At 44.7% G+C, this 144,179-nt stretch overlaps 4 protein-coding genes across 4 annotated transcripts; 2 read left to right on the forward strand and 2 right to left on the reverse strand.

Annotated features, from left to right (window-relative positions):
* Positions 1–7,988: 7,988 nt before the first annotated feature.
* Dctn6 (dynactin subunit 6) lies at positions 7,989–34,368 on the reverse strand. Its single transcript, XM_075986507.1, has 7 exons — positions 34,296–34,368; positions 27,750–27,814; positions 14,024–14,129; positions 12,520–12,608; positions 11,095–11,142; positions 10,018–10,160; positions 7,989–8,426 (listed from the first exon to the last, which is right to left on the reverse strand). The coding sequence occupies exons 1-7, from the start codon at positions 34,319–34,321 to the stop codon at positions 8,328–8,330; spliced, it is 576 nt and encodes a 191-aa protein (XP_075842622.1). The 5' UTR covers positions 34,322–34,368; the 3' UTR covers positions 7,989–8,327.
* Positions 34,369–38,280: 3,912 nt separating this feature from the next.
* On the forward strand, positions 38,281–46,170 carry Mboat4 (membrane bound ghrelin O-acyltransferase MBOAT4). Its single transcript, XM_075984535.1, has 3 exons — positions 38,281–38,465; positions 42,085–42,309; positions 45,190–46,170. The coding sequence occupies exons 1-3, from the start codon at positions 38,347–38,349 to the stop codon at positions 46,142–46,144; spliced, it is 1,299 nt and encodes a 432-aa protein (XP_075840650.1). The 5' UTR covers positions 38,281–38,346; the 3' UTR covers positions 46,145–46,170.
* A 7,599-nt stretch (positions 46,171–53,769) lies between these two features.
* Positions 53,770–68,509, reverse strand: Leprotl1 (leptin receptor overlapping transcript like 1). The gene is made up of 4 exons (XM_075986518.1): positions 68,086–68,509; positions 59,781–59,856; positions 57,229–57,415; positions 53,770–56,136 (listed from the first exon to the last, which is right to left on the reverse strand). The coding sequence occupies exons 1-4, from the start codon at positions 68,099–68,101 to the stop codon at positions 56,020–56,022; spliced, it is 396 nt and encodes a 131-aa protein (XP_075842633.1). The 5' UTR covers positions 68,102–68,509; the 3' UTR covers positions 53,770–56,019.
* A 6,583-nt stretch (positions 68,510–75,092) lies between these two features.
* Positions 75,093–99,219, forward strand: Saraf (store-operated calcium entry associated regulatory factor). Its single transcript, XM_075986517.1, has 6 exons — positions 75,093–75,347; positions 81,363–81,541; positions 93,493–93,901; positions 96,020–96,140; positions 96,737–96,894; positions 98,562–99,219. The coding sequence occupies exons 1-6, from the start codon at positions 75,242–75,244 to the stop codon at positions 98,585–98,587; spliced, it is 999 nt and encodes a 332-aa protein (XP_075842632.1). The 5' UTR covers positions 75,093–75,241; the 3' UTR covers positions 98,588–99,219.
* The last annotated feature ends 44,960 nt before the right edge of the window (positions 99,220–144,179 follow it).

Raw genomic sequence — 144,179 nt, forward strand, 5'->3', positions numbered from 1 at the left:
CCCAACTCACTATGTAGCCCAGGCTGGCCTCAATCTTGAAATCTTCCTGTCTCAGCCTCCATGGGAGGGGGTTACAGCCTTGCTCCTCCAGAACCAGCAGAGGCTATTCTTCTGAAGGTACACACAGTCTTGCTCCTCCAGAACCAGCAGAGGCTATTCTTCTGAAGGTACACACAAGCACGAAGACATGCCCAAGGCTGGCAGGTCACAGCTGCGCTCCCATGCTGGCCAACTCATGGCACTCAGCTGTGGAAGCCTTGCTTCCCTGTGTAGTCAGAATCGGAATTTGGTCAGCATCAGCTTTGAAAGTGGGGATTCATAAAATTATAATGTAGCTCACCAACATTTTACTTTTAATACAAAATCAAAAATGTAAGTAAGTCCATTCAGTTCCTCCATCCCTCATTGGGCATCAGGCATAAGCCTTTTCTTCGACTGCAGGCTCCCAGCTGGGGCTGAGTTAAGGCCAGACTGTGGTAGACCAGCATTGACAAGCTAAGGTTCACTGTTGTGAGGACTCAGAACCCTTGAAAAGTGTGAGAAAAATTCTTGTAGAATTTGGTTTTCCTCCTTCTGCCCAAACCTTCAGGATTGTTTTGTCCGCATGTAATTCTACAGTTCTTTCTTTCTTTTTTAGTTAAGTCTTTATCAACTCCTAAGCATTCAATTTATTTTCATAAAGATTACAGCTCTCTTTCACACTCAAAATTGTTTGGTTTGGGTGATATTGAACTAAATTATGTAATTTCAAAGTGCAGCTTGCATAAACAAGGTTGGGAACAAATATAATTAGCTTTCGGAAAGCACGGATCCAGGGAGGGATATGATTAGCCCACCAAAGTGCAGGCAACTCACTAGCTGTGAAAACGCAAAGGGTCTTGGGAGCAGAGGCAGTTCAAAGGTCTAAGCCACACAGGGAGTGAAGAGAAGCTGAGTGGACGTCACAGGTGGAATCTCTAAGTGAGGCCTGGCGGTGCACACCTGTAATCCTTGCTCGCCAGAAGGAGGGGGGCAGGAGAATTGCAACTTTTAAGCCATCCACAGGGAAATCCTGTCTTGAAGCAAATCAAAAGAAAATAAATAGAAACCAAGAAACAAACAAAAGCGAGAAGGAAAATCTAGCTTCAGGACCTGACGGCATTCAAAATCACAGGACGGTAAGGACTGTTGGAAGCTTTGGAAGGGATGCTAACTATGAGGAGCTGGTCAAACCATTTTTGCAGGTTTCTGGTGGGACTGGTAGCACTTCCCACAGGACAGTGTGGCTGGTATCTCCTGGACGATGTGTTTAGGTGTTGTAAGAAGAGCGGTGGGCGGTGTCCCACCATCCAGCTAGCTTAACCCCTGAAATAACCACATGGAAACTGTATTCATTTAAACACTGCCTGGCCCATCAGTTCTAGTCTCTTATTGGCTAACTCTCACATCTTGATTAACCCATTTCTATTAATCTGTATTGCCACTTGACTGTGGCTTACTGGGAGAGATTCAGCATGTCTGTCTTGGTGGCTGGCTCTGCCTGCCTTCTTCCTCCTAGCATTCTGTTCTGTCTACTCCGCCTATCTAAGTTTTTGCCTTATCAAAAGGCCAAGGCACTTTTCTTTATTCAACCAATGAAAGCAACACATAGAAAGAAGACCCTCCTACACATTTAGGGACAGGAGACTGATCTCTGCTAGCACTCTAAAATATTTAAACATGTTTACACTTTAGAGGAGTCAGAAAAGACCCTGCTCTTGGCTTATGTTCGATTAAAGTCTGAGTGCCATTACGACAGGTGACAAAAGTCTCCACAAGGACTCTCAGGCACCTACGAGCTCCAGGAAGAGGCAACACTCCACTGCTGGTGTCCCTGGATAAAACAGATGGTCCGCGGTAGGGACTCTAACACTTGCAGAGGGAACTCTGAGCTCTTCAGTTTGTACACCAGGAAGGAGCCCTCAACATGAGAAGAGGTGGTGCCTGAGGGTGGGCTGTGAAATTGGAAGGGTTCCCACCTCCTAAATCATTGTAAATGAAATTATATTACCGTAATCAGCAAAAACCAAGAACTAGAAAGCAAAACACCAGTGCAAAGCCCCGGCAGTTATGTGATTGATGCAGGCCCCACTTAGAGTTCTGGGCAGACTGGCAGGGAGCCTCAAACATGAGGGCCTCTGTTTGGTTAACTCTTATCAAATTCAGTAGAAAAGACAAAATAGCCTTTTCTTTTTAAAATTCCCCCGTCTTTGTTTTCATGCAGATGAAGAACTTTATAGACTGAAAAAGCTCAATCCAAACCCCCTTTCCTACATAGTATCTAGGGAGCTCACTACATAGAGTCTGGAGTTTAGAAGGCTGAACGGGACCTCCAGAGGCAACGCAGAGGATGATTTGATCATCAGCTGTGGGGCCCAAATGTCCCTTATAGCTAAGGAACCCTGGGAAGCTACCTAACCTCTTTATATTCTGTTTCCACATCTGCAAAATACAGGTAGTGGTGGTACACGCCTTTAATCCCAGCACTCGGGAGGCAGAGGAGTTTGAGGTCAGCCTGGTCTACAGAGTGAGTTCCAGGGCAGGCTACAGAGTAGACCCTGTCTTAAAAAACCTAAATAAATAAATATCTAGACAGATATCTAGACAGACAGACAGATAGATAGATAGAAAGATGCCTTTATCTGATTGGAAGAATTGAAGGAGTCACTATATAATAAACGAGCTACCATGTCTTGTAAGCTTCATGCACACAAAATTTTTTGTTTTTGTTTTTCAAGATAGGGTTTCTCTGGCTATCCTGGAACCCAGGCTGGCCTACCTCTGCCTCCCTGATGCCGGGATTAAAGATGTGCACCACCACACCTGGCAGAGATTATTTTTTATTGTTTTAATTATGTGTATGGAGGAGACAGGGAGTGGGCATGGGAGTGCAGGCGCCCTTGGAGGCTGGAGGCACCAGATCCTCCTGAGTCGGAATTAGAGGTGGATGTGAGCTGTCAGACATGGGTCCTGGGAACCGATTTCAGGTCCTCTAGAAGGGCACTTCACTTTCTTACTTACCCAGCCATCTCTCTAGCTCCTCCATACAAGTTTAACAAACACAATTTTTCAAATTCAGTGTTGAATAAATGTGCTTAGTAGTTTTAGGAGTAGTTTAGCATTTCCAGCATTCTCCCTCTGAATATTACCCTTCAAGGCTTTTGTTAATAATAATTCCTGTTCAGCCTGGTCTACAGAGCTAGTTCCAGGACAGGCTCCAAAGCCACAGAGAAACCCTGTCTCGAAAAACAAAACAAAAGGGAGAAGTAAAAAGAAAAGACAAAAGAGAAGAAAAACAAACAAAAAGAAAGAAAAAACAAAGAAGAAAAAAAAAGAAAAAAAACCCAAAATAATAATAATTCCTGTTAAGCCTAATGCCTAATGAGATCTATGTTATATTTGGGAGCATTTCTAAATGGTAAGATAAAAATATTTGGTCTTTGTCTCGGTTCCTGGTGTTGACTTCCACAAACTTCTGGAACTTACCATCCCATGGGTGCTGAGACCAGGTGATGCTCCACCTCCACCCCACAAATTCCAGAGAGTGGATTAAAAACCCCTACGGTGACATTGGCTGAACTGCTAGTCACACACTGCCATGCAGGGAGAATGGTACCCCAAGGAAACGAAGCCCCATGCCATCCCCACTCCACTTCTTCCCCTGTTCACCTCTTCCCTCTGCCCTAAGTTGTACCCTCTACAGTGGGTCTGTAACAGTGAGTGTAACTCTTGTTCCAGTTAGGGTTTCTGTGGCTATGATGAAACACCATGACCTAAAGCAACTTGGGGAGGAAAGGATTTATTTGGCTTACACTTCCACACCATAGTCCATTACTGAAACCCAGGATAGCAACTCAAACAGGGCAGGAGCCTGGAGGGAGGAGCTGTTGTGGAGGCTGTGGAGAGGTTCTGCTTACCGGCTTGCTTTAGCCTTTCTTATAGAAGCTAAGACCACCAGCACAGGGATGGCATCACCCACCATGGGCTGGGTCCTCTCTCATCAATCACTAATTTTAAAAAAATGCCTTACAACAGGATCATATGGAGACATCTTTTTGATTGACGCTCCTTCCTTTCAGATGACTCTAGCTTATGCCAAGTTGATGTAAAACTGGCCAGCACGCTCTCCTGAGTCCCACGAGTCTTTTTAGATAATTATTAAACCCAGAGAGGTGAACACAGGAACCCTGTCTTTCTACTTCACTGGGCAGCAGAGTGGACAGTTTTGTCCACTTGCAGCTAGCAAATGTAATAGAGACAGTCTCCAGTCTGTAGGGTCTGGGACCAGTGTCAGAGAAAACTGAGTCAAGACACACCTAGCTGGTATTTTGGGAAAACCCTGCACACTTTCTATTAGAAAACAGCCTACGGGGGCTGGAAAGATGGCTCAGTGGTTAAGAGCATTGCCTGTTCTTCCAAAGGTCCTGAGTTCAATTCCCAGCAACCACATGGTGGCTCAAAACCATCTGTAAAGAGGTCTGGCGCCCTCTTCTGGCCTTCAGGCATACACACAGAATATTGTATACATAATCAATAAATAATTATTTTAAAAAAAAGAAAAGAAAACAGCCTACGATAGGGCTTCAGGATGGTCATTAAGAGAGAAAGTCTTGACTGTGTCGGGGGCCATGACAGGTAACAAGCAGCTGCCTCCCAAAGTCATCTTTCCTCCAATGCGGACATCGCCAGGGAGATTCTAGATCAGACAGTTTTAAAGGAAGCCAGCCAGCGTGTCCTGAGGACACGCGAGTGATCCTATGTGGTAACAACTGAGGCTCCCCATTGACAACCATGACCACGCCCTCCTGAAGCAGTTCCTTACAGCCCCATGCGCCTTCTGACCATGGTAGCTGTGGCTGCTGACTGAAACCAAACCCGGCCAAGCCACCTGGACTCTGGCACTGCCGAAACTGGGCCTGGGCTGTAACATGTACGTGTTTGAAGGTACTGTTTGGGGGCAATTTGCCACACAGCTCAGGCAACTGGTGCAGTGTACGTATGATGTACATTTTCTAGACCTGATGCTTCAACTGATGAAATCCAGCCCCGACTTAGGAGCTAGCACCAACAGCATCAAGGAGCAGGGAAAGGGACAGTCTCTTTCTTCCCTGCATGGTGGCTACCACAGCCAGGTTCCACTGGTCTACCACGGAGCTTACCGTCTAGGCTAGGTGTGGAGACTCAGGGTCAGCAGGAGCATGCCACAGGAAGGCTGGTAGCCTAGCAACAGAGGTGAAAGAGCAGCAGAACGTCTGAGCTTTGGTTCTTCATCTTGAAGGGTCAAATATTATTTAACTAGAAAATTCAGAGACTAGGAAACTTAAAAGGCTCAAGGGCAAAATCCACAGAAACTAAATTCACACAAGAAAAATGTATAAGCCAGAGAGCTCTTCAAAAGATTTTATATGCAAGCGGGATTCTGGTCCCGTCCAGGGCTCCTTCTTTGCCTGGAATGGAGGTCACAGCTGCGCCTGAAACTAGACGGTGGTCCAGTCAAGCCTGCAGTGAATGCTTAAAAAAGGGGGAGGGGACAACATTTGAGGTATGTTCTTCTGAAATGCGAGAACTCTAGTTACAGAATGGCTTGGAGCTCCTGGATCCCAGGCCTCCCTTCAGGGATACCATCACGCTCAGTTTCTCCAGCATCTATTTCGGTAGATAATTTTTGTTTACATTTTCTGCCCTCAAACACATTACTGTTCCTGCATAACCTACAGAGTGCTTGAGAAATGCCCAGGGTTATTTCGGCACATTTCCCCCAGAGCCTGACGGAGCCTAGGGCCTTGGGCATGCTAGGCAGCGCTACACCCCAGCCCTTACTATCTGTGGACTCATTGAACTGAACTCTCGGGGGTCTTATTGCCAATCCCTTAGGCAGCATCTGCTCTTCCTGCTGCTAACCACACTTTGCAGTAGCCATTCTGTGTCACAGCTTAACCTCTCCAAGAGCATTTAGAGCCGGTGTAGTGTTTCGCAGGTAGCATTTTTAAAAGGCATTGGGGATGGAAGCCTGCACTTCACATGTGAAGCGATAATTCTACCTCTGTTGGAGGAGGCTGCTTGCTCATTTCCCAGCTGCCCACACTCCTGAAATAATCACACAGAAAACTATATTATTTAAGTCACTGCTTGGCCAATCACTTAAGTGTATCGCTAGCTAGCTCTTACATCTAGAATTAACCCATTTCCATTATTTTATATTTTACCATGAGGTTTGTGATCTACCAGCAAGGTTCCAACTGACAGCTCTTGTCTTTCCCCTCTGGCGACCACATGGCACCTCCTAACTCTGCCTTTTTTCTCCCAGCATTCAGTGTAGTTTTCCCGCTTAGCTCTATTCTGCTAAGCCACTGGCCAAAACAGATTTATTTATTAACCAATAAAAGCAACACATAGATAGAAGAACTTCCTACGCCATACCTCCTAGTTACAGCTTCTGGTTTTACTCTTTGAGACAAGGTCTTGCTAAGTTAACCAGGCTGGCCTAGAACTCACAACGTGGCCCAGGGAGTCCTTGAACATTCCTTCGTCCACTCAGTCTCTGGGACAGCTGAGGTTACAGGCTGTACCACCAGTCCCGGCTCAGCTCTGTAATTTCTCATGTTCTACTGAATTTCCACGACCAACAGAATTCTGACTTCACCGTCAGGTGTTGAAAAGGGACAGTTACTATAAACAGGACACCAGAGCCATGTCTTCTTGTGCCCAAGGCCCTGTTCAGTCCACTACAGCTGAGTGCTCCAGCCCGAGTCATGGATTCTTGCCAAAATCAAATCTCACCAGTTTCAGAATGTAAAAACTCAGTTCTAGGTCCTATTCATATGAAAATTAAGTATCAAGATACTATCTTAGTATTTTACCTTCTTAGTATTTCTTAGTATTATTTTTTATTTTATTTTGAGAAAGGATTTCTCTGTGTAGCCCTGGCTGTTCTGGACCTTGCTCTATAGACCAGGCTGGCCTCAAACTCACAGAGATCTGTCTGTCTCTGCCACCTGAGTGCTGGGATTAAAGGTGTGCGCCACCACCAGGCATTGACCTTGTACTTTAGTATTTTGTATTACTGTCATTCGCAAGCTGAAAGTTACTTTCTAGTGATTGTACATACTACTGTACTGGGTCATTAAGATATGAGGGGCTGTAGTACGTGTGGCTTAACACACGAGGCCTTTGGTTCAGTCTACGGTCCTTAGGTTTTTGCCCTCCGTGCGAGTAGATAAGCAACATTATACACACTTAATAGTGACGAGTACTACGTCAATATAACTTACGTCTTTACCGCTCTGCGTGAGCATCCGTGGGCATGTACATGCGTGCTTGTGCCATGGAGCACGTGTGGAGGTCAGAGGACAGCTTGCGGGAGTCACTTCTCTCCTACTGCGTGAGACTTGGTGGCACGTGCCTGCAGCTTTCACACACTGGGCCACCTCCCAGCCCTCACAGGTATTATGATTTTCTTAGACTTAGTCACTTTTTATGTGTGTGTGTTTTGCTTACAAATGTGTATGTGTCCCACTTGCATGCCTGGTACCCTCAGAGGTCAGAAGAGGCTATCAGATGCCCTGGACCTGGAGTTACAGATGGTTGTGAGCCACCATATGGGTGCTGGGAATCAAACCCAGGTCCTCTGGAAGAGCAGCCAGTGCTCTTAATCACTGAGCCATCTCTCCAGTCCCTCACCTCCATTTTCTAAACAGTTATAAATATACAAGACGTAAAGGAAAGAACCTCAGCTTTGATGTATCATAAATATTAATAATAAAAATTGAGGCCGGGCGGTGGTGGCACACGCCTTTAATCCCAGCACTCGGGAGGCAGAGGCAGGCGGATCTCTGTGAGTTCGAGGCCAGCCTGGTCTACAAGAGCTAGTTCCGGGACCGGCACCAAAGCTACAGAGAAACCCTGTCTCGAAAAACCAAAAAAAAATAATAATAATAATAAAATAAAATAAATAAAAATTGAGGCAGCAATTTGGAAGATTAATGCAAGTAGCTAAACCTTTATTTAGTTATTATGGTTACATTAGAATATAAACACATAACATGACATGTCATCATGGGTAGTCTTTTACAGAATAAATGCATGGCTAATATTTGTATCACAAAAGAAAAACCGAGTCTATAAATGACCAGAACAAGGATAGGGAAACAATACAGTCCACATAAATTAGATAAACAATGCAGTCCACATAAGTTACAATGGGGCCGACCTCTCTCCTTAACTCAAGTGTCCAACATAAAGTCACCAGGATGTAAAGTACTGGGTCTTTTCAAAAGCCAGCAGAGAAGGATCGCCATCTGGACCACTTCTTAATTCTTAACTGGAGTTGAGCCTCCCTTCATTGTCTTCTTTAGGTGGTGGTAATTGGGCAGGATTTTCATCAAGAAGTCCAGCTGCAGTGTCTGGGGCTGAAAAGAGGAGAGGGTGAAGATGGCAGAGGCACAGTACACACCACCAGGTAGAAATGCTATGAGTTGTGGGGTTCAACATGATTTCATTGACTGGCTTTTCTTCACCCGCCCATTTGCTGTCTTAAATCTCTAATGGTCATGTCTTAAGACATACAGCCCAAGACTTTACCATATAAAAACATACAGGAACACCTTTTCGAATTTCTGTCTCTACATTTTTATTTGGCTACTAAACATTAAGAGCGCTTCCCACACAGCCTGTGATGCCCTCAGCTGAGCTCTCTGCATGGACAGCACTGGCCATCTTCCGACTGTCAGCTCACGTGCGGGAAAAGCAGGGGTTCCACCTTAGAGACCGGGTCAGAGTCTGAGGAACCCGTCCTGATAAACGGTCATTATGTTACTACTGGTGACACTCCGGAGACCACACCTACGACTAGACTTCTGATGCTCCCGTTCTTGTCACTAATTCCTCCAATTCTAGCTTTATCTCTCCTCCTTTAGTCACTTTTGCTATTACACAAAAAGATAATTAAAAAAACTTAATTTCCCCTTTAGCCTATGGAATACCAGCTAATAATAATAATAATAATAATAATAGTAGTAGTAGTACTAATAATAATGCCAAGACTACAAAGGAAGAGTGACCCACGGGGGTGAGGAAGTCAGTAGCTCGACGCTTAGCATGTAAAAACCCTCGGTTTGCTTCTCAGCACTGCATAAATCAGGCACAGTGGTGCATGCCAGTAACCCCAGCCCTAGGGAGTTGGAGTCAGAAGGACAGAAGTTCAAGGTCATCCTTGGCAGTAAGTTCCAGACTGGCAGGGGCTATATGAAACTCTGAGAATGGAAAAGTGGAATCATCTAGAAAGAACTGGTTTTAATTTATGATTAAAAATATGGTTAAGAAAGGTCAAGTATCAAATGTCTTGAAAATATTTTCTTTGGGGGGAGGAAAGGGAAGCTCAAGAAATCTATACTGAGCATGCCAAGAAACGGGTTTACAATTGCAGCCTGCACGTCTGTGCCTACGGGACGCCCAAAGGACTAAGCCTTTCATCTCCTAGTCTAGCATTACTCTCGATCTGGGTTATTAGGAGGGGAGGATTTCTTGTATGCCTGGGAAATATCTAAACATACTTCCTTTATTCATAAGCTGTGTTTATGATCTAGTCACGGTACTTTCATAAAATAACTTGGGAACCCAGCCTGCCATTGTAGGGTCATTCCTCATCTTGAAGATTTGTATTTTGGAAGTGATTATCCGTGAATTAATATTTTGGTGTGAGGGTCAGTGGTGCATCAGAATAACAATTCCCGATCCTCCCCCCCACACATACTTTCTATACATTTGATGTTAATCTAAAGATCCTGATTGAATTGCAAATAAATCCAAATTTGGGGACTGTTTCTCTAATGTTTTATTCATTTGCCTTTGGGAATGGAGCCCAGGGCCTTGCGTGTTAATCAAACCGCTGAGTCCCGCCCCCAACCCCTGATCATCTGGTGCCCACTGAGGCAATCACACGGACTCTGGGAAAGTTAGTGGCCCTGGATGAACTCCTTCATCAGCAAGAGGTCCTAGTACCTGTGGCCGCTCCGTCTGCACCCTTCGCAGGCAGTCTGCACCGTAGATCACCGTGTTCTCAGGGATGACTTCGAAAGTGTTTAGATTGCAGCAGGCCCCGATGATGCAACCACTGGTCAAGATTACGTTTCTGCCCACGTACGCTGTGATGAAGATGGAATTACAGCTTAAGACAGCAAGTGAGTTCTGACATTTCTCACTGTTTACTCTTTCCCACAAACAGGTCGTAGGAAGAAACTGAAAGGCAATGCCTAGGTACGGAGAAGGCAGACAGCACAGAAGCAGGCAGGGTGTGAGGGCAGGTGGGTTTATTAGAGTCCCTGCCCGCAGGCTGTGGGGTGCTGGGTACGTCAGTGTAGATCCTGGAGCAGGGAGTCTACCCTCCTTCTCTGCTCCTTTAAGGATAGACAGGCGATGAGCATACAGTGCTGAGCACATGTCTGACCCTCAGAAATACAGCAGAACGGCCAACGGCGGCCACAGTCGATGGTGGAAACTAGAACGGCTGAGCAGGTGAATGTTAAGGGCACTTTCGCTATTTCCGAGAAGCGGCATTCTCGTTCCTGTCAGTCAGGGTCAAGAAAGCTGAGGCAGTGTTCTCTCTGAGCCTCGGGGCGAGCTGTGGGAGCTGGTTCCCACCAGGGTGGGGGACCTCACATAATCCCCTGCCTGGCTCTAATTTTGGTAAGTAAATGCCGCTTGTCTCTGACTGGCTAGAGTAAAGCAGGTCTGAAATTAAAGAAGGCAATTCCTGGCAAAACTGCCATTTGTCTCTTTATTCTGCAAGAATGCTCATCAACTACAGCACAGCCAACACCTTTAGCAAAAGCCCATCTCGGGTCTTTCTGTGGAACCTTAATCCAGCGTACACAGCTGGCCTTTCAACTTAATGCAGTTATAACCACGTTATCAGATGACCACGTAACTAGGTTAGGGTCCTTTGAGGCAAAGAATTAAAGTGCCAGTGACTGCTCCGACCCAAGCGTTCCACCTTGCTTGTACTTAGGTCGTTTCCCCGGACACAGCAAAGAGAAAGGCGGCAATTATTCTGACAATAAAACTCAGGACACAGCTTACCTTTTGATTCAATGACATTATTGTCTCCCATTTTCATGGCTTGGGAATCTGTGAGCCTGAATTAAGTAAACACCTTTTCCCATGAATGCAGAATGTCCTCACAGTGTACTGAGGACAGAGGCGTGAGGAAGGCTGCACAGACTCAGTCTTGCCAGAATTCTCTGCTTAGGGCCAATCTACAGCACAGCAGTGATTCCCAAACACAAATATCCCCAGGTATAAAGAAATGACCCATAAGCCTTAAATATTTGATTACATTTACTTATTTACTGCATATATGTGAGTATTTGTGCCTGGTGCCAGGTCTATGCGTTTAGATCAGGGTCAAACTGAGGGAGTCAGTTCTCTCCCTCACTTTGTGGAACCGGGGACTAAACTCAGGTGGTCGGGCTTGGGGGCAAGTGTTCTGACCCGCTGAGCCAGTGTGCCAGCTCTTACTTCAGACAGGAGCTAGTATTAGCTTCTCGGTGTTTAACGAGCAGTCCTTGTCAATGACTTTCAAAGTGTTAAATCCGCCGGGCGGTGGTGGCGCACACCTTTAATCCTAGCACTCGGGAGGCAGAGGCAAGCGGATCTCTGTGAGTTCGAGACCAGCCTGGTCTACAGAGCTAGTTCCAGGACAGGCTCCAAAGCCACAGAGAAACCCTGTCTTGAAAAACCAAAAAAAAAAAAAAAAAAAAAATCAAAGTGTTAAATCCGTGCGTGTGCGCGAGCGTGTGCGTGTCAGGGTCAATATTTACCTTCCTGCCGGGCGATGGTGGCGCACGCCTTTAATCCCAGCACTTGGGAGGCAGAGGCAGGCGGATCTCTGTGAGTTCGAGACCAGCCTGGTCTACAGAGCTAGTTCCAGGACAGGCTCCAAAGCCACAGAGAAACCCTGTCTCGAAAAACCAAAAAAAAAAAAAAAAAAAAAAATTTACCTTCCTGAGGGACGTGTTTCCTGTGGTAACAGGGATGAAGCACATGGTAGCCGTGTGTCCTACACACAGCCCCATCCCAGAAAGACAGATCCATCTCCACCATTCTGTCCCCCTCACTCGCCCCTTTCCAAGGAAAGAATTCTTTTTTAAAATTTTTAATGATTTATTTTTATTTTATGTGAACTGGTGTTTTGCCTGCATGTACTATCTGTGTGAGGGTGTCAGGTTCCCTAGAACTGGAGTTACAGACAGTTGTGAGCTACCAAGGGGGTGCTGGGAATTGAACCCAGGTCCTCTGGAAGAGGAGTCAATGCTCTTAAGCCATCTCTCCGCCCCGAGAGAATTTCTTAACATACCACAAATGGGTATGCTGTTTAAAGTCTTGCTGGCCTAGTCTATACTTATTTTAGTGTGTGATAGATAATTACGTCAGTTTCCACGTGGGGAGGGATCTGATCAACAGAATCATCTGGAATGACGTGTGGCAGATTACAGCAAAGGATACGACAGCCAACTTCAAACACATTGTTGGTGCCAATGATCATCGGCTTGGGGTCTGGGTCTTCAGTGTCTGGGATGATATTATCTGGATGACTGTAAAAAGAACAGACAGATTATTAGAGACCAGTCACACAGTAAATAGCTGCCACCCTTTCAGAATCTGGAGCAACTGTCCCAATTTTACCTGCATCAAACTTCAAATCCACAGCTGTGTTTATCTAGAAGGCTGGGTTCTGAGGTATACAGTACAGAAATGTAAGACGTCACAGACAGAAAAACCACCTCAGAAGAGGGTGCTACACCTTTAATCCCAGCACTTGGAAGGCACGGGGAAGTGGGTCTCTGTGAGCTCCAGAACAGCCTGGTGTATAAAGCGAGTTCCGGAACAGCCAGGGCTACAGAGTAGCCCTGTGCCCCCCATTTAAACTGTGAAATGGAAACAGTCCCCCACATGAAGCAATGACTTTGTGACATGGGTACTTAGTGAAGTACGTGGAACAGAAACTCTGCTGTAGGAGTACGGCTTTATCCGACGGCAGACTCACCGCCAAATAAAAGGTATTAATATGTGGGGAGGGCCTCACACCGTAAGAAACGCCTTTATCCGACGGCAGACTCACCGCCAAATAAAGGGTATTAATATGGGGGGAGGGCCTCACACCGTAAGAAACGCCTTTATCCGACGGCAGACTCGCCGCCAAATAAAGGGTATTAATATGGGGGGAGGGCCTCACACCGTAAGAAACGCCTTTATCCGACGGCAGACTCACCGCCAAATAAAGGGTATTAATATGGGGGGAGGGCTTCACACCGTAAGAAACGCCCCATGTCCTGTGTAAGTGTCAGACAAATCAGTCTTTTTATCACAGCCAAACATTTTCCCACGCAAATTCCATACATGGCGGCAACAAATTAGGTAAAAGCATGAATTTCTTGCCAAAATTTTATCTAGAAAAATTTATGCCCACTCTTGAAAACAGACTGGGTGCTGCAGCCCAGCTCACAGAGATTACACATCGTCTAACACCACGTTTTTATCTTGAAAGTTTACGAATCGCTACAAGGATCCCACACTGTGTGAATGTAAGTCTGGGTGTCACCCATGTGGAACATGGGAAAAGAGTTAAATTCACATAGGGACATCAAAAGAGAGCCAACCAAAAACGTCTTCAGCACGGCAGGCACAACAGAGGATACTGGATGGATCAGGAAGAAACCACTGCGGGTTTGCTGATGGATAAAAAAAGTGTCACGCTGGGAGACTGCCAGACCCAGGGCGGGCCGCTCTGGTTTCTCACCTTGGGCAGTTTTTTTTTTTTTTCTGGTCTGGGTTTTGTTTTTTTTTCCAGGGTTCCTCACGTGCTTCGCTGAGAGAGCCTTAACCACCCCCTCTAGCTCTGACGGTGTGCATTCCTGAACTAAAGCTGTAAGAGGCTCCCGTGCAGCCACGTTGGAAAACGACCCCCCCCCCAGGCGCTCAGGTGGGAGCACCTGCGAGCCTTACTCACGCGTTTATGATGAGGGCCTGCTCTTCTATTAGGTTACCTTCGCCGATAATTATGGGCCCGGCCTCCGCAATAATTCGTGCTTTGGGGTGGATCACCGTCCTAGGGCCTGTGAAAGGGGGCAGGTGAGAAGATATTGTGGGTGTAGGCGCTGCTTCCAGGGGGAGGGTGGGAGGTGATGGAGCTGGGTGAGGCTGCTGGGAGGAGCGTTCTCTAAGTCTGCGCCAGGCACCATGCTAGGTACCTTACCAGCGCCATCTCCGACTGTTATCAGCAGCGGGCAATGCCAGATCTAGAGCCAAAGTAAGCGGAAGGGCACATGCAGCGGGTCAGGCAGTCCAGCCTCCAGCCTTCGGTGGCCTCTGCAGGACACACGGGGGACGAGGGCAGCAGTCCAGCAGGACTGTGGGAAGGGCCAGATGCCGGGACACTGAAGACAGTGTGGCTCATGGTGCTGCTAAAACTAATTCCCATCTTTTCTTCAGACAGACCAGGCCCTGCTTATAACACAGAACTTCCATCTTTAACCACGTGATTTAGATCTGTCTCTGGCTGGCCACTGGTGGTGCACACCTGTGATCTCTGAGCTGGAGGCCAGCCTGGCCTACAGGGCTAGTTCCAGGACAGGCAAGGGTGCGCAGGGAAACCCCATCTCAACAGCAACAACAACAACATTCTGTCCACGGTCTGTGTTATCTTCAGCCTTGCTCTGTGTTATCTGAGCACAAGCGTGTTGCTGGAAGCCGGCAGGCTGTGACCAGACAGAAGAGGAGGAGCTAGAGATGAGTGCTGGGCCAGCCACACTGAGGTCGGGAGACCTGAGACAACTCCAGTTTCAATCTAAGGGCACAAGTAGGGTGCCCTTGGAGAACTGTGTGGAAGTGAGTGGGCACAGACACACCCGCACACCCCCACACATACACACACCACACACACAGGCATACATGCATACACACACACACACAGACAGGCATACACGCATATACACACACACAGACAGACAGGCATACACACACACACACAGACAGGCATACACGCATACACACACACACACACACACACACACACACACACACAGACAGGCATACACACACACACACACACACACACACACAAGATACACACCTGCCCTCAGGCCTAGTACTCTGGTAATGGAGAAACCACTGATAAGAAAGCATTTCTAACTTCAGGCCCACACCCACCCACCCTTATCTCAGCATCGAAGCTGTTTTTCTTCCCTGTTTTGTTTTGTCTCTTAAGGCAGGCTCCACTCTGTAACCCAGGCTGGCCTGGACTCTGCCCAACCTCCTGAGCGCTGGACTATACTCTGAGGCCATTTCTATTTGGAAACAAACAGTAACTCACTCAGAAAGAAAGGTGGACAGAAGGATCAAGGGGGCAGAGGTGACACTTCCCAGGGCTCTGTGGTATAAACCGTTAACTTTTAGATAAAAAGTTACTATCGGCTTATAAAGGGTAAGACACAATGTTGTATGTCACAGGGCAACAAAAATTAACATATGACAGGCCAGGAGTGCAGCTCAGCTGGTGAGCAATGTGGGTAGGGCAAGGCCCTGGGTAGGTTCCCAGCACCAAATCTCTCTCTTTCCTCTGTCTCTGTCTCTGTCTCTGTCTCTCTCTCTCTCTCTCTCTCTCTCTCTCTCTCTCACACACACACACACACACACAAAGAGAATGAACACAAACTATTTTGTCCCTTTGTGCTTCTCTTGGAAACTGGGAATACTTAGTGCACCAGCTCCCAAACCTTCCTGGAGGCCTTCCTGGTGAGATCTGGAAGGGACCTCAGCGCACCTCATCTTTTTCCTAAGACGAAGAACTAAGGGGAATTGATAAAGAGGGTGGGGGTCCAAAGCAGGCCTCAGAGCCCCACAGCACAAGTAAGAAATAGCATAAGTAGTCTTGATAGTCCCGTGACACCTTCACTACTAAATTCCCAAATAAAGCCTGCAATTCAGGAGAGAAGATGGGGTTGCTGAGATTCCTGGAAGATTCCCAAGTCGACCACGTGCCTTTTTCCCTCACGTGTATCTGTACATGTACATACATGCACATACGCTTGAGACCAGTACATACAAAATCACTAACGAGTTTAAAAAGAAATAAACGTGGAGGAAAGTATTCAAATGCTTCTTTCCACGGCTACAAAACATCTCACATTCCGTTAATACAATACCACCCACCGACTCATTCCTAGCAATGGCCTCTCAGATTTGTACAGTCTCCAGGTGTTCAACAGTGTGATCACAAATACTGGATTCTTTCGAAATAACAAGTTCTACATTGTCTAGTGGCACAAGCCCATAGAGAGATATAGCTCCCTCAATATGGATTTCTATTTCGCTTCAAAATATTCAAAATATAGGGCCGCAGTCTATTGTAGGCTCTTTGTAACTTGTAGTAGGCTCCATCACTGGGCTCCGTCACCCCCGCTATGAGCCTGCACTCTGAGGGCCCACTTTCACGTTTACAAAAGGATGAGATCCTTAACAACCAACCTACTGGGTGGAAATGCGGCTGTATACTAGAAACAGTGTTTGAAAGGGGGTATCACAGGTCCCGACCTACAGTTCCTAAGGTGGCATTCAGGGGCTGACACAGTGGCCCAAGTAAAGACACTGCCGCCAGGCTAGTGACCTGCATTCTGTCCCTGAAGCCCACACGCTGCAATGACTCCTGGGGCTGTCGTCTGACCTCCACATGCTTGCCCACACCAACAAACAAACGTTCACAATGGGAAGTCCACCATTTGCCACAAGTGCTAAGAACTTCTGAAGAATAAACAAAATGGCTAAGTTAGGCCTGCTTTTCTCCTTTACGCAGGCATCATGGGAACGGCTGTTAGCTCAGGAGAGCTCTGGTGAGTGCTGGCTAAGCAGCCGGAGGTGCCAGGCCTCCTGGTTATGAAGACGAGGGGCCGACGGGGACATGTGTTCTCTCCTTTTTAACACGCCTCCAATGTATACCTTTGGAAATAAATGGCACTGTTTTTTCTTTCAAAAAACACACGACACAGAACTGAGAGCTCGGTCGGGTTCTACAGTGTTTGAAAGGTGGGTGCCTGTGACACCTGAGGTCGTCCTGATGTACCCGGCACTCAAACACACACTCGACACCCTCCCATACACAGTACAGCCTGGCATGGTGGCACCACTGTAATCCTGACACTTAGGTGAGAGCAAGATCTAAGTTCAAGGCCAGCCTAGACTGCGTGAGACAGTCTCAAAAAAACCCAAAGCCAAACAAGCAAAATAAAATGAAGCTATTATATAACAAAACCAAATCAGGATGAGTTTTGTTTTTTTGTTTTTTTTTTTTGAAGCAGGGTAGCCCTGGCTGGCCTGAAACACTCTGTGAAGACCAGGCTGACCTTAAATTCAGAGATCTGCCTGCCTCTGTCTCCCCTCCCCGAGTGCTGAGATTAAAGGCATGGGCCACCACTGTCTGGCGTCAGAGCAGTTTAAACTGGTGTTTTATTATCATCATTATATATATATTGCTTTTTCCAGACAGGGTTTCTCTGTGGCTTTGGAGCCTGTCCTGGAACTAGCTCTGTAGACCAGGCTGGTCTCGAACTCACAGAGATCCACCTGCCTCTGCCTCTGCCTCCTGAGTGCTGGGATTAAAGGCGTGCGCCACCATCGCCATTATTATTTGTTAATCATTAGTTAACAACCGGTAACTGGAAAGCACCTGGCTATAAACTCTGGGACTTTCCCGAGGAGCTAACGCGGTTACAGCTTAGGTTAGGCGGTTGATTTTGACACTACTGCCACCAGCTGGTGTCACGGCCCAACTGCAGGTTGTGGCACAGGGCTGGAAGAGCCTGAGGTAAACCAATTTGCTTTGAATTGAGCGATGAAACAAATGTCGGGGGCAGCGATAACTGATCAGAGCGTGGCTGGCACAGGTGACAGCTAAGAGTGTGGTCTGGAGAACGGGAAGGAGGCACAGCTGTCTGCAGTTTCACGATGGCGGCTGCAGAGCGGAGGCAGTTTGGGCAGAACCGGCTGTATGCTGTTCTCTGGGTTTTCCAGTTCACGAAAACTTTTACCTAGACTGGGTCTGATTTAGAGCCATGTTTACGGGTCTTGAAGTTAAAATGTTTTAAAAGACAAACAAACAAACAAAAAACTAAACTGTCACCACGCAGAATCCCTTTCCCCATCTAACTCCGGTGCGGACCTTCTTGGCGCTGCTCCTGGCAGGGCAGCTTGTGTGTTTTCCTACTGAGTGTGCCGAAAGGCCCTTTGGCTTATCTCCTTGTTTGGACAAATGTGTCTGGAGTCGGAGCTGCCTTAACTGGCGGATGAATTATTTTTCTAAACGGCTGGCCGGGCTTCCGGAGCACGGCCAGGAAGACATTCCTGCACTACATCTCCTTTTCCCTCATTTGGTAAAGGGCGCTCTTCACCTTTGCCACCGGCGGCGGCCATCTCTGGGTACGCTCTCATATGTCAATAAGTGGTTTTTAAAATAAACCCACCATCTTTCTTTTGAAAATTAAACAACCCCTGTGACAACCGCTCTGTGAACTGAAAAAGACTCCAGCAAGGAGGCTTGGGTCTGAGTGCGCTGGCTCCACCGGGGACAGTTTCCCACTGTGCCCAGTCGGCCCCCTCATGCCCACAGTGGGAGTTCACTGGCACAAGCCCACGGTCCAGGACTCTCCTCACATGCTAGTCAGCTCTCACAGGAGGATTTACAGAAAAATAATTTTAGAGGTCTAATGAAAACCAGGCTTGAAGCTATGAAAATTAGCAGGACTCTTAGGTCTAAGCACCCTCCAAGGGGGGTGTGCTTCCTCAGAGCCGTAAGCCAGAGCCTCTCTCTCTACCTCTGGCATAAGAGCCCCCCCTTCCCTGCTCATTTCCAGACAATGTGCTGTAGGGAACCCTGACAGCCACACAGATAACTAAATCTCTAGAAAACCGCAGGTCTGATTAAACAGGGCAAAAGACAAACCTGCCCTCTTTAAACTCGTCAACACGTGAAAAAGGACAGTCCAGCACGGAGCGGCCGGCCTGGATCACCTGAACACAGTTCTGGGACTGCTCCTGAGCTGTCTGTAAGCAGTCTATCAAGTGCCCAAGCTGCCATCTCCACAGCACAGCAGGAAGGATACATCAATTAAGCCAGCAACCCGAGCAAAAACAAACCAAAAAGCTTGAAAAGGAAAACCAAGACCTGGTGGGAGAGCTGGAGCCAGATAGCTCCGCTCTGATTAAACTTTATAACTGTGTCGTCTCTCAGGAAGGTTTGAATCAGAGGTGTTATTTCAAAAAAATGACTAGCTGCCAGAAGACTAGAGATAATGTAACGATAGAAATGGTTATCTAAGCACAAACTCTGGGAAAAACATCCTCATTTATATACACAACCAAAAACACAAGGTTTGAGTACAGGGTGGAGGAAAGATAAGAAACATTCAAAACAGGGCTGGAGAGATGGCTCAGAGGTTAAGAGCACTGACGGCTCTTCCAGAGGTCCTGAGTTCAATTCCCAGCAACCACATGGTGGCTCACAACCATCTGTAATGAGATCTGATGCCCTCTTCTGGCCTGCAGGCATATATGCAGGCAGAACACTGTATGTACATAATAATAAATAATAAAAATCTTTCAAAAAAGAAATATAACAAATATGAGATAAGCTGCGGGAGACGACACTGTAGAACTACATCACGACATCACTCTCTTGCATCCTTCCCTTGCTTTAATAACAGAACTGTTTGCTGGGCAGTGGTGGCACACGCTTTGAGCCCAGCACTCAGGAGCAGAGGCAGACACATCTCTGTGAGTTTGAGGCCAGCCTGGTCCACAGAGCAAGTTCCAGGACAGCCAGGACTACACAGAGAAACCCTGTCCTGAAAAACGGAGGCTGAGGAATGCATCCGAGGAACCCCAGCACTGGAATGGCAGGCTGTCCCGGGTCTGCAGACTCCAGGGTGTTAGAGTACAAGCCCCACACAGGCAAGTTCTTTGTTTGGCTCACAGCTGTCGATCCAGGGCAGGCAGTGCTGGCACATGTCAGGTAAACAACAGCTCTCTCTCAAATCAAGCAGTGTCTGAGCCACACTGACTCACTGGTATTTCCCACAGAAATTCTAACGTGGCCCCCATCACATTGTATCGTTTTGTAAGTACTAAACACTTAATAGAAGTAAAAGAAATCGCAGGCTCCAGCGAAACAGACATGGAAGACAGGAAGTAAAGGTGGAGCACTAGAGTCAATCACACGGCATGGAGCACTAAAGTCGATTGATCACACGGCATGGAGCACTAAAGTCGATTGATCACACGGCATGGAGCACTAAAGTCAATCACACGGCATGGAGCACTAGAGTCAATGACACGGCATGGAGCACTAGAGTCGATCACACGGCATGGAGCACTAAAGTCAATCACACAGCATGGAGCACTAGAGTCAATCACACAGCATGGAGCACTAGAGTTAATCACACAGCATGGAGCACTAGAGTCAATCACACGGCATGGAGCACTAGAGTCAATCACACAGCATGGAGCACTAAAGTCGATCACACGTAATGGAGCACTAAAGTCGATTGATCACACAGCATGGAGCACTAGAGTCAATCACACAGCATGGAGCACTAAAGTCAATCACACGGCATGGAGCACTAAAGTCGACTGATCACACAGCATGGAGCACTAGAGTCAATCACACGGCATGGAGCACTAGAGTCAATCACACAGCATGGAGCACTAAAGTCGATTGATCACACGGCATGGAGCACTAGAGTCAATCACACGGCATGGAGCACTAGAGTCAATCACACAGCATGGAGCACTAAAGTCAATCACACGGCATGGAGCACTAAAGTCGACTGATCACACAGCATGGAGCACTAGAGTCAATCACACGGCATGGAGCACTAAAGTTGATCACACGGCATGGAGCACTAAAGCCGATCACACAGCATGGAGCAATAGAGTCAATCACACGGTATGGAGCACTAGAGTCAATCACACAGCATGGAGTCCTAGAGTCAATCACACAGCATGGAGCACTAGAGTCAATCACACGGCATGGAGCACTAGAGTCAATCACACGGCATGGAGCACTAGAGTCGATCACACGGCATGGAGCACTAAAGCCGATCACACAGCATGGAGCACTAGAGTCAATCACACGGTATGGAGCACTAGAGTCAATCACACGGCATGGAGCACTAGAGTCAATCACACAGCATGGAGCACTAGAGTCAATCACACGGCATGGAACACTAGAGTAAGTCACACGGCATGGAGCACTAAAGTCGATCACACGGCATGGAGCACTAGAGTCAATCACACGGCATGGAGCACTAAAGTCAATCACACAGCATGGAGCACTAGAGTCGATTGATCACATGGCATGGAGCACTAAAGTCGGTCACACAGCATGGAGCACTAAAGTCGGTCACACGGCATGGAGCACTAAAGTCGGTCACACAGCATGGAGCACTAAAGTCGGTCACACGGCATGGAGCACTAAAGTCGATTGATCACACAGCATGGAGCAAAAAGTCGATTGATCACACGGCATGGAGCACTAAAGTCGATTGATCACATGGCATGGAGCACTAAAGTCGATCACACGGCATGGAGCACTAAAGTCGATCACACGGCATGGAGCACTAGAGTCAATCACACGGCATGGAGCACTAAAGTCAATCACACAGCATGGAGCACTAGAGTCAATCACACAGCATGGAGCACTAGAGTTAATCACACAGCATGGAGCACTAGAGTCAATCACACGGCATGGAGCACTAGAGTCAATCACACAGCATGGAGCACTAAAGTCAATCACACGGCATGGAGCACTAAAGTCGATTGATCACACAGTATGGAGCACTAAAGTCAATCACACACATGGAGCACTAAAGTCAATCACACGGCATGGAGCACTAAAGTCGACTAATCACACAGCATGGAGCACTAGAGTCAATCACACGGCATGGAGCACTAGAGTCAATCACACAGCATGGAGCACTAAAGTCGATTGATCACACGGCATGGAGCACTAGAGTCAATCACACGGCATGGAGCACTAGAGTCAATCACACAGCATGGAGCACTAAAGTCAATCACACGGCATGGAGCACTAAAGTCGACTGATCACACAGCATGGAGCACTAAAGTCGATCACACGGCATGGAGCACTAAAGTCGATCACACGGCATGGAGCACTAGAGTCAATCACACAGCATGGAGCACTAGAGTCAATCACACAGCATGGAGCACTAGAGTCAATCACACGGTATGGAGCACTAGAGTCAATAACACGGCATGGAGCACTAGAGTCAATCACACGGCATGGAGCACTAAAGCCGATCACACAGCATGGAGCACTAGAGTCAATCACACGGTATGGAGCACTAGAGTCAATCACACGGCATGGAGCACTAGAGTAAATCACACGGCATGGAACACTAGAGTAAGTCACACGGCATGGAGCACTAAAGTCGATCACACGGCATGGAGCACTAGAGTCAATCACACGGCATGGAGCACTAAAGTTAATCACACAGCATGGAGCACTAGAGTCGATTGATCACACAGCATGGAGCACTAAAGTCGGTCACACAGCATGGAGCACTAAAGTCGGTCACACGGCATGGAGCACTAAAGTCGGTCACACAGCATGGAGCACTAAAGTCGGTAACACGGCATGGAGCACTAAAGTCTATTGATCACACGGCATGGAGCAAAAAGTCGATTGATCACACGGCATGGAGCACTAAAGTCGGTCACACAGCATGGAGCACTAAAGTCGGTCACACAGCATGGAGCACTAAAGTCGGTCACACGGCATGGAGCACTAAAGTCGATTGATCACACGGCATGGAGCAAAAAGTCGATTGATCACACGGCATGGAGCACTAAAGTCGATTGATCACATGGCATCGAGCACTAAAGTCGATCACACGGCATGGAGCACTAAAGTCGATCACACGGCATGGAGCACTAGAGTCAATCACACGGCATGGAGCACTAAAGTCAATCACACAGCATGGAGCACTAGAGTCAATCACACGGCATGGAGCACTAAAGTCGATTGATCACATGGCATGGAGCACTAAAGTCGATCACACGGCATGGAGCACTAAAGTCGATTGATCACACGGCATGGAGCACTAAAGTCGATTGATCACACGGCATGGAGCACTAAAGTCAATCACACGGCATGGAGCACTAGAGTCAATGACACGGCATGGAGCACTAGAGTCGATCACACGGCATGGAGCACTAAAGTCAATCACACAGCATGGAGCACTAGAGTCAATCACACAGCATGGAGCACTAGAGTTAATCACACAGCATGGAGCACTAGAGTCAATCACACGGCATGGAGCACTAGAGTCAATCACACAGCATGGAGCACTAAAGTCGATCACACGTAATGGAGCACTAAAGTCGATTGATCACACAGCATGGAGCACTAGAGTCAATCACACAGCATGGAGCACTAAAGTCAATCACACGGCATGGAGCACTAAAGTCGACTGATCACACAGCATGGAGCACTAGAGTCAATCACACGGCATGGAGCACTAGAGTCAATCACACAGCATGGAGCACTAAAGTCGATTGATCACACGGCATGGAGCACTAGAGCCAATCACACGGCATGGAGCACTAGAGTCAATCACACAGCATGGAGCACTAAAGTCAATCACACGGCATGGAGCACTAAAGTCGACTGATCACACAGCATGGAGCACTAGAGTCAATTACACGGCATGGAGCACTAAAGTTGATCACACGGCATGGAGCACTAAAGCCGATCACACAGCATGGAGCAATAGAGTCAATCACACGGTATGGAGCACTAGAGTCAATCACACAGCATGGAGCACTAGAGTCAATCACACAGCATGGAGCACTAGAGTCAATCACACGGCATGGAGCACTAGAGTCAATCACACGGCATGGAGCACTAGAGTCGATCACACGGCATGGAGCACTAAAGCCGATCACACAGCATGGAGCACTAGAGTCAATCACACGGTATGGAGCACTAGAGTCAATCACACGGCATGGAGCACTAGAGTCAATCACACGGCATGGAACACTAGAGTAAGTCACACGGCATGGAGCACTAAAGTCGATCACACGGCATGGAGCACTAGAGTCAATCACACGGCATGGAGCACTAAAGTCAATCACACAGCATGGAGCACTAGAGTCGATTGATCACATGGCATGGAGCACTAAAGTCGGTCACACAGCATGGAGCACTAAAGTCGGTCACACGGCATGGAGCACTAAAGTCGGTCACACAGCATGGAGCACTAGAGTTAATCACACAGCATGGAGCACTAAAGTCGATTGATCACACAGCATGGAGCAAAAAGTCGATTGATCACACGGCATGGAGCACTAAAGTCGATTGATCACATGGCATGGAGCACTAAAGTCGATCACACGGCATGGAGCACTAAAGTCGATCAACGGCATGGAGCACTAGAGTCAATCACACGGCATGGAGCACTAAAGTCAATCACACAGCATGGAGCACTAGAGTCAATCACACAGCATGGAGCACTAGAGTTAATCACACAGCATGGAGCACTAGAGTCAATCACACGGCATGGAGCACTAGAGTCAATCACACAGCATGGAGCACTAAAGTCAATCACACGGCATGGAGCACTAAAGTCGATTGATCACACAGTATGGAGCACTAAAGTCAATCACACAGCATGGAGCACTAAAGTCAATCACACGGCATGGAGCACTAAAGTCGACTAATCACACAGCATGGAGCACTAGAGTCAATCACACGGCATGGAGCACTAGAGTCAATCACACAGCATGGAGCACTAAAGTCGATTGATCACACGGCATGGAGCACTAGAGTCAATCACACGGCATGGAGCACTAGAGTCAATCACACAGCATGGAGCACTAAAGTCAATCACACGGCATGGAGCACTAAAGTCGACTGATCACACAGCATGGAGCACTAAAGTCGATCACACGGCATGGAGCACTAAAGTCGATCACACGGCATGGAGCACTAGAGTCAATCACACAGCATGGAGCACTAGAGTCAATCACACAGCATGGAGCACTAGAGTCAATCACACGGTATGGAGCACTAGAGTCAATAACACGGCATGGAGCACTAGAGTCAATCACACGGCATGGAGCACTAAAGCCGATCACACAGCATGGAGCACTAGAGTCAATCACACGGTATGGAGCACTAGAGTCAATCACACGGCATGGAGCACTAGAGTAAATCACACGGCATGGAACACTAGAGTAAGTCACACGGCATGGAGCACTAAAGTCGATCACACAGCATGGAGCACTAGAGTCAATCACACGGCATGGAGCACTAAAGTTAATCACACAGCATGGAGCACTAGAGTCGATTAATCACACAGCATGGAGCACTAAAGTCGGTCACACGGCATGGAGCAATAAAGTCGGTCACACGGCATGGAGCACTAAAGTCGGTCACACGGCATGGAGCACTAAAGTCGATTGATCACACGGCATGGAGCAAAAAGTCGATTGATCACACGGCATGGAGCACTAAAGTCGGTCACACAGCATGGAGCACTAAAGTCGGTCACACAGCATGGAGCACTAAAGTCGGTCACACGGCATGGAGCACTAAAGTCGATTGATCACACGGCATGGAGCAAAAAGTCGATTGATCACACGGCATGGAGCACTAAAGTCGATTGATCACATGGCATGGAGCACTAAAGTCGATCACACGGCATGGAGCACTAAAGTCGATCACACGGCATGGAGCACTAGAGTCAATCACACGGCATGGAGCACTAAAGTCAATCACACAGCATGGAGCACTAGAGTCAATCACACGGCATGGAGCACTAAAGTCGATTGATCACATGGCATGGAGCACTAAAGTCGATCACACAGCATGGAGCACTAAAGTCGATCACACGGCATGGAGCACTAGAGTCGACTGATCACACAGCATGGAGCACTAGAGTCAATCACACGGCATGGAGCACTAAAGCCGATCACACAGCATGGAGCACTAGAGTCAATCACACGGTATGGAGCACTAGAGTCAATCACACGGTATGGAGCACTAGAGTCAATCAAACGGCATGGAGCACTAGAGTCAATCACACGGCATGGAGCACTAGAGTCAATCACACGCCATGGAGCACTAAAGCCGATCACACAGCATGGAGCACTAGAGTCAATCACACGGCATGGAGCACTAATGTCGATCACACGGCATGGAGCACTAAAGCCGATCACACAGCATGGAGCACTAGAGTCAATCACACGGTATGGAGCACTAGAGTCAATCACACGGCATGGAGCACTAGAGTCAATCACACAGCATGGAGCACTAGAGTCAATCACACGGCATGGAGCACTAGAGTCAATCACACGGCATGGAGCACTAAAGTCAATCACACGGCATGGAGCACTAGAGTCAATCACACGGCATGGAGCACTAAAGTCAATCACACAGCATAGAGCACTAGAGTCAATCACACGGCATGGAGCACTAAAGTCAATCACACAGCATGGAGCACTAGAGTCAATCACACGGCATGGAGCACTAAAGTCGATTGATCACATGGCATGGAGCACTAAAGTCGATCACACGGCATGGAGCACTAAAGTCGATCACACGGCATGGAGCACTAGAGTCAATCACACGGCATGGAGCACTAGAGTCAATCACACGGCATGGAGCACTAAAGTCAATCACACAGCATGGAGCACTAGAGTCAATCACACGGCATGGAGCACTAAAGTCGATTGATCACACGGCATGGAGCACTAGAGTCAATCACACGGCATGGAGCACTAGAGTCGATCACACGGCATGGAGCACTAGAGTCAATCACACGGCATGGAGCACTAAAGTCGATTGATCACACGGCATGGAGCACTAGAGTCAATCACACAGCATGGAGCACTAGAGTCGATTGATCACACAGCATGGAGCACTAAAGTCAATCACACAGCATGGAGCACTAAAGTCGATTGATCACACGGCATGGAGCACTAGAGTCAATCACACGGCATGGAGCACTAGAGTCAATCACACAGCATGGAGCACTAAAGTCAATCACACGGCATGGAGCACTAGAGTCAATCACACGGCATGGAGCACTAGAGTCAATCACACGGCATGGAGCACTAGAGTCAATCACACGGCATGGAGCACTAGAGTCGATTGATCACACAGCATGGAGCACTAGAGTCAATCACACGGCATGGAGCACTAGAGTCGATTGATCACACAGCATGGAGCACTAAAGTCGATCACACGGCATGGAGCACTAAAGTCGATTGATCACACGGCATGGAGCACAAAAGTCGATTGATCACACGGCATGGAGCACTAAAGTCAATCGATCACACAGCATGGAGCACTAAAGTCGATCACACGGCATGGAGCACTAAAGTCAATCACACAGCATGGAGCACTAAAGTCAATCACACGGCATGGAGCACTAAAGTCCATCGGTCACACGGCAGGGAGCACTAAAGTCGATTGATCACACGGCATGGAGCACTAAAGTCAATCGATCACACAGCATGGAGCACTAAAGTCGATCACACGGCATGGAGCACTAAAGTCAATCACACGGCATGGAGCACTAAAGTCGATTGATCACACGGCATGGAGCACTAAAGCATCACCCTCACAGCATCATGTCTAGAGAATCAACACGAATAATTCTTACCTATGGTCACATCTCCTCTGATTTCACTTTCCACACACACAACGGCTCCTGGAGCAATCTTCACACTGCAGGGAGAGAGAGAGAGGTGACACCCTTCCTCAGTAAGGTGTAACTGTCGCGGGCTGGTGAGACGGCGCCACTGAAGAAGCACGGCTGAGCCAGCCTGGTGACCCGGGTCCAATTCTTGGAACATTAAATTTCAAAACGTATTGTTATGGAAAGTGTGCTGGGGCCGACAAGATGGCTCGTGGGGTAAGGAGCTAATTAAGGAACTTACCGCCAAGCCTGATAACCTGAGTTCAATCCCTAGGTCCCACATGGTGACAGGAGAAAACCAACTCACCATAAGTTGTCCTCTGAGCACCACATGCACACGATTGCATGTGTGTAGCCCCAAACATGTAAACAACCCCAATAAATAGATAAATGTATGTACATATGTGATGTGGGAGTGTCATATATTAATCTGTTGATTTCATTGGCTAAGTAATAAACAAACTGCTTGGGCTCATAGCTTAGAACATAGGTGGGTGGAGTAAACAGAACAGAATGCTGGGAGGAAGAGGAAGTGAGCTCAGACTCGACAGCTCTCCTCTCGGGAGCAGATGCCTCAGAGAGACTCCATGCTCCCGGCTCCTGGGCAGACGCGATTCAGCTCCGACCCAGGATGGACGTAGGCTAGAATCTTCCCGGTAAGCGCACCTTGGGGTGCTACACACAGATGATTAGAAATGGGCTAAATTAATATGTGAGAATTAGCCTAGAAGAGGCTAGATAGAAATGGGCCAAGCAGTGTTTAAAAGAATACAGTGTCTGTGTAATTATTTTGGGTAAAGCTAGCCGTGCGGGCGGCCGGGGTGCTGGAGACGCAGCCCCGCCACTCCGATTACTACACATATATGTACGATTACTTTTCTGTTGTAGAAACACCTTGACCAGAGAAATTATTGGTAGAAAAAATTTGTTTTGGCTTAAGATTCTAGAGGGATAAGAGTTCATCATGGATGGCTCAGTGGTTAAGAGTATTGCCTGCTCTTCCAAAGGTCCTGAGTTCAATTCCCAGCAACCACATGGTGGCTCACAGCCATCTGTAATGAGGTCTGGTGCCCTCTTCTGGCCTTCAGGCATATAGACAGAATATTGTATACATAATAAATAAATAAGTAAACAAATAAATAAATAAATATTTAAAAAAAAGAGTTCATCATAGGATGGGGGTGGGGGCTGAAGAGATGGTTCAGTGGTTAAGAGTACAGGCTGCTCCTCTAGAGGACCTGTATTCAATTCCCAGCACCCACATGGCAGCTCGCAACTGTCTGTAACTCCAATCCCAGGGCAAAACACATACAGACAAAACACCAATACACATAACATAAAAATAAATAAATCTGCTGGGCAGGGCTGGTGCACCCTTTTAATCCCAGCACTTTAATCTCTGAATTCGAGGCCTGCCTGGTCTACAGAGTGAGTTCCAGGACTGTCAGGGTTACACAGAGAAACCCTGTCTTTAAAAGCAAAAAAACAAAAGAAAAGAAAAAAAAGAAACGAAGGAGTCCATCACAGTGGGGGGGGGGGCAGGCAGCAAGTGGCAGCAAAACTAGAAGCTGAGACATCACACCCTGAACCAAGTGTGCACCTTCGGTACACACAGAGACAGACAGATTGAACACATGCAAGCACTCAGTGTCAAGAAATGTCAAGAACCTTTGAACTCTCAAAGCCGTCCAGTTGTTGTGGAAGATTGGTTTAAGGTGTGTTACATCTGTTTATGCTGCAGAACATTTCTTTCATGATGCAAAGATGTGCTGCATTCTTTTATGTTGCATTTGTTTAACTCTGTAGAGCTGTGTTACTTTACCTGCCTAAAACTCCAGACTGACCTAATAATGAGCTGAACGATCAATAGCTGGGCAGGGGCGAGACATAGATGGGGCTGGTGGGCAGAGAGAATAAATAAGAGGAGAAATCTAGGGGAGAGGGAGGAGCGAGACAAGGAGAGGAGGACACCAAGGACAGACAGACACACAGCCAACCACTGAGTAAGAAGGAAAGAAAGATACACAGAACAAAGAGAGGTAAAAAGCCCAGAGGCAAAACGTAGTTAAAGAGAAATGGGATAACTTAAGTTAGAAAAGCTGGCTAGAAACAAGTCAATTTTGTTTCTAAGGCTGGGCATTCATAGGTAAGAATAAGTCTCCCTGTATTTATTTGGGAGCTGGGTGGTGGGTCCCTAAAGAGTTAAAAAAAATCCTCCCACAAGGTCACGCCCCCCAAACCTTCCTAAGTGCATGACCAACTGGGGACCAAGCATTCAAACACAGGGGCCTACAGGGGATGGGGTCAAACTACCAAAAAATAATAATAAAAATTCTTTAATGAAGATATGCTGACTCTGTAGTTAAGAAAAAGATTTTAAAAATTCATAGAAAAATTGGAAAATCAATGTTTACAGGGCTTCATATATTACAGGCTTCTCAATCCACACATAGTCCTGTAGGCCAAACTCACATGCTTAAGAAAACAGCTTTGGATCTTTTCTTTGAATTTAAGATAGGCGCTGTGTCTAAACAAGAACCTAACCCTGCCCCCGAGATGTCCATCAGAAGGGGCTGGCTAAGAAGTTATGATATGGACTAATAAGCAGTGGTCAAAAAGAGCAATTCCTCATATGAAGGTTTGGACACGGTAGGACATGCACATAATCCCAGCAGTGGGGAGAACAAGACAGGAGGATTGATCGTAAATTCATGGGCCAGCCTGAGCTACGCAGCGAAAGAAAAGAGGGGAGACAGGAAGGGAGTCATGGAGGGAGGGAGGGAGGGAAGAGAGAGAAAGAAAAGGAAGAGGGAAAGCGGAAAAAGGCACAGGCAGGCAGAAGCACGCTGGCAGGATGCAATGTGCCATTGTTTCTGTAAACAGGTGGTGGTGGTGTGCATTCTGTTTAATAGGCAGCAAAGCAACAGGTCAGAAAGGTAAAATTAGCAAATATTTCTATTAATTTCCAACAGGAAATAAAAGTTTTATCTTTTATTTATTTTTTATGTATACAGTGCTCTGCCTGCATATAGGCTGGTTGGCCAGCAGAGGGCACCAGATCTCATTTTAGATGGTTGTGAGCTACCATGTGCTTGCTGGGACTCGAACTCGGGACCCCAGGAAGAACAGTCAACACTCTTAACCACTGAGCCACCTCTCCAGCTCGACAAATGCAAGTTTTAAAGCTACCTACCAAATAATAAAAACTATAGTACAAACTGACTAAAGACTAAATTTTAGTCTAATTTGAAGACAATTTCTACAGAACTTGCTGGTGCTTTTGGATACTCTGCCACGACCTAGCTCTGGCTTCCGGGGCTGATCACTATTAAACAGGCGTCAGGAGACTATGCCTCTTTGTCTTATTCCCAGTGGCGGAGGTAATACTTTTACTTCTGTAAGCCACTAACCCTGGAAACCCTCTTAGGCCCGGAGTTTCATGCTTCCCAGGTGAGGACCTGGTAAGTCCAACAGTCGAAGCACTGCAGGTGCTGAAATCATCAGAAGGTAAGTTTCCTATCGGGCTTGAGAAGCGTTCTACCTGTCCTAGCTCGCTTTTCTGTTGCTGGGAGAAAGACCATGACCAAATGCATCCTGGGAAGGAAAGAGTGTGTTTGCTTTACACTTCCTGGACACAGTTCATCCAGGAAGTCAGGGCAGGGATTCAGGCTGGGGTGTGAGCAGAGTCCAGGTGCGAGGCTGCTCTCTGGCTCTCTTGCTAGTTTCTTACACAGCCCAGGCCTGGCTTACGCAGGCGGTACTGCCCCCCAGTGGACGGAGCCTCCCATACCAATCATCCATCAGGACACTGAGCCGACCATCCTGATCTGAGCAGTACCTCAACTAAGACTCCCTCTTCCCAGGTAGCAAAAAGTAATCAGGCCATTAACCCTAGTATTTTTAAAGATGGTCAAACGGAAATGCATACCAGAACTTTCCGGAAGCAAACCCATTCCTGGGGCATCACTGTTCTCTCAAGGGTATTCTCTGCTGTTGGCGAGAGTTGCCCAGAAGCCCCGCACCTGCAGATCTTAGTCCTGTGGTAACTGGATGGCTCTCTGTGACGGGCCCACTGTTATTTATTTACTACTTAGTTTGTGGGTTTTTTGTTGTTATTGTTTGTTTTTTGAGACAGGGTCTCTTAGTGTAGCTCTGGCAGCACGGAAACTCACTGTGTAGACGAGGCTGGCCTCAAGCCCAGATCTGCAAATTCACCTGCCTCTGCCTCCTGAGTGTCGGGATTAAAGGCGTGGGCCACCACACTGCCCAGCCCAGCTCATCACTTTCAAGTGTCGTATATTAGATGCTTTTTCGTTTAAAGTGGTTTTGGTGTTAAAACACAGCACAGTTTAAAGCTCTGCTCAAATAAGCTAACCTGTAACATGTTGTGGAATAATCTTCTTGCTCACTGTGAAGATTTGTCACTTGGACCGGCTTAATAAAAAGCTGTGTGGCCAATAGCTAGGCAGGATTTTCAGGGCAGAGAGGAAACTGGGAAGAAGGCGGAGATGAGCAGAGACAGAACTCGTAACATGGGCATTACAAAGGAAAGGTACAAGGCAGGAAGTAAATGAATAGAAATGGGTTCATTTCAGTTATAAGAGCCAGTTAGAAACAAGCCTAAGCTATCAGCTTTAATAATTATAAGTCTCCATGTCATTCATGGTTTGGAAGCTGGAGGGCAGGACAGAGAAAGACTCATTATAGTAAACCCTCCACCCAGTTTCACCATGAAGCCCTGATTGGCCTGGAACTTGCTATGTAGACCAGGCTGGCTTCAAACTCAGAGATCCTGCCCCTGCCTCCCGAGAGTTGGTATTAAGGTTATTTGACCCCTTGCCTAGCTTCCGTAAGCTCCAATTTTACCTCTAACTTCCTGTCACAACTCGCCTCCTTCAAATAAATAATAATGCTCACTCCCACTCACAAAGGAAGCGTTATGAGCAGCTAAGGGTAGAAGAGATTCCAAAGTACGTCCTGCTTAATGCCCTAAAGAGAAACCCCAAGTATTGTTCATGTCCATCAACACACTTCTCAGGGAGGCAGAACATTAATTATTAATACATTTATTACTAGATCAACTGCATTTAGTAGTAAACACTGTTACCAATGTCTCCCCACGGGTCCGCTGCACCTTGTGGTGGGACACAGTGGGAAGCAGGCAGCTGGAAGGTGGGGCTCAGACCTAGCAAACGACAAAACAGCCCCACTCTCTGAAGGCTGTGTGAGTGTATACTGTAGTGCAAGTGACACTCAGAGCTGATCTGTTTCTCTTCAGCTCATGAAAAAGGTGACAGGTAGCCGGCACAAATAGAAGAAAAACTTATAGAGTTTAGTTTACAGCACTGGGTGCAACACAGGTTTTTTTTGTTTTTTTTTTTTTTTTTTTGGTTTTTCGAGACAGGGTTTCTCTGTGGCTTTGGAGCCTGTCCTGGAACTAGCTCTGTAGACCAGGCTGGTCTTGAACTCACAGAGATCCGCCTGCCTCTGCCTCCCGAGTGCTGGGATTAAAGGTGTGCGCTACCATCGCCCAGCAAACACAGGTTTTGTTAAGTCAGCACAAGAGCTGGAGAGATGGCTCAGGAGTTAAGAGCAACTGCTGCTCTTCCAGAGGACCAGAGTTCGGCTCTCAGCATCCACGGGAGACAGCTCACAACCTCCTGTAACTCCAGCTCCAGGGGGAGCCCTTGCCCTCTTCTGGCCTTAGGGACACCTGTATTCCCATGCACACACACATAACTTTAAAAACAAACAAAGAAAGAAATGAATCTAGGCCTAATGGCTCAAGACGTCACAGCAAAAAAGAGGCAGAGGCAAATGAATCCCTGTGAGTTCAAGGCCTGCCTGGTATACATAGAGAATTAAAAAAAGCCAGGGCTATATACTGCAAACTATCTCAAAAGAGGGGGGGGGAAGAGTTAGAAAATTACAAAAATGTCTGACACAGAGGGTGCTCAACACCGCTGCTGTTGCAAATGGTTCTCTATGCTTCTCAGCCATCCACGCAGTCTCTGCCCAAAGACAGACAGCCCCATCAGGGAAGACCCTAAGAGAAGCGGCCATAGCTCCCAGACCCGGGCTCTCAGTTGCAGGGTAGAGAGAGGGTGATTGTGCCAGTGACATCTTCCAGGCCCTTCCCTCTTCCCGATAAGAGGCAGGGCCGATGGAGCCGCCACCGCTGGGCGGCGTCTCGGTCGCACAGAGAGTCTGCACAGGCGTGCTAGGGTGGACTGTGTGTTGTGTGGGGGTCTGTTTGTTGGTGTGTGTGTGTGTGTGTGTGTTGTGTGGGGGGGTCTGTTTGTTGGTGTGTGTGTTATGTGTGTGAGTGTGGGGGGTCCAGGAACAAACCCTCTCCGCCCCCGCCCCCTGCGATCGCCAAGTGTAGGATTCTGGAAGCATCCACCTAAACACCGTCTCAATCCCCCTCACTCCCCCTAAGTGAGACCAGAAACAGGTTCCGCCCTTTCGGAGAGCGAGAGCAGGCTCCAGCCGGCCGAGCAGCACACGCACCTCTTTTGAGTTTTCTCCGCCATCATCAGACCCGGAACTCAGGATGAGCCGAGATCGACCCTGTTGCCTGGCTAGAGCGATGATCTCTACATCCGATTGCAGAGCCTGGCTTGGCTGGTGGGCGGGGCCTGAGAGACCGGCTCGCGCTTGCGCCCCGCGGATGGTTTGCTTTCGGCCCGAGTGTGCTTGGCTTGTGTTGCACTCCAGCAGATGAAATCCACCCGCAGCTCCTGCGGGCTTTTCTCCCGGGAAGTCGTTCTTCACTTGGCAGTGTTTACTCCAAGTCTGATCTAACCCCGGATGCCCTGTCCCTTATCGTTAGCTCGCTCCACCTTTAGTGTCTAGATTCCCGTTCCCGAGCCTCCTCCTCACGCCTTAGCCAGGGCTTTTCTCGTCATAATTTCTTTTGAACATCACATCCAATTTTTAAACCTTGCATTCCGTGTGTGTGTGTGTGTGTGTGTGTGTGTGTGTGTGTGTGTGTGTGTGTGTGTGTGTGTGTATTTGGCTCTTTTTTCTGAGACACGGTCAAGACACCTAGCTAACTCTCCACCTCCTAACTACTGCTAGTCCCCCACCAGTGGCATCTTCTAGTTCAGTGGTCCTCAACCTTCCTAACGCTAGGACCCTTTAATACAGTTCCTCATGTCGTGGTGACCCCCAACCATATAATTATTTTCGTTGCTACTTCATACCTGTAATTTTGCTACTGTTAGGAATCATAAGGTAAGTATCTGTGTTTTCCAATGGTCTTTAGGCGACCCCTGTCATTCGACCACCCAAAGGGGTTGTAACCCACAGGTCAAGAACTACTGTTCTAATTCTTCAAGTCCCAGATGACATAGTCAGGATTCATTCTGAGAAACAGTCAGCAGAAGATATGAATCATGACAGTTTTGCAAGGAGTTGGTTTCTTCGGGACCTGCTGTGCAAGATCAAAACCTGTACATCAAGCTGGGACTTTACATTTGGATGTCTAAGTTGCTCACCAAAATTGAGGTTCCCCCCAACTCCAAACATTGGGGCTGCCCAGAAGAGCTTCAGTTGATTGAATCAGGCCCACCCAGATTACCTGGGAAAATTTGTTTCCTAAAGATAATTTAAATTTAAAGACAATGGGCTCGAATCACACCAAGAAATGCTTTATTGGGGGCCAGGGGTTTGGCTTAGTTGGTAACAGCGTTGGTCTGTCTAGCCTGCAGGAAGCCCTGAGTTCATTCCCCAGAGTCACAAGGAACTGAGCACGGCAGAACACACCCATAATCCTAGCCCAGGGGGCTCACAAATATTAAGGTCATTTTTGTTTAGTCAGAACTGTGTATTGCTCCTGCCATATTTGAAGGAGCCACGTTGATTTTTATAGTGGTGTTTATCTCCTCTGATTGCTTAGCCTTTTTTTTTTTTTCTAGTATGGTTGATTTGTTTGATTTTCGAGACAGGGTTTCCTCTCTGTAGCTTTAAAGCCTATCCTGGAACTTGCTCCATAGAGCAGCCTGGGCTCAGACTAACAGAGATCCGCCTGGCTCTGCTTCACAAGTGCTGGGATTAAAGGCGTGTGCCACCACCACCGGGCTGGTTCACTTTTTTTTTTTTTTTTTTTTTTTTTTGGTGGGCTCTCGGAGGGATTTGTTTCTATCTTCAGTAGTTATCTTCTGGAGAGCTGGCTTAGTTAGCTATCTTCTGGAGAGCTGGCTTAGTTATCTTGGGTTCCTTTAGACTGTTTTTGTTATGGAAAGTTTTTATTTTTCCTTTAGTTACAACAGGTAGCTCTAATGGATGCATTATTCTGGGACGGCAGTTGTCAGCTTTCAGAACTTGAAATACATCATTGCAAGCTCTTCTGGCTTTTAAAGTTTCAGTTGAACAAACTGCTGTTAATCTGATGGACCTGCCTGTTCATGTGGCACGGTGCTTCTCTTTTGCAATGTTCAGTATACTTACTTTTGTTCCGTAGATTAGTGTTTTAATTACAATATGGCAAGGGAGGTTCTTTTCTGGTCTGTCTAGTGTCCTAAACTCTTCCTGTGTGTGGAACATTTCCTTTGTTTTTTTTTTTTTTTGTGGTTTTTCGAGACAGGGTTTCTCTGTGTTTTTGGAGCCTGTCCTGGAACTAGCTCTTGTAGACCAGGCTGGTCTCGAACTCACAGAGATCCACCTGCCTCTGCCTCCCGAGTGCTGGGATTAAAGGCGTGCGCCACCACTGCCCGGCAACATTTCCTTTGTCTCTTAGAACCTTGGGACACTTCCCATTGTAATTCTTTTGAAAATTTTTCTAAGCCTTTAGGATGAGATTCTTCACCTCATATGCCTATAAGCTGTAGACTTTGTCTTAGAATGCTGAGTAGATCTTGGAATTCCCATTTATACTTTTTTAAAAAGTCCTTATTGGATTGTTCTTGTCTCTACAGATGTATTCAAGATCAAATATTCTGTCCTCTCCTTGGTCTGTTCTGTTGCTGAGGTTTTCCATGGGTACTTGTTAGGTTTTGTTGTTTTGAGGCAGGGTCTTACCCTGCAGCCCTGGCTGACCTGGAACTGGCAGTGTAGACCAGGCTCGATTGGCTTTGAACTCGCAGAGATCTTCCTACCTTTGCTTGCTGAGATTAGAAGCATGTGGAACCATGCCTAGCCTTTCACAACTTTTTTTTAAAACTTTAAATGCATTACTATCCATTACCTTTTTCTTGCTAAGATAAAACATCATGACCAAATGCAACTTAAGAGTTTTGTTGAAGTTGGCTTTCTTTTTTTTTTTGTATCTGATTTTTTTTTGCTTGACATCATATTTTTTTATTCTTAATTTATTTATTTATTAAGGATTTCTGCCTCCTCCCCGCAACCGCCTCCCATTTCCCTCCCCCTCCCCCGATCAAGTCCCCCTCCCTCATCTGCTCAAAGAGCAATCAGGGTTCCCTGACCTGTGGGAAGCCCAAGGACCGCAAATGGATGGAAATAGAAAACACTATCCTGAGTGAGGTAAGCCAGACCCAAAAAGAGGAACATGGGATGTACTCACTCATATTTGGTTTCTAGCCATAAATAAAGGACATTGAGCTTATAATGCATGTTCCTAGAGAAGCTAAATAAGAAGGTGAATCCAAAGACAAACACATAGGCATCCTCATGAAGTTGGCTTTCGACAGAGCTGTCTCCCTCAGAGTGGAGAGTGAGACCCTGAAAGCTTTTGTTCTTTCTTTAGCTCCAGTGTGTCTGATGCATGGTTGATAACTCCCTCCCAAATGTGTTGAGCCCTACTGTGTAAGGACAGCCCTGCAATGTCCCGGGCTAAGCAGACAGGTCTCCACTAGCTAAGAGACGGCTTCCCACTCTTGTCTCGCTTTGAGGACATCTCCTCAGTATTACCCTCAAATAAAATACCCTCTTTAAGTGTTTCCTCCCCACAGTTTTTCGTCCTTCAAATCTTAACTTCTATAAGTGATTACTAAATACAAAATAGGTTTGTATTCCTATTCTGTGTGCTGGAGATATTGCAATAAATGAAACAGGGCCCTGACCCTTGTAGAGCTCTCACTTAGCTTACAGCGAAAATAAATTAATCAGGATACAGGTACATGACGGGGTGGGAGGGTGCTCTTATGGAAGACAAGGCGCTGTGCGAGAGGCAGTTGAGAAGAGGAATCTTGTTTTCTGTCTTGCAGCTCTGCCTTCCTTTTGTACTTAGTCCGGACCCGCTTGTCCACAGCAATAGATTTTGTTTTCATTAACTTAGTGAAGAAAATATATGACGGCGTGGTGGCTGGAAAGGCAAATAATGTGCTGCGTTGCCCGCGAGGTACAACCTCTGAGAGTGACTTTTCAGTAAACACAGCAAGGAGCGGGAACACCGCAGTGTGATTTGGTTTCCATAGCTCTGGTCCCGTTATCAGGAAGCCAGCCTTTCCACTGCTTATCTCCAGAGCTTCCATTTCATTGTGCTCCTTCAGGCCTTTCTGCACCCCGTATAGAGGCCAGAGAGGGCCCGGCTGTGACTTCTCTTGCAGTAGGGCACCAGGGCAGGACTCTAGGAAGGACCGCGTGCTCCAGGTTCATAATGGATTGGCTCTGGATCTTCTTCCTCCATCCCGTGTCATTTTATCAAGGGGCTGCTTTCCCCTTTGCACTTCTGTTTAATCATCTCCGCACCGTGGATTCCTTTTCCACCCGGGCCAGGTAGGCAGAATGGCTAATGTTGCCTTTCCATCTAGAAGTACAATAATACGGTAGAAAGACAGAGTGTTCTCTAAATGAGAAGGCCACCCATTCACTACTCTCAATTTGTTCTCTATGCACATGTGTTGTGCTTAGTGGCCTTGCTACCAATCGTTGGCTGCTTGATAACGATTGTCTATAGATTAGCAGTGGTTCTCCCTAACGCTGCGACCCTTTAATAAAATCCCTCGTGTTGCGGTGACCCCCACCCATAAAATTATTTGGTTGCTACTTCATAACTAAATTTGCTACTGTGATGAATCATAGTGTAAATATCTGATATGCAGGATATCTGACCTCCGAAGAGAGTTGTAATGCACAGGTTGAGAATCTCTGGATTAGCACAAAACCGATTCAGAAATTAACTTCATGTTTGCATTGACTCAAAAGTGGATAGGTTTGTGTGAAATGGGAAATGGAGAGACATTGAGATGAGTGATACGGGAAGTCTCAAATGTCTACTTCTGTGCTGACCACAGATCCTGGTTAGTTTTCAGCAGTCTTAGTTTTGTAGGATTATGTGTGCCATGAAATTTAACTGTATGGAAAATATAGCTTGTGTATACATCTATAACAAAGTAGGCGTGTTAAAATTTGCCTTTGGTTGGCTTTTTGTTTCTTTGTTTTTGAGAAATAAGTCAAAACAAATCTTGGTAAAGTCCAGCTCAGTGTGATCTAAAATTGTCACAGAAGAGCCGATTAGACATTCTCCTTATGAAGTTCAACACATTAGAAGCACATTCTGTTTTGAAGAGGACTTAGTTGAAGATCCTTCTGAAAAGCCCACAGTCTGCTGCCCAAAGCAATAGGCCTCCTAATTTTTCTTATTTAGGAAGCTAAGGTTTTTATTTAGTGCAGCTGTGTGTGTCCCCATGTGTGTGCATGTGTGTGGTTTTCAGGGTGGAACCCAGGACTACACATGCTGAAAATGTTCTCTACCGCTAAGCACCACTTTTTAGACCTAGAGGATCATCTTAAGTAAAATCTAGCTGCACTTATTATTTGTAATTATTGAGTTTGACTAAATTAGGGTGTGTTATCCTGTGTCCACAACTTGTAGATGGCCCTTACCCTTGTTTCTAGGGGATGACGATAGGGGAACAAATTTTTTGTTTGTTTGTTTGTTTGTTTTCTTTTTTGTTTTGTGAGACAGGGCTTCTCTTTGCAGTCCTGGCTGTCCTGGACTCACTCTATAGACCAGGTTGGCTTCAGACTCAGAGATCTGCCTGCCTTTGTCTCTTGAGTTCTGGGATTAGAAGCATGCACCACCACCACCAGGCTTCAGGAGGATAGTTCTAAAGAAACTTTCTATATACAAAGATTCACAAAGCATTAAAGCAAGGCGAGCTTAAAAGTAAGGATTAACTCTAGGACGGAGATTGTCCTTAACTCTTGTCCTGTTGAGGGTTTTTTAGAAATATTTATTTATTTATTTTGTGTGTGTGTGTGTGTGTGTGTGTGTGTGTGTGTGTGTGTGTGTGTGCAAGAGCTGATAAAAGTTACAAGAGGGTTATCAGATTCCTGGAACTGAAGTTTCAGATGTTTGTGGTCCACCCTGTTTGGGTGCTTGGAAAGAATCCCAGGTCCTCTACAAGAACATAACCACGCCTAACTACTGAGCCATTTCTCTAGCCCCAAGACTGTTAAGTCTTAATTTTCTCAATAAATTCTTGTATATGGGAATAAGCTTCCTGAGACACCTGTCCTTATCTATAAAACACACACACACAAAGCCTGTCTCTTGTACCTTGCAGCCAAGTTCACATCCGTGCTGGGAATGGAGCCCAGAGCCTTGGACATGCTATCAAGGGCTGGCTACCAGAGTCATAGCCCTAACCCTCACCTTTGTTTACTTGTTTGTTTCTGAGGTAGGGTCTCACTGTATACCTCAGGCTGGCCTTGAACTTCTGATTGTGTGGTCTCAGCCTCCTCAGTACTGTTCATTACTAGTAGAAGGTAGAAATAAAATCAGTTAAGTTATACATCCCACACTGTAGACACGTGCAGGTATTTGATGTTTCTATGTGCACAAGGGAGTCATTCTCATTCAAACCGCCACACAGAGCAAGTGAGGGCTTAGGTCACAGTGTTAATCGGGGTGACAAGGCGGAGGCTGAAAAAGGAAGGCCTATGAATGCTCTGGAACTTTTATGTCATCGAGTTGCTCACACTGAGGCATCTGCTGGTGTCCCAGGAAAGCGTCTGTGGTTGACGCATGTCAGGCACTGTACCCACACCCCGGGATGTGTGTTTCTGGGTTCCGAGTACGAGAGAAAGGCAAGCTTTGATCACCCACCTCGCTGTGCCTGGCCTAACCCACTTTGCGGGTATTCTGATGCCTGCCTCCAGCTTTATTCATTTGTCAAAATCGAAATAAAAGCCTTCCATATAATGCAGAAAGATGAACCAAGTCCACACGAAATGGCTTCTCCCAGACTTTGCACACCTTCCCCCTTGAGGTTTCTGAGCAAGAACTGGGACATATACTGTTGCTTCGAGGTGGACACCTTACAGTGCTGAAGAAGACACTATACTTTTCTTCTCTGACTATCTGAAGACTGTTTGCCATCATGGAAGACACGTTGACCACGTGACTACTTCAGTGGCAGTGAATCTTTACACTAGGAAGGCAGCGATGTAAGAAAGAAAACTGGGGGAAACTGATTAAAAGGACAAAGCCATGCCAGATGGCTTCTTTATTTTCTTTCTTTGGGGGTGGGGGGACTTGCTAGTTCCTCCACACCCCCCACTTTCGTTAACAGTGCTTCTCAGTTAGATCATAAGCGGTCCCATCGGCGAGCTGTCTGGGACTGTCGTAGTCATTGTTCTGTTGCTGGGGAGAGACACCATGACCAAGACAAGTCTTATAAAAAGAAAGCATCGAACTGGGTGCTTGCACGGTTTCAGAGGGTTATATAGTCCATTATCAGCCCGTTAGGAAGCATGGTGGCAGGCAGACAGGCATGAGGCTGAGAGCTTACATTCTGATCCACAGGCAGAGAGAGACAAAGAGAGAGGCTGAGAGAGAGAGAGAGACACACACAGAGGCTGGGGGGGGGTGAGAGAGAGACAGAGACACACACACAGAGGCTGGGGGGGGGGGTGAGAGAGAGACAGAGACAGAGACAGAGACAGAGAGAAATAGAGAGAGACTGGGCCTGCCATGGGCTTTTGAAACCTGAAAACATACCTCCTCCAGTAAGTCCATACCTACTCCAACAAAGCCACACCTCTTAACCTTCCCCCAAAGTTCCAATAACTGTGGACAAAGCATTCAAACATATGAACTGAGGGGTGAGGGGGCGGCATTCTCATTCAAATTACCACAGGCTCTTAGTGGTTACAGTCACTTGTATGACACACATGCCAGAGCCACCAGGATCACCAAGGGAGGAAGCAGAACTTGTCTCCTGCGGCGGGAGTTTATAGGGGACGTGGGCTTTATTCCCTTCAGAACGGATGTCTCACTGAGGCGACACACTGCTTCTTTACATGTTGTATGAGATTCCTGGGGACAATGACAGTGGAATTCATTGCTGCACTGTCCTAAGCGTCACCTCTGTGGTCTCTTCTCTTTCAGGTACCTCTTCCTCCTGGCTGGAGGAGGTGTCCTGGCCTTGGCAGCCATGGGTCCCTATGCTTTGCTCGTCTTCATCCCTGCCCTCTGCGCCGTGGCTCTGGTCTGCTCACTCGGCCCACAGGAAGTCCACAGGCTGACCTTCGGCTCTCAGATGGGCTGGCAGACCCTGTGCCACCTGGGTCTTCACTACACCGAGTACTACCTACAAGAGCCTCCACCTGTGGGGTAAATGTGCCTGTTGGTTTGGTTGTACTGAGCTGAATCTAATCCTTGCGTATCCGGGGAGCATGCTCTTGGGCTATTTAGCTTCTCCCAAGGCTCAGTCTCTTTTCCTAGACAAAGAATAACAAGAGTTGGCAGTAGCGTTAGAGATAATCAATGCAGCCGGGCGGTGGTGGCGCACTCCTTTAATCCCAGCACTTGGGAGGCAGAGGCAGGCGGATCTCTGTGAGTTCGAGACCAGCCTGGTCTACAAGAGCTAGTTCCAGGACAGGCACCAAAACCACAGAGAAACCCTGTCTCGGAAAAAAAAAAATCAATGCAAAAGCGGCTCCGTTACTGCACAGAGCCATTCCGTGCTGCTGTCTAGAGACTCAGTTATCTGGCACTTGCTGTGACTGTCATTGTGCCTGGCGGTGATGACAGTTTGCTCGACTCAGCGTTGGCAGTTTGGGCCCAGCCAAACCACAGAGGGCCTGGCTGCCTCCGCCGTGTGTTTTCTTTACTCCGGCTCAGCTCTTTCATCCCTCCTCCCACCCCCAAGAAGGATATCGACCCCATCTAGGGGCCAGTAAAGAACAAAACCCAAGAGCTAATTACAGACTAGAGGCATGTCATGAACCAGGGGAGTTGACAAGGTTAGGGGGATGAGAATCTTTGTCTGTGTTCCTGCCACCTAGTGTTCCTGGTGCCCCATGGCTGTCTGGTGGCATAGCTCTGTGCCACTCAGGGAATACAGGCTATGACAGCACAAGGCAGGGCCCCTGTCTGGTTCTAAGCTATTAGCTCACTGGATTTGCCACTCCCACTGCATCTAGAATCCTTTGGGAATTATTATGACAAATTAGACTTGGTGACACCTGCCTGAAACCCCAGCACAAGGAAGTGGAGGCAGGAGGATCTAGAGCTCAAGGTGATGCTCACATAGCAAATCGAGGACCAGCCTGGGATAAGGCCTTGTCTCAAAAACAACAAACAAAAAAGTAAGGCAGTATTGGCCAAGACTTCAGACTTGCAGGCTAGGGAGATGGCGCAGTGGGCAAGAATGCTTGCTGTGCAGATCTCAGCATCTGAGTTCAAGCCTCAAGAATGCATGGACAAAGCTAGGCATGACTGTGTGTGCACTTGCCACCCCAGCTCTGTGTGTCTGCAGGGGGAGGAGAGGTGACAGGAGGACCACGGGTCCTGATGACAACCACGCCAGGTTCAGTGAGAGACTCTGTATACCAAGGGAAAAGGGTAGACAGTGGTAGAGCAGACACCCATCCCATGTTCTCCCTTGGCCGCCACACATGCATACAACACACATACAGACACACACAGATACATCTCTCTCACACACAGAGACACACAGACAGAATACATCTCACACAGAGACATCACACACATACAGACACACACTTCGATTCACACAGACATACAACACAGACACACTCACCCTGATGCAAACATCAATTGCTCATGAGCCACCGCTCACCCTGATGCAAACATCAATTGCTCATGAGCCACCGCTCACCCTGATGCAAACATCAATTGCTCATGAGCCACCACTCACCCTGATGCATTTTCCAGTGCACATTCCAGTCACCAGAATATCACAGCCAGGGCCTGATTTTTATTTAAAAACTTCAACTCCCTGTAATCATTTCACTACTAATTCTTGTTTCTTTTGTATCAAATGTCTTCCATATCTCTAGTCTCAAATTTCTTTTTATTGATTTTATTTTATTATATATGGGATGTTCTATAACTTACTCGATAGTGTAGCCAAGCCTCCAGCTCACTATCCCCCTGCCTCAGCCTCCTGAGTGTAGTAATACAAGTGTGTATCACCACACTAGCTCTGACTCTAATATTTACAAGCCATTCTTTTTAAAAAGGAACACTTTAATTAATTAATTATAATGTATTTATTGCATATGACACAGCACTTCTATGGAGGTTGGAAGGCAACTTTGTTGTTGTGGTTGTTTTCAAGACAGGGTAGCCTTGACTGTCCTGAAACTCTGTAGACCAAGCTGGCCTCAAACCCACAGAGCCTGCCTCTGCCTCCTGAGTGCTGGGATCAAAGGTGTGCGCCACCACTGCTGGAATCAGAAGGCAATCTTCATCATCATCATCTTCTTCTTCTTCTTCTTCTTCTTCTTCTTCTTCTTCTTCTTCTTCTTCTTCTTCTTCTTCTCTTTCTTTCTTTCTTTCTTTTTTTTAAATGTGGGTCCTGGGAACTGAACTCAGAATATCAAGTGCCTTAATCCACTGAGCCATCTTTCCAGCCCTATAAAGCTATTCTAAGATATTATAGTCAGGAGGTGGAGAGAAGACTCAGTGGTTAATACTTGTTAACCTCAGCGGCCGCTCTTGCAAACAGACCCAGATCCAATTGGCAGCACCCACATGACAGCTTACAGACATCCATAACTCCAGTTCCAGGGGCTCTGATGCTCCCTTCTGGCCTCCTCGGGCACATAAGTATTACAGACTTACATGCAGGCAACACATCCATACACATAAAAATAAAAATTTAAATATATTATATATATATATGATAGCCAGTCAGATATGGTGGCACAATACTTTCATTCCCAGCATTCAGAGACAGTCAGGAGTAGCCCTGGGAGCTCCAGTTCAGTCAGAGCTACAAGTGAAACCCTATGTCAAAAAATTATCGTCAATATTTTTCATAGTATTCCTCATCATTTTTTCCCCATTTCTAACCAATGAGTAGTGCTTTTGCCCTGGACTAATGTGTGTGTGGTTCTGATAGACTCTAAGAGTCTTTGTGGAGTATGATTTGCTATGAGATCTGTAGGCAGGTCGGGCCAGAAGCGAGAGAGTAAGTCCGGTGTGGCTATTAAATTAACATGTGTTAATTTAAATCTCTTTCAGATTCTACGTCGCTCTTTCTTCCCTCATGCTCTTGACGCAGAGAGTCACGTCGCTCTCACTGGATATTCGTGAGGGGAAGGTGGAGGCAGCCTCGGACAGAAGCTCTTTGTCTGAGTGCCTAAGCAAGGCTTTGCCCTACTTCAGCTACTTGCTCTTTTTCCCTGCCCTCCTGGGAGGCCCCCTGTGTTCCTTTCAGAGGTTTCAGGCTTGCGTGGAAAGATCAAGCCCTTTGCAGCCCGGTCTCTCTTTGCGGGCTCTGACCTGGAGTGGTCTGCAGATCGTCGGGCTGCAGTGGCTCAAGGTGGCGCTGAGGAGGGTGGTGAGTGCGGGGGCAGGGCTGGACGACTGCCAGCAGCTGGAGTGCATCTACGTCATGTGGTCCACAGCTGGGCTCTTCAAACTCACCTACTACTCGCACTGGATCCTGGACGACTCTCTCCTCCATGCGGCAGGCTTTGGGTCTGAGGCTGGCCAGAGGTCTGGGGAGGAGGAGGGATGCATCCCCGACGGGGACATATGGACTCTGGAAACTACTCACAGAATCTCCTTGTTCGCGAGGCAGTGGAACCGGAGCACGGCTCGGTGGCTCAGACGGCTCATCTTCCAGAACAGCCAGCGCTGGCCGGTGCTGCAGACTTTTGCCTTCTCTGCCTGGTGGCACGGGCTCCACCCGGGACAAGTGTTCGGTTTCCTATGCTGGTCTGTGATAGTGGAAGCCGATTATCTGATTCACACTTTTGCCAGTGTATGGATCAGCTCCTGGTCCCTGCGGCTGCTCTACAGAGCCCTCACTTGGGTCCATACCCAGCTCATCATCGCCTACATAATGCTGGCCGTGGAGGGCCGGAGCTTTGCCTCTCTCAGCCGGCTGTGTTGTTCTTACAACAGTATCTTTCCCGGGGTGTACTGTGTTTTGCTTTTGCTGTTAGTTAAGAGAAAACAGAAACGTAACTGAAATCTTTCCTCTGCCTTCCATTTCATTCAGCCGCGAAACAGAGGATGTCTTGATGATTGATGTACTTCAATTTTTTTTCAAGATAAAAGGTTTAAAGTATTGGGTGGATAAACGTGATGGCTGGCCACAGACCTGTACTCTCTGGCTGTGGTGGTTTGAATAAGAATGGCTCACGTAGGTTCGATCGGAAATGCTTAGGGCGTGGCACTATTTGAAAGGATTAGGAGGTGTGGTCTTGTTGGAGGAAGTATGTCACCAGGGGTGGGCTTTGAGGTTTCAGAAGCCCAGGCCAAGCTTTCTTCTGCTTGCCTGTAGATCAGGATGTAGGCCTCTCAGCTCCTCCTCCAGCACCATGTCTGCCTGCATGCTGCCATGCTTCCTGCCATGAAGATAATGGACTGAGCATCTGAACTGTAAGCCAGCCCTAATTAAATAGTTTCCTTTATAAGAATCGTCATGGTCATGGAGTCTCTTCACATCAATAGAACAGCGACTAAGACACTACATTTAACAGGCTATTCTGTTGCTACTGGGGTGTGAAGCAGAGAAGCATATGGACTTACTTTTCCATAAAAGTAAGCAGGGACGGCAGCTCACAACTCAAACAGCAAACCAGAAAGCTGCCGGGTCCGGCATTAGCTTTTCTTAATAATCCTTTTAAGAAAATACTGAGGCATCACCTGAAAACTACCTTCAACTCTTTGGGGGACATGACCCCATTGGGGTCCACACAGTGAGACCCTGCATTAAACAGACTTTTGCCCCACAAAGCAAAAGTGACAAAACGCAATCATGTCCTATTACTCTGTCCCACGAACTCATCGCTAGCCACAAGTTTGAAAAATTTAGTCTATGTGGCCATCCAAATTCTGAAAATGTCTCTTACATCCCAAGAGACTGGGATGCTTGCTGGACCTCACAGCTGAGTTAATAATACACCTTGAGGTCACTGCAGACTTATGTAGGCTCTCTTACTGTATACTTAGACTGTTGGTTTAACCTGCCTTTAAGAGGACAATGTAACAACCAACTTTATTTGCCCTGGACTTCCCTCGTAGCCAACTTTTACAACCTAAGATAATGAGTAGCTGTAATCTTAAATTACATGCTCTTCTGTGTCCTTGACCTAGGTAATGCAGGTGTTGTCAGGTGCTGAAAGCAGCTGTCTTTGTTAGGGTTGCTATCGCTGTGATGAGACACCAGGACCGTGGCAACTTTTAAAAAGGAAACATTTAACCGGGGCTGGCTTACACCAGGTTCGGAGGTTTAGTCCATTACAGTTATAGTGGGAAGCATGGTGGTTTGCTGGCAGACACGGTGCTGGAGAAGGAGCCGAGAGTTCTACATCTGGATCTTCAGGCGGCAGGAAGAGAGAGTGACAAGGGGCCTGGCTTGAGCTTCTGAAATCTCAAAGTTGAGAGAAATCTCTTAAGATCTACCATAAACATTGACAGCATCCATTTATTGGTTGATAATAATACTTGCTATCTGGATCAGCTGGGAGCCAGAGACTTAATCCCTGTTAAGTGTTTCTGCAGATTATCCCATTTGTTCCCCATGGGCAAAGCCCTTTGTCAGGGACAGACACAAACAAAACAGACAGAGACACAGGGCAGGCGCAGATACAGCCTCAAGGGACAGACAGAGGACAGAAAACATAGAGCAGGAAGCAGATTACCCAAATCTGGACTCGCTGTAGGTTGTCTCCAAGGGGAGGTGTTTTTCTTTTTTTCCCTAATGAGACAGCAATGCATTACTGGTAACCTGAAGCCAATCACTAATGTGTTTAATCCATGCTGGACTTAACTTGGAAATTTGGATAGAAAAGTAGAAAGGCTCTTATCTTTCCCAGAGGAGAAAAAGTGGAAAACCAACCTGTGTTGATTATTGCGTCATCTAGGTTCAAAGCAGAGCCATCTGGGAAGAGGGACCCTCAGCTGAGGAGCTCTCTCCTTTAGGCTGGATGGAGTGTGGGCATGTCTGTGCTCCTAAACTGTAGAAGAAAGCAGGCTGAAGAAGCCACGGAAGCTAAGCCTGTCCGCAGCATGCCTCCATGGTCTCTGCCTTGAGTTTTAACCTCAGCCTCCCTCAGTGACAGACTGAAGTAAGGTGAAATAAGCCCTTTCCTCCCCAAGTTGTTTTTGGGGAGGAAAACAAAAATAAAAACAGCAACAGAAACCAAATTAGGATACCACCAAACACTTAGTAACTACTTACATAGTTGTGGAAACCAAATCCCGACTAAAATGTAACAAAGGGAGAGAGACCGCAGGAGGCAAACACGGTCTCTGTAAGAACTGTAGGGCAGCGGTCCTTCCTTCCTTCCTTCCTTCCTTCCTTCCTTCCTTCCTTCCTTCCTTCCTTCCTTCCTTCCTTCCCTCCCTCCCTCCCTCCCTCCCTCCCTCCCTCCCTCCCTCCCTCCCTCCTTCCTTCCTTCCTTCCCTCCTTCTTTTCTTCCCCTGGCTCACCCTAACAAACGTTTCTTATGTTCAACATATAACCACGCATGGTATCAGAACCTCCAACGTAGCCAGGAAGTAACACCACATCTGTGGGCACCTGGACTATATATAATTACTCTTTTTTTCTTTAAAAAACAAAAGGCATGTGTTGTGTTCACAGGCATATGTGTGAGTACTGGGTATCTTCAATTGTTCTCCGCTTTATTGTTTGAGACATGGTCCCTCACTGGACTGTGAGCTCAAAGGTTCAGCTAGATTGGCTGGCCAGCGAGTCCAGGGATCCCCTTGCCTCTGCCTTCCCAGCGCGGCTGTTCCCTGCTTTCATGTAGGAGCGGGCGACTGAACTCGGGTCCTGATGCTCGCTCCCCAAGCACTTGACCTAATGAGTCGTAGCTCCTGCCTGACTTTTCTTTAAACTCACTTTTTCTTCACACTGGTGGATGGTTTTGAGAAACCATCTCACTGTGCGGACCACTTTAGACTCAAACCAGGACCCCCCTGCTTCCATTTTCTGAGCACTGGGGTTACAAGCCTCATTGCCATGTCCAGTGCACTAATTTTAATCCATTCTAGTACACGCTAAAAGAAACACATGCTTGCTTTAGCTAATTTTCTGAGAAATCACCACACTGACATCCAAAGGGGTTGTACCAGCTTGCATTCCCACCAGCAATGCAGAAGTGTTCCCTTTCCCCCACAACCTCTCCAGCATAAGTTGTCATCAGTGTTTTTGATCTTGGCCATTCTTTCAGGTGTAAGATGGAATCTCAGAGTTGTTTTGATTTGCATTTCTCTGATAACTAAGGATGTTGAACATTTCCTTAAGTGTCTTTCAGCCATTTTAGATTCCTCTGTTGAGAGTTCTCTGTTTAGGTCTGTACTCCATTTTTTTTTATTGGATTATGTGATCTTTTGGTGTCCAATTTCTTGAGTTCTTTGTATATTTTGGAGATCAGACCTCTGTTTGAGGTGGGATTAATGAAGATCTTTTCCCATTCTGTAGGCTGTCATTTTGTCTTGTTGACCGTGTCCTTTGCTTTACAGAAGCTTTTCAGTTTCAGGAGGTCCCATTTATTAATTGTTTCTCTTAGTGTCTGTGTTGCTGGGGTTCTGTTTAGGAAGTGGTCTCCTGTGCCAATGCGTTCAAGTGTACTTCCCACTTTCTCTTCTATAAGGTTCAGCGTGGCTGGCTTTATGTTGAGGTCTTTGATCCATTTGGACTTGAGTTTTGTGCATGGTGACAGATAGGGATCTATTTTCATTCTTCTACATGTTGATATCCAGTTATGCTGGCACCACTTGTTAAATATGCTTTCTTTTTTTCCATTTGATAATTTTTGCTTCCTTGTCAAAAATTAGGTGTTCAAAGATGTGTAGATTGATATCCGGGTCTTCTATTCGGTTCCATTGGTCCTCCTGTCTGTTCTTATGCCAGTACCAGGCTGTTTTCAGTACTGTAGCTCTGTAGTAGAGTTTGAAGTCAGGGATTGTAATGCCTCCAGATATTCTTTTATTGTATATGATTGTTTTGGCTATCTTGGGTTTTTTGCTTTTCCATATGAGGTTGAGTACCATTCTTTCGAGGTCTTTGAAGAATTTTGCTGGGATTTTGCTGGGCATTGCGTCGAATCTGTTCTATGCTTATTCTTAAGCCACAGCTACATTTACAGGACATTATGCAATGGCCATCTGCTTTTATATTAAATGCCAAACACATTGAAACTCATTTATTAAATAGCAATGTTTTTAGCAATTGCATGGTGGGCTGGAGAGATGGTTCTGTGGTTAAGAGCAATTACTGCAAGCCCGGCATGGTGGTACACACTGCTAACTTCAGCACTTGGAAGGCGATTCTGTAACACAGAGTTACAGGATGGCCAGGGCTACACAGAGACCCAGTCTCAAAAAGAAACACATGAGTAAACAAAAAGAGACTGCTCTCGAAGAGGACTCAGGTTCCCAGGACCCACACCGGATGTTCACAGTCCACACAGGGGGTTCACAACCCTCTGTAACTCGGGTTTCAGGGCATCCAGGGTCTCTTCTAGCCCCCACAAGCCTTGCATACATGTGGAATACAGACACACATGCAGGCAACATACACATAAAGCAAAAACAAGAACAAATGCATGGAAGAACGCAGGTTTTTTTCTTTCCCGTTTTATCCTATTTGACGGTTTCTTTTTTTTTTAATATTTATTTATTTATTATGTATACAATATTCTGTCTGGGTATATGCCTGCAGGCCAGAAGAAGGCACCAGACCAGATGGTTGTGAGCCACCATGTGGTTGCTGGGAATTGAACTCAGGACCTTTGGAAGAGCAGGCAATGCTCTTAACCGCTGAGCCATCTCTCCAGCCCCTATTTGATGGTTTCTACTGCCCCGTTTTATCCCATTTGACGGTTTCTACTGCCCTGAACTAAACCCTCCCTCACAGTGTTAACTACGGGGACTTCTCACCAGCAGTACTGCAATGAATGCAAACCAGAAAAGTTTTAACTGAAAAAGCAATGCTTTGTGGTCCCTATCTCTCATTCATGGAAACCCAAATTATTTTTTGAATTTGATTCTACCCCATCTCCACAGGACTTAAAAAGTTTAACAATCTCATTTCTTTCTTTCTCCCTCTCTCTCTTTTAAACTATAGTGTGTGGTTTGAAATCCAAGAACAGTTTTCTAAATTATCTTCAGGAAGACGAAGCAAAACAGAGTAGTCACTTTCTTGTAAAGATAAATTTCAGTGGGCTTGAGACTTAGCTCTGTGGTAGAGTGCTTGCTTAGCAAGCACAAGGTCATGGGTTCTATTCCCAGTACAACAAACCAAACCAAACCAAAAAACAAACAAACAGAATAATAATAATAATAATAAAAAACTACCTTAGAGGTCTGGGCAGATGGCTCAGAGGCCGAGATGAAGACTGTTCTTGAAGAGGGCCCAGTTCAGTTCCCTGCTCCCATATCAGGTGGCTCACTAGCACCCGAGAACCCCAGCTCCAGGGACTCTGGTGCCTCTGGCCTTGGCAGGCTCCCATACTCATGAGCACGCTTCCTCTCATCCCTTGGGACTTACATGTAAATGAAATTAAAATAATCTTGAGAGGAAATTACAATAATTATAAACTCCATGGCCAGCGAGCTGTTGAGAGCACCTGATACCAAGCCTGAGTTCCATCCCCAGGATGGTGGAAGGAGAGAACCAGCCCTCCCAAGCTCCCAAGCTGTTCTCTGGCTTCCACCCAGACATCATGGTATACACGAGCTCACACACACACATACACCTATAAGAACTGTAACCGAACAAACCCAAACCTTCAGCCCTAAACACTTGGTAATTACAAATGGTGAGGAGATACTTAATGAGAGAAATTCTGGTCTGTGAGGTTAAAGCGGAGGAGCGCCTACCTTCAAGTGTAGGAAGCTCAATTAGAGGCTTCTGCCGGCGTTGCTCACGATCTTAGATCATCCGGACAGTTCAGGGCGACATCAGCAGGAAGAACACTGTTCACAAAGCAGTTCACTTGTGCAGGAGGTGAGCGGCGCCCAGCCCACGGCGTTGCGCTGTGCACAGATGTTCTGTTTCTGAGTGAGTGTCGGATTCGCCATTTGCCCCACAGCGTGCCATTCCTCCTAACCTAGTGCGTGTTAGCCAATTAGAAACCAACTAAGTCAGGGAGTGCGAGGGTCAATTTTAAGGCAGCAGAAACATAATCTGTCCCCAAATACAGGCTGTAGCCATTTAAAAGGAGAAAAAAAGTTGAAATTGTGTTATTGGTGTATGTGGCATAGTTAACAGTGGACATCTGGACATCAGAGGACAGCCTAAGGGACTTGGGTCTCTCTCCCTTAAAAACTCTTTTTTTTTTTTTGAAGATTTATGTGGGGCTGGAGAGATGGCTCACAGGTTAAGAGCACTGACTGCTCTACCGAAGGTCCTGAGTTCAATTCCCAGCAACCACATGGTGGCTCACAACCATCTGTAATGAGATCTGGTGCCCTCTTCTGGCCTGCAGGCATGGAGGCTGAACACTGTGTACATAATAAATAAATATTAAAAAAAAAAAGATTTATGTGTGTGTTTTGCCTACATTTGTGTATGCACAGTGCTGGCACACTGGTGCCCACAGAGGTGGAAGGGGGTGTCAGATCCCCGGAACTGTTAATATGGATGGTATGAATGGTTATGAGCCCTCAAGTGGGTGCTGAGAACCGAACCCAGGCCTCGACGATTAACCTCTGAGCAATCTCCCCAGGCTCCAGTTCACTCCTACCGTGTTGGTTTTGAACTCTTTACTCAATGAACCATCTTGCTGGTTTGTAATTTTTAAAAATTACTGTGTGTGTGTGTGGGGGGGGGAATCAAAGTGTGCCACGGCGGTTGTGTAGAGGTCAGAGGACAACTAGCAGGAGCTGGTTCCCTCCTTGCCCCATGTGTGTCCCTGGCATTAAACTCAGGTTGTTCGTGGCTTGACTCACAGAGCCTCCCCTGTAGTCCTTAATAACCAATGAAAAAAAGCACAAGTGTATGATCTCCTTCATGCGTCTGTCTAATGGTTAAAATAAAGCCAGAGCTAGCTAAGCTAGCTACCTTTTCAAGAAGATTAACTTCATCTACCCTGGTTGGGTTCAGTGAGGCAAGCGTTCTATACCCAGCACCACATCCCCAGCCGACATAGTTCCTCTAACAGGAGTTCCTGTCTTTACCAGAGGACAACACGCGCTTGTGTGGAAGAAAACAGGAATTGGAATTTCTCACCGAAGGAAGCCATTTGCCCTGGGGGCTAACGCACAGACCGGGTAACAGTAACCGGCACTCACCAAGTCTCCCAGCACACCATGCAAATATGGCACAAGGCCAGCCCGTTATCACCACTCCAGACCACCGAGCCTCATGGCACCCTTGTTACTATGGTTTCACTTTCTGCAGCAGGTTCGGTCTGCTAGCATGCTTGCTTCCTAGTTTTTATTTCTTTATTGTTTTAGACAGGGTCCCACCTGGCCCTGTGTAACCTTGGACATCCTCTTCTCGGCTTCTCTAGTGCTGAGGCTATGGGCTATGGGCCTCAGCACCAGAGAAGATAGTAAATGGTTAGCTGGTTAGTGCCCTTCAGAGACTGGATGGTTAGACTGGACTTTTGTTATGAAAGCACTCACAAGCTAAAATGGATATTTAAAATCTTTATTATTTCATCATCAAAAGTTTTCTTTCTCTCCACAGCAGAATGGCAATGTCGTGTTGGTGCATATTCATGAAAAACTCTCGAGTAACTAGCCCAGAAATCAGAGATGGGACTGATGTCAAGCCAATGTCAAAGTCCGACACACAATGCTGCCAGCAAAATTAGTACCCAGAAAGAATATGCGGCTGATAGAAAGGGGTCTACGGCCAAGCGCACGCGCGGCATTGGCGAAAGAACAGAGAATGGGGAGGGGCCTGGGAAGGAACTTCCCTCTCCACCCTGGTGACAGGCAGAGTTCTGACCGTGATCGCGCGCGGGCACAGGCACATGGGTGCGCGCGGGCACACACACACACACACACACACACACACACACACACACACACACACCCCTCCATCAGCGCTCCTCAGCGAGCCATGTTTGGTCTAACCCACAAATGGCACGGCTACGTTTGCACACTTCACACAGCTCCCCACCTCGCAGCCAAGGGTCAGGGCAAACAGAACAAAACTGCCGCTTTGGGCATCTTTAGGAAAACGCTGAACAAATTTCGTATATGTTCTTTTTTTTTTTTTTGAGAAATAAAATTCTAGAAAACAACAAAAGACAGTTGTCATGGTTACCCATTTTCGGCTAAAGGCAGAACACTTCCTTTGCTATTGGCAGACTGGAGAAACATACAAATGTCCTCACCAAATACTGCCGACCAATGCGAACATTTTCAGAGCCAGCTTTTGAATTAAGTACTGAGAATTGAAGATGCGAACAATCGCTACAATTTGGTCAGCCCACTTTGGGATGTTTTTGGTTGGATTTAAGTTTGAAGCTGGGACACAGCTGGATTTGTCAACTCTGTATTAATCTGTACAATAAATACCTTTACAACAGCAAGTCTATCATGATGAGGCCAGACCTCAGGGAAAAGGTGCCAGGAAGCCTGCCTTCAGTGGTTTCGAAACACAAACACACACACACACACACACACACACACACACACACACACCCGGATAGTGGTGGCACATGCCTTTAATCCCAGCACTCGGGGGCAGAGGCAGGTGGATCCCTTTGAGTTCAAGGCCAGCCTGGTCTACAAGAGCTAGTTCAGGGACAGACTTGATAGTTACAAAAAAAGAGAAAGAAACACACACAGTCTCTGACCTCAAGAGACTGCTCTTATCATGGCCTGAGTCCCACAACTGTCCCGTCCCTGTCTTACCTGCAAGACTAACAAGTCACCTGTGAATGGCAGCAAGGCCTTGAGGGGGAGGCGCTCTGAATGTATGGCAAAGCAGTTGTTTTCCTAGGAGTCAAATGTTTCTAATGCTATTAAACTATATTTGAAAAGTTCTCTGACTTAATATATACAATGTACAAAATAAGTTAAAAGGAGGGAGCAGGGGAAAGTTTTTGAGCATCTACAGTGCAAACACACAACTGTCCCATGCATGTCCACGTCCCCCTCTGAGCCATGGGACCCGTCGCTTACAAAGCGGCACTCAAACAGTGGAATTCCAGCTTTGTTTTCCTCGCTGGCTTTGACCGTAACAAACACAATTTTGGCTTGTTGTCACACTTGTACCTTAAAGTTTAACAAAAACCCAAACAACTGAAGAGAAAAACACTCTTTTGTAGCAATCCCATAAAATAATTCTCCATTCACAAAACCAGCAACCCTTCTGGAGGGCATGGGCGGTGTTACTCGCCCCCCTGAGGTATAAATGCAGCGGTCTTTGCATTGAGTAAATAGTGTATACAGTATGTCAACACTCTGAATGCTTGCATTCACCCGCAAGTGATGTCATCCTGACTGAATGAAAACTTACTTACATATATATATTTATAATGGATTAACTGATTTTTAGAGAAAAAATATGAACTTTAGCCCGTAATACAGCCAGAAGTTCTGAATTCCTGAACCAATGCAAATGGTATTACATCCGAAAAAGATTTAACATTGCATACTGATTTAAAAACAACCGAACAGGGAAAACACCTAAGTATTTTAGATTCAGCAGGATACCATGGAAAGCACAGTCTAGAGAAGTGGGAAACCAGTCAAGCTTTTCCAAAAGAGAAAATCCTTTTAATCCTTAGCAAGTCCCCGTGGAAACAGCAGGCGTACAAGAGTGAGAAGGGAGCGCTGGGGACAATTCAGCCTCACGGTCCCCATCTCCTGTGCGTGGACGGCCAACAAATGACAGAAGTCCATGTGACAACAGTCCGGTGGCTCCGCTCACCACTGCTGCCAGCTGAAGTCATCGTTGCTCCCAAAGACCAGGAAGAAGCCCAGGATAGTTGCAAAGATGACGGTGTTCCCCGTGAGAACGAGGGCGCAAGCTCCCCACTCAATCTGCCGCGGGAAGAAGGCAACAGTCAGCAGGTGTGCAGAGCCAAGGCCACTGGTAGCCAATCAATGCCCGGCGCATTGGCCAATCACAGAGGTAAGTAATGTGGCTTGTGACGACCGTCACAGGACCACACCCAACACTCTGACACAGTGTTTTTATTTGCCGTCATTGATTGAAAAGTAGAAAGGTAGGGGATGATAATTATTCCGGAACACGCTTGACTTCGACAATGACCAACAGAGCTTTGTTTGGCTCCATCTGTAGCCCTGGGCATCTAGGGCTCACCCTGCCCCTGACGGGGATCCCGGCTCCACCTGCAGTTCTGAGCCCCCCCACCTCCCCAGGGCCCTGGACATCTAGGCTGCACCCTGCCCGGGGTGGATCCCTGGGCCCGCATAGGATTCCACAGTTAATGCTTACAAAGGAAGTTACTCTTTCTTAGTCTCACAGTCTGGTTGGAGCAGAGCGGGAGCCCTAAGCACCACTGATGCAAACATACTTTCTCTGAAAGAGGCTGAGGGCATAAGTGCCTCCATCACACTTGAAGCTCGGCTAGTCTCCGCCCTTCTCTCCACCTTTCCAGAGCTCTTTCTCCTCTCTCCCACTTTCCCATCTGCAGAGAACAACCTTCTCAGATGTCTAGGCTTTAGAGGTCAGGGTTCTCAACCCGTGGGGCACAACTCTTTGGAAGTTGCCGGACAACCCTTTCCAGTGGGTCACACACATATCAGATACCCTGCATATCAGGTATTTATGATTCATAACAGTAGAAAAATACAGTTATGAAGTAGCGGCGAAATAATTTTAAGGTTGGGGGCCACCTCAACGTGAATGAAAGGGTCTCAACATTAGGACGTTGAGAACCCTGCTCTTTATAATAAAGCAGGCCCACGGGCACTCTGCACCGGGGAGTTACTGTGCCCTTTCTGCTGCAGGCCTACGCTTTGCCTTCCAACAGTTTCCCCTGACAGCAAAAACGAATGGGAAGACGAGGTTTAAACCTGTCCTCTACACCTGTCTTTTACATGACGGAACTTTTTAAGAAAGAAACGAACAGTCTAATGGAAAAACCTCCCCAGAAGAAGGCAGCTCACCAGGTGTGCTCTGGCGAAGACGACCGGGAGTCCAAAGGCGGAGACGACGATGCCTGTTGTGAGGAAGATGGCGAGCTCCTTGCAAGCGTTACTCATGGCATCCGTGTCGTCCACTAATCTTCTTGCTATGCAGTACGGAATGGGTGAGAGGATGTAAAAAAACAGAACAAAGAGGGGCCAGTATTGGCTGGAAGAGAGAAAGAAGTTAGTGCAGTTTTCGCCAACCCTGTCACTTTCCAACATACTAAGCGCATGTTTGTTTAAAGAGCAACGGGAAATGACAAGGTATCAAACAAGCTGCAGCTGAAACCAAAGCCACAGGCCTGGGGGGGGGGGAATGTCAGAGTCAACTCATCCCTGTACTCAATTACAGCACAATATTTAAAGGATCTACTGACAAAATGCTTTATGAAATAGTGAAAAAAAATTTTAAAATCACTTTAGCTTAATAAGGAGGCATACTGAAAATAAGAATATTTACACAAAACTTTAAAAATTAGGGACCCACGCCTTTGACATCCTGTCTTATCATAATGTTAGAACCCATGCTTCCCTTAACTGAAACCAAAATACAGGGCACCCACACAGCAAACAGTATTGTTAAACATGGTCTTTAGTTTGTTGTTAGCCATGTTGTGCTGATTTCATTTTCTGATTTCAGCAACTGCAGTGGGGGAAGCTGTGTGAAGGGGACAGATTCCTTCCACTTCTTTGTTATGTTTTAAAAGCATATTATCAAATTTACAAGAAAAAAATGGTCTTTAAGATTGACAAGCTTAAATACATACACAGCGGAGATTTGCTGAAGCTATTTGCTTTCTTTTTCTGAAGATTTATTTTTATGTGTTTGGCATGAATGTATGTGCATCGAGTGCATGTAATACCCAAAGAGGCCAGCAGAGGGTGTCATATCCCCTGGAACTGGAATTACAGACAGTGGTGAGGTACCACAGGGGTGTTAGGAACCGAACCTGGGTCCTCTGGAAGAGCAGCCAGTGTTCTTAAGCACTGAACCATCTCTCCAGCCTGTTATGTTTTTCTTAATCTTTTTCTAAGTATTTTAAAAAAGCAAAAAAATTTAAGTAGACTCTGCTTTGGCATGTGGTATGAAAACCAGTCAAGGAGGACTTGACTAATGAACTGTCTGTCCAGTCTCTACATTTTAACTCTGCGTGTGTCTGCGTGTGTGTGTGTGTGTGTGTGTGTGTTTGTGTGTCGGACAGCCATCCTGGATGTCAATTCTCACCTACCATATTGTTTGAGACGGGGTCTGTTTGCAAAGTTTACAGATCCTCCCGTCTTCACTTTCCATCTCATCAGAGGAGCCCTGGGATTACGGACATGTGCTACCACACCCAGCTATTCCAGGGGTTCTGGGGATTTGAACTCAGGTCCTCACATTTCTGCTGCAAGTGCTTTATCCACTATAACATCTCTCTCAGCCCATAATTTAGTTTTGGATGGGCATTTGTGATGTCACCAGTTTTCCATTTCCGCAATTACAGACATGGTCACTGTGAACAGCGATTTTCTTACCCAGCTACATGAATCTCTACAAGCATTTGCAAGGTGTGTTTGTATGAGAATTTCATGGAAGTGGAGGGCCAGTTCTGCGAACTACAGGACACAGGCAAACAAACTAGTTCCAAGAAATGGCCCCTACTCACTTCCTAAACCCCTACCCGACCGAGTCCCTGCTGGCACGCAGCAGTGTCTGTCTGCCCACTTCCTTCACCAGTAGATTTCACGTAGCATTGAGTGGGATTTAGTGTTTTCATGTGATATCATCAACCAACGCAATCCACTCTCCAAGTTTGTGGTTCCCTTCTACTCATTTGTATTTTTTTTTTTAATATTTATTTATTATGTATACAATGTTCTTTCTGTGTGTATGCCTGAAGGCCAGAAGAGGGCACCAGACCTCATTACAGATGGTTGTGAGCCACCATGTGGTTGCTGGGAATTGAACTCAGGACCTCTGGAAGAGCGGCAATGCTCTTAACCGCTGAGCCATCTCTCCAGCCCTCATTTGTATTTTTAAAACTAAAAGTTACTTAGATGTTAATTTAAAGTTTTCTAAACTGGGCAGGCGATGAATATCTAGAATTCTAGAACTTGGGAGGCTGGGGCAGGCAGACTGTGAGTGAGGTCAGCCTGGGCTACGCAGTGAGACAATGTCTCAGTGGAAGGGAGTTCTTCCTGTTCTAGGGCAAGAAATCACCTCCCTCGTGTGTGTAATCAGCTGTGTTCAGGAGCTGCCTATGTTATTTTCTGTAATAAGATGTTTTAGATTTCGCTGGAGTATTATTGATGGGCAGTAGGGCCGGGCTGCGGTCACCAGGCGTCACAAAAGCAGGTCACACCCCAAATCCCTCTGCCTGGGCATTCTGGTGTCTCTACAGATAACCCTTAAGCGGTGATTTTCAGGAAAGGGTTGTGCTTGGTGAACAAGCATTTCCACCAGGGAAAACAAAGCGCATTCGAAACTTTAAAAGCAGGAGAGTTTTACCTTTAAACACTCAAAAAGAGGAAAACAAAAATCCATTACGTACTTGTATATTGGAAGGGCACATCCCAGCATCAAAAACATCAGGCCAATTGCTCCTCCAAATGACAAGCTAATGAGAGCTGCAAAACAAACAGAAGCCCCAGAGAGTTCAGTAGGGAAGACACTAGTGCAGCCTTTGTTCAGTCCCAGCCCGAGCACTACGTGAATCCCAGAAGTGAAACACACCCTGCCCCCTCCCCTCCAAATTCCAGCTGTTAAAAGTGGCTCATGCCCGGTAATCTCAGCACTCAAGAGACTGAGGCAGGAGGATTACTACAAGCTAAATGTCAAACGATCTCAAAAATCAAAACAAAATGTCAACTGTCTTCAAAGCTGACAATTACAGAGTTTCAGAATCAGCTTCTACGGCGCCCTCAAAACAAAAGCGTTAGAGGTTGAGCTTCCTCCTTAGCCCTTTGAAAGGCTCTGAAATCTGGACGTCAGCCAGGCCTGCTGACACAGGTCTTAATCTCATCTCTAGGGAGGTAGGGATAGAAGGAACTTTGGTCTACATAGTGAGTTCCCAAACAGTCAGGGAAACATCATGAAATGCTGTTGCAAACAAGCACTTTGCCCCTCAAATACCTCATTATGGACATTAAATATTCCCAAATTGGAGGAGGAAATCCACAAGCTGAAACACATTTGGTTCCAAAAACTCCCAATAAAGAATCCTTAACCTGTACATCAGTTTAGACCGACTGCTAACACACAGCACACACCCAGTCACCATTGCTCGGGTCTATTAGGCCCCAGGGTTAATGCCCGCCCCCACCACAGCGCAAGCATTATATTTAATCCACATGGGAGTGAAACCCTTGCCACACAATCCCTGGAATCCACACAGAAGTGGAAGGGGAAACGCCACTCTATCAAGTTATCCTCTCACCTCCACACTCAGTACACGCGACAGGATGGGAGGATGGGCAGACAAGCCTCACCAGAAACAAACAGAAACACAGAAGCACAAGACTGAGAGAAAAGCTGTTCAAGGCTATGTGTAGCTAATGTATGATCTTTTTTTAAAAATTATTTTTAGAGAGGGTCTCCCCGTGTAGCCCTGGCTGGCCTGGACTTTGCTATGTAGACCAGATTGGTCACCTGCCTCTGCATCTCAAGAGTTGGGATTAAAGGTATACACCACCATACATGCCTTGTATTTTGTTATTTTTCAAATGCAAGACATTTACTATATAGACTTCATAGTAACATAGTGCCTATAGCTTTATTGGAACCAATCAATTTTGTTAGTTTTTTTTAAAGAAAAACTTTGTTTCTTAATAATGTATTTATTTTATGTGTATTTTTTGTATGTTAGTCTGCATGTATATCTGTAAGGGTGTTAGATTCCCTGGAACTGGATTTACAGACAGTTGTGAGCTGCCATGTGGGTGTTGGGGATTGAACCTGGGTCCTCTGGAAGAGCAATCAGTTCTCTCAACCGCTGAGCCAAATTTCTTAGTCTTTAAACAGGTTACTGAAGCACAGTTACTTTGGCCCTCATTTCCCAAGTCCCAGGAAATCTGAAGGGTGTGAGTACAGCCTGATGTGGACATGGTACATCTTACCAAGGCAGCAGAAGGAGGAGGGATACTATAGTGAGACACACCTCTGAAGTCCCCCACGCGTGTCTCGTGTACGTTAAGGTGAGAAAGGACTTTATTATATGTAACCAATGACCTAGATCTCAACCAAGAGAAAAGTGTTAGCTTCTACACAGCCTGCATTTCTGCATCCCCAATGGCTAAGGACATGACTTGGTAAGATTTATTACTTTTTTTATTTAGACTTATTTATTTGGTGTTGTGTCCTTGTGGAGGTCAGGGGATGACTTGCAGGAGCTGTTCTCTTCTTCCACCGTTCTGGGTCATCAGGTTTAGACGCAAGCACTCTTCCTTACATGTTAAGGCAATTCACAGGCCCAGAAAGTAACTTTTTAAAAACTGGTATGGTTTATCTTAACAGAAAAGTTAAAATCCAAAAGGTAAGTGAAAATCTAAAATTCACCAAGCAAAAACCTACAACACACAAACCAAGATCAGCGGCGAGGGGTCAGACACTGACTACTATTACTGATAAGAGGGCCATTGACATTGTCTCGGCCAACTGCGAGTCAGCTGGAATGCTGAATACAACACGAGTCAGGTCACCATGACAACAGTGTACTTGGTTATTAACGTCATTATATTTTATATTTCTGGCAGCAGTAGGGAAAAGTTGAGGAAGTATTTGTTTTGTTTTAAACAGCAAACAGAGCACCCCAGGTTTACGGGAAGTGCAGTAACTACAGAATACGAGTTTCCCTTTTGTTCCTCATGGACCTGTCTAGAGTCCCTGACTCATTCACACAGGCAGTAACGTCCTGGCTTCCTATACCACTCTTCACTGTTCTAGAAACCAGCGGCTACTTCCCCCCAAGGCCTCTGTGCACGTCTATCATCCTATCCCAGGGTTTTCATTCAATCAAACGTCAAGCACACAGCAAGGAGCTGGCTGGCTCTCCCCGGCCCCTGGAGCCCGTGTTCCCGCCCCGCTCTGTCTCTCCTCTAGCTTATTACTATTTTCCCTTCCGCTCTCCTCTCCAGCTCCTCAGAGCTACAACAACTCTGCTACTGTATTTATTACTTACTGATGTGCAGAGGGGCTCGGGATCAGCTCTGCGGGACAGTGCTTGCTTGGTGTACGTGAGGCTCTGGATTCAACCTCCAAGGACCATGCATGAATAAGTAACACTCATTTATTCATGCAACAAAAACACCGAGCATTCGATGTGTGTCGTATCGCCCCTGCTGCTGAAGGCACAGCAACGAGGAGGGAAAAACCAACAAAGCTTTTCCTTTTGTGGCGTATGCATTCTAGTGGGAGAACCAGGCAGGATTTTAAAATCATCCCGTTTTATTTACCGTGCGTTATCTGTGTGTGCATGCCAATGAGCCATCTGGCTAGTCCCTAAAATACTAAACCATGACCGTGTGGTGGTGCACTCTGGGAAACCCAGCACTGTGTGGAGGAAGCAGCGAGGACCAGGCGGTTAAAGCCAGCATTGACTACATACTGAGTTAGAGGTTAGGGCTAGCCTGGGCTACTTGAAACCCCATCTCAAAAAATCAATGTCAATACACAAGCAAACAATGAGCCATCATCGATTTTACAGCTGTCGGGTCTGCCTTCTCGCTTACACATTTTCACTTTCTTAACTGTTCTGTCCCCTGAACAGGATTAGGCGTCCATGGGCATTATTTAAGATCTCTTGCACAAACAGGACCCCCTTCAGGATGAATTAACGATTTATTTATCTCTGTAGCCTCAGGATTCTCTGTAGTAGCTGGCGAACAGCAGGGACTTGATAAACACTTCACCGAGGCATTACTGAGAAAGTGAGGTTAGACATTCTGCTGGTTTAGGAACATGAATTCTGGAAGAAGCTAGAGATTTAGAAAACAAAAGGCCAGTGAAGAACGCAAGCAGGTAGGGAAGGGGTGGGAATGCCGCTGGCCCGACAAGGCGCTCTGATGGGCAACGCTGGGCAGAGCTAATAAGTAAGAGGCCCTGTGTGTGTGTGTGTGTGTGTGTGTGTGTGTGTGTGTGTGCGCGCGCGCGCGCGCCTGCCAGGATCTTCACCACAGCAGCAATCCAAACTGATCCCTATTCATCTTCCCCTCCCAACTGTTTCTGACTCCCAGATAGTCCGCATGCCCCAGCTTTAACACCCAGTAACAACTTAGAATGGACGTAGCCCGGTGGAGCACAGAACTGGGGAGAGAGGAGCCCAACAGCACTGTGTCCTGGCCTCTACTGGCCACAAACTGGTTACCTCAATAACTTAGCTAACTCAGTTCTTTTTTTCTATAAATGAGAAGGACTGTATGGAAAAAGTAAGCAAGACCCAAAGCACTTAAGATACTATTAAAAAAATAGATTCTGATGAAAAAACACCTCTACTCTGGGAAATGCAGCCGCCAAACAGCTTTGTGCACCACTGTAAATACTGTAGAAAAGACAGAATTTATCTAGAAGCCATCAGGGATAACCTGTTCTACTGGAGGAAGCAAGAATCAGAGTTCGAGTTAGCAAGCTTCAGGCTAGCTTGGGCTACATGAGAACCAACTAACCAAATAGTTGACAAACTACCATCAGCTCCAGCCCGAGAGGCCCTACCAGCAGCCCCAGCAACACCACCAGTACCAGCACCAGTACCACAAAACCCATCAAAACAAACAAAACAAAATCTAAAGCTAGGTATGGTGATCCATACTTAGCATTCACCAGAGTGAGGCAGGATAGGGTGTTCAGGGGAGCCCGTGACACATGACTAGTTCCAGGCCAGCGTGGCCCACACATCAAGAGGCTGGAAGGAAAGAAAAAGAACACCCATACTTAGTTTCATTTCTTAATAGTTCCGTGTACTCAGAACTAAAGCCCAGAAATCACTGTTACTTGAGTCTTATGATGTGAAACTTTGTAAAAAGTCTGATGTTTTGTTTCCCACACTGAAATACATTAGAAGTGGCAGAAAGACTTGCCTGCAGTCAACAACTGCCCCCCTACAGGAGACTGGGGAAACATTGTTAGTCAGGCAGGAAGAGAAAAGTCTTTCTTAAAATGTGTTTGCAGTTTTCCTAGCAGGAGAAAGGGCTTAATGTGTGTGTGAGGTTAGCTCTATTCTGTGACAAAGAACACACGTCTAGATTCGTTTTTAAAATTTGTTTTTTAACTGGGTGATAGTGACGCAGGCCTTTAATCCCAGCACTTGGAGGCAGAGGCAGGTAGATCTTTGAGTTTGAGGCCAGCCTGGTCTATAGAGGGTTCCAGGACAACCAGGGCTACACAGAGAAATCCCAACTAAAATAAAGCTTAGTTTAATAAAGAGAAAGCAAAAGAGCCAGTGAGAAGCTAAGCATGGTGGCACATGCCCATGATCCTATGAAGAAGGCTGAGGCGCTGACTGTGGGTTCCAGGTCAGCCTAGACTACACAATGTCTCAAAAAAGCAAATACACAAGAGTTAACTTTAACCAAAAAATATCAAATGGAAAAAAGAAAGTATATTTAACAAGTGGTGCTGGCACAACTGGATATCAACATGTAGAAGAATGAAAATAGACCCCTATCTGTCACCATGCACAAAACTCAAGTCCAAATGGATCAAAGACCTCAACATAAAGCCAGCCACACTGAACCTTATAGAAGAGAAAGTGGGAAGTACACTTGAACGCACTGGCACAGGGAACCACTTCCTAAATATAACCCCAGCAGCACAGACATTGAGAGAAACAATTAATAAATGGGACCTCCTAAAACTGAAAGGCTTTGGTAAAGCAAAGGACACGGTCAACAAGACAAAACGACAGCCTACATACAGAATGGGAAAAGATCTTCACTAACCCCACATCAGACAGAGATCTGATCTCCCAAATATACAAAGAACTCAAGAAATTGGACACCAAAAGATCACATAATCCAATAAAAAAAAATGGAGTACAGACCTAAACAGAGAACTCTCAACAGAGGAATTTAAAATGGCTGAAAGACACTTAGGGAAATGTTCAACATCCTTAGTCATCAGAGAAATGCAAATCAAAACAACTCTGAGATTCCATCTTTCACCTATAAAAATGGCCAAGTCAAAAACACTGATGACAACTTATGCTGGAGAGGTTGTGGGGGAAAGGGAACACTTTTGCATTGCTGGTGGGAATGCAAGCTGGTACAACCCCTTTGGATGTTAGTGTGGCGATTTCTCAGAAAATTAGGAAACAACCTTTCTCAAGACCCAGTAATACCACTTTTGGGTATATATTCAAAAGATGCTCAATCATGCCACAAGGACATATGCTCAATTATGTTCATAGCAGCTTTGTTTGTTATAGCCAGATCCTGGAAACAACCTAAATGCCCCTCGGTTGAAGAATGGATAAGGAAAATATGGCACATTTACACAATGGAGTACTACAGAGCAGAAAAAGTAACGACATCTTGAATTTTGCAGGAAAATGGATGGAGCTAGAAAACATCATTTTGAGTGAGGTAACCCAGACACAGTGCGTATCACATGTACTCACTCATAGATGGTTTTTAAACATAAAGCAAAGAAAGCCAGCCTACAAACCACAATTCCAGAGAACTTAGACAACAATGCAGACACTAAGAGAGACTTACATAGGTCTAATCTAAAAGGGAAGTAGAAAAAGACAAGATCTCCTGAGCAAATTGGGAGAATGGGGACCTTGGGGGAAGGTTAAAGGGGGGAGAGGAAAGGCAGGGAGGGGAGCAGAGAAAGATGCAGAGCTCAATAAATATCAATAAAAAAATTTCACTTTGGGGAAAAAAAGTTAACTTTAAAGACAAAAAAAAGAAGGAAACAAAAGATAAGGTTCTGGCACTGAACACATTTAAAACACAAGCTCCTATTACAGACACTATATGAATACTGTAAGAAAATTATTATTTTAAAATGTTAAGCTAAAATCAATAATTTAAAAATATTTATTTCAGTATGGGTGTGTGTGTATGTGTGTCAGTGAGGTGCCTACTGAGCTGGAGTTACAGACTTTGGTGAGCTAGGATGGGGGTGCTAGGATCTGAACTTGGTTCTACATTGAGAGCGATAAGCACTCTTATCCGCTGAGCCATCTCTCCAGCCCATAAAACTACCGATGCATTTATTTATACAAGAGCCAATTCTTTTGAACACTCACATATGAGAAAGCAAGTCCCATGGAAGGGGGGGGGGATCAAGATACCCTAGGGTCATATTTCTAAGTATTCAATACTCGGTATTTAAAAGATGTCCAAATGCGACTGACTGCACACGACATCTCATCTCTTAAGTCATTACAGATAAAAGCTGAGAACTGCTCAAAAGCGCTCCCCAAACCAGTAATGTTTCTTCAGTCTCATGACACAGGCAATGAGGTGGCTTATTTTATATAAATGGTGTGTTCAGTGACACACCAGTAAGGCAAGAATTCGTACAGTCACCGAGTGATGCAACACCTGGAAGATGAAACAGGAGTGTGGTTTCTACTCCCAAAGCCTCCAGGCTAGGGATGGAACAGCCCAATTACCTAGCAAAAATTCTCTTGAGACAAGCTGATGATGGGTCTGTGACTACAAAAGGTGACAGGGTCAAATTCCCCAGTCTGGGAGTTAGCAGAAAATAGAATTTATAACAAAGTAACAGGCAACTCGCCTAAGAAATATATAATGATCTCGAGAGCCTTGCTACAAAGGCGATATAAAGGTGGACAGGAAGAAGTATCTTGATGACCAATCCTAACTTTAAAACCCATTGAGAGAAATCTTTAAAAACGTAAGTAAAATTCCGTTGGAGTCACTGTCCCTAGACTAGCATTACCCACTTTTGGAGAATCACAAAGCTGTTTTCTTGTTAAAAAGAGTCCCTCGTTAAAGACATTGAAGAAATGGGAGGAGGCACACAGGCAACAATTCTAAAAAAACTGCAACATTTTACAATAACTTCCGTTCACATTAGGATTGAAAGGATCCATTAGAGTTCAAAAGGAGATCTGAAAGTAAGTTTCCTACTTGCTCAAATGACGTGGTTCTATATAGCAAACGAAACGTTTTTCCGGACACCGAGAAGGAACAAGACACCCTAAAAATGTGACCCTGGGAAAAAGCTCAACCCAAATCGCCCGCTCCAGCGAGGTGGGAGGCACCACTAACCAACTGTTTACTTCCTGCTTGGCTGTCTCCTCTACAAAGCAGGTCAAGAAATCAAAGCGATCCGTTGATAAGTAGACAGAAAACTTTCCTTCTAACCTCAGGGGGCAAGACAACAACAACAGCCCCTCTCTCCAAAGAACGCAATAAACAAGTTATCTTTCATCAAGGTGTCAGTTACCTTATCTTAAAAAATCACAACTAAAAAAGTGAAAAAGTGTCAACGTGCAACTGTGAGGGAAAGGCAGCCTTCGGGTGAGCATCCGGGCTCTGCTGCACCCTACAAACACTGACTATCAAGATGCATCCGATTTAGTGGCAAGGAGAAGATGGTGCACCGGGATCCCGGGAGTGGATGCAGAGCTCGGGCTTCGGAGAGGACCACGCTCGTGCCTCGGGTGGGAAACTACCCTGATGTGCGGGGCCGGGCATCCCTCCCGATCGCAGCCCTCAATGTCTCTGCCTGCAAACTCGCTCACAGCGTTCCGTGGCAGGGCTGCCCGGCTCTGGTCCAGGGGCGGAGCGCGGGGTACGGCCGGAGGAACCGAGGCTCGGCCGTCCCCTACGCCGCCCCGCCCTACCCCCCGCGGTTCCTGGCCCCGCGGCCCCGCGCCCCAGGCTCACCTTTGATGCCCGCCATGGCGGTGACGTCGCTCCAGGCTCCTCGACCCGGGCGGTGGCCGGGAGACCCGAGACGCGCGACGGCGGTCAGACAACACCCGGAAGTGCACGACGCAGCACTTCCGCCGGCGGCTCGCGCGGGGGCGTGGGGGGCGCGCGGGGCCGGTTCGGGGCCCGCCTTCCTCCGGAGCTGTGGGTTCGGCTGTGAAGTGAGGGGCCGGGTCTGTGGTTCCCATCGGACCCGGGAGGCGGCAGCGTCGGCCCGAAGTCCCCGCGGTCTCGGGAAAGGCGCGTGAGGAGCTCGCGAAGACGCGGGCGATGTCCTTGCGCGATCGCTTCAGGTTCTGCACGGCGAACCCATTTCTTCCCCGCACCAGCCAGTCTGTCACTCGGGAAGTGGGTGGTCTCTGCTCTCTCCTTAGGTTCTTACATAGTTACATAGATCGGGGCTCTGACGAGAACCACCCCCTCTTTTGGAGAGTCATGGATAGGGATAGTAAAGACGCATCCTCTTGGGGCTCGCTGTCTTCTTGGTGACAAAAGGGATGGGGGCTGGGGCGTCCCGCAGAGATCCAATATATTTTTGTAATCTTCCCACATATATGTTGGAGAACCGGGTAGGCTTTGGAATGAACAAAACCAGGTTTAGTTTCTGATCTCAGGTTGTTTGCGGACTAAAAGGGGGGAATATTCAATACTCCGCAAGAGTAAAAGTTCAACGAAGATAATCGCTCCTAAGAAGAATCTCTACTCCAAATGTAGCACTGTGGCATAAAGGTTATTTTAGCTGAAACCAACAAAAAAGGACATAGGCATCGACTGCTCTCTTTCCTGTACAAAAGCAGAGAGTAAGATTCTTGTAAAGGTAACAGGAACTTCCCCGTGTTACATAAAAAGATATTTGCAACACAAATTTTCCCATTTGTAAATATTTTCATTTCTGAGGGTGAGACAGCTGTCTCTATAAGCAGCTCCAATTGGAGTCTGCAGAAATGTTACAAAAATAGCCTTTATTAGTTGGTTTCCCTCTGAAAGCTCACACTTCTTTCATCTAACCCGTTCCCCACTATGCATTGCCCTTTCTTAAAATGCAGTGTAGACCTCCAGACCTAGCCCATTGGCTTTTCCCTTATTTGGAGCCTTACTAAGCCTGGGAAATACATTTTCCCCTTTAAATCTGCCTTGTGCCTGTTCACTATGCAAATCTCAGCTGTTGAAGCTAATTAAGAAGGCAGAGGGAACCTTTATCCTAGGAATATCTAGGAAATAGGAAAGGGTAGTTCTGTGGTCTGATCTGGCAGCTTTCTCTTCATGGAAACACACGGTTGGTTGGCTTGTGTGTGTCTTGAGGTGCGTGAAATGGGGAGAGTTGGAGAGGGGAGGAGCCAATGGGTTGGTCAGGGTTGTTATAGGCCCTATCTAGAAACTTCTGGAATTTGTACCTGCACGCACTGAAAGGGAGTCACCCTATAAATTTATTGGGGAGAATTGAAACTGGGAGGCAGGAGCACCTGGGCATATTTAAATCTTGTCAGGGAAACCAGGTCCAGGAATTTATGGGACAGAAAAGATTGTGTATATAACTCTTGCCTGGGCCTCATAAAGCGTTGGCTACTTAGCACTGCGATGATCTGGCTCTATACCAACTTACTGTGGGATACCTGGTGTGGCTGTCAAGGACCAAGAACTTCCTGACTGTTCCCCACTGCTGACCCAACCTACTCCGCTAGCTGCCTATCCAGATGCCTGTTCATTTGTTGGGATCTGGACCTGATCCACTGTTTTCTGCTCTGGATCCAACTGGGCTTGTTCACACTGAAGCTGATTTCTGCATTTTCTTTCTCAAACCCGACCTCCGTCAGCACTGGTCTGGGTCCATGTCTTAGCAGTCGGTACAAACTTAGTCCACTCCTGAGCCTCTTCAGCTCTGCTTCAGTCTCTTTAACATGCATTCATTCTTTAACTCATGTATAAGTATAGAGACACGTAAGTGTATGACTATGCTGTATGATATTCGAGTTAATATTAGTAATTGCGAGTGGAATAAAGAACTTGAACTCATCTAGTACAAGATTCCAAGGTAGGCAGATTATATTGCAAATTACTGCCACTGAAATCACCAAACTTGGGTTGGAGAGATAGTTGAGTGATTAAGAGCACTGGCTGCTCTTCCTGAGGACCCAGGTTCAGTTCCCAGAACCTGCATGGTAGCTTACAAATGTCTGTACCTCCAGTTCCAGAAGACCTGACACCCTTACACAGACATACACACAGGCAAAACGCCAATGCATATAAAATAATAGTCATAAAAAAGAGACCACTAAACTTCGTGAATTTATTTTTATTCAATAAATTCTGGCATTTCCACATTTTGGAAAGACCCCAAAATGCTCATCTCTGTTTCTGGCATTGTGCGCTCCAGACATAAAACTGTGGGGAAACCAATGATTCCATTTCTAATGTCCCCACTCCACGTTCTCTCCTTTCGTTCTGTGACGTTCAGCATCGGAAGCAGGAGTGGTTGCTGGTCAGTGTTGATGGCTGTGGTTGGAAAGTGTTGGGTGCACACGGAAGGCTTGTAGCTCGGCTCTGAGGAAATGCATTTAAAAAGTTCTTTGCGAGGTAGCTTCCAGAAGCTCTTGTGCTTAAGTTGTATTCCCTGGTTTATTTTGAATACAAATGTACCGAGCATTAGATGTCTTTAATGGCATCACAGGGGAAGTCAGAATGCTTACCGGGTCAGAGGGTTCCGTAAACTTTTGCTCCCATAGTCACGGTATTAAAGGACTTTGCCCTCCTTTATCTTTCCCTGGGAATTCAGTCTTTGTAGCGAAAATGCAAACAAAACAAAACAAATCACACTACAGGGACCACTTAAAGGTCTATTTGGGTCTCCTGATAATGCCTAAGGAATAAAAACCAACCAATCAACCAAACAAACAAACAAAAACAAACCAACAGGTCACCACTCATCACTCAAGTGACCCCTTTGGTTTCCTGATACTGCCTAGGGTCTGGAAACTTGAAACCTTAAAAATGGTGTTTTCAAATGTATTCAAAGACCAGCTATACAGAATTCTTCAGATGCGTTTTAAACTCCCAGGTTCTACTTTACATTACCTGAATTAGAAACTTTTGTGGACAAAGCCCAGAAACCTAAGATGTTAAGATGCATCTTGAATGGTTGTCATGCAAACTATGGCTTGAAAATCATTGGGGGAAATCCTTTGGGGAAAGGGAAGAATGTTAGGGACTTAGTGCAGTTTTTCAAGCAAATCCTTTATGTTTGCTAGTGTTATATGTTTAAGCTATATCTTTTAAAAAAATATTTATTGATTTATTATATATGCAATATTCTTTCTGTATATATGCCTGAAGGCCAGAAGAGGGCACCAGACCTCATTACAGATGGTTATGAGCCACTATGTGGTTGCTGGGAATTGAACTCAGGACCTTTAGAAGAGCAGGCAATGCTCTTAACCGCTGAGCCATCTCTCCAGCCCTTTAAGCTATATCTTAAAGCATTTCACATAGTAGTGAATCCTCATGACCTTTCATGACTTCCTAACCTCCAAATTGAGCCCTCAGAGGTGGGTAAGAGGAGAGAGTTCTTTAGTGGGCAACTGCTGTGTTTCTAATACTTTAGGATACGTTTTACTGGCACTGGACAAGATGGCTCAGTGGTTAAAGCCCTTGCTGCTCTCGCAAAGGATCTGGTTCACCGTCCGGCACCCACACAGTGCTTATAACCATCTGTAACTCTAGTTGCAAGAGATCAATGCCATCTTCTGGCCTCTGAGAACACGGGGCACACATGGTGCACGAACATATATGCAAGAACTCACACATATTCATAAACAATTCTTTAAAAGAGCTAGATCTATGATCCTTTTCATTACTATTAGCTGGGCATTCTAATTCTTATAGACAAAGCACAGAGAAATGTTTAGTTTTTGTTTAAACAACTTTTATTATGGAAAAATTTAAATACTGCATATGAAAATTACCAACAATAGTATACTGAATTCCTGTATACCGTAAGGTACTTTTGATTTCCAACAATGAGTTAATGTTGGTTTATTCAGTCTCCCTACCCATGTCCCCTCCTCCATATAGCTTTTCTTCATTTTATTCTGAAGCACATTCCAGATACTTCATTGGGTGTGTGTGTATGTCAGAGGGATGGTTGAGTTACAGCTGGTGAGTGAGAATCTTCTGTCAGTATGTGGGATTTGAGGCTGGCACCTGAAGTGTGGGGTAACTGTATATACTTAGCCCCGAACCAATGAAATCTGACCCCATCTCGCAGCAGGTGTATCAGAATGGACATGGCGTTTAGGATAGCAGAGTGGTATCCAGCAGAGAACTGTTTGCTGCGTAGACAAATCTTTCCAGAACATGTTAGGTCACAGAAATGTTCTCCACTGTGACATCACTCCCCCCTGTGACATCACACACCCACACCCCAGAGGATCTTATCTAACAATCCCTTTATTATGACAATACACACCCTTCACATCAGCTGCTTTCTTCTTCAGGGCACCCGTTATTTGTTTGGCTCATTTCCCATCAGAATATAAATTAGCACACCCTTCCATGTTGTAAAATCACAGTCTAGAACTAGAAATGGCACCTAATGGGGGCTCAGAGGGCAGTTTTCTTGTCAAGGCAATTAGGTGATTCTCCATTGCAAAACCCCAAAGCCACTTTTACTCTTGCTTCAATTTCCCAACAATCATGACCAGTATTGACCATTTCCTCTTCCAACTACCATGCTGCCACTTCCCTTTTCTTGTTTTCTTCCATTACACCTTTTTATTCTGTCTCTGTGTGAGCGTGTGCGTGCACATGTGTGTATGTGTGTGCAGTGGGTAGGGAGAGGTCTACCATCTAGAGGTCAGAGGACAACTTTATGTGAGTTTTCTTCTTTCACTTTTATGTGGTGACCTAGTTTTCTTCTTTTATGGCTGTGATTATCATATCCTGACCCAAAGTAACTTGAGGAGGAAAGAGTTGACTTCATCGTCAGGGTTCACAGTTCCTCCATGAGGAAAGTCAGGGTGGGAACTCAGGGCAGGAACCAAAGGCAGGAGCTGAAGCAGAGGCCATGGAGGGACCCTGCTCACTGTTTGTTCTCCATGCCTTGCTCAGGCTGACCCAGAAGCACCTGCTCCAGCTGTGTCACCGCCCCCAGTGAACTGGGTCTTTCCACATCAATTATTAACCAAGAAAATCTTCCTACAGATTTGCCTCCAGACCAATCTGATGAGGTTCCCTCTTCCCAGATGACTCTAGTTCATGTCAAGTTGGCAAAAACAAAACACCTAAAAACAAAAAAAATCAAAACCAAAACCAAACAACAACCACCAGCCCATATGGGTGTCAGGGATCAAACTCAAGACTTCTTTCTGTGGCTAGGGCTTTTATGGATTGAGCCACTTAAATGTCCCCTTCCTTCCTTTCCTTACCAGAGAAAGATTACTTTTCAGATTATTTTTAGGACCTTCCACTCCAGATAGAAACAGCAGTATTCTCATAGCTTGGGCTCTCCCTCTTCTTTGCCTTGTCTAAATTTTATGACTACCTGGCTCTTTCTATGACATTAAATACCATCTTCATATTAATAACACGATGGCCAGACTTATATTGTCTTTGAAGTTTGGATGTGGCTATCTTTTGTCTACTTGGCCTTTGTGCTCGGATATTTAACGCTCAGCTCAAATTCAACCAGTTAAGGATTAAATTCTCTATTATCTTTGCGGGTATTTTAAGGTTGCTGGGTTCCATTCGAAGCGCCCCATATCATGTTCTAATCCCTAGAAATTGACTTTTCCTCACCGACCTTGCTTGCCTATCTCACGCTTCCTATTTACCATTTACAAATTCTCGGCGGTATCTACATTACAGTATCCGTCTGGTCGGTACTGATAAGTGTGTTAAATGCTCAACCTGAAAAGGCTGAATGGATGATTGACAGCTCCCCAAAACGGGGGGGGGGGGGTGATGAGGAGGGCTAACTCACCGTCCCTAGGTTAGGTTAGATCTCTGCTTTTTTTTTTTTTAAAGGAGCGGTTTTATTCCTTATCATTCACTGCTCAAGCTTCAAAGTCATTTCTTGAGCCCTGCCCTTCCAGAATTTGCCTCCTGGTGCTTATTGTTATATTTTTTTGATAACAAATTTACCATTACCTGCCTGGTGGTGGTGGCGCATGCCTTTAATCCCAGCACTTGGGAGGCAGAGGCAGGCGGATCTCTGTGAGTTCGAGACCAGCCTGGTCTACAAGAGCTAGTTCCAGGACAGGCTCCAAAACCACAGAGAAACCCTGTCTCGAAAAACAAAAACAAAACAAACAAACAAACAAACAAAAAAACCCACCAAATTTACCATTACCTATTATTTTTAGTTTGTCCTGCGCTACATCAAGTTTTCCAAATACACAGACCTTGTTATTCCCCACAGCTAAAACAGTGTCTGTTTTATTATGTTATATTTTAGAATGAACTCACTCAAGAAACTCAGATTCGCAGGATTCAAAGCCCAGGAAAACGTTTTGTGTGGGTGGTTATCTATTAGTTCAGGATTGCCTCCTCTTGGCTTCCTGTACATTCTAAAGGCGTTCACGTCTTAGGAACAGTGCAAGGTTCCAAGCTCGGAAATCACAATGTCATTCCCTTGTAACCTTCCAGCTGATTCCTTTTTAGGACAGGGTACTAGAACACCAACCCGAAAAATAACGTCCTTTGGAAAGCTTACTGGTATTTTGGATATACGAATTACCTTGATTTCCCTTCCAGAAAGTTTTTAGCCTCCTAAACTGTGGTAACGTCTCACTAAAGGAACCTTCGGGAACCTTCCAGCGCTTCCCAGTCAGACACAACACGCCAGCCTGAGCCTAGACTCCGCCCACGCGACAGCACCATGTCTGGTCCCGCCCTCAAAGAGGCGGAGCCCTAGGGGGAGGGGCAGGACGCGACCAATCACGGACGCCTACGTGCCGCAGCGGTAGTGACGTCAGTGTGGCGCAGGTCGCAGAACCGTCGCGCCGCTCTTCAGTCGGTCGCTTTGCTCTCGGCTGTGGGTTCCAGGGGTCGCTGCGCAGCGGCGGGAGCATTTCCGCAGCGGGTCTCGGGCCGCCGAGCGCCGTCTTCACCCAGCGCCATGGCCGTGGCCGCTGTCGGCCGCCCGGGAGCCGCGCGCTGCCGGCTGTTGCGCCTGCTGTCATTCCTGCTAGTGGCCGGCCCTGCGCTGTGCTGGAACGACCCTGGTGAGTGCCGCCCTACGGACGGGTGCCCGTGCCCTGCATCGCTGCCGTTTTAGATCAGTTTCCTCCCGTCTGTCCTCTCCTGGCTCTTTTATTTTTCTGTACCCACCCTGGCTCTTTTGATTTGATTTGATTTTTTTCTCCCGGTGAGGACCTCTAGGAGTGGGCGGGGCTCAAGGTTCTGTTTTTTAAAGTACCCTTCCCCATGTCCTTGGACTCCCAGATTGTCCGCTTTCTCAGACACTACGGCCCGCATCCTTGAGTCCTGATGACAAGTTTGACCCTCACCTGCGCATCTTACCTTGCTTTCATGGCTGTTCGATGTCATCATCGCCCACTGTTGTCATGGCTGCCTGTTGCTATGGCTCGCAGTTACCATGCCACCAGCAGTCTCTGAGTCACGCTTAGGGGCCAGGACTGCGAACTTGGGAATTCTGGATTATATTGGTTTTGTAAACAGGGTTTCCGCTGTTTTTTTTCTAGTTAGTACATTCTCTAAACTTTTAGGTGATATGAGAATTGATTACTTGGGAGGGAGCCCTATATCTATTTAAATGTAGAAATTATCCGTCATTAAAAATGACATTTTTGGTTTGGAGAGGAAAGCTGTCAGGCATGGAAAATTCAGCAATGGCAGAACATGCTTGGATTTTGAATTTAGTAACAGGTTTATTTTTGCAAGATACTTTCTTCCTGTGTGCTCAATTCAGTGAGACAATCGGTCCCCACTTCACACTTGAGTAACCTTTAATTTGAGAAGGATGCTTTTTGTTGGGAGTTAAGAAGCCACTGTGGTTGTAAAATACCTGTTCGCTTTGCTTAAGTAATCCTAGAAGGTTGTGTGAAAATGAAAGACCTGATTAGAATTTATTTAAAACCTGGGGAACTTTAGAGATGTAAACTCAGGGGAATTAGAAGGAATAAAAAAAAAAAACAACAAAAAAAACCCCAACCACATTTAAATTAATGGTGAACCACTTCCTGGTGGTTCTTAGTCTACTCTTGCTGTAAAATGTATTGTTCTGGATCAGAAAGCACTGAAATATTTTGCAGTATTAACTCTATTGGTGTCAACCTCATTTTAAGATCATCAGGAATTGACTTATGAAGGGATCTGATTGGAATATCAATTATCACTACTTGGTTAAGCAACTCCCCAATTTATTTTTTATTTACGTTGTCTTTAGGTAATATAGAACACTCCAGTAATATGTCTGGGGAGGGGGGAGCACCATTCTAGGACTACTTAAAGTTTTTCGATTTTTTTCTCTTGATATTTCCTCCAACCCCCCTGTACCTTGAATTCTGAGAGTATAACTGTGAAGAACAGTGTCCTGCCCCCGAGGAATTTACGTCTGTGGAGGAGGAGTAGACAGTGAACAGGTAGAAGCTTGTCACGTGGTGGAATGAGTTTCGGACAATGGTAAAACAATGAGCAGGCGGAAGTGGGGATTTAAGAAATACCCATCGATCAGGGAAGAAATCACTGTTAAAGTGACATTTTTGAGAAACCTGGAGAGAGGGAGGCGTTAAATGATACGATATAAAATTTCAAATTTCATGTGGGTTAGCCTTTGGAAAATAGCCTGGAAAATGAGTGGGCCGGAAGCAGGAGCCCAGTGAAAAGCTGTCTACAGTAGGCGCCAAGAGCAGCGACCCCTTTAGGTCAGGGGAGAGCCAGTGCTGTTGGATTATCTCAACTGTGCTGAAGTTGGGTGTTGTGATGGGGTGTCAGTGGGGGAGATAAGGAAGGCGGGTGGCGATGGTGGTGCACACCTTCAATCCCAGCATGGGGAGGGGGTCTGCAGAGCCAACCTGGTCTACAGAGCAAGTTCTAGGATAGCAGGACTACACAGAGCAACCCTGTCTTTAAAAGAAGGAAAAGAAGATAAGGATGGCCTAAGAGTTCTGGCTTGAGTGAAGTGTTCATGAGTTTCCTAAGATTCTGGGAAGTGTGGGGAGGATTGAGTTCAGGGGCTTTGGCTTCATTTGTCTTAAGTCTGACAGCTGAGAAAAGAGTTTGATTGACGAGTCTGGAGTTTGAGGGGATTCTGTGTGTGCTTTGCCTGATGTAACAAGAGGGTAGGTATAAGGTGAGCTTTTTATCCTTAGACCTGAAGGTTCTCTAGAGGATGCTGCTCTGGGGTTATGGTAATTATACTCCTGTGTGTATAGTTCCTGAATATCCTTGGAACTGTTTCTCATACTCAGTCACCTACTATGAATCAAATGTTCTGGCAGGCAATTTTATTAAATTATGCTGAAGGTTTACAATAAATTTAAAGATTGCTATCTTAATTTTACAGGTGGTGAAACTTATGAACCGACAAATTTATTGCCTTGGCCAGAGTCATATTAAGTTGGTGATGTCAGTTTAGTTCAGTGTTCTTTGCGTTATTCAAACCTCCTATGGTAAATTCAAGTTATTCTTATTTCGCTTATTCATAGTGTATTCCTTAAAATTACGGAACATTTCATTATTTTAGTTTTTTATGTACTAGGTAGTAATTTGGATTTATTTATTTTTTGGTTTTTTGAGACAGGGTTTCTCTGTAGCTTTGGTGCCTGTCCCGGAACTAGCTCTTGTGGACCAGGCTGGCCTAGAACTCCCAGAGATCCGCCTGCCTCTGCCTCCCGAGTGCTAGGATTAAAGGCGTGCGCCACCACCGCCCGGCAGTAATTTGGATTTAGTATAGCAGAGTTTAATATAGTTCTTGGAAATTTTAGGGTTTTTTTTTCTTTTTTTGAGAGACTATTTTATATATAGTTTAGGGTAGCCTTGAACTTAAGGTGTTCCTGCCTGGGCTTCCCAAGTGTTTAGATTTTAGCTCTTTATCCCATGTTGAACTAAGTTTGTGTGTGGCTGCAGGTGGATTTTCTTCTAGCTGCACCAAAGTTATATTACTTCCATTCATTAAAGACGATTTCCCCCCTTATTTTTAATGTCAGCTTAAGTATGGTGTTTGTCTGCAGCTGAGCTTGGTACCACTGTGTAATGAAAGAGCATGAAGGATAGTGTGGCTGCTTTGGATTAGGCCAAACATTTACTAATAGGGACTCTTCAGATGTCAGCTCCAGGAATTTGCTTAAGTCGGCTGGTCAAAACTGTCTGTCTGTCTGTCTGTCTGTCTGTCTGTCTGTCTGTCTATCTATCTATCTATCTATCTATCTATCTATCTATCTATCTATCTATCTATCTATCTATCTAATCTATGAGACGGATTCTCTATAGTTTTTAGTTTTTTCAGACAAGGGCTCCCGTAGTCTAGGCTGGTCTCAGACTCCTTTAGCCAAGTGTGACCATTACTGAGAGCAGATCCTCTTGGCATCCGCTCACTGTTTTCTACACGCTGGTTAATCACTCTTTAAAGCGGCCTTATCTTTCTTGTGAAGTTACTTTTTCCTCAGTTGGATCAGAGAGCAATTTGTGTACCCATCTTGGCACCATGCCAGAGTTTTACCACTAATTACTCCTTAGCTGAATCTGTCTCCTAAGGGTTAGAAAATGAAAGTGAAAATTTTCTAATTCTGCCAGTTTTAATTATTAACTCACATTATAGGGAGTGAGGTGGAGCTCTCCCTTAACGGTTCAGGCTGTTTATGAATCTATTCCTGCTGGGGAATCAGGCTGCATGTTACATTGTAATCTTTAATAACTTTTTAAAGTAGGGAAGTAATTGGCTGCCCCTTTAGCAATGAACAAATTCTTGATGTTCACTGAATATCATGATTTCTCATTTCTGTAATTTTCATGATTTGATTATGTTTTTAAAATACAGTATAATTTATATTTTAAATGAGAACAAATGATAGTATTTTAGAAGTTGAAAAAAGATAACAATTGATACTGAACACATTGCCTTTATTTTCTTTATGTTTTGAGAGTTTTGTGACTTATATAAAGAAGATGAGCCAAGTTATGAATTGAACTGTTTATTAAAACTTTTTAGGCAGGGCACTGTGGCACACACCTTTAATCCCAGCACTCAGGAGGTAGAGCAACAGTTCTCTGTGAGTTCGAGGCCAGCCAGTTCTACAAAGTGAGTTCCAGGACAGCCAGGCCTGTTCTACAGAGAAACTCTGCCTGGTCGAGGCAGGGACACGAGGGACACGACACACTAGTTTCTAAACCAGAGAGAGGGTGCAGTGGGCGCAGGTGCCCGCTGCCAAGCCCGATGACCTGAGTTCCGGTCCCTGGGACCCACATGGAGAAAGGAGAGAGCAGTGTCACAAACTGTCCTCTGCCCTCCACACGTTACTGGTGTGCACTCAGACACATACACAAATACAAATTTGAAAAATCTCTGTCTGGGTTTTTGTTTGTTTAATTTTTGTCTTTTGAAACAGGTCTCATGTTGCCTAGGCTGGCTTTGAACTCAGTGTGTAACAGAATTGGGCTTGAACTCCTGGGGATAAAACTTCATTAATACTTTAATAAGTTGGTTAAAAAGATGAGGGGAATGCATAGTTATAGAACTACGTTCAGTCAGATCAGGTCCCTACAGAAGGAATTCCCGGCATGATTCATTTATCTGTGAGGACACAGCAACCACGTGTCTTGTCTAGCAGTTAGCTCCCATCTCTATCCCTGGAATCAGTTGAGATTCTGGAGCCTCTTCCTTCCCTTCTTCATCGTACTGTCGTTGAATTTTGAAAACCACAGTCATGAACCCAGCCGTTGGCCAGAAGAAATCTGTGATCTGAGATCACAGAGATCACCTCCATGACTGTAGGACGGAAGGCCTCTGCGTCTGCTCCCCACGCGAGCAGCCCCCAGTGAGTCACTTCTCCCACCAGTCAGCCTTGCTTTGCTCATAGTTGCTGTTGTTTGAGACAGGATCTGGATATTTAGCCCAGCTTGGCCCCCACTTCCTAATTTGCCTTAGCTTCCTAAGTGCAGAGGTTATACCCAGCTAGAGACGAACAGCTGTGCATGCCATGTGGCAGGATCTGCTTTGGCTGTGCACACTCCACTACCAAGCCCTGTTTGTTCACTAACTTGTCCTGTCCCGACCTCCACCCCCGTAGAATGGAAGTGCCTCATAGTCGACCCACAATTCCGAGTATTGGATTCAGTTTATTGTTCAGCTTTTCTAATTGTGTGCCAATTATGGTATAATTTATATTTATATTTAGCTGTTACACACACACACACCAGGTGTTAGCACCATGTGTGTGCTGGTGCCTCTGGTTGCCAGAAGAGGGTGTCAGATCCCCCAGAGGAGCTTTAGCCAGTTAACCTCTCATGGCTGTAACCACTGAACCTGCTCTTGGGGCATTTCAGTTTGTAAGGCCAGTTTTAAATTGGTTTTGATGTCGGTCTGACAGGTGAATTGTAAATGGAGATCTGTGTCCGCTAACATAAATGACTTACCATGATTATGATTAAGACATGAAGAGGCCCAGTGAGACAGCCCAGTGGGTAAAGGTACTTGCCTCACAAGCCTGATGAGTTTGATCCCCTTAGCCCGGAGAACCGGCTCCCGTAGCTGTGCTCTGATTCCACACATGTGTGATGGTGTGGACACCTGCAAACCCTTTACACACATGAAGGAAAAATTTTAAAGGATGGAGCTTACTGTGTGTTCTAGTTTGTATTTGGTAAACTAATAAGTATCTAAGCTTTATATTTTTGTTATGTCTGATTGGGTATTTTTTAGGCTGGTAATCGTGGTTATGACAGAAATGGGGAGCTGGAGAAAGTAAGATTGGCTTTTAAAGGGTAAAGGCGAGCTGGGTGTTGGTGGTGCACACCTTTAATCCCAGCACTTGGTGGGCAGAGGCCAGCCTGGTCTACAGAGCGAGTTCCAGGACAGCCAGGGCTACACAGCACCCAAGATGCAATGACAGAGGTTTAGATGTGTGGTCATTGAGTTTTGTGAGAAAGGCTGGGATACTGTAAGGATGACTTTGTGTCCTGTCTCCGTCACCTCCAACGCCAAGAAGGACACTTGACTTTGAAACTGCTCTTCCTGTTCTAGTCTGAGGTACTCACTCTGATGTGTGTTCTTATTTCAGACAGAATCCTGTTGCGGGATGTGAAAGCTCTTACCCTTCACTATGACCGCTACACCACCTCCCGGAGGCTGGACCCTATCCCTCAGCTGAAATGTGTTGGAGGCACAGCTGGTTGTGATGCCTATACCCCTAAGGTGATCCAGTGCCAGAACAGAGGCTGGGACGGCTATGATGTGCAGGTAAAAGCTCCTGCCGCAGCAACAGTTTCAACAGAGTTCTGGGGTGTGACACTGTTTCTGGGGACGTGAGCAGACATCCCCTCACCCCAGACAGGGAACTTAATGACAGCCCACACAGTAAGGAGACCACTAACATTTATTGGGGTTACCTATAGGGGCTTGGATGGCGGGTTACTTAACAGGAGCAGAAATGACTCTAAGACAGCTACATCATCAAAAGCCCCTCAGCCTGGGTCACAGCTCATGAGGCTGGGAGCCTGGTAGCTGGGCGGGTGGGAGGATGTCTTTTAGAAGTCCTCACTGTTTGCGTCCACTTCACAAGGAGAGGCCTTTCTATTTACTTCAGAGCTTAGTGAGTGTCTCTGCAGGATGCAGTGAGTCATCTCTAGTTAGAACAGTAGTCATGTCTTAATGGGCGTCCCTGCAAGGTGGAGGCCTTTTCTTGGCGAAAATTGATGCACAGCAAATATTAATCCAATAAACTGTTGTGACATCAGTATTTTAGAAAAACTAATATTCTTGCTTGATAAAACCTTTATGCATGGCCTAAGTAGTTCAGAGTTTTGTTATTTTGTTTTTGAGACAGGATCTCACTGGGTAGGCCTAGTGACCTGGAACTGGCTCTGTAGTCCAGGCTGACCTTGAACTCACAGTGATCTTCCTGCTTCTTCCCAAATGCTGGGATTAAATGCCTGTGCCACCCTGCCTGGCCCAAGCCCATGTTTGCTGGTGATACTGGTTTCACAGCTCCACCCTCCCATTATTACTAATTAGAATCTCCTGGCAAATACAGACATCTCACATCCAATTTTACATTTTAAAATACTTTTACATGGGGATGTGGGTGCTAATGATGTATAGAGTCCTTTAAGTATATATAAAATGTGTCATAAACCAGTGACTAGGACAGTAGGAAAGTCATCTAGTAGAGTGAAAAAAGTACTTGAATTGTGAACGTGCAGCAAAGTGGTGTAGAGCTGTCTGGTGGAGGACACTGGTGCAGACTCAGGAGGTACGAGTGCTGTGCTGCGAAGGAAGGCGTCACCTAGTGGAGCCTCTCCTGTGGGCGTATGCTCAGTAGCAGCGGTTTATGCGGAACCCCGGCACTCAGAGACTTCTCTAGCCTGCACTGTTGTAGTTCAGCTTGCTCTGTTTACTTAGACCAACAAAGTCAGACATCTTTTTCCAAGTGAAATCAATACTTAGTATAGTGATAACAACAGCAAAAAGAAAAATTGCATATTATATAAATAAACAACATTTGGGCTTCATAGAACTCATCAAGGAAGGCGCCCCAAAGCTGGGTGTGGTGGTGCACACCTTTAGTCCCAGCTCTCAGGAGGCAGAGGCAGGGCATCTCTGAGTTCAAGGCCATCTGGTCTAAGTAGTGAGTTCCAGACAGCTAAAGCTACCCTTCCTCAATCCTCTTCCGCCAAAACAAAGCAAAGCAAAAGAAAATAATAATAAGAAAAGAAAAGGAAAAAAGATACCCCAATCATTTGACTCCTAGGAATATATCCAAGAGAACTGAAGACATAGTTCTTCCCAAAACTATCCAAATATTTGCAGGACTATTGAGACAGCTGAAACAGCAAAGCCCAGATGTCCTTTACTAATGAATGATACGATGTAGTCTTATCATAAGGTGCAGTGCTTTTCAGCCGTTAAAAGCAACAGAGTGCTGGTTCGTGCTGCAGCGTGGATGAACCTTGGAAATGGCACTCTGAAGCAAAGATGACAGTGACAGAGACCTGCATACCTATGATTCTCCTCTCAGCAAATGTCTCTGCAGGGGCAGGAAGAGCAGTTCAGTTAGGGTGGAGCGCTAGGAGTGGAAGTGGGTGGCTGCTCATAAGTGAGGTTTCCTTGGGGGTGATTGTTAGATCTTCAAGCCGTTAGTAAGCTATATGAACTTACTAAAAATATTGAAGCATGAGAATCTTATGTGAATCACACCTCAGCAAGGCTGTTTCATTAAACAGTGAAACAGTGTGGCCAACTCGAGAGAGAAATAATTTGAACGAAACCTAACAGAAAGGCAGTAGACCCTGTCCTAGCTTGTATCTCTAAACATTGTGAGGGAAGCATTTTATCTGTTTAAAATGAAGAATTTAAACTGAACTTATTGTTTACTTAGTTTTTGGTGGTGCTGGACACAAACCCTGAACGTTGTCCGTGCTAAGCTCCTGAGCTGCATGCACTCAGTTTCATTTGTTTCTAGTGAGGTGAGAGCTTACCGTGTTCCCTGGCTGATCTGGAACCTGGTGTTCAGCCAGGGCTGGCCTGGGCCTTGAGTCTCCTGTCTCAGCATTCCACACCACTGACATCATAAATCTGGACCATTGTGCCTGGCTGAGAACACCTGCTTCCTCTGTGTCTCTCATCTTTGTCTCTCTCTGGTAAAATTCAAGCTAATATGGATTCTTTTTGTAGCTTCCTAAATACATCTTTAAAAAAGCTAGAGAAGATTATGTAGAATTTAGACCCTGTGAAGTCAGTCCATGGTTTTTACAAAATATGTGTGAAAAGTTTCGATTTGCAAAAGGTGATCTGCTATGTGCAGTTGTTAGATCTTATGTATTGGATGCTGATTTAAAAATTTATTTTACTGCATTTACATCATTTCCCCTTCCTTGTCCTCTCTCTCCTTTCACGCTCCCCTTAAATTCATGGCCTCTTTTTAATTGTTATCACATATATGATAATATATAATGTACATAATTAATATGTAAATATAATGTGCTGAGTCTACTCAGTTTTGTAGGCATGTATATTTAAGACCTGGCCACTTGGTATTGGATAACTAATTAGGGCCTCTTCCCTGATGTTGATTCTTTTACCGACTAGAGAATCTAGCTGTAGAGGAAGTCCTTCAACAACAGTGGCAAGCAGGTGATAGTTTGAAAATTTGCCTCAGGTTTATAAATTATTGAATACTTAATACATACAGAAGAATCTGTAATGTATATTATGGAATACCTAACATGTGCGGAAGAACATGTAATGTATATTACAGAATACCTAACATGTGCAGAAGAACATGTAATGTATATTATGGAATACCTATCATGTGCGGAAGAACATGTAATGTATATTACAGACTACCTAACATGTGCAGAAGAACATGTAGTATATATTACAGAATACCTAACATGTGCGGAAGAACATGTAATGTATATTACAGAATACCTAACATGTGCAGAAGAACATGTAACGTATATTACAGAATACCTAACATGTGCAGAAGAACATGTAATATATATTATGGAATACCTAACATGTGCAGAAGAACATGTAATATATATTATGGAATACCTAACATGTGCGGAAGAACATGTAATGTATATTACAGAATACCTAACATGTGCAGAAGAATCTGTAATGTATATTACAGAATACCTAACATGTGCGGAAGAACATGTAGTATATATTATGGAATACCTAACATGTGCGGAAGAACATGTAATATATATTATGAAATACCTAACATGTGCAGAAGAACATGTAATATATATTATGGAATACCTAACATGTGCGGAAGAACATGTAATGTATATTACAGAATACCTAACATGTGCAGAAGAACATGTAGTATATATTACAAAATACCTAACATGTGCAGAAGAACATGTAATATATATTATGGAACACCTAACATGTGCAGAAGAACATGTAATATATATTACAGAATACCTAACATGTGCAGAAGAACATGTAGTATATATTACAGAATACCTAACATGTGCAGAAGAACATGTAGTATATATTACAGAATACCTAACATGTGCAGAAGAACATGTAATATATATTATGGAATACCTAACATGTGCAGAAGAACATGTAGTATATATTACAGAATACCTAAAATGTGCAGAAGAACATGTAATATATATTATGGAATACCTAACATGTGCAGAAGAACATGTAATATATATTACAGAATACCAAACATATGCAGAAGAACATGTAATATATATTACAGAATACCTAACATGTGCAGAAGAACATGTAGTATATATTACACAATACCTAACATGTGCAGAAGAATATGTAATATATATTATGGAATACCTAACATGTGCAGAAAAACATGAATATATATTATGGAATACCTAACATGTGCGGAAGAACATGTAATGTATATTACAGAATACCTAACATGTGCAGAGGAACATGTAGTATATATTATAGAATACCTAACATGTGCAGAAGAACATGTAATGTATATTACAGAATACCTAACATGTGCAGAAGAACATGTAGTATATATTACAGAATACCTAACATGTGCAGAAGAACATGTAATATATATTATGGAATACCTAACATGTGCAGAAGAACATGTAATATATATTACAGAATACCTAACATGTGCAGAAGAACATGTAGTATATATTACAGAATACCTAACATGTGCAGAAGAACATGTAATATATATTATGGAATACCTAACATGTGCGGAAGAACATGTAATGTATATTACAGAATACCTAACATGTGCAGAAGAACATGTAGTATATATTATGGAATACCTAACATGTACGGAAGAACATGTAATGTATATTACAGAATACCTAACATGTGCAGAAGAACATGTAATATATGTTACAGAATACCTAACATGTGCAGAAGAACATGTAATATATGTTACAGAATACCTAACATGTGCAGAAGAACATGTAATATATATTATGGAATACCTAACATGTGCAGAAGAACATGTAATATATATTACAGAATACCTAACATGTGCAGAAGAACGTGTAGTATATATTACAGAATACCTAACATGTGCAGAAGAACATGTAATATATATTATGGAATACCTAACATGTGCAGAAGAACATGTAATGTATATTACAGAATACCTAACATGTGCAGAAGAACATGTAGTATATATTATGGAATACCTAACATGTGCAGAAGAACATGTAATATATATTACAGAATACCTAACGTGCAGAAGAACATGTAGTATATATTACAGAATACCTAACATGTGCAGAAGAACATGTAATATATATTACGGAATACCTAACATGTGCAGAAGAACATGTAATATATATTATGGAATACCTAACATGTGCAGAAGAACATGTAATATATATTACAGAATACCTAACGTGCAGAAGAACATGTAATATATATTACAGAATACCTAACATGTGCAGAAGAACATGTAATATATATTACGGAATACCTAACATGTGCAGAAGAGCATGTAATATATATTACGGAATACCTAACATGTGCAGAAGAACATGTAATGTATATTACAGAATACCTAACATGTGCAGAAGAACATGTAATATATATTATGGAATACCTAACATGTGCGGAAGAACATGTAATGTATATGACAGAATACCTAACATGTGCAGAAGAATCTGTAATGTATATTACAGAATACCTAACATGTGCGGAAGAACATGTAATGTATATTACAGAATACCTAACATGTGCAGAAGAACATGTAATATATATTATGGAATACCTAACATGTGCAGAAGAACATGTAGTATATATTACAGAATACCTAACATGTGCAGAAGAACATGTAATATATATTACTGAATACCTAACATGTGCAGAAGAACATGTAATGTATATTACAGAATACCTAATTGTACAGAAGAACATGTAATGTATATTACAGAATACCTAACATGTGCAGAAGAACATGTAATATATATTATGGAATACCTAACATGTGCGGAAGAACATGTAATGTATATTACAGAATACCTAACATGTGCAGAAGAACATGTAATATATATTATGGAATACCTAACATGTGCAGAAAAACATGAATATATATTATTGAATACCTAACATGTACAGAAGAACATGTAGTATATATTACAGAATACCTAACATGTGCAGAAGAACATGTAGTATATATTATAGAATACCTAACATGTGCAGAAGAACATGTAATGTATATTACAGAATACCTAACATGTGCAGAAGAACATGCAGTATATATTACAGAATACCTAACATGTGCAGAAGAACATGTAATATATATTATGGAATACCTAACATGTGCAGAAGAACATGTAATATATATTACAGAATACCTAACATGTGCAGAAGAACATGTAGTATATATTACAGAATACCTAACATGTGCAGAAGAACATGTAATATATATTATGGAATACCTAACATGTGCAGAAGAACATGTAATGTATATTACAGAATACCTAACATGTGCAGAAGAACATGTAATGTATATTACAGAATACCTAACATGTGCAGAAGAACATGTAATATATATTACAGAATACCTAACATGTGCAGAAGAACATGTAATGTATATTACAGAATACCTAACATGTGCAGAAGAACATGTAGTATATATTATGGAATACCTAACATGTGCGGAAGAACATGTAATGTATATTACAGAATACCTAACATGTGCAGAAGAACATGTAATGTATATTGCAGAATACCTAACATGTGCAGAAGAACATGTAATATATATTACAGAATACCTAACATGTGCAGAAGAACATGTAATATATATTATGGAATACCTAACATTTGCAGAAAAACATGTAATATATATTACGGAATACCTAACGTGCAGAAGTACATGTAATGTATATTACAGAATACCTAATATTTGGAGAAGAACATGTAATGTATATTACAGAATACCTAACATGTGCAGAGGAACATGTAATATATATTATGGAATACCTAACATGTGCAGAAGAACTTGTAATATATATTACAGAATACCTAACATGTGCAAAAGAACATGTAATGTATATTACAGAATACCTAACATGTGCAGAAGAACATGTAATATATATTACGGAATACCTAACATGTGCGGAAGAACATGTAATGTATATTACGGAATACCTAACATGTGCGGAAGAACATGTAATGTATATTACAGAATACCTAACATGTGCAGAAGAACATGTAATGTATATTACAGAATACCTAACATGTGCAGAAGAACATGTAGTATATATTACGGAATACCTAACAAGTGCAGAATAACATGTAATATATATTACGGAATACCTAACATGTGCAGAAGAACATGTAATGTATATTACAGAATACCTAACATGTGCAGAAGAACATGTAATGTATATTACAGAATACCTAACATGTGCAGAAGAACATGTAGTATATATTATGGAATACCTAACATGTGCCGAATAACATGTAATATATATTATGGAATACCCAACATGTGCAGAAGAACATGTAATATATATTACAGAATACCTAACATGTGCAGAAGAACATGTAGTATATATTACAGAATACCTAACATGTGCAGAAGAACATGTAATATATATTATGGAATACCTAACATGTGCAGAAGAACATGTAATATATATTACAGAATACCTAACATGTGCAGAAGAACATGTAATATATATTATGGAATACCTAACATGTGCAGAAGAACATGTAATATATGTTACAGAATACCTAACATGTGCGGAAGAACATGTAATATATATTACTGAATACCTAACATGTGCAGAAGAACATGTAATGTATATTACAGAATACCTAACATGTGCAGAAGAACATGTAATATATATTATGGAATACCTAACATGTGCAGAAGAACTTGTAATATATATTACAGAATACCTAACATGTGCAAAAGAACATGTAATGTATATTACAGAATACCTAACATGTGCAGAAGAACATGTAATATATATTACAGAATACCTAACATGTGCAGAAGAACATGTAATATATATTATGGAATACCTAACATGTGCAGAAGAACATGTAATATATGTTACAGAATACCTAACATGTGCGGAAGAACATGTAATGTATATTACAGAATACCTAACATGTGCATAAGAACATGTAATGTATATTACAGAATACCTAACATGTGCAGAAGAACATGTAATGTATATTACAGAATACCTAACATGTGCGGAAGAACATGTAATGTATATTACAGAATACCTAACATGTGCAGAAGAACATGTAATATATATTACAGAATACCTAACATGTGCAGAAGAACATGTAATATATATTACGGAATACCTAACATGTGCAGAAGAGCATGTAATATATATTACGGAATACCTAACATGTGCAGAAGAACATGTAATGTATATTACAGAATACCTAACATGTGCAGAAGAACATGTAATATATATTATGGAATACCTAACATGTGCGGAAGAACATGTAATGTATATGACAGAATACCTAACATGTGCAGAAGAATCTGTAATGTATATTACAGAATACCTAACATGTGCGGAAGAACATGTAATGTATATTACAGAATACCTAACATGTGCAGAAGAACATGTAATATATATTATGGAATACCTAACATGTGCAGAAGAACATGTAGTATATATTACAGAATACCTAACATGTGCAGAAGAACATGTAATATATATTACTGAATACCTAACATGTGCAGAAGAACATGTAATGTATATTACAGAATACCTAATTGTACAGAAGAACATGTAATGTATATTACAGAATACCTAACATGTGCAGAAGAACATGTAATATATATTATGGAATACCTAACATGTGCGGAAGAACATGTAATGTATATTACAGAATACCTAACATGTGCAGAAGAACATGTAATATATATTATGGAATACCTAACATGTGCAGAAAAACATGAATATATATTATTGAATACCTAACATGTACAGAAGAACATGTAGTATATATTACAGAATACCTAACATGTGCAGAAGAACATGTAGTATATATTATAGAATACCTAACATGTGCAGAAGAACATGTAATGTATATTACAGAATACCTAACATGTGCAGAAGAACATGCAGTATATATTACAGAATACCTAACATGTGCAGAAGAACATGTAATATATATTATGGAATACCTAACATGTGCAGAAGAACATGTAATATATATTACAGAATACCTAACATGTGCAGAAGAACATGTAGTATATATTACAGAATACCTAACATGTGCAGAAGAACATGTAATATATATTATGGAATACCTAACATGTGCAGAAGAACATGTAATGTATATTACAGAATACCTAACATGTGCAGAAGAACATGTAATGTATATTACAGAATACCTAACATGTGCAGAAGAACATGTAATATATATTACAGAATACCTAACATGTGCAGAAGAACATGTAATGTATATTACAGAATACCTAACATGTGCAGAAGAACATGTAGTATATATTATGGAATACCTAACATGTGCGGAAGAACATGTAATGTATATTACAGAATACCTAACATGTGCAGAAGAACATGTAATGTATATTGCAGAATACCTAACATGTGCAGAAGAACATGTAATATATATTACAGAATACCTAACATGTGGAGAAGAACATGTAATATATATTATGGAATACCTAACATTTGCAGAAAAACATGTAATATATATTACGGAATACCTAACGTGCAGAAGTACATGTAATGTATATTACAGAATACCTAATATTTGGAGAAGAACATGTAATGTATATTACAGAATACCTAACATGTGCAGAGGAACATGTAATATATATTATGGAATACCTAACATGTGCAGAAGAACTTGTAATATATATTACAGAATACCTAACATGTGCAGAAGAACATGTAATGTATATTACAGAATACCTAACATGTGCAGAAGAACATGTAATATATATTACGGAATACCTAACATGTGCGGAAGAACATGTAATGTATATTACGGAATACCTAACATGTGCGGAAGAACATGTAATGTATATTACAGAATACCTAACATGTGCAGAAGAACATGTAATGTATATTACAGAATACCTAACATGTGCAGAAGAACATGTAGTATATATTACGGAATACCTAACAAGTGCAGAATAACATGTAATATATATTACGGAATACCTAACATGTGCAGAAGAACATGTAATGTATATTACAGAATACCTAACATGTGCAGAAGAACATGTAATGTATATTACAGAATACCTAACATGTGCAGAAGAACATGTAGTATATATTATGGAATACCTAACATGTGCCGAATAACATGTAATATATATTATGGAATACCCAACATGTGCAGAAGAACATGTAATATATATTACAGAATACCTAACATGTGCAGAAGAACATGTAGTATATATTACAGAATACCTAACATGTGCAGAAGAACATGTAATATATATTATGGAATACCTAACATGTGCAGAAGAACATGTAATATATATTACAGAATACCTAACATGTGCAGAAGAACATGTAATATATATTATGGAATACCTAACATGTGCAGAAGAACATGTAATATATGTTACAGAATACCTAACATGTGCGGAAGAACATGTAATATATATTACTGAATACCTAACATGTGCAGAAGAACATGTAATGTATATTACAGAATACCTAACATGTGCAGAAGAACATGTAATATATATTATGGAATACCTAACATGTGCAGAAGAACTTGTAATATATATTACAGAATACCTAACATGTGCAAAAGAACATGTAATGTATATTACAGAATACCTAACATGTGCAGAAGAACATGTAATATATATTACAGAATACCTAACATGTGCAGAAGAACATGTAATATATATTATGGAATACCTAACATGTGCAGAAGAACATGTAATATATGTTACAGAATACCTAACATGTGCGGAAGAACATGTAATGTATATTACAGAATACCTAACATGTGCATAAGAACATGTAATGTATATTACAGAATACCTAACATGTGCAGAAGAACATGTAATGTATATTACAGAATACCTAACATGTGCGGAAGAACATGTAATGTATATTACAGAATACCTAACATGTGCAGAAGAACATGTAGTATATATTATGGAATACCTAACAAGTGCAGATAACATTTAATATATATTATGGAATACCTAACATATGCAGAAGAACATGTAATATATATTACAGAATACCTAACATGTGCAGAGGAACATGTAATATATATTATGGAATACCTAACATGTGCGGAAGAACATGTAATATATATTATGGAATACCTAACATGTGCAGAAGAACATGTAGTATATATTACGGAATACCTAACAAGTGCAGATAACATGTAATATATATTATGGAATACCTAACATGTGCAGAAGAACATGTAATATATATTACAGAATACCTAACATGTGCAGAAGAACATGTAGTATATATTATGGAATACCTAACATGTGCAGAAGAACATGTAATATATATTACAGAATACCTAACATGTGCAGAAGAACATGTAATATATATTATGGAATACCTAACATGTGCAGAAGAACATGTAATATATATTGCAGAATACCTAACATGTGCAGAAGAACATGTAATATATATTATGGAATATCTAACATGTGCAGAAGAACATGTAATATATATTACAGAATACCTAACGTGCAGAAGAACATGTAGTATATATTACACAATACCTAACATGTGCAGAAGAACATGTAATATATATTATGGAATACCTAACATGTGCAGAAGAACATGTAGTATATATTACAGAATACCTAACATGTGCAGAAGAACATGTAATATATATTACAGAATACCTTACATGTGCAGAAGAACATGTAATGTATATTACAGAATACCTAACATGTGCAGAAGAACATGTAATATATATTACAGAATACCTAACATGTGCAGAAGAACATGTAATGTATATTATGGAATACCTAACGTGTGCAGAAGAACATGTAATATATATCTGGGGACTAAGAAAAAGCCACAAGTACCTACCACCCAGCTTAAGTAGGTTGCTATGTAACTGCTGTTTTTGAAGCTCCGAGTGTGTCTCCTTCTTACATACTTACTGTCTTGAATTTGTGGATCATCCTTGTGCTCTTTTGCAGTTTTGTGACAGCTATGATATATATTGAAGGAAAAGAATCTTGTTCTTAGAGCCTGTTTTTATTTCTTCTCTCACAGTGGGAATGTAAGACCGATTTGGATATCGCATACAAATTTGGAAGCACAGTGGTGAGCTGTGAAGGCTTCGAGTCCTCTGAAGACCAGTATGTCCTCAGAGGTTCCTGCGGCCTGGAGTATCAGTTGGATTACACGGAACTGGGCCTGAAGAAACTGAAGGAGTCTGGAAAACACCAGGGCTTCTCTGATTATTATCACAAGCTGTACTCTGCGGATTCCTGTGGTGTTGGCGGGTTGGTTACCATTGGGGTACTCCTTGCTCTTGCCTTTGCGGTGTATAAACTGTTCCTCAGTGACGGCCAGGCTTCTCCTCCACCATATTCCGAGTACCCTCCCTATTCCCAGCGCTATCAGAGGTTTACCAATGCTGCAGGAGCACCTCCGCCGGGCTTTAAGTCTGAGTTCACAGGTATGTTTCCCTGCTTAAGGGCAGTAAGTGGGTTGCATGTGAGCGGGTGAGTCTTGTGTCTGTTTCTGAAGAAGAGACTAATTGCATCTGGAAACAAAACATTCGTCTGTTTACTGGGTTAAAAAAAAAACTCTTCTTTTTTCAAAAAAGTAAAAAAAATAATGTATGTATTTTTGTACATGTGTGGGTGCTTGTGGAGGCTAGAAGTGGGTGTCAGATCCTCTGGGACTGGAGGTACAAGTGGTTTTATTTAGCTGTCTGATATACATCCTAGAAACCGAACTTGGTCCTCTGCAAGAACAGCAGGTGCTCTTAGTAATCAAGCTACCTTTCCAGCCCTTCTTTTTCTAAAGAAAAAATTTAAGTATACATATTATTGTGTATGTGCACTATCTCTGTGTGCGTAGGGGGTGATGTGCCACTCCCACTTTATTGAGTTTATATGGGTCTGGACTCGTCATTGTCACAGTGGCAGCTGCACGGCACCTTTCCCAGCTGAGCCAGGCAGCTGGTCGCTCTGCTTCCTACCGTGTATTGTGGTCACTGTTAAAGTTGCCTGGTAGATTGTCGATCATCATTTTAGCTGGAAGACTCAGTCAATTTGTTAATCAACATTATTTTGATTTCTACTTTACTATATACAATAAATAGAACTTAACATAAAAAGTAAAACAACTTACTAGAATGAAATAGAATATAGGCAAGTTTTTCTGTGTATGTGTTGTGTGTGTGTGTTTGAGTGTTTGTGTGTTTGAGAAAAAGTCTCACTGTACAGCCCTGGCTGCCCTAGAACTCACTCTGTAGACTAGGCTGTCCTTGAACTCACAGAGATCTGCCTGTCTCTGCCTCCTGAGTGATGGGATTAAAGGTACCCCCCACCACATCTGGCTAGGTAAAGATTAATAGCACAAAAAGTATTAACTGTGAAAGGAAAAATAGATAATCTAGACTTTACATAAATTCATAGTGTCTGTTAATCAGAAAACACTACTAAGAAATAACAAGGGCAGGTCACAAATTTGATCTGTTAACAGTGAGGCACACAACCAAAAAGACAAGAATTTGTAAAATGTACTGTTGACAGAAGACTTGTATCTAGACTACAAAGACATCCATAAATCCGAGAAAAGACAAAATCATTAAAATCGGTCAGAGGGATTTGGTTAGATGCTCAGTGAGCAAGGTGCTTGCCTCTGAGCCTGGCAACCTGAGTTTGGTCTTCAGGGGCCGGTGGTGGGAGGAGAGGATTGACCTCAGTACATGCCTGCTGTGGTGCTGTGCACTCTCTCAAATACATAAATGTAATCATCTAAAGTTGAGCAGAGGATTCAAAGAGCCATTTTATAATAAAAGGATATTGAGGGAAAGATGGCTCTTGCAGAGGACTCAGGTTCGATTCCCAGTATCCACATAGCAACTCATAACTGTCTTAAAACCAAAAACCAAAAACCTAGTCTCAGGAATATTCCATGCCCTCTTCTGACTTCCTTGGGCCCCAAGCATATATAGTCATGGAATGGACAGAATTAAAGTATAGGAAATCTGATTACTGTTTATCTCAGATAACATACAGTGGGTATCTATTGCGTTGTCAGGGGCTGTCTGAGGTGGGTGGGTGGTGGTTACATGGAGGGGACAGAGAACAAGCTTTTGTTCCGTAGGTGTATATAAGATTAGCATGCTTTCTGAGGTGCAGTTTCCTCTAAGTGGAGGATGATGTTTGTGGTCTGATGTCATAACTGCTAAATGTCAGGCTGCCTTTTTCCATTAGAGACTTAGGCATAGTTCTCACCTGGAGTCCTTATAGCATAGAAAGGGGAAATCTGAAAGGGAGGTTATCTTCTAGAAGCCGAGCTTGAAACAAAGGTGATAATTTTGTAGGAAAGCCATCTTTGCAAATCCTAAAAATCGCTCTTCATCTCAGTCTCTCTGCCTGTGGGAAATGTGCTCCTGAGTTAAAAGCCAATACTTGATAAATACCCCTTGGAATTCAGCTTATTCACGAATTGAGGGCTGGACATTATTAGTAAGTACAGATGAAATAATAAAATGTGTATATGAAGGCACTTGATCTAATAGCGTAATCTAATAAAATAATAATGTGTATTTTATTTTAAGGACCACAAAATACTGGCTTTGGGAGCGCTTTCACAGGACAAGGCTGTGACAGTTCAGGGCCAGGGTTCTGGACTGGCCTGGGTGCTGGAGGACTGTTAGGGTATTTGTTCGGCAGCAATAGGTAAGCTCTACACTCATGGCGTTTGCCCTCAGTTCTGCCCGCGTGCCTCTGCTTTGCTTACAAAGTATTACATGCTTTCAGTTCAGTTTTGTAAGGGAAACAAATGATGGCGATCTTGCCCTATTAACAGTGAGTTTTGCATAGAGGGCTTGGTTTGCTTTGGTCAGTATTATGCCTATTCTTCTCCCTCGTTGTCTTCCTTCCTATGTTCTCCTAAGAGACAGGAGAAATATGTCTGCGTGAATCTGAGCACATGCAAAGGGGGGAGGACACAGCAGTTGGAAGGGACAGTTGACAGTCTGGCGGGGAGTGGGGGAGTGATAGAGGAAGGCGTGGAAAAGAGCTTGGGCCGGTCTTGGAATGTCTTGAGTTCCACGGTACTTGGAGCTCATCCTTGGGTTGGGAATAGAGAAAGGACTACTTACTTCCCGCCCCTTTCTGTTCCCACAGCAGTTGCTGAAATTGGCAGAAGTAGACACCAAATTTGTGTCATAATAAAAATACTTGATAAAGGTGACATTTTTCTGATGACTTAGGAACAGGGAAGTGACTGTGGTTGGAAAAAAAGATGCCTAACTCACTTTCATGTCTTCAAGGGCGGCGACCCCCTTCTCAAACTCGTGGTACCACCCATCTTACCCTTCATACTCTGGCGCCTGGAATAGCCGTGCCTACTCCCCGCTGGGTGGAGGTGCAGGGGGCTATTCTGCATCCTCCAGCTCAAATGCAGACTCAAGGACCAGAACAGCCTCAGGTAAATACTGAGGCTGCGGCTGGGGACAGGGAAGTTCAGAACAATGTGTAAGCGGTTGTGATTTCATTCCGTGTGCCCACCTAAAACGCCTGTGTGTAAGCGGTCGTGACTGTTTGGTGTGCCCACCTAAGACCCTGTGTGTGAGCAGTCGTGACTTCATTCCGTGTGCCCACCTAAGACCCTGTGTGTGAGCAGTCGTGACTTCATTCCGTGTGCCCACCTAAGACCCTGTGTGTGAGCAGTCGTGACTTCATTCCGTGTGCCCGCCTAAGACCCTGTGTGTGAGCAGTCGTGACTTCATTCCGTGTGCCCGCCCGAGTCGACTGTGTGTGAGCAGTTGTGACTGCTCACCAAACATGTTAGCAATACAGTTAACTGAAACTGAAACCAAATTCAAATTCATTCTTCCCACTTTAAATATTTCCTAAAAGTGACTTGAAAATTAAGTCTTCTTGGATGTTAATGTCTATAAATGTTTAACTCCGAACCTTTAAACTCTATGCCAGAACCTTCAAAGTTTGTAGAGTTCTGGCCTTCAAATTCAAGAGAATTATAAAATATATTGAGTTAGACTTTTAAAAATGTCAACAGTATGATTATAATGCTTGCTTTAAAGAGTGAAGAAGAAAGCAAAGATACAATAAAAACAACAAAACACCTGCTAACTGTGAGAGGTGGTGGGAAACAAGGCATCTCCCTGGATTGGTTGACTTTCTTCAGGAGGAAGACCCGGAGCAATGAATAATTCATGAAATTGATAGAAACATTATAAACTATTTAGAAATGTAAGAGAAGTTGTCTTAGTGCTGGTTTGGATGTAAATGACATAAGCACTTCATCAACTAAACTTGAACCTAGACCTCCCTAGGGCCCAGCAGTGTCCTCTCAGATGCAGCCAGCCCCCATAGGGAGATGGTGGTGGTTTTGCTTCCAGGATCCCCAGGCATCACGAAACCCGTGAAAGCCCAAGTTCCCTGCATACAGATGGCATAGTATTCATATTTCAGTAGTGCAGGATGCCCTCCAGGAGTATGTGGTTGTTACCCTGTGATGTTTAGGACATGACAAGGAAGGTGGTATGTATGTGTGTGCTACAGGCACGTCTGTAAAAGACATTCAAACTTTAGTTGGTTGAGTCTGTGAATGTGGAAACCGCAGATACAGAGGGGCAGCAGAAGCCCATACACTCCGTGCACTACAGATTAAGCTCAGCGATGTTCTGAGATATCGACATCCTGTTAGTGCTGGTGTGTGGGGGGTGACGGGTGGGTGGTAGTCAAGCAATACACTAAAACATTAAAAATTCATGCTTCCTCCTCCTCCTGTTTCCCCCTGAGTTTGAGTTGAGAGAGGACAGCAGGACACGGCTTAGGTCTGTTGCCCTCTCTGCAGTTTTTAGATTAAACGTTGCATATTCATGGTGGTATTTGCATATTGGCATATTGCTCACCTTAGTTAGCTTACAGTGGAGTTCTTCCTTGGTTTCCTGATAGCAAGTGTGAGGTTTTGAGACCTGGTAACATCCTGTTCACCTTGTCATTCTTTGTAGCCTCCCCTCATAGCTTGCTTTCCTGTTTCCTAACAAGAAAGTGTACGACTTGTGCAACTTTAGAAGCAGTTTTCCTTGATTTTGGAAAGCTAATGTAGACTTTATTTTCTCCTCTTAGGATATGGCGGCACCAGAAGACGGTAAAACAGGAAGCTGGAGGCAAACGTTGGATGCAGTTTCTGATTAGTCATCACCTTCTCTCTATGGGAATAGCCAACAGCTGTGTGGTGTTTTGTTTTTGTGTCGTTTTTCATGTTCTGTTTGTGACCAAGAGTTGATATGTGACAAATGCTTACGTTTTGTGTGGTAGTGTAACGTGCAGCTCAAAGTGGTGACTGCCGTGGGCTGCTGAAATTGTCCCGCTTGCTCCTAAGCCTGTGGTGCCGGAGACTGAACACAGCTAGCTTGAGCTGAGGGGCTTCAGTTAATGGGTCCTTCCCTGTAGAAACAGTAATCCTCTAGTTGGTATTAAAATGTTTGGTGTTTGCTGTTCTTCTAACACGTGTCCAGTACTGGACAACTAATCACACTGATGTGTGGGTTCCAGACACTTTTGCCTGCAGAGCTCGGACCCCTCCTGTGGCCCTGACAAGTGACTGCGCCCGCAGGAGGGCTCGAGATCACAGGTTTTCAGTTCTCAGGCAGTAACATAACATGCTTCAAAGCAGTCTGCAGTAGTAAAAGCATGTACTTCTTTGAGTCTTGAGCTGTTGGGTGTCAATGTAACAGTCTGTTTCAGCTTACATTAATGTGACAATAAATTTAAAAACCAGGAAGTATTCTTGTTCTCTGTCCACAAGCTCCCTTCTGTTTTTCCCCCTTCCACCGAGAGGAATAGATTCGTGCAGAAGCTCTGTGGCCTTGAATAGGAATTTGCTTGGTGGTCCTGCTGTGGGATCTCCGGTCTGTGCTGCTTCACCAGAAGACAGGAGACAGGAGCTGGTGAAGGGGATGGTGTTTACACTTTGGCCGGAACTGGGGACTAAAGAGAACATTTCTGTCTCTCTCTGCTATAGCAGCCCAGTCTCCTCTTTCCTACTCAGCAGTGTTTTCTTACCACAAATCATAGGGATTTATTTACCTCTGAACACTGCTGATTGGGCAATCCTTCAGCACATGAGCCTCTAACACGGCATATTTAAACCACAGTGATCCGCTTGAGAAAGGAGTCTGCATCCTGCTAAGCATTTATCCCATTTAGCTTTCTCCTAGTCTTCCAAAAGGACCAATGGCTGTTGCCTAAGGAGAGTATACACTGAGGAAGGAAACAGCCAGATGTTTAGAGGATTGCTGGACACAACCTCTGAACCAACGTAAATTCCTGACCATCACTGTGATGTGCTTGCCACAGAGTAGGGGCTTCCTGCAAATCCTACTGGTATGCACTTACTGACTACCCTCATTGTCATCCTAGAACCTACACCCAGTAACACATGGAAGCAGACGCAGTGATCCACAGCCAACACCGGGCTGAGCTGGAGTTCAGTTAAGAGAGAGGAGGGATCATGAGCCCAAGTGTGTGTGTGTGTGCGTGTGTGTGTGAAGATCATGATTGGGGAAAACCTCAGAGACCGCTGATTTGAGTTAGTGGGAGCTCATGGACTCTGGACTGACAGCTGGGGAACCTGCATGGGACCGAACTAGGCCCTCTGTGGGTGGCTTGATCTGTTGTGGGGTGGGGTGGGGAGGCTGGCAGTCACACCAGGACCTATCCCAGGTGCACGAACTGACTTTTGGAACTCATTTCCTGTGGAGGGATACCTTGCTCAGCCTTGATATGGAGGGGAGGGGCTTAGTCCTGCCTCAACTTGATATACCAGACTTTGTTGACTCCCCAAGGGACGCCTTATGCCCTCTGAGGAGTGGATTGGCGGGCCAGGGGAGGGGAGGAGAGGAAGGGGAACGGGTTGGTATGTAAAATGAAAAAAAAAAAAAAAGAAATGATGGGTGCTAGGGACAGACTTGGAGTGATGGAGGTGGTGAGCAGAAAATGCGAAACTCAAAGCATGGTCTTCGGAAGAGCCCTAGTGAATGCAGTTCGTTAAGTCAGCATGAGTTCTACTGGAGTAGAAGAGCTACTAGTGACTGGTCCGTTAGCTTTCCTATTGCTGTGGCAGCCCCTGACATATCGAGAAGGGAAGAGTTGCCTTGTGGTATCAGGAGGGCATGGCAGAGCAGAGGAGTTCATACGGTAGCCAAGAGGCAGAAAAACAGGGAGGCCAGGGCAAGACGAAGCCCTCCAGGATACATCTTCAGTGACCCTTCTCTAACTGGGTACCCATCTTCTATCTTTAACTATCTCCCGATAACGCCATCGTATTTCGAATCCATCAAGGACTTAATCCAGATAGTTTCCCCTCCACTCAGGTTGGCAGTTGACCATGTTATAAAATGGGGGAAATAGACAAAAATGCACACGCAGGGAAAATCATGCAAACACTGGAATTATGTTGTCATAAACGAAGGCATGGCACAGATGGGCAAGCTACCAGGAGCTTAGAGATGGGCCTGGGGCAGATCCTTCCCCAGCACCATCAGGAGGAGTGTGGTCCTGCTTATGTTTTTATCTCAGGCGTAAGAGCATCTATTCTTCAGTGAGTTGAAAGCCCCATTTCTGGAGGATTGCAGAGATGAATGACACCACCAAAGGCTGGGAGGATGTTCCGCTGGGGTTCAGGCCACACCCTCACTCAGTTCTCCGTTTGGCTTGTGCAGAAAGCAAATCTGAGACCGTTAGTCTTCAGCTTAGGTGGTGGCTCCCATTGCAGACGTGGTTTCATTGCTTCACTACACAGCACATCACGTTCCTGACATGCGCTGTCTTACTGGCAAAGGCTTTCCGTCCATACCTCTTAAGACCAACCCCGGAAGCAGCTTGCAGCTGGCAAGGTCGGCAGAACACCTTCACTTACCTCAGCCCTGGGTCGTGATGCTGTTAGTCACTCTGCGAGCACCTTCCCTTTCCTCTAGACTTCAGACCAGTTCATGACACTGATGATGTCAAGCTGATTACACCAGGTGAATAATTCTTAGCACATACTCCTGTAGACGGATTTTTCTTTGGGCTACCAGCACACAGAAAATGAGATACAGACTTAATTAAAGCTTGGACTGTGGCTTAGGCTTGTCCCACTAGTTCTTATAACTTATTATATTAATCTTTGTTTTTGCCTCATGACTTTTTAACCTCTCTGCCATCTTGTACCTCCTGTTAACTTTGGCGTTTCTCCCACACCTCGATTCATTTCCTCTCCTCTCTGTCTGCCCAGAAGTCCTGTCTAACCTCTTCCTAACTATTGGCCATTCAGCTCTTTATTAAACCAATCAGAAGGTTCTTTGGCAAAGACACATGTTTACAGTGTACACAAACATTATTTCACAACATACTCCAGATGTTTTGGTAGGTCTCTTTGTATGTTAGAGGGTGAGAAATCAGACAATTCCGGGGCCTTCTTCGTAGTGGAATTTCTAGGGGGTCCAGTGGTATGGAGTATGTGGAACTGCCGCTCCACTGTGGAGGATACATTGTAAACAATCACATTCTCTCACGCCATCACAACCTCCCTTCACCTCTAGAGACGGAAGTTGTAACACTAGGACAGGAGCGCGTCTTCAGACCAGCTGGGAGGGAAGAGACAGACGGGCGCGATGTCATGTGACCTGTTCCAGTATCTCTCCAGTGTGGTAACGTAAATAAGACACCACGTGACCCTTCATGTCCTGTGTGGACCTGTTACAGCACCTCTCTAGTGCGATAACGTAAATAATAAGACACCACGTGACCCTTCATGTCCTGGATGGGATTTGACTTGCTGAGCAGCTGCCGGGAGCCCAGATGGTGCAGCTCAGAAGTTCAGGAAGTCCTGTCGCGGTATCCGTGGGCAATCGTTCAGCGCATCACTTCTACGAATGGTCAATGACCAACAAGAACCAAATGTTCCTTGTCTTAGGAATGACTACATAGTACATTTTCTGCCAACTCTTTGGAGACACCCAAGGTGCAGAGTTGACTTGTGCACACGTGTGCCTGTGACTCTCTGTTAGTAACCTTCTGTGTCCCTGTCTCCCCGGGGAAGCACCCGTCAGTGCTATAACACATTGCATAGCCTGACATCAGAGCTCTCCCATCCCAGCTGGTTTAACTCATCCTGTCCCAGTTACAGCTTTCGTCTCTAGAGGTGAAGGGAGGTTAGGGTGGCTTTAGAGATGGGATTGTTCACCCCAATTAGGGGACTTGAAATGGCAACATTCTCTCTCATCTTTCTTGCTGCCATAGCCCCACCTACCTCTTCGTTGGTCTTTGGACCAGCTCATCTTTGCTTAAAGACCTTGCGATAATCTCACTGGAAGTGGACACCTTGTAAGGTAGCATTTCCTTTTCGAGATTGCATCCTGCCATCTCTCTCTGCCTCTCGCCAAGTAGATTCAAGAGCACATCCTTTAACAAGGAAACAGCCCTTGCCCCAGGAGGAAATAGATCACACAGCAAAGAAATTATAGCACCTATTAAGTAGGTGTGAGCAGCTGGTTCATTTGGAAGTTGCTGGGTGAGATACGGTGGAGAGAGGAGGTTTTCGTACATTCACCTGGGGTTTGTGGTTCCGAATGTGAGGCACATGATACTAGAGTAGTTTCTTAATGTTGCACGTTAAGGATTTCTATAGTGAGTGAGATGCGGATGCCAGGATTTCTGTGGTAGGGTATGGACTGCACGATTCGAAGGCCCAGGGGAAGTCGGTGTAAGCGAGGGCACAGTGAGACTGCTGGACTGAACCACTCTGTGGGTGTGTGAAAGAAAAACGTTCATTGTGAATATGGAAGAGAGAATAGCCAGAAACATCTGGGGGAGTTCAAAGCTGCCATGGCTACCCCTTAGGGAAAGAAAGAGGAACAGACTGGAGACTGCCAGGGCTTTCTCTTGGGAGCAGAGAGAAGAGCTGAGGTGTCTGTGTGTGTGTGTGTGTGTGAGAGAGAGAGAGAGAGAGAGAGGAGAGAGGAGAGAGAGAGAGGAAAGAGAGAGAGAGGAGAGAGAGAGGAGAGAGAGGAGAGAGGAAAGGGAGGGAGGGAGTTAGTTGTAAAGGAACAGCCTGAGAGCCAGCATGGTAGGGAGGCATGGAGAGGAGGCTGGAGGGGCTTTGGTATGCATAATAGGTATAAATTAATATGGGCTGGAGGAGCTTGGAGGTTAGTGTGGGGCTTTGATACAGAACTAGGTGCTTGACTGGAGGAGGAAGAGATAAAGAAAATGACTCTTCTTGACAGACAGAAACCTGTTTCACAGGCTCCTGAGGAATGCTGTGTGTGAGTTTGATCTGTCTGATAGCAATCCTATAGTCCAGCCTGAGTTGAGCCCGGACTGGCATCTTGAGACATCATTGCCATTTGAGGTGTATTGGGGGTTCCCTTTGAATGTAACAGTGAGAATGTTAGAACTGACAAGACTGAATAACCCAAGACCTGACTTCCCCAAGGGATGTGCTTACAAGAGGGTGGTTGACATTTAAGAAACCAGCAGTGGTTGCCCTGTGGAGGCCAAGGTTAGTGGTAGGATTGTGTTGATTCCACCTGGTGAGAATAAAACCATTACCCCAATTGTGAAGCAAGTTTTAATTAAATACCGGCTAAGATGATGAACTCTAGCCAGGTCCATTCCAGGGTTCCAAAAAGAGTGGCCATGAGCTATGTTGGTCAGGTGCTCATAAGGCAAACCCACTAGGCTATGTCCTTCTCACGTTTGTCCAATCAGGAGCAAGCATTCATCCAATTAAAGCTTGTTTAGGGAAGTGAAAACGTATGACTTATTATCTTTTTTTTTTTTTTTTGGTTTTTTCGAGACAAGGTTTCTCTGTGGTTTTGGAGCCTGTCCTGGAACTAGCTCTTGTAGACCAGGCTGGTCTCGAACTCACAGAGATCCGCCTGCCTCTGCCTCCCGAGTGCTGGGATTACAGGCGTGCGCCACCACCGCCTGGCATGACTTATTATCTTATATGAACAGCAGCCTCCAGCATTTCAGGAAGTATCCATCCTTGGGCAAGGGGTTTACAGGTTAGAGGCATTTTTGTGTTATGGATCTCTTAGGCACAGCAATTAAAACCTAAAGCATCACTTTGACTCTCACAGGGAAGGAGGGTGAATGAAGGTCTGTGAGCTCATCAAAGCTGTCCCTCCCCTCCCTGCATTCTATCAATGCTCACAAAAGGGTGACATCAAGAAGTGCTTTTGCAAGGTGGCATTTTGTGTGGATACTGTTAATTTCTTTTTCTAGCAGGTCCCATTCTTGCTCAATTTATTCTTGAACAAAGTGAGTAGATCAGCAGAAATGGACGTTACGCATAGACGCTGCAGCAGGGATGGACGTTACGCATAGACGCTGCAGCAGGGATGGACGTTACGCATAGACGCTGCAGCAGGGATGGACGTTACGCATAGACGCTGCGGCAGGGATGGACGTTACGCATAGACGCTGCAGCAGGGATGGACGTTACGCATAGACGCTGCAGCAGGGACTGTGCGCGTACCAAAGCTGGTCCGGCCACACTGCCTGCTGGAGGCCCAGCTCCCAACAGTAGAACACTGATCTGGCCACGGTTCTCGTCTCTGGAGGATCCGGGCAGTCATCCAGTTCATTAGGCCTGGGGTTTTTTTTGCCATGGAAAAGGCAGTTTTGTTGTCACTGGGATAGATATTGACTCTGGGTTTGGATTTGTCTTTTCCACTAAGAAGGCGCCTTGCTTAAAAACCATGGTATGTGCGTTCGGTCCAAAGGAAACTCCAGTTTCCCAAACTCTAAAAGGCAGTCCAAATATCAAGAAATGAGCTCAGCCTGGATAGGAGGATTTCTGGTTAGATAAAAGTCAGCATTCCCCAGGAACTTGTGAAAATGGTTCCCATCCACCAAAAGGAGTAGAGTCACTTCTAGTACCTCTGGCAACAGAAACATCTGGTACCTATTAGCATATCAAAGCAATGCCGGCCTCCAGGCTCATCCTCCCCTACTCTAAACTCTCTCTAACTGGCTCAAGAGCTCCCCCCACAGCCTCTCATTCTCCTTATAACCCTGCCATGTCTCCCCGCTCCTCCACTCCGGCTCCTCTGACTGTGTTTTCTCAATTCTCCCTCACACTGGTTCTCAGCCTTCCAAATGCTCTGATCGTGTTGTAGTCTCGGAGCTGATTGCCAAACATTCTAGGAGACAGCAATGTCGCAAGGCTAGAAAGCTTTACTATGGCCGGGTTAACTTGTTCCCCATGGAGTAAGAAAAAAGTGCCCCTGAGCTACAGCAGGGGAATTCCATGACTTCTGCAAACCAGTGAAGCTTAATACAAATGCAGATTTTTTTTTCCATTTAGCATTTAGTACAAATTGTTACAAGTTTTAATGTCATTATGGTTGGTTAGTTTCAGAACACCCCGTTTCTTAAGGGAAGCTGATCTAGGTTTTAGAAGTTCTTTGTGGTCTGTTGGTTTGGAAAACAGTTTGCATCATAGGGACATAAATCTCGTTTTACCTAAGCAATATCAGTACAAATATTAAGATTCCGGAAACAGGTTTGGAAGCTGAACAATAAGAAGAACAGCGGGAGGCCTTGCTATTTCTTAGCAGATGGAGTAAATTATTTAACCCACATTAAAGTCAATAGTGGAGGCAGAAGTGGAGCGTTCTATTAACGCTGTTAATAGAGTTCCTCATGGTGTGGCGACTCCAACCGTAAAATAATCCTCCTTGCCATTTCATAGCTGTAATCTTGCTACTGTTGTGAATTGCAGTGCAAATATATGATATTCAGGATGTCTGATGTCTGACTCCCGTGAAAGGGTCATTCAGCTCCCGAATGGGTTACAACCCACAGGTTGGGGACCACTTCTTCTCTATCCCCTGCTGTTCTCTCCTCTCACAGATGGTCCAGTCTCCTGGTCCTATTCCATCTGCTTCTTTCTCTTTCTCCTCTCAAGTCTTCCAGGTGCCTCTGGCTGTTCTCTCTCTCATGTCTGCAATAAAACCTTCCCTTCAACCATACCACGGAGTGGTCCTGTCATCAGTTTATGTGATGTGAACTTACAGAATGCCCCGTTGAGCCTCACAGTATTTCACAGTGCTGTTTCTCAGTTTTTATATTCGTGGTTCATAAAACGCAGCAGCGGAATCATGGTGCGTCATTTATAGCCCTTGTTCTCCCTTAGATTCAGGATCACTGAATTTCTGTGACTTTGCCTGTCCTATGATGTCTTCAGGAGGCTGTCAGTTCTTATTTTCAGATTTTTGAAGCTCTTTGTATGATAGACTGGGATTGTAAGGTTAAAATCCAGCTGCTGCTCATGCGTCCTCTCCCCTTCTCAGATACCGACAGGGACCTACCAGGGCATTGTCTGTGGGTTCCTAGCTAACAGATTACCCTGGGAAGTGAGTTAACATCAGCGAGTGTGGTGGTTTGAGAGAAAAGTGACTCCCAAAGGGAGTAGCACCGTTAGGAGGTGTGGCTTTGTTGGAGCAGGTATTTGTCTTGTTGGAGGAAGTGTGTCACTGTGAAGTAGGCTGTGAGGTCTCCTTTGCTCAACCTTGGCTCAGTGTGACACTCAGTCCACTTCCTGTTGCCTGAGGGTCAAGATTTAAGAACTCTCAGCTCCTTCAGCACCACATCTGCCTGCATGTCGCCATGTCCTGCCATGATGATAATGGACTGAACCTCTGAACTGTAAAGCACCCCAATTAACTGTTTTCCTTTATAGGGATTGCCATGGTCATGGTGTCTCTTCACAACAACAGAGGCCCTAAGTCAGAGGATATTAATGCTAAAGCGTCTCTATTAGCCAGCATATGTCCTGCTCCCCACCCTCTTCTGCTTCCTGCCTGGGCCTCAGAGAGCCTACTGCATCCTCTTGCTGTGAACACCCCCAAATCCCACACTAATCTCCCTCTTGCTCATTTACTAGAATGTAAAATTTACTACCTCTAGGCATTTGAGAATGAATCCAACTTTTACCAAAGTTTAAAACTATATATATATATATAAAATTTGAGGCACCATCTCTTTAAATAACCCAGGCTGACCTGCATCTCACAATCCTCCTGCCTCGGTCTTCTGAGTGCTGGGATGGTGGCCATATGCTGCCACATCTGGCTTGATCACTTTCCTTATCTTCCTTTTAGAGCTCTAACATCTGGCCACCATTTTAGGTTTGATAATATTCATCTATTAACGTGATTAGTTGCATCTTTCTTCCTTGCATCATAATATTGAAAATTATATTTAACAACTTAAATTATTTATATATTAAATTATATTCTGTTCATCAGGTCCAAAGGAAAGTCTGTTTCCCCAAATCCTGGCAGTTGGGCAAAAGCCAGCATTCCTCAGGAACTTGAGCAAGTTGGTCCCCTCTACCAAAAGGAGCCATTTCCCTTCTCACTGGCTAAGGGACAAATGGTGTCTGGTGTCTGTAGTCCTATTAGTTTACCAATGTACATGCTGACCTCCAGGCTCCCTCAGTGGCACAATTACCTGCCACACACCAGGGTCCATGCTGGCATTCTGGCTCTTCTCACCTCCTCCTCACCTTAAATTTCTTCAGCTTGTGGGCTTCCCTTCCCCCAGTTACTCATTCCCCATATCACCCTGCTATTGTGGCTCTGCTTCTTCTTTGGCCCATATTCTCTTTGTCTTCATCTCTTGCTCTCCCTCTTCCCTTCCACTCCCTTTCTGCTTTGCTCCTCTCTCTCATAGCCAGGTCCAGTCAGTTCGCCATGTTCAATCTATTACTTTCTCTCTCGGCTCTGGAGTCTTCCAGAAGCCTCTGGCTGTACTCCCCCTCGTATCTACAATAAAAACCTTCCCTTTAACCTTACCATGGAGTGGTCATGTCATCAGTTTATCACTGTTGAGCTACATTAAATAACTAAATTATTTGTGACCTTACATAGTTTAATGATTTTAAGCATAACATACTTAAATAATATGCTTAAAATAGTCCATAAGAGGTATGGAATTTTCATAGCTATAGTAATTGCTATACACTAATCAGTGGGGTTTTATGGATAACTCTAGAACAATGCCTGAATTATCTCCCGTTATAAAGAGTTGTTCGTGATATCCCCCATCAAAAGTTGTTCTGGAGCGCTGGGGAGATGGATCATCTGTTAAGAGCACTTTCTGTTCTTGTAGAAGACAGAAAGTCCAATTCCCAGCACCTATATGGTGGCTCACAGCCACCTGCAACTCCAGCTCCAGGGGATCCAAGGTTGTCTCCTGAACTCCACGGGCACCAGACATGCACCTGGTACACAGACATACATGCAGGTAAAACACTCATACACATAATAAAAACAATACATCTTAAAAATAGTTGTGATAAAGTAACTTGCGGTAGAAAGAGAACCCACAATTGAAAATGTGTATTTGTTTGGTTTAAGACATTGATTGTCATTCTGGTTTCTCAGCTCATGTTTGCTGGTGGCACTAGAGGGCAGCAGCGATCCATTATCAAAGTAGGAGCCTTCCCTGCAGCAGGACAATGCAATCGCTTTAACTACATTTATTTATTTATCTCTTAAACTTTTAACACAGATCAGACTACGCAGTTGTAGACCCCCTAAGTGGATTATTTTCTCCCAAACTGTTACAAGAAATAAGTTATTTCTTACACAAAATTTCTTTGATATATTAATAGGTCCAACTCTGTGTGTGCATGTTCATGTGTGTGTGTAGTGTGTGCACTTCTGGAGGTCAGAGGTTGACACTGGGTGCTATCCTCTATTGCTTTCCACTTTAGTTTTTGAGGCAGGGTCCCTCACTGGATCTGGGGCTTATCTACGTGGCTAGACAAGAGGTAATACAGACACCCACAACGGGACAATGTATAGAGAGTGAGAGACCTTGGAACACTCAGTCTTCAGTGGGACGTCTCCATCAAACTCCTCTCAGTGCTCAAGGAGCTGTGCAGAAGAGGAGGTGGGCAGACTGTAAGAGCCAGTGGGGATGGAGGGTACCAGGGAAACAGTGTCTTCCAGACACAGCAGGCTGATGCCCATATGAATCCACAGAGACTGGAGACATGCCCAGGGCCTGCACAGGTCTAAGACTGATGGGGTCCCAGCAACGAGAGGGGAACTGGACGGGAGCCCCATCCCTAACCTGGAAGCTACCTCCAATTGACAACTTCTTGCAAAGGAAGAATTAGTTTTTCCAGTGGAGTCTCACTGAGCAGACAAACCACACTGAAGGGCGGACCCATGCTCAGCAGCAGATGGAAGACATGAAGGGAACTCAGTGTTATCTTTGGAGACAATTTGGAGACACCTCACAATGCTTTGTCTTATGCTTATATATTATGGTGTCTGATTTTGTGTTTTTGTGGGTTATGTGGGTGTGTGGATTTGCATGTGCTTCTCTGTGTGTATATAGTTTTTATGTTTTTCTTTTTTTGTTTGTTTTGTTCTATTCTGATTTTTTTTTAATTTTTAAATTCTCCTATTTTCAAAAAAGAGAGAAAGAAGACACAGAGCTGGTGGGTGGGGAGGTGGGGAGGATTTAGGAAGAGATGAAGAAGAGGAAACTATGATCAGAATATATTGTATGAGGCTGGAGAGATGGCTCAGAGGTTAAGAACACTGACTGCTCTTCCGGAGGTCCTGAGTTCAATTCCCAGCAACCACATGGTGGCTCACAACCACCTATAATGAGATCTGGTGCCCTCTTCTAGCCTGCAGTCATACATGGAGGCTGAACACTGTGTACATAATAAGTAAATAATTCTTTAAAAAAAGAATATATTGTATGAAAAAAAGTATTTTCAATTAAAAAAGGAGGAAAAGAAGTGTATCACATATTTTAACCATATTCTCCTCCCCCTGCCTTCACCTTTCTCCTTCCTGTCAGACTCCTTCCTTCCCCAAGCTTCTTGAAGGATGAAACTTTCATACTTGAAACCTTGATAGGGACTTAGTGTCTGGAGAAAGAAATCTTCCCGGCGTTGAATTTATTCTCATGTGAACTCCACACTAGCTAGGCATTTCTTCAGTGTGACAGACGTTCAGTTACTCATTTTTAACATTGCTTAACTTAGATAAGATTTTACCAGAAAGCCGTGGAAAAGCAATGATTTCAGCATTTCCGACGCTCCTTGCCTCGGCAACGGAAGTATCCCATTTCGCAAGTGATCAAAAGAACAGGACTGGGAAGAACTTGTTAGGCAGTCACCCAGATCCTCATTAGTGACCTAGCTAGTAAGGTGACCCGCTGAGTGCTTAGGAGGAAGGCTAGGGAGAGGATTTGCATACTTCCAGGTCGGATCTTGTTAATACCAGATAGCTGATTAATAACTACGGAGAAAAGAACGGTCCTGCTCCACAGCCCGCAGGGAGCAATACCTCATTAGAGGAAGCTTCCCCTGCCAAACACTGCCGCGGGGGTTGACGCATAACCTTGTGACGTCGCAGTTGGAATTTAGCCCAATTCCTGCCCCTTTCTCCCGAGAGTGACCCTATGATTCACTGAAACGGTTCCCTGGAGGTAAGCCCTCCCACCCGCAGGCCTCAGATCCCAATGGACTCCTCTTGAATTCCCCCTCTCTTGGAGATTAACAATTAGGTAATCTCTCCTTTTTAGGTTTATAATACACGTGAATTAGAAAATTAGTGGCCCTTAAACTGGTTGTGGGAGACGCTTGGGCTTGGACCTGTCGAGGTATGATTGTAGTCTGCAGCACTTCAAATTAGCTTTGAACCTTATCTCCTCCAGCCTCCTGGAGAATTCCTATGGATGCTCTCATCCATAAGAGTGCCCAACTGTTGACTCAAAGGACCGCAAGGAGAGGGAGATGTCTCCAAACTTGTCAGATGTCTCCAAACTTGTCAGAACTTTGGATGGCAATCATTTATGTCTCTCTTCCAAATTCTTCCTCAGTGAGCACAACCAACAAGAAATTGTAACTTTGGAAATGAAGGAAAGAGAATGGTAAGATCCAGATCAATACATTGTCTAGAGGTAACCTGGTAACACTCTGGTATTTGGCAAGGTCAATCGATCCTGGGTCCAAGGCCTTCTCAACATTCAATTATGTTTCACTGATCTATAGATCTGTCTTCTTGTGTGTGTGTGTGTGTGTGTGTGTGTATGTGTGTTTTGTATGTATACATTAATAAGTATGAGTGAGCACTGGGGCTAGAGGAAGGTATTGAACACATTAGAACCTGTGGGTCATGACCCATTTGGGTTCCAATGACCCTTTCACAGAGTGGCATATAGCTATCCCACTTATCAGGTATTTACATCACAATTTATAATAGTAGCTAAATTATAGTTATGAAGTAGCAATGAAAATAATGTTATGCTTGGGGGAGGGGGAGTCAACACAACATGAAGAGCTGTGTTAAAGAGTTGCAGCGTTAGGAAGGTTGAGAGCCAGTGGCCTAACACTCTAAGTCTTATTTCTTTGAGGCCAGTTCTCTATGAACTTTCAGGTTGTGTTTTTTGGCTAGACTGGCAGCCAGCAAGTCCCAGGGACCCCCATCCCTGTCCCCATCCACACTGAGGTTATAGATACAGTAAGATTATGCCTGGCTTGGTATGTGGGTGCTGGGACTCGAACTCAGGTCCTTGTGGTTGTACAGCAAGTGTTCTTAAAAAACAAGCCATCTCCGGCTGGAGAGATGGCTCAGTGGTTAAGAGCATTGCCTGCTCTTCTAAAGGTCCTGAGTTCAATTCCCAGCAACCACATGGTGGCTCACAACCATCTGTAATGAGGTATAGTGCCCTCTTCTGGCCTGCAGGCATATACCCAGACAGAATATTGTATATATAAAAAATAAATAAATAAAAACAAAAACCCAAGCCATCTCTCTAGCCCAATCAGCATTTATCTTTATGCAACGTCACACTGTTTGGATAACTGTGGTTTTGTGCTAAGTGTTAAAATTGGGAAGGATGCATTATCCTACTTCTTCCCTCTTTTTAAGTTATGTTTGGCTCTTCTGGATCCCTCACAGCACCATGGAAATCTTTCCTATCTGTTACAAAAGGATTTTGATAGGGCTTGCCTTGAATCTTTAGAGAGGTTTGGGGAGTACCATTAAGGTGCCAGTTTATGATAACAGGATTGTTTTTTTTTTTGTTTCCCATTCATTAGGCTTTCTTTAGAATTTTCAGTATGCTTTATCAGTTTTGATGCCTTCTTTGCATACATTTATTCTCAGGTAATTGACAGTTTTGGATACTATTATAAATGAAATTGTTTCCTTAATTCCCTTTCCAATTGTTCATTACTAGTATGTAAAAATTCCACATATATATCGGTTTTCTTAGAGTGTAGTGTTGTCTTAGTCTGTGTTCCATCACTGTGAAGAGACACCATGACTATGGCAACTCCTATAAAAGAAAGCATTTAACTGGGGCTTGCTTACAGTTTCAGAGGTTTAGTCCGTGATCATCATGGTGGGAAGCTGGACAACAGACAGACGTGGTGCTGGAGAGAGAGAGCTGAGGGTTCTATGTTGGGGTCTGCAGGCAGCAGGAAGAGAGAGTCACTGGTCTTGAGCATTTGAAAGCTCAAAGCCAGGCCGGGCGATGGTGGCGCACGCCTTTAATCCCAGCACTCGGGAGGCAGAGGCCAGGCTCTCTGTGAGTTCGAGACCAGCCTGGTCTACAGAGCTAGTTCCAGGACAGGCTCCAAAGCCACAGAGAAACCCTGTCTCAAAAAACTAAAAAAAAAAAAAAAAAAAAAAAAAAGCTCAAAGCCCACCCACCATGACACTTTCTCTAACAAGGCCACACTCACTAATATTTCTCAAGTACTACCACTTCCTCATGACTAATTATTCAAATATAAGGAACTTTTAATGTGCCCCCTCCTTTTGTAGAATTTGAAAGTCTGAGGATTGCTAAGGGAGTTTTGAATGTTTGGTAATATTCTGCAGTGACGTCACCGGTCCTGAGATTTTCTTTGTTGTAAAATTACTGATTCAGTCTCTTTACAGAGTTATTCATAGTTTTTGTTTCTCTATGAGTCATTTTTTTTTGTTTGTGTACTGTGAAGAATTTCACTTAGGTCATTATGACTGATGACATCATTTGCAGCCTTCTTTTATAGTGACTTCATTTCTGTGAATTCAGTAGTAATAGCCCACTTTCCTGCCTAATTTTAATAACTTGGCTATTATTTCTTTTTTTTTCTTGTCCGTCTAGTTAAATAATTCTCAATTTATTCGCCTTTTCAAAATGTAAATTTTGATTTAGTTCTTTCTATTGTTTTTTTTTGAATTTCATGTATCTTTGCTCTAATCCTTGTTATTTCCTATTGCTATGTTTCTTTTTCCAGTTTTTCTCTCCCCCCTGTTTTTTTGAGACAAGGTCTCACTATGCATGGCTGGATGGCTTAGAACTTGATGTATAAACCAGGCTGACCTCTAACTCACAGAGATCCTCCTGCCTCTGTCTTGTGAGTGTGGGGACTTGCCCTACCACCACCTTTAGGCTTTTCTGATTCCATGGATATACTGGGTCAGTTTGCATTTTTAAAAACATGGTGTTGTGAGCCAGAGAGATGGCTCAGTGGTTAAGAGCATTGCCTGCTCTTCCAAAGGTCCTGAGTTCAATTCCCAGCAACCACATGGTGGCTCACAGCCATCTGTAATGAGATCTGGCGCCCTCTTCTGGCCTGCAGGCATACAGACAGAACATTATATAAATAATAAATAAATATTTATAAAAACAAAAAACATAAAACATGGTGTTGTGGCTTTAAATTCTCTCTAATTGTCATACTTTGCACACATCCTGCACATTTTAGTATACTGTATTTTCATTGTTATTCATCTCCAAGTATTTTCTAATTCCCTTTATTTTTTCTTTGACATGTTGGTTGTTTAGCAATGTTTTATGTATTTTTCACATATTCATCAATTTCCTAGACTTTCTTTTTTTATTGATAGGGCTAGAGAAGATATTTTATGTGATTTACCTATTAAAGATGTATTGACAGTGGTTTTGTGGTGTAAATATGTCCTACCATGCGAATGTTTCATGTGTGCTTATATAATCTGGGTATGGGCAGAATTTCTATCATGGAAAGAATGTTCTGTGGAAAATCCTGTGGAAACTTCTATTAGAATTCTCTAAAGGAGCAGAACTGATAGAGTTAATATATAATTTATGTTAAATATGAATTATATATAATTTATATAAATGTATATATACACACATATATGCATATTACACACATATACACACACATGATTTATTAGCGTGGCTTACAGGCTGTGGTCTGGCTAGTGACTGTTTCCAGGCCAAGAATCTGTTTCAGAAATCATGGTTCAGTCTCAGCATGTCTCAGCAATCAGGTGCTCGAGTCCTGGAGGATTCTTCAAGAGCTGTTGCTCTTCAGTCTGTCCTGGGATCCTGAAGAAGTGGGTTCTAACAGGAATGTGTCAGCAGCAGGGTAGATGGATTTGCCGGTGAGAGTGAGGGCAAGCAGACAAATGAAAGAGCTTCCTTCTTCTGTGACCTTTCATGTGGGCTGCCACCAGAAGGTGTGGCCCAGATTTAGGGTGGATCTTCCTATCTCAAATGATCCACAGAAGAACATCCCTCACTGATGTGAGATTTCCCTCTGTGTGCTGTGAATATCATTGGTTAATAAAGAGACTGCCTTGGTCTGTCGATAGGACAGAGTAGAACTAGGTGGGGAAAACTAAACTGAATGCTGGGAGAAAGAAGGCGGGGTCAGGGAGAAGCATGTAGCCCCACCAGACACAGACACTGGAACTTTACTCAGTGAGCCACAGCCTTGTGGCAGTATACCAATTAATGGAGATGGGTTAATTTAAGATACGAGTTAGCCAGAAATACGTTTAAGCTATTGGCCAAACAGTATTGCAAATAATATGGTTTGGGGCTGAGCAGCCAGGGGAAAAAACAGCTGCGGCTCTTACAACACCTCACAGGCATGCCTAGCTGTTTAGGTTTTGGCTGAATACGGATGTAGTGAGGTTAGCAACCGAGAGTAACAGGCACGAGTCTGTTAGATTGGGGCTGCTTTATAGTGAGGGCCAAGTGCTCCCCTTCTGTATCCCTTTCTAGGTATTCTATCCCGAGGGGAACACTGACCCTTGCAGTTACTGTGGACATTCTCCTGTAAGTTTGGCAAGTTTGGCCCCCAGCGTTTGGTCTCCGTCTTTAGACAGAGGTTCATGTTCCCATCCGCCGTACCACTTAAGTTGACAGCCACTGCCGTCATCATTTATTAGTGGCTTTTTGTCTCTTCACCACCTACTCTGAAAGCTTGTAGCTCAGTTTTACCCCTCTTTTTCCTCCGGTGGAGAGCAGCGATCAGTCAGGGGTCTTTTTTGATTATGAATCAAGTCTGGGTGCTCCAGAAGCTGTCTGGTGTTTCAGGAGCACACACATGCTCGCCAAACCTCGAGTTCCACAGAGTCTTTCTTTTCCTCTCAAGTCTGGTAGTTTATCTCCTATTGATTCCAGTTTCATCCTCTGCCCCAGGTGGCAATAGCTAAACTATTTGTCTTTGATTGTTTTAAACAAATGTCACCTCTCCATTTATCTCAGGTGACAAGTTGCCTCAGCCCTGGAGAGTTAAGAATTATATGAAGTCAAGGCAAGCTCTTTGAACTAAAGCTGTTAGGTAGCTAGTTAGATATTAGCAGGGTTGGAGGACATTGGGGCTGGGCCCCCATACAGCTAACAGCTCGAGTGATAGGGTCTGGAGCAGCAGGGCTGTGATTACTGACATAGTTTGGGTCTGGGAGGAACTGTGACTTGCTGAAACTTTCTGGAAAAGCTTGTGAGAGGACTGCCCAGCAGGAGGTTTTTCGATAAGAAACAAGGACATGCCATTGCCCCCTCCTATAAGGGTCTAACCCACAGGCTCTCAACCTTCCTAATGCTATGACCCTTTAATTCAATTTTTCATGTTATGGTGACTTCAACCATAACATTATTTTTGTTGCTACTTTGTAACTGTAATTTTGCGACTGTTATGAATCAATGTTCATTACTCTTATGGATAAAAAGTCTGTTTCTCTATTCTGCTATTTATGTGAGTTGTGTGTGTCTGTGAGACATGTGTACATGCCCATGGAGGCCAGCAGAGGGTGTTGGATCCTCCGGAGCTGGAGTTACAGGCAGCTGTGAACTACCTGATGTGGGTGCTGGGAACAGAACTCTGGTCCTCTGGAAGAGCAACATGCCTTTTTGGTTTTGGTTTTGAGGCAAGGTTTCCTGGTGTAGCCCTGGTTGTGCTGGAACTCTGTAGACCAGGCTGGCACGCACACACATACACACACACGCACACACACGCACACGCACACGCACACACACCCACACACTTACACACCTCCCCACACACATTCACACACCACACACATGCACATACCACACACACACACACACATGCACGCATGCAGACACCACACACACACACACACACACACACACACACACACACACACACACACCACACCTGCTGCCTTCTAGATCTTGGACTGCCAGCTTCCTGCATTGTGAAAAAGTTAATTTAATTACTTTATATTTGTGTTTTTAAACCACCTTGCTTATTGTATCTAGTTGCTTCACTTGAGCAAATTGATATTAGAAAGGCCAATCAAGTGGAAGAGAAGGTTCACAGTCCAAGGCAGCTCCTAGGCTGGATAAATTCCAATAGCTAATACTGTCCTCCATCCATCCCTTTTTAGATAAATACTCCTGGGAGATGGAGGGCCTAATCGCAGCGATTTCAATCATGGTTCATGCCGAGGCTAGAGAAATCAGGGCAAAGGGAGAGCCACCGGTTACTTACAGAGGAGCAGGCCAGGGTGAGTGAGAGGGGCAGGCCACCATAGTTACCACCTTGGGCTTTGGGATGTGAGCAGTGGAGACGAGCAGACATCACTGCTTGACTCCGGAGAATCACAAGTCAGCAGCTCAGTTCAGAGTTCCAGAAATCCGTCACAAGTTTTGGTCACCTGAAGAGGCAGAAGGACAAGACTTTGCACATATAGTAAATTCCTTACCCACTCCTGTGTATTGATAGCATGTCAGCCTGGTGGGCATTTTCCAAAGTTAATGCCAGGGTTATTTCTGAAATTAATAGGCTCACTCAAAGGGGTCAGCTGAGATCTTCTCTTGACAGAGAAAGACCAATTATTGGGCTAAATGCTTTTAAGCTTTGAATCTCAAGAAATTAGGATTTATGGGAGTTATGGGGGAGACAGGTCTATCTTAGGTGACCTACACACTTAAAGAAGTGCTCAGAGCAGGTGTGTGTGTGGTTGTTACTGGAGTTTCTTTTAGTAAAACTTAGGAAGGTATTCAGGATCTATACCTTTTGATTCAACTCAATGTTTTTCTTTCCTCTTTAAACGTTTTAATGAATCGGTGTGATACACACATCTATAAAACCAGCACTAGAGAGGAAGGAGGATTTCCATTACCATACATTGAACTCCAGGCTACATATGATCTAATAATGAGTTTAACTTCATATAGTAAGACTGTGTCAACATACCGAAATAACAAATGAAAGACTAAACTACACAAAACCCCCCTAAACAGTAAACTTTAGAGAAATTGTAATTTTTTTAAAAATATTTATTTATTTATTATGTATACAATATTCTGTCTGTATGCCTGAAGGCCAGAAGAGGGCGCCAGACCTCTTTACAGATGGTTGTGAGCCACCATGTGGTTGCTGGGAATTGAACTCAGGACCTTTGGAAGAGCAGGCAATGCTCTTAACCACTGAGCCATCTCTCCAGCCGGAGAAATTGTAATATTTTTAAAAGCAGAGACCACAACAGTCTTCCCTCAATCATGGGGTTTATGTTCCAACACCTCATTTAGTTAATGCCTAAAATTGTCTCTGGCATTGATGTTTATAGGAACTATACCTGTGGTAGATGTTTATAAATCAGGCATTGGGATCTGTTAGCAAAAATAATACCTCAAAGCAATGTACTACAGTAATGAAAGTTTCTTAAAATTTATAAACTTATGAACTGTTTGTTTCTAGAACATTCCATTTGACATATTTAGACCGTGGTAAACCATGGGCAGTTCAAACTATGGAAAGCAAAGTCATAGGTAAGGAGGTCTACTTTATAATTCCCTAATTTCTTTAAAAATATTTATTTTATGTAAGTGTGTATGTGTGAGTGTGTATGCGTATGTGTGTGTGTGTGTGTATGCCTGTGTGAGTTTATGTGCACCCTGTGCATGCAGGTGCCCGTGGAGGCCAGGGGGCACCAGAACTCCTGGAACAGGAGTATGGGCAGATGTGAGCTGCCTAATGTGGTGCTGAGAACTCAACCTGGATCCTCTATGAGAACCATAAGAATCCAGGTCCGTAAGCACCTGACTTCATTCATGTACTTTGGCCAGTTCTGTGTCTTCTGCTACTACCCTCAAGATTATGAAAAAATCTGTACACCATTATTCCATCTTTTCAGTGGATGTCACAAAAGACACAGACTCATTTTAGGACACCCAACCCCGCCGGGGAGTGGTGGTCTTTCTAACTGCAAACATGCAAGCGAACAACAGCAGGCAGTGTCTCAGTGACAATGAACGGGGTACCCGGCATAGGAAAACAGAAATCCAGCTGGGGCTCTGGCCTGCTGTTTGGCAATGGGTTGGTAGGTTTCACCTGTGTGTGCATTTTACTGGCTTGGCTTCCTTAAATGAGGAAAGGTTCATGGTTTCAGATATTTATTGGCTCTGGGATTTGGAGCCTGAGGTGAATCAGAAAATCATGTGGTCAGATTGTGTGGGCGAGGTAGTTGCTTGCCTCATGGTGGCCGGGAACAGAGGAAAGGGCTGGGGACAAGAACCAGCCTCATACTCCCTCAGCATAATAAATTCCCATAATCTCCCAATATATCACATATTGATGAATCTGTCAGAAGATTAATCCATGAATGAAGTCAGAGCCTTTATGTTGCAATCATTTCCCCAAAGCCCCAAGTTGCTGCCACTGGGAGACCGTTCAGATCCAAGCCTGAACCGGACTAACTACAATAATAATGAATTACTTCCAGTCTATTTTCCTTTGAAGGAAAACGAATAGGTATACAGTCTAGAATCTAGGAGAAGAGGGACCTAAAAGTAGCAAACTAGATGGGGTGGGGCGAGAAAAAGGCCGAAGAAAAGTAGCCATCTGAGCTGAACTCGCTCAACCCTGGGATCCTTTCTGACTGTTCTGTTCTGGCAATACGCTGTTTTCTAGACTCTGTCTTCCCAGGTTAGACACAATTTAGCACACCATTTGCTGTGCTGTGATCTTTCCTCAGCATTCGGGGAAAAGGGTTTTTCAAGGCTAGCTTCCTCCAAAGATCAAGATGGGTTTTGATTTAAACCCAGGGACGTGTAATGTGCTTCACGGGAGAAGGTTTATGACCCCTTCTTTGCACGGATCCATTCCTCCACGTCAAGGCAGGCAAGGAAGAGGGTTGAATCCTAATAACTACTTAGCAGAATAATTTCTTCCTCTCTGTGTGCCAGAGGAGCTGATCAGAACTCTCGGTCTCCCCCGTTGGGCTTGTTAAAGGTGATGAAACAGGAACATGGAGAGAATGAATGCTATCCCCTCAGTTATTACGCGGAGAGCTTCTGAATTCACCGAGTTGGCTCGGAGGTTGTGTCTGCCTCCCCACTTCCTTTGGCAGTAGGACGTATAGAGCCATGCCAGCTGGGACGCTTCCCATCGTCCTCTTCCACCTCCCCTTGGCATTTTGACAAGAATTCCTTGTACATATACAACTCTCCAGCTCCGGGAGGGACTTACTGGCTCCACGTTTATCCTGGGATTTCATTTGCAGGGCAGCCAGCAACTGTGCGCATACAGCTATCTAGACTGACTTGCTGACATGCACGTTCCTTTAACAAACACTTAACACTTGTACGGGTGCCAAGGATTAAGCTGGATGCATGATTTTACTTGTACCGCCTTTGTGCAGAGGCAAGAAGAAGGCATCAGGACACACGAAGCTTGAGTTTTAGGTCGTTGGGAGTCACCTGACACGGGTGCTGGGAACTGAACCCAGGTCATCTGGAAGAGCAAATGTTCTTCACCACTGAGCCATCCGTCCTTCCCCAGCAGTAACTTTGGTTGTGCAGGAGATTGTGGATTCAACAATGCAGGCCTAAAGTTGGGCAGTCTGGGCGACTGCATCTGTATCACTATTGGCCCGTTGGTTGTGTTCCAGCATTTGGATATCAAGATGTCAGTCTGATGGATCACAGTAAGCGAACAACAAGCCACATTACTGTCGATCAAGAGTTGTTGAGAAATGATTTTATATTAGGTAGAAGAGGTGGAAGGATGTCACCACGGATGTCCCAGCTTGCGTGCTGTGGAAGGGATGAATCACTTTGACCTTTCACAGTCTGCTTGCTCCCTGTCCTAACTTAGCTCTACAAAAGTTTCCTTCTCAACAACTGTGGTTTCTGTCTTACTAAAAAGTTCTTATGGCCCTTTGATGACAAGTCTCTGTAGTAACATTTCAATTGTATTTTAATAAATAAAGACTGCCTGAAGATCTGAGAGCAAAACATTCCCACTGGTCAGCCTTACAGATCAGGTTATGGTAACACACACCTTTAATCCCAGTAGTCACAATGACACGCACCTTTACTCTCAGTAGCCTAGCCCTAGAGAGGAATATAAGATGGGGGCAGGGGAGACAGCTCTCAGACACAGTCTCCTTTTGAGATTCCAGGAGGCAGGATCGCCATTTCAGACTGAGGTCGAGGTAAGAGCCAGCGGCTGGCTGTTTTGCTTTTCAGATCTTCAGGTTGAACACCAGTTTCTGACCCTGAGCTTTTATTAATCATGCTTCAAGTCTCTGCATTATGATAAGGTCTTTTCGTGAGACTGTTGCATGAAAAAGTCTTCAACATTGACGTTCTTTGAAAAAGTATACTAAAAACTTCTAGTATCTAGTTTTCTCTCCCCTTCTGGACATGAGGGAAGATTATTGTCCTGCAGTTAGGCAGCTGGCTTGACCAGTTTTGGTCAATGGGTTGTGTGTGAAACCAATTTGAGTCATTTCTGGATATTTAACTGTTAGGGTGAAATACCCCCATTGCTGAGAAGTCTAGACACAGATTTGCTGGGTTGAGTCTCAATGCACATCTTTAATTATTTGGTGTCCAATTTTATGCTGCAAAATAGTTGTAGTAATTTTTTTCTTTCACCGATGTGGTGTGATATGACAGTATCATTTGTCTCCATCACTGCCAAATTTGTAACTTAAGATTTTTGTAATATAGTGAGTTGTAAAATAGCCCGTTTGGGGGGCAGTGAACATAACAGCTCCCGGGCAGCTAGGGTGTACCATATAACCTAGCTCCTTTCAGTCAGACTCAGTCCATGTAACATTTAATTGAAAGGGAGCTACATGGGTGGTGGTGCCCTTAAGGTGAGTGGCAGCAACTGTAGCAAATCCTTGTTACTTTCTTAACACACAGGGACAAGCAAGGTACATTTGCCTGTTACTCATGTCAGAGTCTGATGCGAGATATCCTGGTGGGTCACTGTCCTTATGCTCACCTAAGGGGCTCAGGCTTTTTTTTTCTTTTAAATTGAAGTCTGTGGCTCTGCCATGTTCTAGATCCCCAGGGACAGCGAAAGAAGTAAGAAAGGGACACTTGTAGGATATTTGTAATGGGCCTTTCCCCCTCAGAAAGGAAAGTACTTCTCGTCTAATGTTTTGTGCTAACTGGATAAGACATGTTTCTGTAGCTGCAAGGGAGTCTGGACACATGTCTGCTCATGGTTTCTGGTAACTGTAAAGAAGTTTCTAGTCCATGGTGGAACTGGTTTTCTAGCTTGACCATAGAAGACTGGCTGCTTGAGAAAACTTTGATGGTTGGTCTGAAGGAGCCTATGACTGAGCATTAGCAAAGGTAGTTCTCTAGAAATCTACAGTGCCATTCCTGCCCTGACAGCTGCAGGGACTGGCTACTGTGTAAGCTGTTTAACATCTGTAAGCAGGCTGTCATCAGTTGTTTCTGATAATCCTGCTCGTTTTCACCTCTGTCTGTCTGTCCTCTGGTCACGTATGTCTAACCTTTGAGATTGGTCCTGGAGAAGAGTATCTTTGCTGGAATAGATACTTCTGTCTGTGGAGTAGCCTGGGTGCTCTGTTTATTTTAAGAGCTAGTTTTAGACTCAAACGACCATAAAAACATGACTTCAGCAAATCCATTCTAAAAGTTTCAAGCCCAATAATATCTCTTCCTAAACTAGGCCAGAACAAGGCAAATATGTATAATTTTATACAGTTGAGGTAAAACAATCCTGTTGACTCTTCGGTTAAAGAGCAGTTTATCTGAAATTTTATTGTTGCCACCAATGATGAAGGAGTGGCATTAAAAATACAGCACTCAAGAAAGAGTGTGGCCACTGCATCTCCACGGAATGGCCTTTAGGCTGGGCACAAGACTGTGACAGACAGCAGGAATCCCATCTGTCTCCGGGGCACCAACCAAGCCTCAGGGATCATGGGATATCTGTAGCTCGGAGTGCTTGCCTAGCATGTGTGAGGCCTTGGTTTTGATCTCCAGCATTGCATAGGCACATGCTTTTAGTCCTAGAGCTTTGGAGGCTGAGGCAGGAGGATTAGAAGTTCAAGGTCCTTAGCTACATAGTGATTTTTGGGGTCAGCCTGAGCTACATGCGACCATATCACGAAACAAAATATGTGCTCGGCTCTATATATTCCTGGGTTCAAGAAAAAGCAAAGGGGGGCTGGAGAGATGGCTCAGTGGTTAAGAGCATTGCCTGCTCTTCCAAAGGTCCTGAGTTCAATTCCCGGCAACCACATGGTGGCTTACAACCATCTGTGATGAGTTCTGGTGCCCTCTTCTGGCCTGCAGACATACACACGGACAGAATATTGTATCCATAATAAATAAGTAAATAAATATTTAAAAAAAAGAAAAAAAGAAAAAGCAAAAGCAAAGGATGAACGTTTCAGAACAGAGTAAGAACTTACAGTTGAGGCTTTTCAAAAGCAATTCTCCACTTTTTGGTTCATATTGAATTTAAATCTTACCTGGAGGTGACCAACTTAATATCGACTACACTTCGTTCTTTCATCTGAAGGGAGTCATTTGATTTTGTTGAATTTCAATTTCTTCATAAGTAAAGACAAACAGTATCTCCCAGTCACCGCTTTTGCAATGTGATTTGCCGAGCAGATCTTCAGATTCTCATTATTCTTGGCTGCTTTCAACACTCTCCACCAGATGGCTCCAGGCTGTCTGTGAAAATCCACGTCCACAGTTTCCTTTTGAGCTGGGCTTGCATTTGTAGGCTCCTCTCTATACGTTGTTTCCATTCTCCTCAGCTTTAAACAAAGCCACTTCATACGTTGGGAAATACCTTTCTCCTGTGTTCTTTGGCATGCTGTTTTCACTGAACCATAAACCCAGACTCAAACAGTGCAGTCATTTATTCATCTATTTTATGAGGATACCAAGCTGTCTTTCCTTTGAGGGGCTGTAGCCCCAAAGAAGTAGTCAGGTATGTTGTCCCAAAGATGAGTGTTGGTGTAGTGAGAAACAGGATGCAGAAGTACAACAGCTGTTTCTCAGATAAAGGAATCGCTGTGAAAGTCAGTAACCTGTGATGTTGGGCTCTTCTGTCTTGGAGAATTCTGCATGGCCTGCTGAAATCATTGGGTTTTGGGGAGCTTCTTTGTAAGGAATCAGTCAGGTAACAAGGAAACATCTCTTGTTTTGTGTGTGTTCTTTTCATGGCTCATTTTCTTACCAAGTAGTAAACAAACGAAGAGAACATTAAGTCAAGTTTAAATTTTCAGACTGAATATTATTTTTTTAAAAAGATTTATTTATTATGTATATAGTATTCTTAGTATTCTGTCTGCATGTGTGCCTGCAGGCCAGAAGAGGGCACCAGATCTCTTTACAGCTGGTTGTGAGCCACCATGCGGTTGCTGAGAATTGAACTCAGGACCTTTGGAAGAGCAGGCAATGCTCTTAACCATTGAGCCATCTCTCCAGCTCTAGAATTTTGTGAAATGACACCCAGGAAAACTGTGTGTGGATTGCCTGTGTATTAAACCAAGGTTATTCAAATTATTCAAAGCCTTCTCTGTATCCTCTTCAAGAAGAAGCTGGACACATATGTTCCCACCCTTCCCCCAACCTACACTCCACCAAGTGATAGACACTGACCTTTTTGTCACCTTCAGGAAGAAAGGTCTCATGGGATTTAAACACAAAGGGGCATTTTTATGTCTCCAACCTCATGGAGCTGCATAAAGTACTTGCACATGAATACCTACAGTTGCCTGCTTTATTGAAAAAATATTAAAATTACACACATGCATATGCGTGTGTGCATATGCGTTTGTTAGAGGAGGGCCGCTTGTTGGTCCTGGCCACTCAGCTATCTTAACCCCAAAATAATCATACAGAAACTGTATTAATTAAATCACTGCTTGGCCCATTAGCTCTAGCTTCTTATTGGCTAACTCCTACATATTAATTTAATCCATTTCTATTAATCTGTGTATTGCAGTGAGGCTGTGGCTTACTGGGTAAAGTTCCCAGTGTCTGTCTCCAGTGGCTTCATGGCTTCTCTCTCTCTGACTCTTCCCTTCTTCCTTCCAGCATACAGCCTAGCTTTCCCCACCTAGTTCTGTTCTTCCCTGCCATAGGCTCAAAGCAGTTCTTTATTCATTAATCAATAAAAACAACACATAGACAGAAGGACATCTCACACCAAGAGTTAGTTTTCTCTGTCTATCATGTGAGCCCCAGGGGTGAACTCAGATTGTTGGGGCTTGGTAGCTGGGACTTTCCGGACTTTGTGATCTTGTGGGTTGTGATGGCTTGAGTAATAATGCCCCCCATAGGCTCATAGGTTTGAATGTTTGGCCACCAGGGAGTGGCATTATTTGAAAAGATTAGGAAGTGTGACTTTGTTGTAGGACATGAGCCACTCGCGGTGGCCTTTGAGGTTTCAAAAGATCCAAGCCAAGCCTAGAGCCTCTCTCTTGTCCTGCTGCCTTTAGATACGGATGTAGAACTCTCAGCTACCACATCAGCTTGCATGTGGCTATTCTCCCCACCACGATGACAATGGATTAAACCTCTGAAATTGTAAGCAAGCCCCAGTTTAATGCTTTCCTTTATAAGAGTTGTGGTCAAGGTGTCTCTTCACAGCCATAGAACACTGACTAAGACACAAGGCTTGTAGACAGAGAACGGTAAGCAGGTCGAAGCTTCAGTGACCTAGAACAAGCTACTCCGAGCCCTTGTGGGATGCATGACAGACCCCAGATAAGCTGCAGGAGGGACTGGATGGAGGTCCAGGAAGCAGACTTCTGGGAGATGTTGGCTCGGGAAGGGCCGGAAAGTGCCAAGAGACCTGCAAGGAGAGCGTGTTCCCTCTGCTGTGAGCACGGAGCATCTGTCAGCTTTGGTGCTCGCCACCTGTTTCCAAGTCTTCTGCCGTAGGGCTTGAGGAGACCAGTACAGATATGATTACTAGGTGGTCGTGCTCCCAGGAGCCAGCTCACCCCAACCTGTCCTTTCCTCTCTGGCTGAAATCCCGGCTCCAGCAAAAGGCCGCATAGAAAATGCTAGACATGCGCTGTCCCTTGACTGGATTTGCTGAGTGGGCAGCTGTTATCTATTAGAGCAAGTTGCTAAGGTTGGTACCCAAATCAGGAAATTGGTAGGTACGGAGCAGAGTAGAGTGGAGAGAACAGCTGTGGAGTGCAGGCAGGGAGTCAATGGGAACCTCCTTCTTCCTGGCAGCCCACGCCTCCAGCACTGGACTCTGAAGGCCATCCTACCTCCTGGTCCTGCCCCTGCCTGAGATTGACCTTCCAGACACATCCCAGCAGCACTGGGCTGTTGTTTCTGTATGCCAGCTTCTGGATTGGGGTGGTAGGGGTGTGCGAGGGCTTTTCCTGTTTGCCTTTATGTAGTGATGAGCGGCGGGCTGCGTTCCGCCACCTGGCTAGCTTTGCCCCGAAATAATTACACGGAAAGTGTATTCTTTTAAACACTGCCTGGCCCATTAGTTCCAGCCTTTTCTCTGCTAACTCTCGTACCTGGACTAGCCCATTTCTAATAATCTGTGTAGCCCACGAGGTGGCTTACCAGGAAAGATCTTAACCTGCGTCTGTCTGGAGTGGGAGAATCATGGCGACCCACTCACTCAGCTTCTTTCTCCCAGTATCCTGTTCTGTTTACTCCACCCACCTAAGGGTTGGCCTATCAAATGGGCCTAGGCAGTTTCTTTATTAATAAGAAATCACTCCCACATCACCTTTAGAGCAGGCCAGGGCTCTGGGCCTGTGGTTTTGAATCACTGCCTCCCTTCTTGTAAAATGAAGAGGTTTGTAAAGTGCCACTCCCTTCTGTTACTGATCCGACCCTGCTCTTTCCTAGCCCATGGGACTGGAAGAGCGCGTAGGTAGCTGTCCATGGTCCAAGAGCAATCACTTGCCTTCACCGGTACTTCTTTCAGAGCCAGGGCAGGAGGTTTGACCTGGGAAATCAAAGTTTCTGAATCAAACCCCTGGCTAACCCAGACTGATGAAGAGGGTAAGAAATTAAATGCCCTCCAGTGATCTCTCATGCCAACCAACACCTCCCATTTGTGCCCCTTAAATTGCCTGTTGTCCTGACAAGTTCAGTTGCTTTTCGGTCATGAAAAGCCAATGCGGAGAAATTTAGAGCCCAGGTTTGCCCCAAAACAATAGCCTTTGTTTTTAGTGGTGGAACCCACTGGTGCGGAAAACAGTCGCCTGTACTTTTGGTTGTTGTTTGTTGCAATGGAAGCTTTGAATAAACCACAGAACTTGTGCTGTTTCTTTGGGTTACACCCCATTCCCACCCATAGCTGTGTGAAGGCACATGCTAATCCATGGGGTTACACCCCACTCCCACAGCTGTGTGAAGGCATATGCTAATCCATGGGGTTACACCCCACTCTCACCCATAGCTGTGTGAAGGCACATGCTAATCCATGGGGTTACACCCCACTCCCACAGCTGTGTGAAGGCATATGCTAATCCATGGGGTTACACCCCACTCTCACCCATAGCTGTGTGAAGGCACATGCTAATCCTGGGGTTACACCCCACTCCCACAGCTGTGTGAAGGCATATGCTCTTCCACTGGGTTACACTTCCACCCCCACAGCTGTGCTTCGTAGATCTTTGTAGTTTCTTCTAACTGTGCTGGTGGGTCTAGCTAATTTATTTGTGCCTGCAGACTAGGTACATATCTCTTTCTGTTAAAAAAAAAAGGATCAGGAGGCCCACCTTGTTTATCTGCATAAATTAGTATCCCCCATAATTAGGACACGGGCAGACATTCAGAGGTCACGGAAGAGCAGCAAATACAATTCCACATAGATCTGACCCCTTGCAAAGGACCCAGGTGGGCCTTGTCTTTGAGTTCCTCCTCCATGGGCCCGGATGTCAGGGGAAGGAAGGAGGGTGAAGAGGCTGGGTCAGAAGATGTGAGAGTCAGCTTAGAAGAAGGGAGGCTGGCTCTGGAAACTGCAGAATTGATTTCTGCAAAAGAAAACAAAGCTTTTTTTTTTCTTTTTTCTCCTCCTAAGTGAACCCACATTGATTTTATATCATGAAGTTAAAGGGAACTCTGGCTCGGATACTCAAGTCTCTCTGTGTGATGGCTGCCACGGCTACGGTGCTTTTGTTAGCTGATGGAATATGTATTCTTAGATGCTGGACTTTTAATATTCCCCCAGGACTTTATTTGTTTTAGAATATTTTTATCCGTCTTCTTGTTCATGTGTGAGTTTTTCTCCGTTTTCTTTGTCTTTCTACTCTTAAATTGATTTTCACAAACATTTTAGCTAGGGAGTCACTTGAGAACATTAATATTACTTTGCAAGATTGATTTATTTGTCCCTGAACTGCTGCAAGGACAACTAAGATTTCTTTGTTTTGCCTTTGAATAGCCTGGCTGTTTCTAAGACATCCAATGGCCTAGGCTCTCTACCTCCATGGCACCTATCTGGAGACATTCAGGTTGCTGCACCATTAATTTTAGATTACAGGATCATATGCACGATTGATTTCAAATCTCTCCTACACCTACTCTGGTGGTTTAACCCAAAATTTCAGGAAGAGACTAAGATCTACCTCGAATTCTTCTCTGTAGCAAATCATTCCCTGGATATTATTAACATTTCCTTAAAGACATTGCTGTTTTGAGTCAGTGCCCCCCTCCCAATTTGAATGTCTGTTCCTTAGTGGGTGGCACTATTTTGAGGGACCGTAGATCTGGTAGGAGGTGGGGTTTAGCAGCTAGAAGTAGGTCCCTAGAGGCAGGCATTTGAAGGCCCCTTGTTCCAGCCTTGCCTTCTGCTTCCTGTGACGAGAGCTTCTGCCACGAACTCTTGCTAGCGTGAACTCAGCTGCTCCGTGGTACATTCTATGCCATGACTGATGGAACCCTCTGAAGCTGTGTACCAAGACAGACCCTTCTTCCTGTAAATTGTTCCTATCAGGCACTGGCAGAGTAACACAAAAGTAACCTGCCCATTAGTGATCGGCTTTGCAGACATCCACTTAACTCTGGCTACTCAGCCTCTGCCACGGCAAACACTTTTGCGAGACCAGGTGAGTTGCTGAAGACTGTAGGAAGGACTTCTGAGCATAAACGCCAAGAATAAACAAAGCATAGGTCTACACAATTGTGGTTTTCTTCTTAAAATTACACACACACACACACACACAGTACATGTATATGTATTATGTGTATATATGCTACTCTGTGTGTGTGTGTGTGTGTGTGTAGGTCAGAGAGCAATTTCAGTTTCTCTTTCTCCCATATGGGTCCTGGGAATCAAACTTTGGTCTTCAGGTTTGACTGCAAGTACCTTTACCCACTGAGCCATCTCACAGGTCCAATTCTAGCTTTCTTTCCTCCAAAGTTTATTGCCGTAAAAAGCTTTGAGGTCCAGGAACTTTACAAAAAATATGAGAATAAATCTTAACCCTCAATAATAGGCAACATATTAAATTAATTTCTGAACTATGTGGCTAAAAGTGATGGGTACACGGTTCTGATGATTTTTATTCAACTTTATCCTCATATTTCCTTGTATCCCTTTACTCAACTTGACACTCGTGATTCATCTCAAATTCATATAATCCACGGTGCTTCTGATAAGTTTTCTGTATTGTTCACCTATTGTGTCTTAATTCCTAATTAATATAATTCTTGGCATTACAAATAAAAGCTTTAAAATGATCATTTGGCCTCTCAAGTCAGAAACTGTGAGTCATTTAATTTCTTAGTTAGACTTTGAAAGGTCTTACAAACATGAAAACTTTGTTCCAATTTAGACATGCGTTAAAAAGTAATTTGAGACAAAACAGAAAAGCAATAAATAAAACCTCCCCTAAATCCTGATCTGTGTGCTGTAACACAGCTGTCATTGTTACATCTTCCTGCCTAGCTGGGGTTTGCACATGTCCAGAGTTGAAGCTACTTCATGATACTCCATTATATCATCATGTTACTTCTCAGCTACAAGATGATGGCAACAAAGTGTGTTGGAGTCTTACTATATACACAAGTACGATATACACAGTACCATGGGGTCTTACTATATACACAAGGCTGGCCTTGAACTCTTCAACTTTGAACTATAGCCTCCAAATTGTAGAACTACAGTGTAGCTTGAATAATAAAAACCCAGAGACAGATACTGGGGTTCAAGGTGAAGGTCAGAAAAGCAGAGCTGCCAACCACTAGAGAGACCTTTTATCTCTACATTTTGTTTGTTTATTTTGTTTTTGGGGTTCAACCTGAAATGAGACTTATCTGTTCCTGGCAGCACCAATCTTCTTCAGAGAAGATGATGGACATCGAAGAAAGTCCACATGGAGTTTCTCTGTGGCAAAAGTAAGCCACTGGGAAGGAAAATGCCCCTGTCTTGACTGCTGACAGTATGCTGTCCTAATTGGAGAAGCAGGAAAAAAAATGACTGCCAAACATTGTCAAGACAAGGAGGGCCAGCCCTTCCGAATATCCTGCTTCACAGAAATGTCTATCAGATACACAAGGCCTGTAGGCTGAAGATGGATGCCCCAGCATTACAGAGGAACTGGGTGTCTGTCCAGGCAGCCAGCTGCTTCTGTCATTTCTCAGACTTTTTGGAAGTCACTTGCATGCACTTCCTGCTTACTCAGTTAATATTATTTCCTTCTTGTGTCTCTGAGGGAATCAAAGACTAGATTGTTATAGTATTTTTTTGTTTACCAGATGCAGAAAGCAAGTTATGATAGAAAGTAAATTAGGTACATGACTTTGGACTCACCAAGATAGGATAGATAGGGAATATTTTCTCTGAATTTGTCAAATACAAATGGACTAGGTATTGTTGATATATTTATTGCCTGTATATATTGTATATAGTTATTGTACTTATTGTATATAATTTTTCTTATATTATAAGTTATAGTCTTCTTTTTTATTTTAGACAAAAAGGGGAGATGTAATGATATTTTATTTGTATTTTCATAAATAAAGTTTGCCTGAGGATCAGAATGCAAACCTAAGCCACTAGGGGCCAGGGAGTGGTGGCACATACCTTTAATCCCAGGATTTGGGAGACAGAGGCAGACGGATCTCTTTGAGTTCAAAGCTACCCTGGGCTGCACAAGATCTATCTAGAAACAGATCCAGGTGGTGGTTCACACCTTTAATCCCAGTGTTTGGGAGTCACACACCTTTAATCCCAGCAGAAGGGAAGTAGAGACAGGAGTGATATGGCTGGGTGGAGAGAGGAATATAAAGGGGAAGAGACAGGACCTCACTGGAGTGTGGAGTCTGAGGATTCATGGAGACAGGATCTCACCTGTTTAGTTAAGGAAAACTATCCCTCCCATCCCCCCAATACTTTTAAAGGGAAAGGTCATTCTGTGTGAAGCCTAGGTCAATGCAGCCAAGCACAATCTGCTAGAGTGGAGCAATCCCCCTTGTAACCACACACATCCTCCTATTGTTTTTCTTTGGTTTGTGAGCTGTAGTTGGAATTCAGACCTCCAACTGAACACTAGAGGGTACTCCTGGCTGCAGAATAGTTTGGTCCTTTCTTCTTTATTTTTCCTTAGCATTGTCTCAGTGAAGCTGACATGACTTAATGAATGTCGGTTCACTGAGCCCCTGGCATGATGCTCCCTGAGGCTCTGAAATGCCAACGGATACTGATGTGCAGCCCCTGGAGACTCCTGCCTTTTCCTTTGTGTCTAGTCATGCATTGCTTGGGTGTTCTTTTCAAGAACAAAGATATTCAACGTGTAGCCATTGGAGGAGATGGTGGTGATGCTTAAACCGACACAAACAAAATCCCAGGCAGTGCCCACGAGGAATCTGTTGGGCATACCCACTAGGATTACTCAAGTGCCAGCTCCAAGACTCTAATGTTTGGAGATTTCCATGTCAGTTTGGACTGTAACAGGGGCGGCATCCTGAGGGTGCCGATTTAAGACCCGTATGGGAAGCAGGAATAGATGCAGAGGCCCTTGGGAGGGATGGAAAATGAAGGAGATGGAAACAGCCCGGAGCCCCTGGAGCCAGGACTACAGGAAGCGAAGAAGCCACGTGGCTCTTCTTCAAAAAGGATTAGAGCAATATTTGTCCCGAATCTAGGTAGCCTGCTTCTCAGAGGAACTCAGAAGTCGTGATCTCATTAGCCCTGAAGGCAGCTCTGTGAAGACAGCTCCCTTGGCGACACCTTGTTTCCTGACAGGAAATCAAGTCTCCAAAAAGCAAAGGCGGAGGCAGAGCCATGCGTGGTCTTATGTAACAAGCTGACTGTGTCGAATCCTCACCGGGTTGTCTGTGGCTTCAGAGAGGCTCCGAGCCCCATATGTTTTAACCCCACATGGCCTCTAAAGTCTACAACCTTTGTTGTGCTGTCTGCCAATTTTCTCTTGGTTCTGCCCTCAAACACATCCCGGCATCTCCTATACAAAAGTCTCCCAGAAGCTCCTCCCGCAAAGGTCTGGAGTCAGCTTCCTGCCTGCGTCCTTTCAACAGCAGGAAAGATGGTTCTTTTCAACAATAAAAGATTTCAAAGAATGCTAGAAGTCTAGCTGTCGATGTGAACTTTGGTTTGGGCAAAAAATAGGACGATTGCTCAAAAAATTAAAAGTAGCAGTGGAAAACTTTCCAAACCAAAGTTATTAGAGACCATTGGGAAGTAAACTTACAACCACCCAAAGCAAATATCTCTAAGATAGGCATAGAAAAATGTCTAGTGGTGTGGTGGTTTGAATGAAAATGGCCCCATAAGCCCATAGAGAGCGGGGCTATTGGGAGGTGTGCCCTTGTTGGAGGAAGTGTGTCACTAGGGGCTGGACCTGAAGTTTCAGAAGCTCAAGCCAGGTCCAGTGTTGTTCTCTTTTCCGGCTGCATTAGGATCTGGATGTAGCTACCTATCAGCATCATGTCTGCCTGCGAGACACCATGCTTCCTGCCATGAGGGTAAAGGACTAATGGGGCCAGCTAACCCCGCCCCCTGCTGTATGTTATAAACACATTGAGGTTCCCGGTAGCAGCAGTTAGAAAATCCCACCCAGTCTCAACTTCATTCTCTGTGTGTCTGTGCTCTGTCTTTTCTCCATTCCCTCTCTGCCTCGAGCCAGGGTTCCAGGACCCAAGCTGCACAGGTCACTGCAGCAGTAGAGATCTTTCTGTCTTCCTCCTTGTTCCCTCGACATTTCCAGATGAGTGTCTACCTCCATCTCATCCCACAATGTCCAAATGGAACAAACATTCTCTGTGTATCTCTCTCAAGTGTCTTTGTTGTTGTTTTATTCCTTTCCTGTGACACAAATATTTTTCTCATTTTAAAGAATTCTGATAAAGACGATTGGGAAAACCACAGAGACAGCTGACCGGAGATAGTGGGAGCTCACAGACTCTAGATGAACAACTGGGGACACCGCATGGGACTGAACTAAGCCCTCCGAATGTCGGTGACAGTTATGTGACTTGATCTGTTGGGGGGCTGGCAGTGGGACCAGGACATATCCTGGGTGCATGAACTGGCTTTTTGGAGCTAATTCCTTGTGGTGGGATACCTTGCTCAGCCTTGATACAGGGGGTTGATAATCTAACTGACACTACCTTGTGCACTAGTGGCTTCTGCATCACAGTGAGCAGTACACCCAGTAGAAGCGACTTAAGGAAGGAAGGGTTTATTTTGGCTCATGGTCTCAGGGGGTTTTGGTCCATCATGGCGGAGAAGACTTGGTGGAGCTGAATATGTGGCAAAGGCTGCTCACATCATGAAGGGCCCAGAAGTGGGAAATTTGACAGGAACTAGCAGCTAGGTAACGCCTTCAAAGACCTTCTGCTAAGGACTAGGCAGGCTGCATCTTCAGCCATATATTAGCGCTTGCTTTCTTGCATCCTTCAGGGAATGATAGCTTCAGAAGGGACCAGGCTGAATGTGTTTACTTCTTTCTATCATCACTCTTCATGTCCAGTGTGTTCTGAACCAACTTTAGCTTGTTCATGATCCTGTAAAACAATTGACACCCAGAATGAATTTCAGTATTCTGAGCTCAACAGGCTTTTTGTCTGGGAAAGGAATCGAACCTGAGTAGTTGATGCTGGATACAGATACCGGCTCTCCAGAGCTACCTCTTTTCCTTTTGCAATGGAAGCAGTTCTTCCAGAGGGTAGATAACGGCTCTGATCCCTACTACTGAAATCCAAGAGTAGAAGAACCTGCCTTAGACAAGAACCTGACTTAGACAAGGGAATGGTGTTGGGAAATATTATTTTCAAGTGTGTGACTTTTTAGTGCATTTGTTTAACTCTGTGAAACTGTGATCCTTTGCCTGGCTAAAACACCTGATGGTCCTAATAGATGAACGGTCAATAGCGAGGCAGGAGCAAGGATAGGCGGGGCTGGCAGGCAGAGAGCATAAATAGAAGGAGAAATCTGGGAGGAGGAGAACAAGCAGCAAGAGAACAAGGAGAGGAGGACACCAGGGACCAGCCATCCAGCTACACAGCAAATCACAGAGAAAGGAGGAAATAAAGGTACACAGAAATAGAGAAGGATAAAAGCCCAGAGGCAAAAGGTGGTCAGAATAATGCAAGTTAAGAAGCTGGCAAGAAGCAAGCCAAGTCAAGGCTAGGCATTCATAAGCAATAATAAGCCTCTGTATGTGTGATTTATTTGGGACCTGAGAGGGGAGCCCTCTCAAAAGAGTCCAAAGAAAATAACATCATATCATCACACTAGAATGGTGTCCCCGAGAGGAAATTACTATAAGGACAAGCTAGGATGAGCTCAAATGACCCCTAGCTTTAGGTCTAGAGGTGTAAAGGGACAAATAATACTGGTCCAGGAAGCCAGTTTGATCTGGCCAGGCTGGCGTGGGCAGAGATGCTGATTCTGGCTGTATGAGTATGAATTACAGGAGGGGTAACATTTGGCTGTATAGGCTGGCAGATTTGCTATGCGCTACCTTATGTAAAGTTGGGCATTTTGTTTTACTGTGTATGTGTGTGTGGTGTATTTATGTATAGTATATGTGCATGTGTGTGGGGTTGGGGGGCAGATACTGGAGGGAAGATCAGAAGAGGTTGTTGGGTGTCCTTATCTATCACTCTCCACTTTATCCCTTAGAGATAGAGCTTCTCATTGGGCACAGAGCTCGTCTGGTAGCTAGTGAGCCCCAGTGATGCTCCTGTCTCCACCCCCATAGTGCTGGGGTGGTGTGGGTCAGTTCTGTATTCTGTCAATGTTTTAAATAAACGATGATTGGTCAGTTAGCCAGGCAGGAAGTATAGGCGGGACAAGCAGACAGGAAGTAGAGGTGGGACAATGAGAACAGGAGTATTCTGGGAAGAAGGAAGCTCTTCCCGCAGTTCTGCCCAGATCACTGAAGAAGCAGAATGTGATCTGCCTTGTTGAAAAAGGTACTGAGCCATGTGGCTAACATAGATAAGAATAATGTAATAATATAAGCTATAAGAGCTAATAAGAAGCCTGAGCTAATGGGCCAATCAGTTTATATTTAATGTAGACTTCTGTGTGATTCTTTGGGGCTAAATGGCTGCAGGAACTGGGCAGGACAGAAACCCTGACAAGCAGGCTGTCATGTTACACTGGGGTTATAGGTATACATACAACCACCCCTGGCCTTCTATGTGGATGCTGGGATCTAAACTCAAATCTTCATGCTGATGTGTCAAATGCTCTTACACACCGAGCCATCTGTGTGGCTCCAGATGGTAGTTTCCTATTTCATTTTATGAGTAGCGTATGGTGTAGTAATAGGAGTGGCAGGGCTGCGTCCCCAGCACCCGTCAGCCCCCATGGCTAGCTTTACCCGAAATAATTACACGGACACTGTATTCTTTTAATCACTGCTTGGCCCTTTAGCTCTAGCCCTTACTGGCTAATTCTGATATCCCGATCAACCCATCTCTAATAATCTGTGAGCACCGGTCTTACCGGGAAGATTCTAGCCTAAGTCCATCCTGGGCTGGGGCATGGCACAGACGTCTGCTCCCGAGAGGAGAGCTGTCGAGTCTGAGCTCACTTCCTCTTCCTCCCAGCGTTCTGTTCTGTTTACTCCTCCCACCTATCTTCTAACCAATGAGGACCAAGCAGTTTCTTTTTATTTAACCAATGACCTTCCTCCATCATTATGGCACTGTAAAGATATAAGGCTAGCTAGCTCCAGGGAATCCCCTGTACAATTCATACTAATGCCATTGGTCAGAGAGTCTGGCTTCTTGGACTGAAGATACGTTTCTACTCTGCCCTCAGGAAGTGTTACAGAACCAGAGTGAGTTATGGACAATTCTATGCCTTCCTGGAGGTTCTAGGAAGAGGAACTTGAAACTCATGAAGCCTGAGATAGCACTTACACAGAATAGCCTTCTCCTAAGAGCCTATGAGCTCTATTCAGTGTAGGGCTAGGCCTATTAAAAGTAAAGTCCAGTGCTCGAGTCTTAATGGGCACAGACATGAATGTAGGCATGAGTAGCTATCTAGTTTGTTCAACATACATTGGAATGCATGGTTACCTGTCTTTTAGGATCTATGCTCCATGAGTGTAGTCTCCCACCACACTAGGTGTTTACGGGTGCTGTGTTACATTCAATGATTGGCAGTCTGGACCCATTGAGTCAGAATTCCAGCGTGCAGACGCAGGTGTGTGTGTGTGTGTGTGTATGTGTGTGTGCTTTAGCAGATCTTCCGTGGTGTCCCAAGCACCTGCACGGTTTCCATCAGCATTGCTGCTGTCCTCGATTTCCTTCCTTCCCGGTTGACTCAACTTATAGTCCTCGCCTCCCCACTAAGTTTCATCTTATCAGCTTTGGCTCATTGCTCTGACTCATCAGTGTCTCTTTGATCACGGTTTGTCATTCGTTGTACAAACTGTCGCCTCTTTGACTTGCGTCCCGCGCTAATTAGACAAGCACACCTTCTTCCTCCTCATGTGAGTTATGGAAAAACATGGGGAAACTTCAAAGGGTTAGGATCAAAATGGATTCGTCAATTAGCACCAGGAAATAAAATAAGCTGGGGAAAAAAAATTAGTGAGTCGTTATCTCCTCACCAGTGTCGTTTAGAGGGAGATGCCACCAGGACCGAGCTAGGAGATTTAATTTGTACTTTCGTTTCTGCCTATTAGTATTTCTGTGACCTTGGGAAAGACACTTAGTCTTTCTGGATTTCATTCCATGGGGGTGGGGGACAGCTCGTGCCTTGGGCTGACCCTTTCCTCTTGTGGTTTCTTTGTTGGGGTCTGCCTCAGTAACAGCCCTTCCTCCATAGCTTCCCTGTGCTCAAGGCCAGCATACCCAGCTCCTTTAAGGTCAGCCAGGGCAAGGAAGAAGAAACAGGGAAGACCCCTACAGGAAACAGAAAGAAGAATTTGATGGGTTTCTGTTACCTGCCCATCAATCTCTGTTCTGGATTGTGGAGATACAGTAGTGAACAGAGCATCCTCTGTGCTGGGCTCATGATCTATAGTTGATGTAGGGGAAGCAGAAAGACATTATCAGATACACCGCTATGGAAAATGTCTCGGGAAAAAGAAAGTCTGGTAAAGGGATTGGACTGTGGATGGGTGATTGCTATTTGAGGTTGGGCATGAGAGGAAAGTCTCTAAGAATCTGACACAAGCAGAACTCAGAACAGCATGAAGGAGAGCTGTGGGGGATGAGCCTTCCCGACTGCCAGAGGACAGAAGTTTTAGTGGGGGAACATTCTGTGTGGTCTGGGAACAACAGAGGCACACAAGAAGGAAGGTCCAATCAGGAAACGATGAAAGAGAAGAGGCTGCTGAGGGGCCCTGCCATGCCTGGGCGCTCGTCGGCATGATGAAGACCCGGAACTTCACTCTGAGATAAGTGAGAAGTCACTGCAGAGTCTCTGAACAGAGGGGTAGCATGGCCTTAATTAAATATTTAAAGGCTCAAATGGAGGCTGCAGTGTAGTGAGAGCTGTTCTCTCTGGGAGGTGTGGGAGGCAGGAGGCCTGACCTAAGGGCCTTAGATTAGGGTGGGGAATGAGGAGTGAGAGTCTCTAGATTGGGGTGTACCTGCAGGGGTAGTCAGCAGATATGGTGGGCAGGATGGAAGGATGAATGGAGAGAAAGGGGGCGGGGAGAGGGAAAGAAAGAGACAGAAAGACAGACAGACATGCACACACGCGCACAAGAGAGACAGACAAAAAGATAGAGCTGGAGACAGACGGATAGACAGACAGACAGACACACATACACAAACATACACAGAAGAGGGGGAGAGACAGAACCCAAGAATCTAATCTAAGACAAAGGAGATGCAATATTCTCGTCTGAGCAAAGGGAATGATGGATGGAGCTGCTGTTTATCAAGACGGAAAGATTTGGGAGTGGACGTGAACTCGATCTTGGAAATGTGAAGTCCGAGATGGCTTTTCAAACCACTGTAGCTGTATCGAGGAGACTTGATATCCCACAGAGAAGTACTTCAGAATTGAACATACATATTTCTGTGTCTCCAAGTCCTGATTTCTGTTCTTGGTTCTGCATTTTCAATCTGACTCATTCATCTTGCACGGTCTCTGTATTTGCCACCGACTGAAGGCCGACTTTCTTCAACTGTGATTTCAACGGGGAGGTCTCTATGTCTCTGTCACAGCGTTTCTGCCAGAGGCAGGCTGGTGCCACTGCTCATGGCATTCTGAGCTTTCCTAGCCTGGAAGCACAGTCTTTGGCAGCTTCTCTGTCCACTTGGATAGCTACTGCTGTTGCCTTATTTACAGAGTGGGGGTGAGTGAGAACCCCAGATGGTCTCCAGAGAGGTAGCTACTTTCCCAGGTTCCCTGTGGTGATTCCAAAGAGTCCTCCCTTCCTCTCCACCTTTCTCCGTTGGCTGTGGAAGTCAAGCACACATTTTAGACTGAGAATTTACACTGAGGTTTTAGTAAGGGAAGCATCAACCCGCCGACATCCCATTCTGTAAGTAAAGGGGTGGGTTAACACTAAGGCAGCATTCCAAGATTCTGAATATCAAGGGCCATAGGACAACAAGGATGTAAGGAAGAAGCCAAAACAAACCGCTGTTATGTCTTGGATTCACTCTGAGAATTCATTCTGTAGCTAGCAATAAGATTTTTACATTAGATGCTGCCCGCGGTATCAACAAAACCAAGTCTCTGTCTCAGAGAGTTGGAGCTCATAGCAAGTTCCCTGCCGGTTCCTTTTCCTTCCTTTTATTCTCTGTGAAGGTGTTAATGAACAGTTAATTGCTTAAGGGTGGGCTTGCTGACAAGGAGAAATAAAGACAGGAAAGCAGCGACAACAGGTTTAAAAACTGTGAATGGAGAACTATAACTGCAAGTTTCCGCTGAGCCCTGGCTGAATCCGATTAAAGGAGTTCCTTGCCTCTGGCTCCTACCCGCCCCCCCCCCCCCACTCCTATCTTTCCCCATTCCTTTAGTTTTGCTACAGCTGTTGGGGTTTTTATTGAAGACCTCCAGAGGAGAAAGTTCCATGACCGCTAACTGCCTGGCTATTAAGGGAAAGAGCTGGTTGGTAGGTGCAGAGGGACTGAGCTTCCTAAGATGGCTGCCTTTCAGCTTTGAGTGCATCGCTGAGAAGCTGAAGGCAAGCAGAGGAGAACCTGAGCAGAACTGTGCGTTAGGTTAATTAATATCTGTGTTCCTGACATGATGCTCGTCTTGGTACCCAGGAAAGAAGGGGTGGGAGTGGATGGGAGGGAGGGAGGAAGGGAGGGATGAAGAGAGAGAGAGAGATGGGAAAGGGAGGGAGACAGACAGACAGGGAGGAACAGACAGACAGATGAGGGGGAGGGGTTCCATTCTTTTGACAGTGAGACAAAGCCACACTAAGGGAGTCTAAGCAGGAGAAGCCAGCAGAAACGAACATCTGTACCCCTGACTCCTGCAGAAGGCTTGCCCAGTCCATCTTGCCCATGCCTGTCCTCTGTGACATGTTGTTGTTTTTTGTTTTGTTTTTTCTCTTTAAACTGTGAAAGCACACACACAGTGCCCACCAGGCAGCAACTGGAACCCACACTGACAGGGGGGCCTGAGAGCGCAGGCTCAGTATCGAATCATCGAATCATCGTGTGCTGCGTGTGACTCACTCCCTCTAAGTGTTGCCACCGTCCGAGTCGGCCATCGGCCCATCCATTATCTGTGGCTTGTCTCATCCTCCTAAGCCTATTACATTAGCTCATCTCTTCTTGCCCAGTTGACATCCGGTCCTCTTCCTTTGTTGGAGCCTCCGGAACTGTCTGCATTACCTCCTCATGTGCTCATTGCCCCCATGCACCGTCATCCGTAGATAATATTAACATGCTGTTTACAGTCCCCTGGATCACTAATCCAAATGTTAAATGAGTCAGAAGGTGACACTTGGCATTCGCCATCTGCAGTGTGTTGACATTTGCCACGACTGCAAACGTTCGTCCTCTTAAAGCAGGCGCTTGTCAAAACTGGACCCGTTCAAACCTGAATGTCACCATGTGTGGCAGAATCACTCTTGGTAGCCATAACCTCTTGTCACAGCCACCCATCCTAGTGGCCTGTGGGACACACAGAGAACGGACCAGAGTCCGGGAGTACGGAGCAAGGGAATCCCAGGTGATGCTGCCGGGTTGGCGGGCTCAGCCGTCTGGATGCTTGGACCCTGTGGGCATACACAGCGCTCTACAGTATCCTCAGGACCAGGGGGGTGAGGGTGTGCTAGCACAGGCTAGCTCTGTTGAGTTATTTGAGTCGCAAATTAGATTCATTAAAAAAAAATCCTATTTGGCTTCCTTGACTACTGTGATGAAATAGACACTTAGACCTCTACACAGTTTAGAACCCATGGATCCTGTTTTCCTGGCCGAACTGCTAAGCATTGATTTGTACTTCTCTCTCTCTCTCACTCCTACGGATAGAATCCAAGGTCTTTCACGGGCAAACAAAACATCCTTATTTTTCAAATGATGGCATAGCACTTTAAAAATTAAGTTATTTTGATTTAAAAAATGTATTCTCAATGCTGGGCGGTGGTGGAGCCCAACTTTAATTCCAGCACTCAGGAGGCAGAGGCAGGCAGATCTCTGTGAGTTCGAGGCCAGCCTGGTCTATAAGAGCTAGTTCCAGGACAGGTTCCAAAGCTACAGAGAAACCCTGTCTCAGGAAAAAAAAATTATTCTTAAATCTTTTCATTCACTTACTCTCTTCTTCGTTTGCTTGACTATTTTTTAAAATTGTGTGTGTGTGTGTGTGTGTGTGTGTGTGTGTGTGTTTGTGTGTGCAGGGCCACAGAGGCCAGGAGGCCAGAAGAGGGTGTTGGATTCCCTGGAACTGGAGTTACAGGTGGTTGTGACGCACCTGATGTTGATGTTGGGAATTGAACTTCCGTCCTCTGCTAAAGTACTGCATGCTCTTAATTGCTGAGCCACCTCGCCAGTCCCCTTGGCTTTATTTCTTGATAGGGAATTCTGTTTTTTCCTGAACAATTGACTTAATTCTCTGTGCGTATGAATGTATGTTTCCCATTGAACTATGCTCACTGGTGGAATAGAAGCACAGATTCTTCTGTCTTTGATTTATAATTTTGCTGTGAATCATCTCTCCTCTCCTCTCCTTTCTTTTATTTTCTTTCTTTTTTTTCCAAGACAGTTTCTCTGTGTAGTCCTGACTGTTCTCAAACTTACAGAGATCCTCCTGCCTCTGCCTCTCAAGTGCTAGGATTAAAGGTGTGCGCCACCAGTGCCTGACTTCTGTCTTTCCTTGTACTGGGGATTTCCACAGAGCTTTGTGCATGTTAAGTGTTTACTAGCAGGAGTGACACCCTTCACACACACACACACACACACACACACACACACACACACACACACACACACACACATTGCCTGTAGACTTCAAAACTTCATGCTCTAGGTGTTATTTCTTGGGAGAGCTGAAATTTTACTTCAAAATATCCTAATGTGAATCTTTCTCCCCCTCTATCTCTTCTCTTCTCTTTCCCTCTCCCTTTCTTTTCTCTCCTCTTCTTCCACTTCCCCTCCCTCCTTTTTCCTTTCTCCTCCCCCTCCCCTTTCCCTTTCTCCCTCTCTCTTCTCTCCCCTTTTCTTCTCTTCCATCTTCCCTTCTCTCCCCCATCTCTGTTTATACCTGAGACAATATTTACTATGTATTCCAGGCCAGCCTTAATATCATAGTCCCCATGTATCAGCTCCATGAGTGCTGGGATTTCAAGCATAGGTGGAAAACATAGACATAAATAACATCCATTTAAGGGACAAAGTAATCAGTGATATCATGTTGCTGGCTACGGCAGTGATGCAATCCTATCCCAGGGGCCTCTGCTTCTGTGGAGCACTAGAAGTTACACAGTTTGGGCTGAAAACCTTGAAGCAGGAAAAGAAAGCATTAGAATACGTGGCCACACAAGCATACATATATTATCTTGGATCCATTTCCTGTAAAAGGCTGTCATCTAAGCACAAGGAAGTGAAGAATCTATCTTTATGAACTTTCCGCCATTTAAGTTAACTATGGTTGATAATGCCAGGCATCAAATTAAACGCTCTTGCTGAATTTATAACAGTAAATTCTCATCAATATGTATTGAGAATTATTACGATAATGATCCTCAATAATTATCCCATCAACCCAATCCTCTTAGAAAGGTTAAGTAAGGCAAGCTTTCTGAGGCTATTCAGCTCAGGGGAAAAAGACTTAGGACCTCATCTTGTTTGACCCCCAAAGTCTGAGCTATTGCCACTACTCTGATTGTTTGGGTGTTTGAAGATAAATCAGATGGGCTCACGCCCAAGGCTCTTATGATTAAATGGGAGTGGAGAGAAATTTGGGTCAGCGCATCTTAAGGGTTCATACTATGATAGACGTACGCCCAGACATCACTAGGCATGAAGAGGATTCAGTGTGAGGAAGGGTATTGAATCAGGATAGAGGGAAGGGACATTGAGCTGGGGTTTTTAAAAATGATTTATTTAACTTTTATTTTTTTTGTGTATTGGTGTGAAGGTGTCAGATCTCATAAAACTGCACTTTCAGACAGTTGTGAGCTGCCATGTGGGTGCTGGGAATTGAACCTGGGTCCTTTTGAAGAGCAGTCAGTGCTCTTAACTGCTGAGCCACCTCTCCCACTCTGATCTGGGTTTTAAAGATGTGTGTGAGCCCTAATCTGTGGCCTTTGTGACTGTTACCATACTTGAAAAGAAGTTTACCCATGTGGTTAATTGAAGGATCTTGAAGTGAACAGACTACCTTGAATTATCGAAGTTGGCCCTAAATCCAATGACAAGTGTTCCTATAAAAGTAGCTAGAGATTTGAGACAGCAGCCTCCTCACTGTATCCTCTCTGGGCTTTACTCTGGATGCATTCACATCTGTATTCTCACCTCCTCTTCTTTTTAAAAAGTTGTTTTTATTGAGTTATACATTTTTCTTCACTCTCCTCCCATTCTCCCCTCTCCCCTTCTATCCTTAAACAGGCTCTTTCTATTATGTAAACCTGACTGTCCTGAAACTCACTATGTAGACCAAACTGGTCTTGAACTCCCAGAGATCTACCTGCCTTTGCCTCCCGAGTGCTGGGATTAAAGGCGTGGGCTTTTTTTTCTTTTTAATGTGAGGTGTAGGGACTTACTGCCTCGCCTACTGGTGCACACCATCACACCTGGCTGGTATGTAAGCACTTTCTAATGCTCGGTCCACTTGATGAGCCCCAGAGCTTGGGCCTCAGTATTTGTGTTTTGCATGTTTCCTGCTTTCTCAGGTCATGTTGGTGACAATAAAACATCCCCACCTGCTCTAGGACAGCACAAACAGCACTTGTTGGACCAGGTCTGTGAGGCCTGGGTTATATTTAGTACGGAGACAGCAAAGACAGATAAAGCCGTGAGCTCATCACCATTCCAAGCAGGGCAGGATCCGCTGTGGGGCCAGCTTCTCAAGGCTCTTTTTCCTGTGTGATAACAGAGGTTCTTCCGTGGGGAGCTGCGGTCAGTGGGTAGTGCAGACACTGTGTGCTTTCAACCCATTGTCTTGAGCCAGCTCTTTATGTTAAACCAACTTTACATTTAATTAAAACTACTTATGCTGTATTTTGTCTGTGTGTGTATGTGCACACAAACACATGCCATGAGTCCTGGGTTCAAGCTGGGTCTTCATGCTTGAGCTTTTCCATGCTC

Source organism: Microtus pennsylvanicus, chromosome 9, assembly GCF_037038515.1.
Source record: "Microtus pennsylvanicus isolate mMicPen1 chromosome 9, mMicPen1.hap1, whole genome shotgun sequence".
Taxonomy (NCBI): domain Eukaryota; kingdom Metazoa; phylum Chordata; class Mammalia; order Rodentia; family Cricetidae; genus Microtus; species Microtus pennsylvanicus.

Bases quoted from the DNA above. Each gene is read 5' to 3' on its own strand.
- Dctn6 (XM_075986507.1), bottom strand. From the start codon at position 34,321: ATGATGGCGGAGAAAACTCAAAAGAG. The intron at 11,143-12,519 runs GTATCCTTTGCT...TCAGGCTCACAG, and splicing joins TGTGTTTGAAGTTGGCTGTC to ATTCCCAAGCCATGAAAATG. The intron at 10,161-11,094 runs GTAAGCTGTGTC...TCTTCATCACAG, and splicing joins TAATGTCATTGAATCAAAAG to CGTACGTGGGCAGAAACGTA.
- Mboat4 (XM_075984535.1), top strand. From the start codon at position 38,347: ATGGATTGGCTCTGGATCTTCTTCCTCCATCCCGTGTCATTTTATCAA. The intron at 38,466-42,084 runs GTAGGCAGAATG...CTTCTCTTTCAG, and splicing joins TCCTTTTCCACCCGGGCCAG to GTACCTCTTCCTCCTGGCTG. The intron at 42,310-45,189 runs GTAAATGTGCCT...AATCTCTTTCAG, and splicing joins CAAGAGCCTCCACCTGTGGG to ATTCTACGTCGCTCTTTCTT.
- Leprotl1 (XM_075986518.1), bottom strand. The intron at 57,416-59,780 runs GTACGTAATGGA...TCTCTCTTCCAG, and splicing joins TGTGCCCTTCCAATATACAA to CCAATACTGGCCCCTCTTTG. The intron at 56,137-57,228 runs GTGAGCTGCCTT...TTCCCGCGGCAG, and splicing joins TCTTCGCCAGAGCACACCTG to ATTGAGTGGGGAGCTTGCGC.
- Saraf (XM_075986517.1), top strand. From the start codon at position 75,242: ATGGCCGTGGCCGCTGTCGGCCGCCCGGGAGCCGCGCGCTGCCGGCTG. The intron at 75,348-81,362 runs GTGAGTGCCGCC...TTCTTATTTCAG, and splicing joins GCTGTGCTGGAACGACCCTG to ACAGAATCCTGTTGCGGGAT. The intron at 96,895-98,561 runs GTAAATACTGAG...TTCTCCTCTTAG, and splicing joins AAGGACCAGAACAGCCTCAG to GATATGGCGGCACCAGAAGA.